This window comes from Hirundo rustica, chromosome Z (genome assembly GCF_015227805.2).
Source record: "Hirundo rustica isolate bHirRus1 chromosome Z, bHirRus1.pri.v3, whole genome shotgun sequence".
In the NCBI taxonomy this organism is placed as follows: Eukaryota; Metazoa; Chordata; class Aves; order Passeriformes; family Hirundinidae; genus Hirundo; species Hirundo rustica.
In genome coordinates, this window is record NC_053488.1 from 74,589,165 (window position 1) to 74,733,343 (window position 144,179).

At 40.8% G+C, this 144,179-nt stretch overlaps 1 protein-coding gene across 4 annotated transcripts; it reads left to right on the forward strand.

The window, feature by feature from the left end:
* The first annotated feature begins 33,879 nt into the window (after positions 1-33,879).
* On the forward strand, positions 33,880-116,854 carry SLC44A1 (solute carrier family 44 member 1). Of its 4 annotated transcripts, none has more exons than XM_040089873.2 (16): positions 33,880-34,018; positions 49,408-49,497; positions 51,571-51,713; positions 59,934-60,070; positions 74,825-74,918; positions 79,717-79,886; positions 81,674-81,763; positions 83,875-84,002; positions 85,050-85,236; positions 86,454-86,619; positions 90,928-91,084; positions 91,518-91,601; positions 92,591-92,728; positions 94,421-94,657; positions 96,218-96,298; positions 116,709-116,854. In XM_040089873.2, exons 1-16 carry the CDS (start codon positions 33,992-33,994, stop codon positions 116,718-116,720), a joined length of 1,941 nt encoding a protein of 646 aa, XP_039945807.1. In that variant the 5' UTR covers positions 33,880-33,991; the 3' UTR covers positions 116,721-116,854. The 4 variants fall into 4 exon arrangements, with proteins under 4 accessions (XP_039945807.1, XP_039945804.1, XP_039945806.1 ...); XM_040089870.2 differs by lacking the exon at positions 116,709-116,854 and adding an exon at positions 96,442-105,260; XM_040089872.2 differs by lacking the exon at positions 116,709-116,854 and adding an exon at positions 98,486-105,260.
* Positions 116,855-144,179: the final 27,325 nt, after the last annotated feature.

Below are 144,179 nucleotides of genomic sequence, written 5' to 3' on the forward strand. Positions count from 1 at the left end.
GGAAATCTATACTAGTACAATGCTGATTTACCTGCTAGGTGACAAGAGGAAAAAAAATAAACATTTCTGCCTTTGAGAATTAAAATTTCTGTCTTATTGTGTGTGAAGACTATGAGCACATGGGAAAGTTGCAGCTCCCAGTGAAGGAGCTGCCCAGCAAGGTTCCAGATAACAGCTGGAGCTGCAAAGAGAGAAGCTGCAACTTAGTAAAAGAATAGTCTTCAACCACTTTTGGAGGTTACAACGTACTGCTGTATCTACAAATACAGGAAGAAAACTTTCAACTGGTGTAATTCTGTATGGCAATGATAACTACAAAGGATTGGTGCAGGTTTCTCTAAAAGGGACAGTAACCTCAGTTTTGAGAGACGTCCAGAAAGGTCTAAGGGCAATAAAAATCACCTTCTCCTCTGTTTGCATGAGTCTAACCACAGTGGTATTTGGACCCACATGTGCTCCCTATGCTGCTAGGGCAACTACTAGGGCAACTAAGGGTTCTCAGAAAACTTCTAGCTTTACCACTCCATTTGCACTATAAGACCTACTCTATATCTTACAGAACAAGGAATACTGGCAAAGTACTCAGCCAGTACATCAGCCACAAGATGCTATCTTGGTATAGTTATTTATCTTTTACTTGCTATTAGATTTCTTCTGCTTTACATGCAAAGATGGCTGTAGCTTTGTGATAGCTTGAAGGCAAAACCAGTGAGAGACTCCAAGTCAGAAAAAACAATTAAATAGGAGGAAAAAAAAAAAAAAAGGTAAAATAAAATAAAATAAAACACATGCAATAGTACAAGAGATTACTGACAGAGTCAGAATACAACCTGAAACCATGGTGGTAGCAGTCCAGATGAAGTGGTCTTGTTGAAGCAGTGTTCCTACAGAAAGGTCTGGTAGCTCTTGTCCTCTGGGAATCCAGTGGGTAAGGCTGCCTGTGCTGTCCCAAATCCCAGATAGTATCCAGGTGGGAATGCTTGGCTCCAGCCCCTGGACGGAGCATCTCACAATGGGCTGATATCCTTGTATCAGTCTTGTAATGGGTCCTTGATTGCCCATTAAACAGAGATAGCTCCCGGAGGGAGTTACCTATGAGTCGTGCAGCAGGACATTGATGGGCCATTAACGGGCCATTAACGGGCCATTAACAGAAGATAGTCGGGAGGGAGGGGGCAAGGGAAACACTGCCCCACCTAGTTTCAACAGCTCATGTAGATGGTGATAGAATACATACTTTGGGCATATCTTATATTGTAACCTAGGACAAGCTTAGATGACCTCAACCAAGATTTATGCTCTCTGGAAACTTGAGCTAATTTAGAAAATGAAGAAAGATAAACCAGAGTCTCTTTTACATGTTTATAATTTAGCACATGTTGATGATCTCTTGAAATATGTGTATGTGTATGTGATTTTCGTACCTTCTTTGTCCTTACCTATTACCCAGTCCAGATCTCTGATCTATGTAAGATGTTAATGCCAGCAAAAGAAAAGATTAGTCAGGAAATATAGAACAGAGAATTCTCAGGGGATATACCAAAATTTATATATCCCCAGAGGATGGGGAAAGAATCATACAACATAGAATTCAAAATGTTTTGGGTTTTTTGCTGGCATCAATCTAGTAGCATTTGTGATATCCTAAGCCTAAGTCTCAGCATACAAGATTCTGCACCATTAAAAGCACTCAAAAGGCAAAAATGCAGTGTAATGTACAGCATCTTCTGATATTTCACAATTTCTTTCTCTTCCCAAATACTAAAAGTATAAGTAAGTTATTTTCTGGGAAAGAAAAAAAAAAAAAAAAAAAAAAAAAAAAAAAAAAAAAAAAAAAAAGTCCCTTCTGGAATTATATGTATCTTACTAGGTTGAAGTGATCTGTTTTATCTCTGTCATCTGATATTACATGTTGCAGCATGGCATGACATAACACATCAAACATTGTTTAGAGTCACAGAACCATAGATTCATAAAATGGTTTGTGTTGAAAAGGATATTAAAGATCACCCACTTCCAACACTCCTGCCATGGGAAGGAACACCTTTCATTAGATGAGGTTGCTCAGAGCCCCATCCAACCTGGCCCTGAACACTTCCAGGGATGAGGCATCCACAGCTTCTCTGGGCTCCTGTTCCACTGCCTCACCACCCTCACAGTAGGGAATTATTTCCTATATCCAATTCAAACTTACCATCTTGCACTTTAAATCCATTCCCCCTTGTCTTATCATAACACGCCCTTGTAAAAAGTTCCTCTCCAGCTGCCTTGTAGTCCACTTTAGGTATGAAAGGCTACTTTAAAGTCTCCCTGGAGCCTTCTCCAGGCTGAACAGCCCTAGCTCTCTCAGCCTGTCTTCATAGGAGAGGTACTTCAGCCCTCTAACCATCTTAGTGGCCTCGGCAGTCATGCTGTTGGCCCCAGAGCTGGATGCAGCAGTCAAGCAGAGTACAAGAGGAGAATCACTCCCTTAACCTTCTGGCCATATTCTCTGGATGCAGCCCAGATTTTTATTGGTTTTCTGGGTTGCAAGCACCATTGCCAGCTCATGTTGAACTTCTTGTACAACAATACTCTTAAGTCCTTCCCTCCAGGGCTGCTCTCAATCCATTCTCCAAGCCAGTCTGTATGTGGGCTTGGGCTTGCCCTGACCCTGTTGTAGGACCTTGCACTTGCCCTTTCTGAACTTCACAAGGTTTAAACAGGCTCACCTCTCAAGCCTGTCCAGGTCCCTCAGAATGGCATACCTTCCTTTCAGCTTGACTGCCCTACACAGCTTGCTGTCACTTGTGACCTTGCTGAGGGTGCCCTCAACGACATGTCCATGTCAGCAACAAAGATATTTTAGAGTAACAGCCCCAATATTGACTCCTAACCACTCATTACTGGCCTCGGCTTGGTCATTGAGCTGTTGACCACAGTTATTTGACTGTGACTATTGAGCCAATTCCTTATCCATTGAGTGGTCCATCTGTCAAACCTGTGTCTCTTCAGTTCAAAGAGTAGAGGTGTTGTATAGGACAGTGTCAAATACTTTGCACAGTTTCAGGTAGAATAATGTCAGTCATCCACCACCTCTCTAACACTATCATAGAAGGCCACCAAATTTGTCAGGCACAATTTGCCCTTAAGTTAGTTGTCACAAATCACCTCTCTGCTTTCCATGTGCCTCAGCATAGTTTCCAGCAGGATCTGCTCCATAATCTTATCAGGTACAGAGGTGAGACTGACGGTGCTGTAGCTCCCTGAGTGTTCCTTCTTTCCCCTTTTTAAAAATGGGGGTCATGTTTCCCCTTTTCCAGTCAGTGGAACCTTCATCATGCTGCCACAACTTCTCAAGTAAGATCTTCATACATCCAATTCCCTTACGACTCATAGCTGAAACACACCAGGAACCCTGGACTTGTGCACTTTTCCTGATATTGTCTCAAACCTGACTTTCTTCCTATAGCAGGTAGTTCTTTATTCTTACAGTCCCTGCCTTTGCCTTCTGTGACTTGGGTAGTCTGGCTGGAGCACTTGCAGTGCAGACCAAGGCAAAAAAAAAAAAAAAAAAAAAAAAAAGAGTTGAGTATTTCAGCCTTTTCCACATCCCAGGTAACCAGGTCTCCTGTTTCCTTCCAGAGAAGGCTCACATTTTTCATAGTTTTCCTTTTATTACCAACATACACAGATTTTCTTCTAGCCCTCTGAAATACCTTGCCAGACTTGGTTTTGTCAAGACTTTAGATCTCCTAACTTGATCTTTGGCTGCTCAGACGGCAATTCCTCACAGTCTCCCTTTGTTTCCATCCTCTGCAAGTCAAAAAATTAAATGAAAGGTTCTTCCATCACCTAACCCCCCCAAACACTTCATGTATTTCTCCAAGTAGCATTGGTTAAATGTTTCTGGCTTTGTTGTATTGAAACAAAATTGCTACAAAAAAATCTGCTAAGAAATTTTTATTCTGATTTGCCTTCTACTTTTGCTAGCAATTCTCAAATGTGTAAAGAGATGACAAGTAGATGTGATATGGTCTGAAACTGGAACAGAAGCCTTTTATGCCCTGTTCATGCAGGTGTGAAGGATAATGCAAGGCACAAGTAGGAGGGCTAGTGAGCCAGGCTTTCAAAGAACTAATGCGCTTGGAAGGGACTGGGATGCAGCACAGTGCTGCTAATAGTGCTGCCACCAGTTTGCTGAAAGGACAGTGCTAGCAAATACAAATTAGAAACATACTCAAGTATTGGGGTTTGACCCTCTGTTTGTAAGTCTGATTTAGTAAAAATTCAATGGTTTTATTATATCTTCTTAGGTTGATCTTACATTGTTAAGACAGGTGTAGAAAGTTATGTTGCTCTGATTCTTTCTGGCTCATTTTTTATCTCGTGTTAATACTTGTTAGCTTTTGATATCCAAGGGCAAATTTGGGCCTAGTTCTCGTAGAATTATTGTCAATATTGTGGACTGGACCCATGAAAATAAGTGAGTTCATTTGTCATAGATGAAGCTTGCAGTATTACAGAAGACAAACTGCTTAAGCAGCAGGCTTGACCTGGGATACCTTCTGTGCTTCTTTCATTATCACTCTGTTTTCCAAAACAAATGAGCAGTGCAGCCTGCAGATTAATATTCAGCTTTAATTGCATAGTGTTATAGCTTTTGCCTTATCATACACAAACATCCTCATATATTTTAGCCTTGAATTAGTTCAAAGTTTTCTCATCTGTTATTAATTCAAAGGCTTTGTTACTATAGGCACTTTAATTCTCTTTCATCACCTGTCACTTCCACTCCCACCCTGTCAGTCTTTGCCCTGCCTCCTAACTGCAGGAAAAAAAAGCCAACAACCTTCTCCATACTAGGGAAGAATACATTTTGAATGGCCTACATTTTTCCAACTTATCTTGCAATATCTGTTTCTAAGGTGACTGTAATTAATACATACACAAATCAAGCAACCTCTTTTTTTTTTTTTTTCAACCTCATTTTTTTCACTATACTTTTCTATTTTCTGGATGTGATGAATTTTAATGTTTATGCATCCAAGAGCCCCACAATCAAGTCAGGTCACAGCACAGGATCAATAGAGATGAACACTACTTCAGCTGTATTACTTATTGCAGTCTTTGTGTATCAGAAGCTGAGCCTCAGAGAATGGGAGGAGTGCTCTTTGGTATTCAGTATCTGACTGGGATTTGGGTGATCCCGTGCACTGAAAGGTTTCAGTCCCAAACTTTGACGCTAGTTTCTTCTTTTTTTATGGGAAATCACCAAACTCTGTCGATGACACTGTAATGGGAAGTACCAATTCTTTCCTGTCCATTGGATCTTGCAGGATCTTTGAGATAGCAATCAATTTTTATTACTAGTCTCTACAATGCCAAATGCAACAGAACACTTATCTAGATCTGCAAGAATTACTGTATTACAAACACTGTGAATAATTGAAAATAGCCAGTAATACTGTTTTGTGTCATGGCTCATCTCAAGTACTTTCTGGTTTTTTGTCAAAATGAAGATCAGTTTGGGGTTAGATGTCCAAAGCTGTAAGTATAGCGAGAAAATAGCTTCACCTAAATTCCCAATGAGGCTTTTATTTTCTGAAAACATTAAGGAGACACAAAGGACCTGGGATGTGCAAGAGAATGAATTTATGGTTCTTTCTATGTGTAGGCATGCAGAAGACACAACTACACAATGGAAATTAAACCAGACAAGACTGGGGCTGTTGATTTACCAGGTTAGTGGTTCTGCTGAGGCCAGCTGTGTAAAAAACCGAAGATACTACTCAGCTGCACTTACCGGGTAAGCATGTGGGACTTAGACAGTCATGTAGTGTGGACACTAACTATGTAGTACAAATTGTTGAAAGAGAGAGGAAATTCCTCATTTAATCCCTTGGAGAAGATATCACATCATTAACCAGCAGCTATTTACATCTTTTAGCAGCTGCCTTTCATTCAGAAGCAATTGAGCCACTCAGTAAATTCTCACCAACTGTAGCTGCTAGAAATAGAGTCCTTTTAAAACAAATTAAATGAAAAAAACCAAACCAAACCAAAACAAACAAAAAAACCAAAACAAAAACAAACACCCCCCCACAAAAAAACCACAAATAAACAAAAACAAAACAAAACCAAAACAAAAAACCACCACGAAACAAGCAGTCCAAAAGATGAAAGTAGATATTTAGTACACTGCAGTTACAGTAGCAAATTATGAAAGTGTTGGTCAGGTTCATAAGCTGACAGCAGCCTCCTCCCATCAATGCTGCATGCTGTGCAGCTGAATCTATCATCCAGATCTCTGAAAATCCAGCAGACTTGAAAGAACAGATGGCTCATCTGTGGAAGTCTAAGGCAGACTGCATAAGGAAGCACGTTGAATAATTCACCATTCACCATCTTCCTTCTAAGCCTGTATTATAGAAGCACCATGCAGTTTGCTTCTTCCAGTGAAGCAGAGGCCTAAAACTGAGCTCAGTTTATCAATCAAATACCAGGAAACAAATGATTTGCCAAAGTCACACAATAAAGCTGATACTAAGCTAACTGAATCCTTCCTCTTCCTAACTATACTGGGGTGCTCCCCTTTTGGTGAAAGGCTGACAGTTGTGCAGGTTTTCTTGCTTCCTTACTCAAACGGCCGTTCCCTGATGATTAGCAAGAAGCCACACCCATCCTGTCAGACGCAGACTGAGCTAAACCGACCTGGCACCTTTGACTGCCAAGTCTAAATACTTGCCTCAGTATAGAACAGATGCCCCTTAAAACAGTCACAGCTGGTTTTAGACACAACAGACCGTCTGTTCATGCAACACAGATGGCTAAGAAGAGAGCAGCTCAGGGTTTTGCTCTTTTCCCTTGCTTCAGGTCAAAATAAAAGGAGGGGTTTGATCTTCATGTTATCAGAGACATGACCTATGACAGAGGAAGGCTTCTGTAACATGTGGGACAGTGTCACAGTCAGAACAAACAGGTAGAGCAGCTGGAGAATGCTCCAGGGGACTGTCCCATCTACCTAGGACATTCTCCCAGGGGAAAGCAAGGTGTCCACATAGAATACTGCTTCTCTAAGCCCATGCACAGATACAGAAACAATCGACTTCTGGGGACCCTCATGTCGTCAGATATAAGGAGAAGGAAATATTTTTATGATCACATATTACAAAATTATGAAATGTTCAGATGCCATGCTTAGCAGTGTCTAAGAAGAGGATTTTAAAAAAGAACCAAGCTGCATAAATATTGAAAATAATATGGCTTGAAGAAGAGTACAGAGTAGGCCTAGAAATCTAGGATTTTTGGCTCTAGAGTCTTGTACCTCTCCTCTAACCCATAACACATCTAGAATGCACTTAGCTGTCTGTGTTGTCTTCCATATTCTGAGGCTCCTCTTAGAAAAACAGAGTTTGGGCAAGAATGATATCTGTTTTCTAGTACATGGATAATCTATCTGAACTAAAGAAGATAATTTATGTGCCTAAAGCAAAGCTGATATGACCATGTGCATAAATGCCTTACTGAATGGGGCTTAAAGTAATCAAAATATTTTCTATAGCTGAAAGATTTGCTACTGATGTGCATGCATTGTGTTCCCGAAATACCAAGGAACACGTGAATTTTACTTCTAGCTTTACAAAAAGACAGAAAATACAATTATGTAGAAAATGGACATATCATAGAATCATTGAACAGCTTAGATTGGAGGGGACTATAAAAATCATCTAGTTCCAACCACCCTCTCATGGGCAGAGACACCTTCCCCTAGACCAGGTTGCTCCTCATACACTGCCAGGATGGGGCATCCACACCTTCTCTGGGCAGCCTGTTCCAGTGCTTCATCACCCTCACAGCAAAGATTTTTTTCCGGATACTTCCATTAATGTATTATCTAGATATCTTCTATTAATGTATGAGGCCTGCTAAGATCCTATGAAGACTGAAAATTCAAGCAGGACATGAAAAATTATTCTTATTTAAAAACCTGAAACCTGGTATGTGACTTATGTCTGGGTATTAAAGATTTCACCAGAGCTGTAGATGAACTGGGCTAAAACCATATGAATGGTCATTTGAATGGAACAGGAAGGGTAGACATACCAAACCATGTTCCCAGTTCCTGCTGTAAATAGCAAGCAGCTCTCAGAATATTGTTCATTTCTATATGAACTCTATTCCTATAAAAATTACTTCCATTAGTTCTATTGTCACTTCACTTATATGGGTAAAGCAACATGACTTACCAGAAATTAAGGACCTCATCTTATGTTTAAAAAAATGCATCCACATACTAGAGTTGAGTAAGCTTGACATTCACTCTTTGACTTTGCTTTCCTAAATTTCAGCATGAGGTAGGTTTATGAGCTGCAGATTGAGAATTTGCCAGTACTTTTAAAAGAATATCCTCTCTTGTTCCACTCAGGTGAATTTGTGGTTTTGTTTATTTTTAACACCCTCTGTGTTTGCACATCTTCATAAGTGTCCTCAGCTTACTCTAAGTGGATTTTAATTTTCCACAGATCATTGTCATCTTCTGTCCACAGTTGTAGCAAGGCAAGTCTTAATTCAAAGCCAAAGCAACACTGCAGGTGATTGATGAGTAGAAACTGTTTTGCAAAGCATACACAGAGAGAATATCATTCTGATTGTGAACTTTTTTCTAGAGCTAGAAGAGCCCAGCTGGAAAATCCATACATAGCATGTTCCATTGGCTTTTATTCAGTAAAGACCAGAAGTTTCTTGAGAAGTGGGTGACAAAATCTTTAATCTAGTAGTCTAGAAGGTATCTGCTTATTTTTGATACTGTAGTTGAACACATGCATCAATACCACTCCTTGGGATGTGAGTGTGGGTTCTGGAAATTGATAATTTTCTTGGAATGAAGGGATTTTTGAGCTTTAAAATCACTTGTATGACCTTCATGCTTTGACTGATCTTGTCTGTCATTTCCTTGTCTGTTTCTGAGATGTTGGTGTAAGTCCCTTCATTCTCAAGCCACACTCACAGTACCAGAGCAGAAGATCACACATCTCAGACACAGACACACTAGGAAGTAATCTCCCTCTCAAATGGACAGCAAAGATCTAATCACTCATTCTGCACTTATCACACATGCTATGATTACTGATATTGCTTTATTCTTTCATGAAAAAAAAATGAGTGGAATGTAAAGCAGGCAAAGACAGCAAATGCAAAATTACAAATCAAAAAACAGTGGTACTGAAGCTCAAAACTGCTTATTCTTTTGCTATGGAGCTTGTCTAGATTTGCCCCATATAATCAAAATCAGTGTCCAGATAAACAGAAGAAGTACGAAAAGAATCAGCACCAAGCATAATGAGAAGAAAAGAAAAATCATACCAGTATATTGTAGCCCAACTTTCAAGTAACGCTATATAGTTGTTTTCTGTACACAGATGAAGTATGAAACACTCTTTGAAATTCTCTGATCTAATGCAAATGTCACTGTAACAGTATGTTGGAAACAAGGAAAAGAGTAAATGAGATCTTTAGCTGCAAGTATCTTTGCTTTGGGCCTTCAACTGCTCCTCTAAAGGCAAGAACTTCTAGAATTATGATGTCATGCTGTACCAGCGAGCGTTACACATATGAATTTTGTCCAATGCAAGAACAGATATACTGCAGGCTTTCAATGGCATTCTTCACTGTAGTCTACAAATTTATTTTATGGAGAATTCCCATAATCAGGAATTGCTTTTTCTTAAAAATAAAACTGAAAGTAGATCTAGGATACTTTGTTTTACAAATAAGGTCAGAAAATATTTTCTTTTGCTGTCTCCTTGAGTTAATGTATATTTTTTTAAACAAAAAGTTCGTTGGGAAATGAGTAGAGACTCTTAACATGGTACTATTAGGAAACATTATGGTCCTATGAGAAACAGACAAGAATGGGACAAGACTGTGAATTGAGTCTCCAACTTGAGACTAAACTTGTTCTGTTAGATCTCAGGCTAGTGACCGAAACAAAAGCAGTGAGATCTCATGACCCAATGCCTTTCTGTTCTTCAAAGAAGAGACAGTTCCCATTGCTCTTTCTCTGCTAGACCAACCTGTTCACTATAGCAAGAGATGACAGTTGTTGCACCTGTTATGATCTTACTGTCTTAATTTGGTACTCTGGTCCTAAACATAGCATTAATTTCTACTCTGTGTGTTTCTCAAAGGCTAATTCTTCCAAAATTTCAGAGTACTTAATGTATTACATTATTTGCTCCAGCTGAATGTTTATTGAAATCCCCAGATTTTGAATATGAAGAAAATAAGTTCCCATTAATTTCTAATAAGGTGGGACTAGAGAAAAATACTAATACATATTATGCACAAAGTAACATTTGACTGATTACTGACAAGTCAGCTTGGCAGAAACCCGTAGACATGCAAAATTCAGGTAAGCACTCATACTGCCCTGGCTGGGATTGGCAAAAAATACCGGACAAACTGTAAGGCATTCGGTGGCAGACACATATTTGCATAACAAACTGGCAACTGCCACTGAAACAATATGTTTTTTAGTTAATTTGCACAGGAACCTTCTGAGAATGACCTTCTGCTTTGGCTGCTTTCTAGTCTATAGCTGGAAAGCTGAACCTTTTTTTCCAAACACTGCTACCATCAAGCAGTACAGAAAAAGTGGGATTCAGAGGAGCCAACAATTCTGTGAATTGATTCCACCTCTAAATACTGCAAAAGATAAGCTATTTCCTACAAGAGCATGTTGACTCAGTGGGCAGGTGGACAAAACCAGCACAGGCAGAAGCTTTCAAAAGCTTCATCAGAGTTAGTTATGAAGCAGAGTTTTATGTCTACAGTCAGAACTGGGCATAAATTAATATGTAACTGTAATTTTCAGGTTTTTGAAGAGATTAAAGTGTAGTGCTATTACATGAAAATGTACATGTTTGGGCATCACAAGGTAAAATGAGATTTGTTGTTTTTCAAGTTTAATGTTTTTAACATCTTTTTTCTTTATCCATTCTTTTCTTCATGGATATTCCTACTGAATTCATAATGACACTCTTGGTACTGTCAAAGACTCTGGTAGAAGCAGATAGAAACAAATACAAATAGATGGAAAATAGAGACATGGACACAGCCATCTCATGGATGGACATACCCTCTTGTGCCATTTAGAAGAAATGTTGCTGTCCTACTGTATTCAACCAGTAACTATCTCCATCAGGTAATTGGCCAGACAAGAATATGTCATTCTGGGATAGCAACTGGAGGTGGATGATTTTAAAAATAAAATGCCTAGATGGATGCTCTAATTCACTCTAAACTGCTAAGGCACTAGTAGCTGCATTCTGTTCTTAGATACCCATTATCTAAAGCAAAACTTACAAAAGAACCCATATATCGGTTTCTTCACTTTCATGAAGGCACTTGGCAGAACACAGGAAACCTTCAGCTATGCTATGCCCCATTAATATATTAAGAGATTTATGACCACGAAGAGCAAAGCAGTCAGTCACGACTCAAGGAAAAATCACTTTTCTTCCTTTTCTGGTTCTTCTCTTTCTGCTGTCTGAATTTACAGAGCTGATCAACAGCTCTGAAGCAATTTGTATTTTCTCTACTGTGCTCGCTCATCTGATATTTGCCAGTCAAACTTAGCTTGTTGCTCATATTCCATCCCTTGACTTAGGTATAATAAGGGGCATAAGCAGTTAATTTGCTAACTCCCTGTTGCAGATGAAAAGCCAGAATTATACCCAAAAGCAAGCCTGACTTTAGTTTTATACTGAAATCCCAAGACAAGGAAGATGTCTCATCTCTCCGTGAATAATTTACAATTCTTTTATTGCAGTGCAGTTCTTTCTCTATATGTTTTCTTGTTCATTTCATCCTTGAGCTCTCCACTGCAAATTTCATGTTAGACTTTTCAGTCCCAGGCTATGAATGCATTACTGGTCTTCTCTGTTTTTAAAACTGTGCAGGGAACAGGACATGCTTCAGTTACGATTAAGTGAATGTTCAGTCTTGGTCTAAATGCCAGCAAAGTGAACAAGGGAAGAGAATGATAAGCCAAAACACCCAGAGACAATAAAGTTAAAAGTAGGCTGTCACATTCAGGTCTTTGTGCATTCTCCTTTTCATCAAGACCTTTGACTCAGGCATATATAGCAGGGTTAGAATGAGTCTACCATTATTTTCATGGCGCTGATGAATGAACTCATTCTAGATGAGGAAAGTAAATATTATGATGCTTTGATATTATTTGAAGTTTCCTGCCGCTTCAAAGCAGAAAGAGCAGTGACATGTGCTGTTGAGATTACAAAGACCTGCCAACAAGGGTGTTGCTCACATACTGGTCTGTTAAGGTCCTGAGTGGCACTGTCATCTGACACTCAACATTCTGTTTCATTCTTCCTCACGTTTAAACAAATAAAAAACCCACTGTTGACACTTTTGGGATCTTGTTGATCCAGAGCCTGCAAAGCACTTTGCAAAAGATCAAGGCATTCAATGTATACAATAATCCAAATAAATCCTCTTCAGTTTCACTGTTGTGGGCAAGAGATCATTTTACATTGTTATTATATGCTGAGAGCTAGTTACGATAGACTAGCTCTAAAAATGCCATCTTCCAAGAAATTGCAGAGTTGGTCGCAGAATAGCTATCATGACAATTAACAGACATTGCTATTTTGTTCTCACTCAGCAGAGCTCTGTGTTGCCTATTGTGAAATGGCTTCTCCTCAGTACTTTGTTAGCTTCTTAGTTTTATGAGAGAGCAATGAAAACTATTTGTCAAGCCACTGTTAAAGAAGCCCTTGATTTGATCTGAAATGCATTTATACAGCTAATGACATTATTTCGCACTGAGCAAATCTTTCTGGAATGACATAGATTTAATTTCAGGTGAATATTATGCAAGTATTATTTCAGTGACAGGTAGAAGAGCTGTTAAGGTCTTTGTCCTCACTGTAGAGATGAGTCTGGATGCATGTAGCTATGAAACAGATGAAAAAAAGCTGGACTAGATGATGATGATGATGATGATGATGATGATAACAGCAACATTAATGTTAATAATAATGCTGAAAACCAATGCTGCTTCATCTGAATCAAACAGACAAAAATATTGAGCAAAGCTGTCAATGAGGATTGCTTAGAGAAAGACACAACATTAACCATTAACTGAAATAACACACATGTAATTTAAAGGAAAACAGTTAAATGTGAAAATCTTTCCTAACTCTATACAGTCACCTTTTGAATGAGTCAAACTGATTGATGATGCTTTGAAACCAGTGTAATAATAACAAAGTGAAACTTCTCCTACAGAGTTTAATCTTAGCTCTCAACTTTAATCAATGGAGACAAGAGATTAATGTATGCAAAAAAATCTCAATGTCAGAATCACTGACATATATGTCTTACTGCTATAACTGCATTTGGAGACCTTGTCTGACACCCTCAGTACCAAGCATTATGTAAAAACATTTTCTTTGATGTAGAGTTAACAGTCAAAATCAAGGAATAAGTAGTGGAGAGAGAAAAAACAAATTTCTCAAGTTCCAATCTTCTACACAGCCATTATGCAGTATTATCTTCTTTGTGGATTGTTTGTGGTTAAAATCAGATTTATAGGGAAATAAAAAATCTGGTAACAGATCGTCTTCAGTCTGAACAGCAATACATGAAAAGCCAGAATGTTGACTGAAAGAATAATCATATACACAGTCCTCAGCTTCCACTGATGATATAATCTCTGACACAGCTTGCCAGAAATAATTGCATCTAATAAACTGAGAAAAAGCACAATTGAATTTATTACAATTGGGTCATCCTAGGCAATTTCAGTTGTATCATTCTGTGCAAATGATCCCTTCATTCTGATCCACAAAACAAAGCCCTCAAATAAGAAACTAAATGCAGCGTTGTGCTGGAAAAATTCCTTAGTGCTAAGAAATGCCAATCACATGCTGACAGGTTGTAGGTAGGCCTCTGAGAAGCTGCAAGACTCTTCAGTTTGCAGCCAGTACTTAATCAAGAAGATGGGGAACACTTTCCTTCTTTTGGAATCCTTCCAACACTACTTCAGAGCTGGGAGCTATCACCAAGTGCTCTCTAGCATAGGAGCTGTATCAGCTCAATATAGTAGGAAGGCCTGCACTATTGGTGGACAAGTGAAAAGAGGCAGGAGGGGAATGTCCCCACGCCTCTGTCTCAGTGACCTCAGTGACCTCAGTGACCTCAGTGACCTCAGTGACCTATGGCCATAATCTAACAGGAACACCACAAGCATACATTTCTGCTCTGCATAGAAGCAGGGACACTGAAAAGAGCACACCCTGCCCACAGCATCTTCTGCAGAAGGAAATAATGAAAAGACAAGGTGTCTTGGGATTCCCCTTTTTCACACAGTCTGTCCTCAATACTGCTGATCATTTCTGGAAGAGGAAATTGTTACATTTATTGTGAAACAGGAGAATTTGGCCTAAAAAATAACTGCAAGTTCTCTACACAAATATCTCCAGGCATCGGTGGAGATAGCTTGTTTCCAGAGTGGCTTTGTCCCCACTTCAAAAGCAAAAACAAGAAGAGTTTGTTGTGAATTGACAAATTACTTCTTCATCAGTCTGTGTTGTCTGTTGACAATAATTCAGCCAATTTTTATGGGTACCATCTCATCTGTTATCCTAAAATAATTCAAGATAAATCCTAAATTCAAGATATAACCTAAAATAATTCTGTATAAATGGAAGAATTTAGCAAATTTATCCTTGACAGATTGATTGCCCTTGAAATATGACCTTTCTTTTACATTTCACTAGCCCCTGCAGCTTGAATATTATTCAGGCTTTTTAAATGTGTACATATTTGCTTTCAAATGGAACAACTTCCAGACCAAATTGTGCTTCAAGATAGAAAGACAGAGCTTACTAAAGGAAATGAGTTGCAAGTTTTAAAGCAAAGAGGTTACTCTTTCTCTATTATATTCTAAGGAATTTATTTTACAGCCTTTGTCATATAATGGTAAGCCTTCAGAAATACTCAGTATTTCCATTTTCAAATATTGAAAAATTAATATGTTTCAAATATTATGAAACTTTCAAAATGTTGGTTCTACTTGTCTGCCTTGTAGTTTTAAGTTTTAAGGTGTTTTCTTTTTCTCCAATTGGGGTCAGTACTTTTACTTTCAAAACAAAGGTATTTGCTCCAGAAAGTCCTTTCTCAGAACCTACATGGACCACATACCAATTTGAAGGAGTGTATGTGGTGTGTGTATGTGAGTTCAGTCCCAGAAGCAGAAGTCTTCTGTCTTTCCTTAAAACACAGATAGTCGTAACTTCATCTTTTTCTCATCACTGGTGGAATGAAACAAAAACTGTAAGCTGACTTTGTCTAGCAACGGAAATAACTTAGGCCATGGAGGAAGCACAGAATAGTTAAAGATTTGTAGGAGAAAAATCCCAATGGCCATGTCAAGTTCTCTTAGTAGAATCTGGGGGAGTATTTAAAGATGTTAGTACATCCTTGCTTGTTCCTAAACTTCTTCCTGTGTTTTGGCTTATTTTGAAAACATAAACCTAGGGTCGACCAAATATGTAACCTCTTCTGCTCTTACAGAACAGGGCCGGGAGGAGAGAAATGCTGTGGTTAGTCTTTGAAAAAGGGCAGATCCATCACTGGTTTAAAATACCCACTTTCTTGACACACTTGCACACTTTGGTGTATTCATACAGGAGTATGGAGTGCTGCTTTCTCCTGCTTTAATGCCTTGCATGCATATCTCCTTTCTTTAGCACTCTGTAATCTGTTTACTTGCTTTAGCCTGTAGCTCAGCAATGCCACCACTACAGATAAGACTGCTTGGACTGGAGAAGATTCTCTTCATTACTAACCTCATGTGAGCTTGCCCATCAAGTACTGCTCACTTAACTAAACACATGCAAAGGTTTTCTATGTGCTGACTTGCAAAAGCATTACAAAATACTGGAAAGAGAGGAAAGGCAATGCAATTTTGCTGTCTGGACAGAAGACAGAGCCATCAATCGTGTCTGTGAGAGCTACACGAGTATGCATTGCTACTGAATATTTGCAGTGCAGTAAAACCACACATACTGAACTGTTCTGCAAGTCCTGTCATTATTTTCAGACAAAATAAAGGCAACTAGCTGGAAGCAGCAGCTCTGAAAAAGGGTTCAGTGGTACTGCAATACAGAACTTCCAAAGATATATTCCCTCCTCAGAGAAGAGAAACTTGAGTCATTTTTTCATTAATATTCGAAATGTCCCAAAGGGTAGAAACACTATCCATGTATTCTGAGATTATCTATTTGATAGGTTGTTCCAACTGAAAAACAGGCACTGGGCTAAAAAGCCTGAAGTGAGATCTCAGGCCTTTTGGCTGTTCCTTGAAGCACCAGGTTAATAGTGCAGCAAGCAGACAGTTAACATTACACATGTGCTTGAGGTCCATCATCATTCAGCCAAGCAGTGAAGCACATGGTTGAAAATAACTACCTGTGTAAAGTGCTTTGCTAGATCACAGCCTTCCATCAAGCAAGGTCTGGGACTGAGTTGTCTGACTAAGACAGGTATGCAGGAATGTATAGTGGGAAGATCTTCTCCTATAGTTATTTCATTACTTATTAAAATTAAAGTCACAACTTGTGGAGAGCAAAAAACCCCCAAAACTTGTGGGCAATGATTTTTGACAACAATCACCACTGAGAAGTCATCAAAAGTTCTGAAACATGGTCCTCAAAACCCATCAACCAAAAAACCAAAGTCATGTGTCACTCTGTCCTAAGCTGAAAAGCCTCCTGTTCTGCAACAACAGACATAATATTGGAATGCTAAACTGTCCCATAAAAAACTATTTTTAATACAGTAGTTAGCAACATTTCTCCTGACATCCAAATCCTAAAAATACTTTCTATTTCAGAGCAGAATTTTGTATGCATAAAGAAATAGCTTCTGTCTTCTTCAAACACAGAATAAGTGACTTCTAAGGCAAGACGGTGAAAAAAGCAGAGTCTCAGGGCTGGGAGCTTTCTCTTTTATACTAAATTAGATACACAGCTACTGCAGTTGTATGGCAAATCAGGTCTTTGAATATACAAAATAGCAAGACAGCCATGCCACTGCAAATTCTGAATAAGGGTAAATAATATTTTTACAATGTGTATGTACATTGACCAAAATGTTGTAACGTTCCATCTTAATGAGAAAAAAGTATCATAAAATTTGAATACTGAAATGAGACTCAAAGTATTTTCTCATATTAAGCAACGTTTATAAAAGGCACTTATTCCCCTAGCCAGAAGAAATGGAGCAATTGACTCCTCCAGTATTTCAGTCAAATTCTCTCCAGCAGCTTCCATATTTGTCAGCCAAAAATAAAACTTTTTCTCCTTTCAAATGTGATGTGACTAGAGTTTGAATTTAATCTTTTGCTACACATGTTTTGAATTTGGGTGAGGGACAATGACTAGTTTTCATGTGAATTTTCTTAATATATATCAAAGATGACACTTCCATGAATGTTAGGAGCATTTAACTAGAAAAAGATCCTGAGGATCATGACCCATAAACCTAAGGTGGACTGCTAAGTCCACCACCAAACCATATCCCTAAGTACCCAATTCTAAATGTCCTTTTCAATATCTCCAGGGATGGAGACAGAGTTAGTGTCCTGGACAGTCTGTTCCAATGCTTCACAACCCTTTCTGTGAAGAAAATTTTCCTAATATCAGATCTAAACATCCCCTGATCCAACTTGATGTGATTTCCTTTCATCACACTCCTTGTTACTTGTGACTGGCTGCCAACTAGATTTACCTCCATTCATCACCATGTCTTGGACATCCAGTCAGTTTTCAACCCAGAAAACAGTGCACTTTTCCAAGCCATGGGCAGACAGCTTCTCCAGGAGAATTCAGACAGTGTCAAAGGCTTTACTAACACCAAGTGAAAAATATCCACACTCCCTTCTCCACTTCATCCTGTTGAAGATGATCAGGTTGGTCAAGCAGGATCTGACTTTCCTAAACCTCTGCTGGCTGGGCCTCATCACCTGTTTGTTCTGTACATGTCACATGATGGCACAGAAGTTGATTGTCATCTCAAGATGAGTGCTGTTGCTGCTCCATAATCATCCCTGGCACTGAGGTCAGGCTGACAGGCCAGAAGTTCCCAGGATTATCCTTCCTGCCCTTCTTGGGCATCACACCAGGTAGCTTCCAGTCACCTTGGGACCTCCCAGGCTAGCCAGAACTGCTGTTAAATGATTGAAAGTGACTCAGAGAGCAGTCCCCCAAGAATAAGTGATCTTACTATTAAAGACTGCAGCAATGAAGGCATTAAATACCTCAGTAATATACTTTCACATACAAGAAATCCCCTTTGTTCTTACTATGACAAATTAGAAAAAACTCAAAAAAGAATTGTAACAACACATTTGAGTACAAAGACTCAAACGAAGCAGGAAGCAAATACAAAATCACTTGAATCACCACAGCAAACCATTTTCCTTCTGGGCCTTCAATACTCTTTGCTAGGGGGAATAGAGCTGATGAAGGTTAAGAGCATTGAGTTGTATATGCAGAGTAATTTTCTGTGGGCTTACAACAATGAGTTGGAATCAGGTTTCAAGTCTGAAGACATTGAGATCTGGGAACATGCAGCAGAAGATTATGAAGCCTGTTGTTGAGGGTTAAGTTTCCTGTAGAATTTCCTACACCCCCCCCCCCCCCCCCCCCCCCCCCCCCCCCCCCTCCAAGTTGCTAGGAGACTAAATACTGGTAGTTAGAAAGTGCTTAACCTGGACAAAAGAAGCTGATCACTTAGTTTGGGGGAGGGAGAAAGCTCCCGGAGAGAGCTGAGGGTGGTGGGCTCACAGCTCTCAGTCTTCCGGGGAGCACGGATCAGGCGACTGCTGGCTGCTGGAGTCCACGGGTAACGGAGGAGTCTGGTCCTGGGAATTCTACCATGTGTTGGAGTGCCCAGGAATTCGGAGTTTTCTTCGCTGTCCTGCTGGATCTTGGGTGAGACCGGGTCCCGCCGCTGCGGCTTCTCCGGCACTGCCACCTCTGCCTGCCGAGGACACCCCCTGCCTGCGGAGGACAGTCCACCGCGCCCGGCTTCCAGCCATCAGCACCGGAGCTTCCACCGTTTGCCCTCGGGGTTCTTGGTTCTGTTCTACTATTGTTATAATTGCTGTTGTTTTTTGTCTGTCCTGTTATATTTACTAGTAAAGGACTGTTATTCCTTTTCCCCATAGCTCTGACTGAAAGGGTTTTTTTTTAATCTTCCAAATCATAATAACACGGAGGGAAGGATTTGAATTCCTCATTTCTTAGAGAGGCCTGCCTCTCCATAGCAGACACCTGTCTTTTCAAACCAAGACACCTGTGTAATTAAAAACAAAAAAAAAAAAAAACAAAAAAACAACAAAAAAAAAAACCCAAAAACTAGTGGTGCTAGGTAATGCCATAATGTCTTGTTGCAGTTGAATTTCTTTCCAGAATCCAAAGATTTTGCTTCAAAGTTTTGAAATCTCACTCACCTCTGTGAACACTTGAAAAGAGTTTTCATACTAGCAAGCTCTCCTCAAACGCTGCTACTAATTTTATGTCCGCATATTTGGAAAAAAATTGCAAGGGGAAACAGACATTCCTTCATAGGTACATATACTGGAATATTATATAGATCAGTGTATTGGAATGTTATACTTCCTTGTGGACAAGCAGAAATTTCAGTGAATGGGTGAATTGTGCTCCTTCCTGTGTCATTCTGTTTGGAGAATTATGTGAGACTCTATCACCAAAATATGTAGGACAACAAAATATGCCAATTAGAGGATTAAAGAAAATGGCAGGAGTGGGTTTTTTTTCTCTATGTTGCATGAAAGCTCTAGTGCAGAGAAGTTATTTACCCTTCTTCCAGTATTTCCAGATCTACCAAGATAGGAAAAACAGTCTTATTCCAGAGACCTTTTTTTCACCACTTGCTCCTTCTTCTGACCAACCCATACTATGGTCAAGCATAGAAGAACTGATTTGATCTGGAGATGCTTCACAGTCTGCAGTTTTCTAAGTTCAAATTTTCTCTGTAAAATCAGAGTCTTGTTCTTGGTCATTCCCTGGACATTCTTCATTTATCAGAAAGGTGCTTGGAATAAGAAACATTATTCAAATATTCTTTTTGTGACCTAAAGACTCAAAACAACCTAAAGCACATTGACAGAAAGAGGTTACAGTTCACCCAATTTTTTAAACAAGTTTAAAAAGTTCACCAAACCTGAATATTCCAAATGTTTTAGCTTAGCTCAAAAATATGTATCCCTTATGATCCCTTGTGATGTAGTGTGAGCTTTGATTTCCACTAGTGTTAACCAAAAACCCTACAAGACATATCTCAGAGACAGGCTCCTATTGATAAAAAGAGCAAATATTATTCAGCAAATAAACCTCCCCACGGAATCAGGCCTGAACCTCCCTCGAGACTGGCAAATCAAAGCCTGAAAGACTGCATTAACAAGGGAATGTGTCAAATTTGCCCACGTCTTGAATCCAGCATAAATGCAAGGGATCCATCAGCTGCAGGACCGATCATGTCCCTGAGAGGGAGTCCTGCTTGTTCCTTCACACGGCTCCCTCTACCAGGACTTAGAAACTGATTTACAGGAACAGAGCCTAAGAAGTTTGCAAGCACTGGGAAGAAAAGAAAACAAAACAAAACAAAACAAAACAAAACAAAACAAACAAACAAACACCAACACACACACATATACGTATATATACACATATATACATATACACATATATATACATATATATACATATATATACACACACATGTATATACATACACACACACACATCTCTATATCTATCTATCATCTCTATCTCTATCTCTATCTCTATCTCTATCTCTATCTCTATCTCTATCTCTATCTCTATCTCTATCTCTGATCATCTCCTGCATGGTTTGACAATGCAAATTCTGCCACCTACTGACGACGAAGATGAACCTGCAGTTTACGAACAGGTGAGAAAGGCCTGACTCACACAGCTGCTGGCGGGCGGGCACGGCGTTAACTCCGCCGGCACCGTGGTTCAGCCAGGCACTCTGCCTGCATGCTCAGAGCATAAAAAGGATGAGTGAGTGCAGCACAGCAGTACATGAGAAGGATGGCCAAACCAGCATGCACAAATCCAGTTCGTTCATCAGCACACGCTGGAACTTCTGCTGCCTCCAGATCTAGTATTCAGAGAGCTCAATGAGTACATTCAGCTATCAGCCGCACAGAAGCACAGTGAAGAGGGAAAGGCAGCAGACACTGATGTTCTTTCACAGTTCTTTGGCTTACTGGAGAGCAATCAGCACTCTCCATCTTTAAAGTGTGTCAGCCACACAGTGATTCAATGAGATTTTGCAATTTCCTGAAATGTCAGATGGCTCTGAACTGAGCCATACATAAAAAGGACAACACCTGAATTGGTGAAAATCATCATGCAGTGAAAATGTATATACTGATCTCTGCCCAAAACCTTCTCAGCTTATTTTCATTGTCCTCTGTCTTGTGCACAGGTTCTAGGAGGAGACAGCATTTAGGGTAAAGGTTGCTGTGCCTGCTGTTACAAAAGGAAACAGCAATTTGTGTGATGTTTAGAAATGTGATTTTAGAGCAAAATCATATGGGTTAAAATATTAGCTTTTACATATCTACCCTGGAAGCATTCCTAAATAGCTAGGTATAAACTAATTGCTACCTGCTACATTTCTCAGTGATTACCTACAGCAAAATCTGTCTTCAAGCTTTTGTAAAGGGGGTGGCAAATGCACAGAAAACTACAGTTGAAATAACAAAGAGGGAAAAAGCTACACTACTTAAAGGATGTGTTGCTAATTAATAAAGTCCACAATTAATCATTAAAATACTAGCAAGGGCAGACTGCAACAGAATCCAGGCTTGCCATCTCCGTCTTCCTTATTCCAATGACTTGAAAACCCTTTATCCTTGACACAGACAATCAACTTGAAAATTTGACAATTTCACTGTGCATCAGTACCACAGTTAAAACATTTGTAGTCCCTTACATGTTGTAAGAGTCACTAGGCCACAACTCAGGACTGGGTACAACTTTCCTACTCCAGAGGAGGCACACTAGAACATACAGACACAGATGTGGTAACAATAAAAAACAACCATAATCCTAATGAAATAGTGCTAGTGATTGATACTTCATGCCCATCTAGAAACTCACAGAATAAATGCTGCAAGAGGTATTCAGCGAGATATAGGAAAGGAAAACACAAGAACAGCAGTAGCCAGAATCTTCCCTACTTAGAGTGAGGGTAGTTCATCTGCCTCATCTTTGCCAATGTGTTACACACACTGTTTGACACCTACTTAATGACTTCTATGATGACTTATAGATCAACCCCTCCTCACAACAGAATGGATCTGCACTATAAACCAAACATGCTTCCTCCTGTAAGCTCACTAGCTGAGATGGAGATTATCTATTTCTCCAAGAAATTTCATAGGAAAATACAGTATCCCAAATCCACTCCCTTGCTCTAAAGAAGGATGAAATGCAGTCAGCTCTCCTAATTCTTTCATAAGTTAGCCTACACTCCTGATAAAGGTAGATTCACTCATTAGAGAGGTAGAAGAAGTCCCCTCTTCCCTGTACCCTGCCACCAGTGCTAAGCAACAGAATGTGGCCTATCAGAGATCTTGTGGAATTGGTGTCTTCGATGAATGAAACTTTATCGTAGGAAGACATTTATTTCAGGAAAGTCTCTGAGGTTGACCTGTAGAAATTGCTTCACTGCTGCTGCTGTGGACTCCAGGATGGTGTAGATAAATGTAGACGAGAGATCTCTGAAGTTGGGTTTTAGAAGATGAAGTTTATTGTAAGGGATGTGAGGCCTTGCTTGGAGCCGCCAGGCTGCAGCTCGTGGCAAGGCCTAGGAAAGTGGGGGAAGGGAGAGGTTGGAAGTGGGAGAGAGGAAAAAGCAAAGAGCAAAGAGACCAAGCCACCTTCGCAACCCCCTGATAAGGGGTCTCGAGGTGGGCTGGAACAGGACTTGTGCCAATGGAGTTACAGATACCTGATACTTCAGGGGAGGGTTACAGGTGTGGGATGAATCACACATTGGGGTGTGAGACAGAACATCCCATTTGACCTCTGGGTCTGGCTGCAGGTAACCTTTAGCTGGTCACATAACTGTTTTCCCAGACATCCAGTAGCTAATACATCTCAAACATCAAAGCTTACTTTCAATTCTATGTCACTTACAGGTTTCTCATTCCCAGAATATAGGCAATCATATTTATAGGGCTTTTTGGCTTCATCCTCCCCAAGAGTTGACCTGTTTGGCAAATGTGATGGGATAACACCTGAAAAAGAGAACAGGTCTCTCAATCCTACCTGAAGGTATTTTTTTACTATTTTTTACTATTTTTACTATTAAGACTATTATTTTACCATCACTTTTATTGCAACTGAGTTATCTTGTTGTTTGAAGAAATATTTTTACTAAGCAGCTTCTCATTGAAAAATGTAAGTTCCTTGAACCAGAATCTTCTTAGCAATGCAGAAACCTTTCCATAAATCTATCAGAAATTAATTTTGATATCTGAAGGACAATGTCTGATCTATACCAGAGTCTGTCCTTGGTCATTAATCCAAACAGAACCAACTGTTCAAGGAGTGAGGCATTCATTTGGAAAACAAGTGAACAGCAGTGCACTACTTTCAACAGAATTTGCATTATCTCAGTAACTAGATGATTAACTAAAAAAGTAGGGGGGGGGGCAGTGTATCTTTTTAGGAGAAAAAAAATGTTTTTTTTTTCCTACTGCAGGACAAACAGCTACTGAAATCTGTCTTTGTGGCACGACACTGTTTATGACTGTTGAGGGTTTGTTATGCAAAGTATAATGTCTAATGTTGTCTGAGAACCTGTGTTTTCTCTATCTACTCATAAATCTTCCTGCCATTAACTGTTTTCCTTCATTTGCTGTTCCTGTTTTGCAAGCACAGACTGGCCATACCCTCCAGCTGTCTCAAATGCACAGCGCATTAGGAAGTAGTGAGGGTGGTGGGCTTGTAGCCAAGAGCCTTATTAGGGCCTCTGTGAGTGAGGATTTCACCAACAAGGAGCTGAGATGCAGAATGGCAAGTCTTAGTCAGGATCACGGACAAAACGGTGATCGGATTGGACAAGGCATCTCCCAAGGGAGATGAGGGACAGGCCCTCACCTCTGGCCTTCTCTACAATAGTTCTTATTTGGGCTCAGACGGCTACACTTAATTCAGCCAACTAAACTTCTGGAATGTGGATGTGTGCTGGACCCTACCTACCAAGGATCTGACACAAGAAGGGAGAGGTTTCCTCATCCAGGTTTCCTCCAAAACAAGAGGCTTTCTTGTAATAAGCTATTGCAAGCATCTATGTCAATAGACTTGATGGATAAATGACTCCTCTCTAAAATGTACAATGTTCCCACAGCACTGCTAAAAAACAGTTTTCCACATTTAATTTTTTTCCATCTTTCAGCTTGAAAACTGTCTCATGAAGCCTTTTGAATTTCAAAGTGACACACTTCTCACTCTTCCGCATTCCCTCCTACCAGAAATAGCTATAAAAGCATCCATATCAGACATGGCATCCTGCCTCAGAATTTTTCCAGTACCATGAAAATTGATAAAGCTGTACTTTTGTACCCAGGGTCTGTGAGGGACTCTGTGGTCTATGCCTAGCTAGTTGTCTTGGTCAGGTTTCTGGAACCTGGTCAGTGAGATAACAGGGAACAGTGACAGAACAAATAACAAAAACCTCTTCAGTCAGTTATTGGCACTCTTTTCACATTACTCCACCTCCTGAGCCTGCTGCCTGTGTCCCTTCAACCCAATGTCTCACTTCTGTGTCATTGATCACATGCTCATTAGTCCTGCAGCAGAAGTTAAACACTTCTGCTTGTCTGCCACAGCTGAAGATGCCACATCAAAAAAGCTATTTCTCAGTGTCACCTACCCAAGAATGATATACCTTTGAGTGAAACAACAACATGTTTGGCTTGTCAGACTAATACCTACAAGCAGACTATTTCTGCTCTTATTTTGGACGTATTTTCCCACTTAGGAACTTACAGCAACTGTCAACAAAAGCATTAATAAACAGGAAAAACTGGTGTAGGTGACTAGAGGCTGGAGTTAGAATGGTATGAGGTAGAAGCAAAGAGCAACAAGAACACTCTGGAATACTGTTGAATAAATATTTTTGGGAAAGGCAGGGAAATATAATTCCGGCTGACTAATGTTACCGTTCGGGACAGTTCAAATAATGATACGTAGAACTCTGGTTTCTTTGGAGGGCCTAATAGCAAAGGTTTATTGAAAGACAAGCTCTTTTATCCAGTGTTTCGGTACAATGAATATTAGTGGTTGTTTCAGACCAATGCCTCTCAATAAACATCTTTACCATAAACAACTTGGAAAAACACCAGGTGTCAGGAAGGAGATATCTACAAGGATTATTTTGGGTTCTTCCTTATGATTTTCCAGGCCCAAGTGAGAGAGTTATGTGGCTTTTCCTATGGGCTTCAAGCTACTGTCTGGAACCTAAAAATCTATTTTCTGACCACTGTCAGTTCCCACAGCTGACAAAGCCTACATGTTACAAAACATAGTGGATATTTTTACAGTATTTAGGAGGATATTTTGCCAAATGAAAGAGATGTAGCCAAAGTGAAACAAAATAAATCTAAAAATAACATTGGCTGATTGTGTTCCTGTAAAATACTTTCTGAGTTTGAATGAACAATCAGAAGTAACTGTATCTCTGTAAATTCTCCAGGTGAGCCATAGCCTCTAGAATATCAAAGACCTGCTAATCAAAGATAAAGTGTTGTCCTAGGGTAACTTTATGATGCTTGTATCCCCACTCGTCTGTTCTATTTGTGCTCTTTATGGAGTTCTGTGCCTTTAAGACTGGTTCTAAGAGCAAGGAGAAGCGTGGAATTTGTTTTGAGAAAACTGCCTGACTTCTCGACATTCTTCTGCAGACGGGGTGTTCAGCGGAGGCTTGGAGAGACTGCAGGACAGAGATTTATTTTTGCTCTTAGTTAGTTTCAGCTAGCTAGGGCAGAGAATTTCCCTGGACTGTTTTTTTCCTTTTTCTTGGAACTGTTTAAACCTGCTCTGGACTGAAAGCCCAGGGGAGCACTGGGGGCTGCACCTGCGGCCCACCGGGGCTGGACCTCGGCATTTTCCAGCAGTGCCGGAGAGACTGGGACTGAGGAGAGGCTGAGAGAGAGCCGAGCTACACCCACGGCAAGGACTCTCTCAATTTGCCATCTCACTCCAGAACAAGAGGTTTTATTGTTTCATATTATTCATTCTTTGTACTTGTGTGCACTTCGTTTGTTAAGTAAAATAGTTTTTTCCACTTTTCTCCCAAGAAGTTTTGTACCAGACCAGTTGGAGGGAGGGGCCACTTGGGTTTGCTTCCCGGAGGGATCCTATTCAGGGGTTTTCTCCCAAATCTGTCCCTAAACCAGGACAAGTGCTAACAAGAAAAAATCGTTGAAGAAGTTAGAACTTGCTCTTCTCATGAATACTGTCAGCCAATGTTTTTTCTTTGGTGCTTATACTACAGTGGTTATTGCAGATGGGCAAAGACTTTTTCCCTTATCCAATTTTTTTGTGGCCTTAGACCCCAGAGCTAGTAGTATGAGACTGCATCAAATACCACATGCCTGGTTCAAAGGACATGGGCAGCCTGACAGCTGATACTGCTCTGATGGAACCTACATTCACTGGAGAACATACACCATTCACAGTACTATCCTGGTCTCCAGGACTAACAAGGATGGAAACTCTCCAACTAGGCCCACAAGGTCAGAAAAGTTCTACCATTTGCAATTGTTTTCTTAAATAAGCAATAGATGAAGCAATAAATAAGAAAATATTAACAGGAGCTGATGAATGTGTAGAACTTCTGAGAGTCCCCATATTTTCTTTAAGTCAGAAAAATTAACATAACACCAGATTTTTCAAACATTCTTTTCATCACTTACAGGCTTTCACTAAGCAAGGTGCTTGTTATGAATTTAAAGATAAGCATGTTTATATATGGAGAAAATGTGCAGGCTGAGATTGTCAATTTCAAATAGATCTCAATGCCTGTTTATACATATATATGTAGTTATTTTTGTAATTGGAGTGGTGGCCATTGTATTAAAAATAATATCTTTCAAATTTTTATTATCCTAATTTTACAGGTAAATATGAGTGAATCAAAGAACAACCACACATTGAAGCTGGGACCTTTAGAACCCACCTCAGAAGGATAAAATTCAATGAAATTCAATGCGAAGACCATATTATTTTCTTTTGTTAGCTGTCATTGCCAGCTGTACTGGCTATATATATACTGTCAGCTGCAGTACAGAGATGAATTGCGCAGACTCCCTGACAGTCCCATATCTCTATCCACCTTTCTGGTTTAACTCAGCCTGAAAGACTACTTACAAGGACTCACAAATACAATATTGCAACAATATTTTGAGCTCTATCAGTGTCTATTCACCTACACAGAGTATATGAATGAGTTTGTGTCCATGGTAAAGCACTCTTTGATCTTAAGCCTGTACCTGAGTTGAATGCCACTTCTGAGCCCACTGCAAACATTCAGCACAACCAATAGTCCAGACTTGTGCCAATCTATCAATCATTAGCTGGCAATTACTAGAACTAAGCTAAAAAATTCAACCACTGGAGAGGGATTTCTACTCCTCTCACACAATGTACTACGCAAAAAGCCAGACTATTACAACACTTATTTCTCTTACTCTGAGAATGAGCTGATTCTTTCTTGATGAATGATTTCTTGCATAACATTAAAGACTGCAGAATGGAACAGTACCTCCTTCTATTGCCCCTCTTTACATCTTCCCTGAGAAAACAAACGGCAGGTTCCCTTAACATAATTTTTTTTAGGCAATGACTCTTCTCCAAGAGATTTACAGCAGCAGCCTTTTAAGAGATTTGTTGCTGGCAGTCCTCCATCTGTAGCCTTACATCCTCACTATGGGAGCCATAACTCTCCTGGAGTGAAATGACAGGAGATTCTAATAGCTCATCATGTATTATGATGGTACAGTCTCTAAGGAGGGATTGTACTTGGCTTTGTACATCTCCTTTGGGAGCACAAAACTTTCTCAAAAAGCTAAAATAAATTCTACAATTTTGATTGCTACAATACCAGAATTGCACACCCCCTCCCCACTTCCAAGCACACACAACAGCAGCATCCTAGGTATTTTAAAGAACGTTTTTTGAAAAGTGGATTTTTGGGGCGGGTTTGGATACTGGATATGGAACATTTCAGCTGCAAATTGCCTGCATGGTTCTGGCTCAGGCTGGTAACCACGTAAATGTGTGACAGGTGTTTTGCTTGCATGAAATGGCCTATTCATATAGTTCCTTATGCACAGGTGATTTGACATTAGAATGAAGTCCAACAGGTTTTAAATAGGGCAAAACCCATGCTTTAATATACAAAGAATATCCATTTTACTTTCACTATGGCATGAATGTATTACTATAGATACAAAGCAGTACCTAAACTAAATGTTCAGAAAGCCATTTTCTTAACACACTAAAATGATAATCTTCTAATAAGTCCTGAATATTTTTGATAGCCTCCTACAGACAGGGTCTCCACTGTACGCCTCTATCCTCTCACCGTAAAATTACATCTTTAAGAGTATAATGCACCAAATTTTTGTTTCAGGCCCGGAGAAATTTTCACCTCCCTGTTTCATTCAAAAAGCCCCATGTTTTTTCTCTTTTCTTGGAGTCTCCAATTTAAATTGAAACACACCTAATATGACTCATTTATGGGGCTCCAGTACAAAGTAGAATCACAAAAGGTTTTCTGACTTTCTCAGAGAGTTTACTGAATTGACCTGCTCTTCCGTGATCAGACATGCAACAAGAAGAAAATCCTAGCCTTAACTGGTGAGAGCTCAGACTTACTGAGCACTGTGCATCTTTTCTTAATCAGCAATCAAAAAGCCTGCAAGAACCCTACTATTCTAGTTCCAAGAAGGATGCTTTGAATGTTTTTACTTTGACTGACAAAAATTCACAACTGACAGGATTTTCAGTATACAAGCTGGAGTTTGTAACATACAGCTTCAGATCTCTGCTTTGTGAATGGTGTCCTGTGTGATTTGACACAAGCCTCTATGCTGTAGTTCCACAGCATTTAAAAATGTGCAATGGCATGGTTTAACTTTTCAGAAAGATGATCAATTTCACATGGGTTCTGAGACATATAAGACCACAGGGGTCTGAATAAGTCAGTGGCTTTATCCCCTGCTCATAGAGACAGGATGACAGCTTATTTGCCATGTGTTTGCTGCAATTCCTTCTCATGATGTGATTCCATTCGTATTCTGCTGAAATCAGCAGAATCACTCCTAATCCTGCATTGAGACATGCATGTGAGAACTAAGTCTATTCACTGGGCACATTATGGAGTGAATATGTGTGGTTCTCTATGTAAATAAATTTAAAAACACATAAAACCAAAACAACCAAAAAAGCCAAAATCAGATTTAAAACCCTCAGGAATATGGAGGCTAAGCATCAAGGATGGGATTTTTGAAAATTCAGAGTGGTTTCCAAACACACATAGATGCAAATTTATTGGTAGGTAGAAGTCAGCAGAATGATAATAAGCAGAGTTTGTCAATCAGAAGAAAGAAGCAAACACACAGACTGAAACAACACCTTGCTGCTGCAATATTCAATTTTCATTCAGCACAAAGAATTGCTTTCCATTTCATTAATGGCAAGACCAAGTTTTGACTACCGCATGTTTGAGCACTTAGTTCAGAACTGAGCCTGTTCAAAAATTCCCTCCCAAAATTCACTCTTAAGAACATATCAAAAAGGACAGAATTTTATCTAATACTATTTTAAAAGTATTTCCCATTAATATGGAACAAAAGATATAGATTTTATTGTATTATGTAAAATTCTTACTTTTTTAATATGGCTGAGTAAGGTCAAGATCCTGCACCTGGTGAGAAATGAAAAGGTAAGCATTACCATACAATTAATGCTTTCTTCTCAGAATAGAAGCAGTTTTGACATAACCTACAATTTTCTCAAGCACTAAAGGCATTTCTGTCATTCTAGGGCCTTCTCTCTCTTGTTGTCTCTCTTTCTCAGTATCAGACGATGCTTTAAAAATTCTTACCTGTCATTTTGAGTCGAGCAATGAAAAGAAAATACAGATAAAGCTTTTTGTCCAGGGTAGAAGGGCAGACTGAAATCTGTTATGGAAAAAATGGTAGATGCTTATTAGTAAATTTGGGCAGTCAGGTTTGCTCTTTAGCAGCTTGTAATGTAACCATGCCTTAGGGCCTATTACATTCAGATCCAGAAAGGTATCCAAAAAGCACAATTCAAAAAATGCACTTAGACATATGCTTAAAGTTCAACTTCTGTACCACTGAACGAAGATTCAGCAAGTCTCATTCCAGTTCCTTCATGAAATACTAAAAAAAAAATTATAAAAGCTCATATAAATATGAATAAACCAAAATCTTTTAACTTTTCCTCTACTTTGTGTGGCTGACGAGACAAAGTACAGTAAAACTAGTGAGAGCCAGGCAACAAGCACTGCTGCTATTACTGCCTCCCTACCAAAAACATAACTAATGTCCTTAGTCCACAGGCAGAAATTCTAATGATTATTTCTAACACTCATATCTGTTCAAATAATTTCTACAGTTGTCAAATATCTGCACTAAACCCCAGTTACTTATGCTACAGCTGGTATGTTTTTAGAAGCTTTTTCATAAAGGCTCCCCTAGCCAATGAAGGACTGGCATTTTTTAATCACTATAAAATTACTATTGCCTCTCTGCAGCTGCACAAAGCTTGCCATTATTAGAATGCTGGGTTTTTAAAAGAGTCCACAAATTTGGGGGGCAGACACTGTGTTTTAACTCATTACTCTCTTCTGATAATCATGCTGAACATGTTTAGTCTACATGCAAAAAAGTAGGAGGCAGAATTCAATTTCCATGACAACGTTTTGAGGTCCTAAATTAAACTATTGAAGCACAAGTCCTAAATAAATAGACTATTTTAAAATTTTGAATTTGGTCTGGCTAAGAGACTGACTAAATAACATCTATGGCACAGACCTAATGCTTTTGACACCCAAGCAAATGGAAAAGAGAAACACTGGGACAAAAGTCAATTTTATAAATGGCAAAACAGAGGAACAGAGATTCTGATGGCTCCAAAGTTACACAAGAATTGGCTACAAATTTCTTGCTATTGATTACTGTGTCAGTCACAAAATAATCATTCCTTCTAGAGAGAGTGTTCCTGCAAAACAGTTCTTTGAGGCCACATCTTTGAACACCACAGAAATATTTGGACAGAATGAGGTGCAACAATGAATATAATAGCAATATACATGTAAATGGTAAAACACTATTTTAACCAGATACTATAAAATACAAAAATTGTGATGTTACTTATGAGTCACCAGCCTTGGAGGTATTTAAAGGATATGTAGATGTGGCACTAAGGGACATGTTTTAGCAGTGGAGTTTGCAGCGCTGGGTTATGGTTGGACTCAATGATCTTAGAGGTCTTTTCCAGCCAAAATGATCTGGTGATTCTACTTGCCATTAAACTGACAAGAGGTAAAAAACCCCAGTGTGATTCACAACTCACCCACATGTCAGTTTCTAGGATTTTTTTCAAGCCTAACAAAAAGCTTCGTCTCTAGTCACAAGGTCTCTTTCACCTCATTCTGCCTGTCACATGATTATTTTATTTTTAAGTCGTTGCCGTGCTATTTCTAATCATGGATATTCTACTATATTGATAGAATAGTAGATAACTCTGCTACTGAGTTAAGATTAAGCAAGAAAACCCACAAAAAAAACCCCAAACCAAAACAAACAAACAAAAACCCCAACCAACCAACCAACCAAACAAAAAACCCAAACAACAACAACAACAAACCAGGGTATTCCTTCATGTATTTGGATTGTGTTCAAACACAACTGCCAGGCCAGTAAACATACCTTAAAAGGGACTAAGGTTAGCTAACGTGACACTCAACTACAAGATCAGGATGGAGGATCTGGGAAACTACAGGTCGTGTCAGCATGACCTCAGTGCTCAGGAAGGTTGTGGAACAGATCGTCTTGAGTGTGATCACAGAATGTTCAGGACAATCAGGGGATCAGGTCCAGCCAGCATGGGGTTACGAAAGACATCCTCATTGACCAACATGATCTCCTTCTATGACAAAGTGATCCACTTAGTGCATGAGGGAAAGGCTGTGGGTGCTGTCTGTCTGGCCTGAGAAAAGCCTTTGACTCTGCCTCCCACTGTATTCTCCTAGGGAACCTGGCTGCTCATGGCTTGGATGTGTGTGTTGGTTGCTGAATAAAAAACTGTCTGGATGGCTGAGCCCAAAGAGTTGTGGTGAATGGCACCACATTCAGATGACAGCTGGTCACTAGTGGTGTTCCCCCTGAGCTAAGTACTGGGGCCTGTGTAATACATTTATCAGTGACCTAGATAAGGGGATCAAGTGCCCCTTTAGTCAGTGTGTGGATGACACCAAATTGAGAGGGAATGGTGACACACTGAGGGTAGGGAAGTTTTGCAGAAGGATCCAGACATGCAGTATTGGTGGGCCAAGGCCAGTGGTAAGAGGTTCAACAAGGCCAAGTGCCAGGTCCTGCCCTTGGATCACAATAACCCCAGGCAGTGCCACAGGCTGTGGGTAAAGTGGCTGAAATGGTAGAAAAGGGCCTAGAGATGCTGAACATGAATAGAGCCTGAACATGATCAAGCAGCATGCCCAGGTGGCCTAGAAGGCCAATGGCATCCTGGCCTGAATCAGCAACAGTGTGGGCAGCAGGACCATGGATCATCCCCTTGAACTCGGCACTGATGAGGCCACACCTCAAATTCTCTTTCCAGCTCTGGGCCCCACAAAAGGACACTGAGGTGGTTGGAGTGTGTCCAGAGAACGGCAATGGAGCTGGTGAAGGGTCTGGAGCACAAGTCTTATGACAAGTGGCTGAAGGGAGCTGGGGTTGTTTAGCCTGGACAAAAAGAGGCTCAGGGTCAGTGATAAGTGACCTTATCACTCTCGACAACTCCCTGAAAGGAGGTTGCACCCCGGTGGGAGTCAGCCTCTTCTCCTAGGTAATAAGAACTGGCCTTAGGCTGTGCCAAGGAAGGTTCAGATTGGATACTGGAAAACATTCTTCCACAAGGCTGCTCAGGCATTGGAGCAGGATGCCTAGGAAAGTGTTTCAGTCACCATCCCTGGAAGCGTTAAAAGAAGTGTAGAAATGGTGCTTGATTCTACTATAAATTCTTGGCTGCAAATGCGTATGTACTACAGGGTCATAACGAGCGGCTCTTTCCTTCCTCTCAGCGGGCGGGCTCTCACTCTACCGAAGCCCCGCTGAGCAGAGCTTGGTTTCCACAGACAGCTGGCCCTACCCCGGCGCGCACCTTGCTGTGGGGCGGGTGGTGAGTGAAGCAAGAGGCCCGAGCTGGACCGGCACCGCACCGCGGCCATTACCGCACCGGAAGCGGCCGCGGCGCGCGGGGGCCGGGGCGGGGCGGGGCCGCCGGCCGGGCAGGTGCCCCCCGCGCCGGATGGCGCTGGCCACGCCCCCTCCCGGCCCCTCCCCCTGTGGGCCCCGCCCCTCCCCCGATCGGCCGCTGGTGGGGAGGAGAATGAGGGGGCGCCGTGGCGGCGCTTGTGGTGCAGCCGCGCTCGTCTGACCGGGCCCCGCGCTCCCTGTCGCTTCGTCGGCTCTTCGCCTGCGCTCCTTCCGTGCCGCCCTCCGTGCGCCCCACACCGCGCCGCGCCGCCTCCCGGGGCGGGGGAGTCGCGGAGAGTGGATGCCTAGCGGGCACCCCCGGGGCAGAGACCCGCGGACGCCATGGGCTGCTGCAGCTCCGCCGCGCAGGTGAGTGACCCGTGAGTCCCCCTCCGTTTTCCGACCCTGCCGCGCTGCCGGGCCCCGTCGCACTCGCCCGTGGCTCCGCTGCCCGCCCCGCGGCTGTGCTCCCTCCGGCCCCGCGTCTGCCCCTGTCGCTGTCCTGTAGCTGCGCAGCCGCTTGTCGCCTCCACAGCCGCGCTCTCTGGAGGCCGTGCATCCCCTTGTTCTCTTTGCAGCGCAGCTTCCCTCAGGCTAAGCGCCGCTTTGCTGCCTCCCACCGCAGAGCCCCGCTTTTCTGTGGCGGTGCGTCCCCCTTGCTACACCTGTAGCGCTGTTCTTCCGTGGCTGCGCACTCTCCTGCGTCCCAGTCTGTAATGGCTGGGAACCCATTACTTTCCCTCCCCATTTCACGCTCCTGCACCAACAGCTCCCGTGACTGCGACCCCTTTGCTTTTCCCCTCCCGTAGCCTTGCTGTTTCTTGCCTGGGTACAACCCGCTTACATCCACTCGCTCCAAGCGTTCATGCACACGAACGGTGCACCTTTTTGCTCCCTCTGTAGCTGTGCTTTTCCCGCTTGTGGCTGTGCATCCCCGTGTTTACCCCCATCGCCTTGCTCCTTACCATGCTACGCACTTTCACCCTCTGCGTACTGTTCCGTGTGCTGCTTCTCCTGTGGATCATTTTCACCTTGACACTTCTTCCCCAGCCCTCCTTTCCCTTGGCAGTCTGTGGCATATCTTGCTCCGCTTCCCTGCTATGGCTGCAGCTGCAGACCTCCAGATTTCGCCTACCATCCTCGTAGTGCCTTGCATCACTGTCCTGTGATCCCCACCCCACCTCCCCCCCACCATGCCTCAGTACATCTCTCTAAATAGCTCTGCATGCCCTGCCCTTCCCTGCAGCATGTTCTTTGGGGTCCCTACTGCGCCACCCGACAGAGAGTAGTTGTTCCATGGGAGGAAAGTCATGAGGTCCAGGGCTTCCCTCAAGTCCACTGCCTCTGGGAAGGGTGACAGTCCTAATCCCAGCCTCCTTCCTCACTCTATGGCCAAGGGTTCAGGTTCCTCCCTACATCCATTTCCCTGTATGTGATTGGTCCCGTGAACAGCTCTTGTTTCTGAGGTCGGTTTTTCTTTCTTCCCCCTCCCCCTCCGCTCTGCTTTGCCCTTACTGACTCCTTTTTTCCCCCAGAGTGGTGCTGCCAGGCAAGGCACAATCGGGAGCTCCACCCAGTTCTCCCGTTTGCGGCTCTGCTTCCCATTTTAACTTTGCCTTTGAACAACACGACCAAAGCTATGCTGGTTTTTTGCGTGGCTCTTTTCTGAAGGCTGTAGTACAAACGATCACGACTGATTCCTTGGCTATGCTTTACTCGCTTGTAAATGTTAGTTTCCTTTGGCTGTATCATTTGCAGCGGCTGAATCCAGCTTCCACCCGACTACTTCTGTGGGAAAGTCCGTTTCTGCTGTCCCAGATGACTCATCACAGAGATGAGTTTCTGTAGCTCATCCGTTCAGGCAGACTTTTTCTTTTATATAAGAGCTCTGTCCTTCCAATGCAGAACACTGCGGAGAGTTGTCCAGTTGCAATAGGAAACATCCTTTCTGTATAGCAAGTATGCTGCAAAGAGGAAGGCAGTCATCTTTATGGTGCATGAACAAATGGTTTGAATTAAGAGAGTGAGATATATGCCAGATATTAGGGGCAGATTTTGAAATTGTTCATTCACTGCAGTAGACTGCCAGAGGATATTGTGAAGTCTGTATTGTAAAACAAAACATTTTAGATAAACATCTTTCAGGAGTGGCTTAAGGAAAGCTGGTACAGACTTGGAGCATAGAGAGTGAAGTTGATGTTTTGAAGTATTTTCGAACCTTATTTTCTGTGATTCCTATCCGAATTGCTTCTCTTAAGTGTTTTTTAGGCCCATTCTACCTCTTCTGTATGAATCTGAATTGCAGTTCACTGTTCTTTTCTTAGAGGAAAATGCAGGCTTATTTGTGGGTTATGTTACAGGATGAGTTGGTTTGCGTATCTGGGCTGTTCATGGGTTTCAGCTGACTGATTTTGGGCTTTAGTGGAATTTGTATTCTGCTGCCAGGTTGTATGATGTTAATACTATTCTACTGAACTTTTCATTTGCCTTCCTTATGTGTGGCAGTACAACAGTTGAACTTTGTAAACCATATACGTATGACTGAAGTATAAATAATGGCAATTTATTTAATTTCCTAACTGTAAGCAATGGTGTGTCTCCTCAGGAAATCCAGATTAAAGGCTAGTTGCTGAATATTTTATCAGCAGTTTTGTCTGGTATATAAATTACTGAAATCTTGCTACATACAATACAGCACTACATTAGGTCCTAATGTCTGTCCTATCATCCCTTTGATCATTAAAAATAAATGTGTTCTTCATCTACCGTAGTCTTTGCACTTCCCATGCTTACATTTTTCCTGGGCAGGGGTCCATCAGACATTCCTTCATGTTTCCTTGCCTACTATTTTGCTTCTCCCTTTGTAGCTTTATATTTGTCTTTGACATAATCTCTCCTCTTATCATGAATGCCCTCATTCCTTTTGACTTTGTTTTTCAAGTAGATTTCTCATTAAGTTTATTTTTCAGCTCTCTAGATTATTTGATCTTCATCTGCTAATCCCTGTTTTTGTTTCTGACAGAAATTTTTACTTCTGTTTTGATTCTGCCAACCATCTTATCTGATTATTGCATCTCCCAGTCCCTTTCTCATGGCTGCCACCTTCTCCTCTCATTTCTGATAATGAAACTACCTGTGGGTGATTGTTGAACTGGATAGATTTCTTTGCAGCTTTATCCATAGCTTTTATTTCATACTCAGTTATCCATTTTCCCTCCAGATATGTTTCCCAGTTCCTTCGCTTTGCAACCTATCTTGGGTCTTTTCCTGTGCCTCTTCCCCAGCAGAATCTAAAGGTTTCCAGAGAAAAACTGGTTAGAATGGACATGTTTCCCTTTATTTAGCACTACTGATCGCTACTTACAGAGATGTAATCTCATGTTTATTTTCTGCTTTTTCTGCCTTTTCAACTATCCAAAGCCCAATTCATCCAGTCTTCCTTCTGTTTTAATTTCAAATTTCAGGGTTTTATCTCCTGCTGCCATCTTACTCCCTTCCTGATTTTATTCTGAGTTGCTGTTCTCCATCCTTAAAAATAACAGCACTCTACTCTGTTTCCCTTCTTTTCCAAATTACTGAACAGAGGAATGTGTGTTTGTTGTCACACATTCTTTCCTCTTTCTTCTTACTAAATTCATTCCAGTCCAGATTCTGTGTTGTGCTGAAATTGTCTTCAATTAATATCTCTACAGGCTTCTTGTGCCCAAGTTACAAGGATTCCACGTCTTTCTTACCCTCCTTGATCCCTGTTGCTTTCAATAGCATATGTAATCCTCTACCACATGTTCTTTTATTCTCCCTGGGATGTCTGTAGTGCCACAGAATTTTCTGAGTTGGAAGGAACCCGCAAGAATCACTGAATCCAACTCTTAAGTGAATGGTCCATACAGGGATAGTGCTGTTTTGCAATTATTCACTGCCTTCTACTCTCTGATTATTGTTTATTTGCCAGTACTTCTGTCTGTGGTTATTCTTCCAGCCTCCCCCCCATTTGTTAACTTCCTATTTTACCAAATTTATCAGCTTTATCTGTTAAGACTCCTGTTAAATTAAACTTAATGCAACCATACCAGACTCTCTTCCAGATGAGCTAATTTCTTCTGTTGCTCCACTAGTGTTTTGCCTGCTGAGGTGATTGGAAATGGACTATTTCTTTTCCAGTTTTTTTCTTATTTTCATTTTGGTTTTTCATGTTTGCACAAAATTCTTTCACTTGCCCTGGTGTAGCATCTTCTGTGATCTCCACTATTTCTTTATCATCATAACTAGAATTCTTGTTTACATCTTGTTCTTTTTCAATGTTAGCTGTTGTTTCTCCTTGGTGTTATAAGGGTGTCGTCATCTTTTTTTCTTTAGGGGCTTGTGCAATTCTGTATTTATTTAGGATCACTGAGCTGTCATTATTTTGTGCTTGCTGTCTCTTTATTATCACTATCTTAAACCTTGAGCTTGTAGAGAAAAGCTTGTGCAATATCAGCTACATCTTAGCAGTTGTCTTAAAGCAGTCTTGTTTACTTATTGTTAGTTATCATGAACAGATCTTCCTAACATTTCTTTGAATTGTATTTTAGCCAAAGCGTGCTATCCTAAATGAGATGAAAAACCTGTAAAGAAAGGGAGAAATACTGAGGTGCGATTTCTATCTCCTGCCTGGTACTGCTGTTACTTGTCAGTACCTTCATGTTGTTTCAGGCCACTGTCCTCTTTTGGCCATATCTTTATCATGAGATGGGTGTTTCCACAGGAAGGGTGCTTCTGTCTGGATGCATTTCTTTTGGCATGGATCTGCTGTGCAACAAAGCTTCAGTTTCTTTTGATGGCGGTAACTCTAGTTTGAGTTTGTGGGAGTTTTTTGTATGTTTGTGCTGTTTTGGAAATGATTTTCTCTACCTAAATGTAAGGCTCTTTTGAGCAAATGGTGTAGAGGTTCTGAGTTGTTGAAATAATTGCATTTCTTTCAAATCTTTAGTTTTACTGAGGAAGAAAAACGGAGTTGAGTGCTGGTATTCTCTTCTCTTGCTTTTCATTCTTCTCCTTTTCCAGTGAAATTTTCTTATATGTCACAGCATCAATCAGTTTTTAAACTGGATTTTCAGGAAGTAACTGTTAGAGTTCATCACTCCTATGTTGCCAGAGCTGTTAGGCTGTGCTGTAAATCTGTTTGTTTGAACTAATCCATACAGGTTTTTTTGTTTGTTTTTAAGCAAGAAAACTTATTTTACAGTATAACTCAAATTGTTCCACTGATCTAATTTGTAGCACAGTTCTGTAAAGTTTGCATTTGAATATCTGAGGGGACAGAAATTCATGGATAGTGAAAGGGAATGGCGTGTGGGAAGAGACAGACCCTAAACTGCTTTCTTGTGGAACAGTTGTAACACATATATGTTCTCCCTTCCTCCTGTTCCACAATGGAAGTAGCTGATAGTAGTTAAAAGGTGTTTGCTTTGGCAACATGTTGTAGGAAAAAGGCGATTTATTGAAGTCTTTGTGTTGCAACTGGGAAGTACTGTGCGTGCTTAAAGTAAACTTAGAGCTTTTTACATTAGTGACTCATTCTATGATATGTGTGAGAGAAGCTTGAAATTTTGCTGGAAACTGGAGACCTGAAGAGGAAAAACGAAGTACATGTTATTCTTGGTGGGTTTAGTGGTGGCCTTGGTTTTGAAAGACTGTAAGAACTTCCCATTATAAGAGGAGAAGACAGATCATCCCTTAACTTTCCCTTGAGCATCTGCTATCAAAACAACGTTGAATAAATCTGGAGTTCCTAATTTTTAAAAAAAATTAGTAGTTCTGATGGAATTTCTCTTCCAACCATTATGGGCAATAGAGATTACTCATTGTACATCAGCTATATGTCTTTGGTTGTCAGAGGTTCTTGCAGTCGAATGGGTTTAAGGGGCATGCCTGTTTCATTTTGGGCATGGGTACCATCATGGAAGAAGACCAGACAAATAATGGTGTTGATGAAGGGAAACAGAAAGAGTTGTGAATTCTCCTTCCAGGAGGTAGGAAGCTGGATTTCCCTTTCAGTATGTTGACAGTAGGTGAGGTTTCTCTTCTAGCCTCTGGTAAGCAGATACAGTACGAAGGATGAAGTGTACAAGCAGGATCCAAGAATGTGTTAGCTAAGGCATCTCATGAAATTGCTTCTGTATTTCTGGTCTGTAAGCTCTGTTAGTTTCCTGTGAAGCATGAGATGTCCTTTTATAAATGCTGTCACAAGCAACGGCACAGCCTGTGCAAATAATTCCTTTTGATCTTAACACAGAAATATTTCAACTACATAGATACTTGTAAGTACTCTATATCATTGAGTTTTTCCTACTGAGGACTGGTTGCTCTGAGGTTCAGACTAACCTTCAGTTCTATCACTTCTTAAAATTTGTAGGTATTTACTTTGCCAGGTAATTCAAACATTGACATTTTAAGAACTTCAGGAAGTAATAGGAACAAGCGTGGGACATAGCATCCTTACAGGTGTTTGTTTTGTTTTGTTTTGTTTGTTTGGGTTTTTTTGGGGTTGTTTTTTTTTTTTTTTGGATGAAGTGAGAAAAGTTTTGGAGAAGACTAATTATCTTACATTGTTAATAGTGAATGCTAAGTCTAAAGCTTATGTTATTGTAATCTATTTGACATTGAGACTGCTTTCAGCCATCAGAATTTTAGGTGAATAACTGCGAAGGTATGCTAAGTGTCACCCAACTGATGGCTTTTCTTTGCCATTATGAAGAATGAGAATGTTTGTTTGTTAAGTAGTGAAGTTGTCAAATGTCTTTATGCTGCTTACTCTGAAGGCAAGCTTTGGCAGTAACTGTGCATGCCTGTTCCGTATTTGGGGTGACTGTAATTTTTGTTCCTATGAACTTACCTTAGTGATTTCTTTTGTGAAAAGTAGAACACGCAAACCAGAAACTGTGTCTTTGATAATTTGTATTTGTATCTTTCCCCCTTTGGAGCAATTTCTGGAAAATTGTGTAAATTTTATGCTTACCTTCTAAAAAATGGTTATACGGTGTTGTCAAGCTACTTCTACCTGTTGACTAAACTGATTGCTAATTTTTACCTTTGTTCTATGAAACTGTACCGAAAGCTTGGTTAAAATTTTTAGAGGAATAATTTGTGTTGGTGAATATCTAGTAGGGTTCTTTTAGGTCATTCAACCACTTTGACATTTCCCAGACTTATGCAATAAATAAATGTCATTGCATTCGTTGGCCTGCTTTTGCTAGACCCCCTCTTGATGTTTTGTTTTGGTGTGTTGTGTGTGGGGTGTTTTTTTTGTTGTTGTTGTTTGTTTGTTTGTTTTGGTGGTTTTTTTTGTTTTGTTTTTTGGTTTTTTTTAATTGGTTGGGGTTTTGGTGGGGATTTTTGTTTGTTGGTTTTGTTTTCTTTTCTTTTTTAAAAGCTTCTAGGTAAGCAATTTCCTAATGTGGAGTATAAGTGTATAATTGTATGACAATAGCCTCTTAGAGCATCTGTATGTATATTTAAGAGAGAAGTGTCAATTTCATTTTGAAGTTCAGCTGTACAGTCTAAAAATTTAGGCCTTTTCTGCTTTAATATGATTTCAACACCCACTATGCAATGCATTGTAAGAATGTAAGATGATTGCTGGTATACTGGAAAGTTGATTCCATACTGCATTTTTACATGCTAGTTTCTAGCAGCTGCTATTTTTATCAGTAGTGTTGCTAGATTACGCTTGAAAGCATGGTCAGCAGAACATGGTGACTTGTACCTGGTAACATATATAGTGCCTGCTCTTAGTTGGTGTAGTTAAGTAGCTCTCTATAGCAGAAATGAGCAGTGGCCTGTTTTAGTTTTGTTTTAAATTGAAACCACTCTTGCTGCTCTCCAGATATATTACTTGACTGAGGAAGAAACCTCTGAATGTTGTGTACAGATCTGCAGAAACAAAACAGGAAACCCATTTAAGTACTTTGTTCAAGGTCATGATAACCATATCCTGCCAATGCTTTGTCAGACTTCCCATAGTTGCAGTGAAAAACTGCAAAATTATTGCCTAGTTATAAGGAAGTATGCTCATGTAATAAGCTAAGGGCTTGACATACTATTTCCTTTTTCATTCTCCTCTCACTTTTTCTTACATAAATCAGATACAGCTTTCTTAGTATTAGTTTCTGTTAGTGTAATATACTTTCAGTGTCTTCAAGCACTGCCCTCTTATTGTAATCTTGAGTGTTTTTCTTTCTATTTATGCCAGAATTTTGGACCTGTAAGTCATGAGTTTGTATTTAAGCAGCTGTGATTTTTCACTTGGCAAATACATTTGAATATAGGATGCATTTTGAAGGAATGTCTATTAAACTGCTATGAATGTCCCTACAGGTGGCAACATGTAGTTCCCACAGCTGTGCTGTGCAGGCCATGAGCTCCTAATGAGCTGTGATGCCTTTGGTCTTGCATTTATGTGAAGACAGTGCGAAGAACAGGAGCAGCATTTTGTATGGAATGTCTTCCACATCTCATGTGGAGACCAGTAACTAAGGAGTTCTGCCCTGGGATTCTTGGTGGGTTTTTTGGATGTGTCTCAATGTCCTGCAATAAAGCTAACATTTGAAAGTAAAGTGTGTTTCTATTTGTATGTTTTACTAGTCCTGAGTTAGAAAATAGTTTGTAATTTGGGATTTGCAGTCTTAGAAGTAATAAAATTTGAAATTCTGTGAAGCAGAGTGATGAACAAGTAGAAAATTCAAATGTAGTGCAGTAACTTGGTATATGCAAAATATCTTCAGAAGTGAAGAAATGTTTTGGTTTTTTGGTTTTGTGGTTTTTGGGGGGGTGTTACAGTTTTTGGGAGGGGCTTGTGGTTTGTTTTGGTTTTGTTGCTTTGGGTTCTTGTTATTATTTTGGTTTTGTTTGCATGACTGATTTTTTGTTAATGACTAAGAACCATGGAAGTACCAACATTGCATTGACAGGAATATTTTAAGCCCCTGAAAAATATTACTGTGATATTTGTAAAGTATCCTAATTTATTGCTCATTTGAAATAAATACTTAATAATGTATAATGAAGAAAAGAAACAATAACTAAATACTTTACATATTTCAAAACAGGGCTTTTGTCTGCAGATGACCTGATCTCTGAACTTCAAAACTGCACAGGTGTGCTGATCATGTCAGCTTTATTTAATCAGCTGTGTTATGTTTCAAGATAAATATTTAATTTGTTGATTGAGATGGTGGTATGTAATCAAGGAGTTTTGAAGCAATGTTTAATATGAGTTGACTGTAAAGATGAATGGGAGATGATCTACAACACAACATATGCTACATTCAAGAGTGAAGTCCCCACGTATGAGTTTTCACAGTAAACATCCTTATATTACACCATTAGTAACACTGTAATGATAGCTTATGTGTTCTCAATTTTGTTTACCTTATCTTAAAAACTTATAAATACTATTGGTACAGTCAGAGAATATTAGTGAAATAGAAGATGTAGACATACTGAATTGGTAGTTAATATCTGAAGTGAAGCAAAATATAAATTCATTACCTTTTGGTGGATAAAGCAGTATTTATACCTAGCATTATTTCTGAGTTTCATACCCATAATGAGCAGGTGCATCTTTTCAGTGGACAGGGCATTGGAGAATAAGCAGTGAAATGTGAAGGCATTAGGAAAATAAGGATGTGGGTGCCTATATGTAAAATACTGTTATGTGTCTCTAGGTGTGACTAGTGTCTGCTTTGCAGTAAATTGAAAAATACACTGTTTTTTAACGAGATTGAAGCAGAAATTCCACAAAAATGGATAGTGAAATTCAGAATGAGTTGCACGTCCTGTTATGCAGTCCCTTCTGGAATTTCCCCAAGGTGTTTTGGCATCTTTCTAGAGATGACTGGGACATGCTGCAGTAGTGTTACAGGGACAAGCTCTTTTTTCCCTGTGTGTGGGAGACATTACTTCTGTTTTCTAAGTCTGGGGCAACTCAAGCTTCTGCCTCCCATGATGATATAACCATTAGCAAGCTCTTTGAGATTGGAGCAATAGTACCCTTCCCCAGAAGTAAATCCAGGCCAAGTCTACACTAACCATTATTTTAGTGTGCTTATGAAGGTGTTTTAATTGATACAATATAGTTCATTCTTCCAGGGAACTGGTATAGTTTAGTAGAGTATAAGTTTGCACTTGCTGGTGTGTGTTCCTCCTCTATTAGCAATGGAGGTGTACCAATAATATGCTGTATAATAAACAAGTTTTATTGTGAACCTGGGAGATTGTCTGAACTCATGGTAGAATGCTATAAGCTGCTCTTTAGCACTTTGTCTGAAAACCTTATAGGTCGTGCACAGAAAGTCTGTAGGTAATGGTGAACATTTTAGCTGAGTCAGCTGTGTACAGTGTTCTTAGACTTCTTGGTGGAGTAAGCCAAGAGTTTTCATGTAACATGGTAGGTAATGTCATGAACTGAAAATGGGTTTCATTCTTCAAGACTTTGTTCAGGTTGCTTAAACAGTGGATTTGCCACATGAAAGTTTTATAGAGACAACTAATTTACTTGAGTTTTACTTTTGTTCTCAGAAGTGTACTTGTGTGGGGAATTGGGTGTCGTGCTTGAGGTCAGGACTCATGGTCTCTCTCTTTAGGCTCTAAGAATGAGGTCTGTTCAAAGGTGGAAGAAGTTTCATTAGGATAACATGCAGCTGTTGCTAGTTCTTTTAAGCAGCTGTAGAAACAGTGTAGAAAACTCTACTGTGTCTTTGACAGAAAAATAGCGTATCTGTTAAACCTGTAGAATTACTCTCTTGCATTGGAAACTGTTTGATAAACCAGTAAACTACGGCTCATCTTATTTGTAGGTGGAATGCTTCACAGTAAAGGTCAGGATGTGATTAGTACTGTTCTTTAGCTTTTAAAGATGTAAAATGGGTGAAATACCATCTCTTTAAATGGCCATTAGGAATCACTTATAAATGGTCTTCTGTGTGGGTATGTTTCAATAGCATTTGAAGGTGCAGGGTTAAACTTGTCTTGCAGGACAGCTTCTGAACTGGATGACTTCTTGGTCATCAGCTTTTTAATGTGGCTTACCCATTTCCCAGGGGAAATGCCCTTACATGTCATTTAGTGATATGCACAGTATTGCAAATGGACCCTCCAATTTGGAAGGGTTGAACTTGCATCATAGGTGAAAATATATATATATTCTATACTCACAGTGCTACCAGAATAGACAAAATGCTATTTATATGATCAGTTGAATCTCTGGTACTTGTGAGAACCAGTTTGCCTTCTAGGAAAGATGAATGTTGCGGCAGTTTCCACAAAAGATGCCAGTCAGGTGAGAATCCTTTTTTTGTCTCTAAAGGCCATTTATTAATGCAGTGTGCACACTGTGGCTGTTTGCTTCTATGAAGATAGTTAGCTACACAGTAATTTCTGAATTCTAATTTAAATAAACAAAAAAACAGTATGTCTGTTTACTCTTCTATAATGAATTGCAGTTGTGTGTGTTCTGAGTCAGGATGTTACATCAAAGTGACAAAACAGAGAATTTAAAGATGTAGTTAGATTAGTGCGGTTCTTGGGACAGGGTTTTGTAACAAATTATCTTAACATCAGTTTACTTAACTATCTGATTGAAGTTGTGACTTTATTCTTACAGTCTTTGTGTTCATATGCAAATTGGAATAATCCTGTACTCTCCAGCTGCTAACTTATGTTCACAGGCTGAAGTGGAGCCTAGGCTCTGACCTGCAACTCCTTTTTATCCAGTAAATCATGCCAGTTTTTCGCTGGGTTGTCCTTAATTCAACCCACCTGCCTCACTAGCACCGGAATTTTCTTCTTCTAGAAACGTGCCATCTGACTACCACAAGACTTTTTCTTTCTGCTTCCTGTACCATCCTGATGTTGCAACATCATCAGTTGACGGCAGATTCCATCTTTTTCCTTATCATATTCACTTATTTGCTACTTAGCCACAGCCTGATTATCTGTATATGTAGTGCCGCAGATATTCTTTAATAAGCTTCTTTCTTCAGTCTCATCACTACCAAATTTTACATTGCATGAGACGTTGTGTTCAAAATAAATTCTCTGTAGATCTCTGCATCTGTAGTCTCTTGTTGAAATGCTGTAACATTTCATCTTTTTATGCTCTTATATGGGTTTCCGTCTGGTTATGGCACGTGAGTATTTGTATGGCAGCACCCAGTACTGCTGTTAGAGTTAACAGTGAAAGTGATTTTGGCTATGCTTATGTACAAGAATTCTGGTAATTCCTTTACAGAAGTATATTGCAATATGCAGAGGAGACCTCTTCTTTGGTGCTGCAAAGGTATATTTTGGAAGTGAAAGCAAGAAACAAATCTGGAAGAGGGATTTCTCTTTTTGTTTAGGAATTATTGGATGCAATGAATACCAAGAAAATAACCTTTTTATTTTATGCTTGCAGGCAAGTACTTTTAGTCTTGAGAATGTGTTGCTCTGAATTCAACTAGGAAAAAACAGTAATTAATGTTCTAACATTCTTCCCACTTCCTCTTCTGCAAGAGAAGTCTTAATTGTAGACATCCAGTCTTCTAGGTGTGTAGTACTAAAACATGATTGTAAAATTGCAGCACCGGTGGGTTCTAATTTGGTTTTGAGTTCGCTAAGTCTTGTGGAAAATGGAGAGACATAAACTTCTGAACACACTCATTTGGGTTCTTGAGTAAATTACTTATGAAATCAGCGCAGAAAAGCTGTTATGAGCAGGAAATGTTCCCAACCTGCAAGTTTGTCTTGGAGAAAACCACTGGTTTGCCAGCCTTCCACTCTTGACTGAATGCTCCAGATTCTCTGTGCTCTCTCATGACAGTACATGCTTTGTTAATGGCAAGAATATCCATAGAGAGCATAGTGTAAATTATGAAAGCTGTTTTAAGGGAAACTTGAAATGAATCAAGTAATTTCCATCTTTTTTTTTTTTTTTTTTTTTTTTTTTTTTTTTTTTTTTTTTTTTTCTTTTCTCTAGCTTTCTTGCATAAGCAAATAGTGCAGGCTCCTAATCTATCTGGAAGAAAAGCTAAAATGAGTAGAAGCGCTGATTTAGGATTTCAGGCAAAGCATGTCTGCTAAAATGCTATGATGTTTCAGTTGCAAAGGAGACAAAGCATAGTTTACAGATTGCAGAACAAACAACATTTGTTAAACCTTATGTTGACTGTGGATTAACAATGTATGTTGCCAAAGCATGGAAATCACAGTGAGTAAACGCCTAAGGGTGTAGAGTAGACAGGGAGCAATCACTGGAGAGACACAGACACCAACATCAAAGACAAGAATAAAGGACTGTGAAGCTATGGAAGAAGATTCATTTGGAATCCAGAATACAAGGAAGTAACTGGAAAGAAAACAATAGACAGATAATGGTAACTAGCTTGGGTTTAGTGAAGTCTGAGGACAATAAAGACTGGACAGGCTACAGAAGATGGTGTTGTTTTAAACATTCATAATTTCATACGTTGTTACCATGCTAGGTGGTTAAAATCTAAGTTAGTAAGTATCTAGTACCTGTTGAGTTTCCTCCAAGGATACTTTTTGTTTAGAATATCTTCTTCGTGGTTTGGGGGTTTTTTGAGTGAGTTTGTTTGGGTTTTCTTAAATTTTGTTTTGTTAATTTTTTTTTAAATTATTTTTTTAGTGGAGTAAGAACCATAGAGAATTAATTTATCTGTATAACTTTCGGACTGTGTTCTACGTATGGCATTTCAAGTTTCTTTTTGACTTATAAATTGCAGTAAGTAAAATGGATTACTTATGGTAACTGTGACTAGTCGGACAACTGGTATCCTTGCCAGAGCTATTCTAGAGTCTCTAAAAATCCTATTAAAAGATTTTGTATGCAGATGGTAGAGAGAGGATAAAAAAAGCCCAACAAGGCAAACAAAGCATACTCTGAAGTGCATTTTGCTGCTCCCTCTTTTGCCAAGGGCAGTTTGCGCTTAAGACAGCAGCTGTAGCTGAAATTTATCTCTACTGTTTGTAAATAAAAGTAAATTTCTGAAGAATCTAGAATTCTTGGAGTGAATTTAGGAATAGGAAACATGAAGGCTTCTGTATTTTATGCAATTATGATTATGCTAATTATAACAACATAAATGTCACAATCTTGTTGTAAATGTTAAGTTTGAAGACTGTTAGTTTTAAGTGTGAACTGCCAGGATCAGAAGATTCAGTTTTGTTGAATGTGGGTTGTAGAGTGCAAAATGTGACCTTTTAGCACCTCACACTGCTGATTGAGTAAAATCTAAATAAATTTGTTCAGAACCTACAGTGAATTTACATCTTGAATTAAAACAGTATTTATCACAACTGTGAAACTATATTTATCATATTTGTAAGTGGAACTTCCATAATAAAAGATGGCAAAATTAGCATGGATTTCCCTAATGCAAAGTAGGAATACTTAGAAAACTGCATTTTTTTTGATGTGTGATGCATGCAGGACTTCATTTGTTTACTCTTTTTTCTAATAGTACTATTTTAAAAGGTTCCTTTGTGCTTGTGAATTAAAAAAAGCCAGACTCATGAATACCAAAAAAATTACCTTGCTAATATCACTTAAGTTACGTGCTGTTGCCTTTTTTTTTTTTTTTTTTTTTTTTTTTTTAATTTATTAAAAATATCCAAAATACGTACTGGAAATAAAAGATGTTGACATTTCATCCAGCCATTTTGTTTTAATTCAGTACTGACATTTGCTGCCATCAAAATATTGAAGAGTCTTTAGAGTCTTAGGAGAAAAAAATACATTCAGAATTTCAATAGGTTATCCCCTTTGCTCTGTCTCTGGAGAGAACAGTTATGTATATCAATCTCCTTTTCTTCCTCAAGGATTAAAACAGCGTCTGCAGTTTTTGGGTCTCAGTAAATATACCTGAAGATTCAGTATTTGGGAGCCTGTTGAAAAAACTTGTCTGTGTAACTGTGTATTTTTAAAAGTAGCTGTAATCAGTATTTTTGTTATAACAAATTCTGATTTGTTGGTTAGTTTTGTATTACAGCTAGTGCTTATCCTTTTCCTTTTTGCCTAAATGACTATTTATAAGACTCTAATTATATTAGCAATGTATACATACTTAAGAATTTTTACCTCATGAGCGGCAAACTATCTGAATTGCTTACAGCTACCTCCATCATTGAGTATTCCAAACTTCAATTATACAACTTTCCTTTCTGGCACCATAGCAATACAGATCAAGTGTTAAGCTCAGCTGCCTTATGGCAGGTAGAAAACTGTTCCTTAAACAGCAATTTATTGCCTCCTTTCTACATGCATAGTTCTTGTTCAGCCTGCCAATAGTGTTTGAAAACTTAGGGGTTTTTGAAAAGTTTAGTGCTTTATCCTTCCTGGAAATCAGATTACTGAAAAGTAGCTGTGGAAGATTGCGATACGAGATATTGTCAATTCCATGCCATTAATTTCTGTTTTCTGTCAATAAAAAGACAAGTGAAAATAACCCATTTTGTGGATAAATATTTGTAAATTTCTGGATAAATTAACTGTTTTCTGGATAAATAACTATTTGGTGGTCTAGCGCCTATGGAGGCAATTCTTTTGGAATTGTACATGAATCTTTCTTACTCTTTAAGTCTTACAACCAAGCTTCTTAAACTATTTTGGCATTTAAAGATGGCTCCTGCTGTAGGTAAATTACTTGTAGAATAGTTTTCTTTTTATATTATGAGCAGAAAATGAAAGTATTTTTAACCTCGTCTCTCTCTTCTTACACAAGAGTTCCAAGCGAGAGTGGAAGCCTCTAGAAGACCACAGCTGCACAGATGTACCATGGCTGCTCTTATTTGTCCTCTTCTGCATAGGAATGGTGAGTAAAACTCAGAGGATTTTGTAAATGTTATATAGTTGAAGAGTTTGCATTCATAAGAAAGGAATTTAAAAACCTGTCAGTAACCTAATCACTGACAAAGATCGGGATATATTTGCATGGGAACCATCAGCTGTAGAACAGAATTGAGTAGTATGTACATATCAAATGCCTTTGATAGAAATCCATAATTTATTGTTGGTGCCAGTTCTTGCTCCAGCTTCTCTTCCCCTAAAACTCCAGTCTCAGTGGTAAGTGATTTTTCAGCATGGCGAATTATCACTTGACTCATGTTCCTTTGGGACTCTGCATATCCCAGAAATGATAGCTGGGGGTCTGGCAAACAATTCTGTGAATCATAATAAACTTTTTTTTGAAAAACAAAGATTCTGACTATCAAAGAATTAACTGGGTTTTTGTTTATATGTTAATTTATTTATTTTTATTGTATACTTAGAAGAAGCAGCTATTACTAATGATAAGATCTTCTCTCAAAGTTTTAACAGTTCTGTCCTCTGTGATGAAACCATCACTTTTTTTAAGTCAGCCTCATAATAGTCTACACTTTTTATTAAAAGACCAAACCTCCAAAAACTGCAGTTTAATGAAAACTAGAAGTACATTTCTTTCTATCTTGTTTTGTTTCATGGACCTATGTTTGCTACACTTCTTAAACAGAGAATGTCCATTGCTGTCTTGTACTGCTGTGTTGCGAGCAGGTGTCCTTAGCAGGATTTGAGACTTAAATGCTCTCAGCTTTCTTTTCAGTTCCCTCTCAGTCTCTGGTGTTTGGAATAATTCCACTGAAAAATTTCTTCTATTTTCCCCAGGGTATTTTTCAGTGGCTGGGCTTCAAATGTAAAAATTATAATGAATATTTAAAATCATATGAATTATGGTGTTACTGTAATGTGAATATCTTAAAACTGCAAAAAGCACGGCACTTCTGAAAAAATAGCTTTCTTCTGCATTTGTTTATTTTCTGGTTTTGTTCAAGTTCCCTGATTATTCAGTTATACTTACCTGTTCCCCTAATTTTAAATTAGTTTCCTGTGCATGAGTGTCCCAAATTTTCCTGTCTAAGCATTGCAATATACAGAGCAATCATCCACCTGGGTCACATGGTTACTGTTCTAGGAGACTTCACTTGTAGTGTGAACCACCCACATTTTCACTGTTCCATGCCAACATCATTACCTGTTTGTCATCATTTCATCTGATCCTGCCACTGCCATCTGTTGCTAAATGCACTTGTCTCAGCTGTTTATTCCATTTCCACTTCTCAAATCTTAGCCTGTCTCACATGTAAAATAGTTCCTTGGTGGTAGTGGAGTGAGCTAATGGGTCGTTTCTCCCTGTTAGTGATTTGTTAATGAAGCTTTTGGGTCAGTCTCTTGTTTGCACAATCATTGCCTTAATCTGGGTTTTGCTTGTGAAATATCTCTGGAAGTTCACAGCAAAACCTGCCTACTTTGGGTATTTTGCACGTTACTTGGTTTGATCCATTTTGCTTTGCATCTGTTTCTTTCCTGTATTTAAAACCAGTATCTGAAACCATAGTGGCCTTGACCTGGTCACCTGCTTTAAGAGGATTTCCTTAAAATAAACTTGTGTTAAATAGGCCTCTTCATTCTAGCTCATCTTTGAAAGTACTGAATTTAAAGGAAAGAAAAATCTTTAAGCAAGAAAATCTGGATTGTGTGGAATTGTCTAAGATGCATAGCAATCTTTGACAACTCCATCTCTGCTTGTAGCTCTCCTTCACTGCCTGCCCTTACCCACTTGCTGACTTCTCCCTTCTGCTTCATGCCCACTTGCTGACGTTCAAATAAACCACATACAGGAGTCTTAACTGTGCTTGTATAATATCCAGTGTTAGATGTCTGAATCCTCTTTTAGCTTGCATTTAGTTTTATTATTGCACAACAGTTCTCTGTGATAATCCTTGTCTTCCCTTTTCCAGCCTGGAAGAATTTTTAGACAACCTCTGCTTAGAAATAAATTAATAAAACTGACTTTCCTTGGCTGTCAAACAGAGTATTGCTAAACTGTGGGGTTTTTTTATTACTCCAGGGTTTTATCTGTGGCTTTTCAATAGCTACAGGAGCAGCTGCAAGACTGCTTTCGGGATATGACAGTTACGGAAATATTTGCGGACAGAAAAATGTCAAGGTGGAGGGAATAGTCAACAGTGGTCTGGACCTCACACACAAGAAGTAAGTATGTGATACAATTTTTGCATTTTGTGAACCGGGAAAGGCAAAACCTTTCTTTCTTTGAGAGTGGTTTTAAATAAAGTGGGGAAAGGGATATGCTAACTCATTCCTACCTGTCCTTTGATGCTTTTCTCACTTAGAGGATGGCAATCTTTTGTAACAACCAACAACATTAGTCTATATGTAGGCAGATATTCATTATGAATACAGCTAAAACATCAAGGAATTACTTCTTCTCAGTGTCCATTTCATGTAGGATATTGTACTAGGTTGCTAAAAAGTCTTGTTTGTTAGAGTTTTAGGTGTGACAAGTGCAGGCTTTGATATCAATGTTTGCATTTGATCTTGTATGCTCTGTTTCTGCCACTAGGTGTAAGGGGAGATGAGGTAAATCTGGTGCATTAGAATAAGACTTTAAAATTTAAACTGTAGGCAGAATGTATGTATGTGACTTGTGGGGAAAATGCACAAAACTTTAGAGGTGCACACAGCTTTGGTTAAGCAGTGTCCTGTTAAAACTCATACTCAAAGTTGAGGTACTTCCTATCTGTTGTACAGGAAGACATCACACTGCAGTAGTGGTACTGAAGCAATGGCAAGAATTCTGCTCTTTCAGATTGAATACCTGTGAATGTCTTTTGAGGTCTGTCTTCTCAGTCAGGGCAGGTCAGAGTCCTTCTGTACAACTTGGGTGACCTAAGAAAGAAAACTGTTCATCTTAGTACAGTGACATTAACTGACACAAAAAAAGTGGGTTTTCCACCACCAGTTACTTCAAGGAGCTAAGAAGTTACTAATTTCTGATTATGATAACCTTTTGCTTCACACTTTCAGACTAACAGATAATTGATGATTTTCATAAATTATTTTGGAAGCATGCTTTCCTGAGATCTGCTTATTTTGAGTTGCTGTTCTAAACACTTCTAAATGTCTCATTTAAGATTTGATGTAGATAGGTAATTGGTGGTTACAAGAAAGATTTGAGATAAATAAAATGTGTGGAACTTTTTACAGATATCTTTTGTCAGAAAAATAATTTCTTCCTCTAATCCCATCTTTCAAGAAGATTGAAAGACTTAAAGCTTACGTAGCATAATTTTCCAATTTTTTTACATAAACATTTCAGCACTTTCTAAACCTATGTGTGTACAGTAAAAAATTGTGATTCTAGTGTTCTGAGAAAAAATGAAAAAAACCTAAAATCCTAACTTTGGGTTTGCCTTTAGAAAAAGATGGTGTCTGAGTTCATGTGGAAGTAGAGAAACTCACTTATTGAAATGTAATAATTAATACTGTGATAGTATTCTACAGGTGACATAAGTCAGACCATCATGTGGGGAAACATCTACCACTAAGTAAATTCTTCTTGTAACTGCAAGCTGAAAAGACAGCAGATATGAAGAGACACTGTTTTTAACACAGCTAATTGATAGACCCTGTTGTTTGTCAAGAAGTCTTAATGAGGTTCAAAAGAATTATGCTTTTCTAACAAAGATGTCATGGCTTGAGGCATGATCTAAGCAAATTAATAGATGCACACTTATGAGTTATAGTTACCTCTATGTGGTTAAGAGAAACCCTCTGCTAAGCCAGATTATTCTTTAACTGTTCACATGAAGTGCCTGGTACAGTCCCGGGTATCCAGTTTTGGAAGAGATTGGTTCTTACTTGAGTGATCCTTCCTTCTCTCTTACCCTATAGTTTCTTCTGAAAAATTGCCAAGCAGATTAAAAAAGCTGTCTGCTTTGCATCTGTCTCTAGCAGATGGAGTTCCTACAGTGTCGGAGATGGAATTCATGGGAGTATTTAATGCTATTTTTATAGGAGCACTTAGCAGACAGACTGTAAAAATAAACTCTTCTTCCTGCCTGTACATTTCAGTTTGTGTAGAGAAAGAAAAGACTTCTGAGCTCCACAAATGGGGCTCTGGAAACATGAAGTTATTCTCATTTCATTTTGCTTGCAGGGTAATTCTGTTTTCATTTCCTAGTCCAAGGGCTGAAAAGCTAAATCATCTGTAAAAATAACATTTTCTTTCTTATATATGACAGCAACCCATAGGCATTGTCATGTGGAAGTGAAATTGATGTGCGGTCTGTGTGGATATGGAAATCGGGGTGGTAAGGGTGAAGAGCAGAGTTCTCACAGGGGTATGATTTGCTCTGTGTATATCAGATGTGCTGAAATCAGTGAGATGAAATATTGGGAAGGAGGATTTTGCAGCCTGGTCTCATGAACAAAGAGTGGATCAAGCATCCTTTTATTTTTACAAAGTAGCCACAACACACTTTAGTAGTCTGTTTTCTACAGTCAGACATAATCTAGAAAACTCAGGCTCAAACTCTAGATCTAGTAGTGAATTCTAATTAAACCTATCTGCTTCAAGTAAACTCCTTGCTTTTCAAGTTCTGGTAGTTATAAGAGGTTAAAAATAACCTTTTATTTGCAAATAAAATATAATCACAGCCAAATATAAGTATCTGCAATGCTAGTTCAGTCTGGTTTTTGATCACTAATAAGTAGTTATTTGTACAGAATTCTGTTTATGCTGTCTACTCAAGTACTAGGAGATGGGCATATGATGCTATGGAAAATAGTTAGGGTGGCATTCTGCCTGAGCATGTGCCTTTAACCCCAGGAAATGCTTGAAGTTTAGGTAATGGGAAGACAGAGGGATGGTTTGCGACGTGTAGACAGAGAATTTGGTTGAGTGAAACTGTATATGCCCTACTGTTGAAGAAATTTTGACATTAGACTCTCTTCTCCATTAGATGGCAGAGGTATCATGTTGGAGTCCAGGGCATTCCTTTGGTTGCCGTGGAGGGTCAGGGACCTGGGCAGGAGGGTCTGGGACCCCAGCCCAGAGCTCAGAGAGACACTGGCTTTGATCTCAGTCCATGGGAAAAACTTCCTACACTGAGAGAAGGTTTACAGGCCACAAGAATGTGAGAAATAGTAGTTTAGCTTATCGCGGAATGAGAAAATAGTAGTTTTAGGTTCCTAGCATTGAAGTGAATGGGGACAAGATGGAGAATCTGGGGCGTTGTCTCCTTCTTCTTCTCCTTCTCCTTCCCTCACTCCATTGCTGCATTGACGTGGCACAAAGTAGTTAGTGAGGATTGGGTCAAAGTAAAGATGACCTTTTTAGTAATAGTGATAGACATTGGTAAGAAATAGTAAACAAGAAATACGTAGTAATTAGTATAAAAGATAAGGACAGCCCAGCTCGGGGGGAGACGTGAGGAATCCATGCAGCTGCGAACATCTTGTCGGACTCCGAGAAAATTGTAAGATAAGAAATAATAAACGAAGTATGCGACGTTGAAAAATCTAAACCTGAGAACTCCGTCTCTTCCTTTGGCTCGGCTCAGAGCTGTGCAGAGGAGCAAAGACCCTAAAACCACCTCAATGTTAGAGTAAGCCCCCAACAGTATCAGGTAGCTCAGTCTACGTGCCTTGAAAAAAAAAAAAAACCTGAACAAAGAAATACCTGGGGAATTATTTCACTTGCAGTCTAAATTCCCTCTCTCTTACGTGACAGCCTGGACCAACAGCGCTATAATTAGGGCCTGGATTGGTCTTGCTTTTCGTTGGTTTGCTGCTGTGTTACCAAGTGGTTGCCATGTGGTCATTTTCATACCCTCTTACACTAGCTTTTGAGGGGGTTTAGATTGGTTCTGTACTCCATGTTGCAATATGGTCGTTATAGCTCCTGTAACATGCTGTATGGGCTGTACACTCTAGCTGTTAATTTTTAGGTAATATTTAAGATGCTAGCTTTGTCTAAGTGTTACTGATGTTCAGATTACTAGCTCTTGGTTTCACCTTACTGCTCTACAGCTACCTAAAAGAATGGGGGGAATCAATCTCCTCTCCCAGGTAACAAGTAACAGGACGAGAGGAAATGGTCTCACACTGTGCGAGGGGAGGTTTAGACTGGATATTATGACAATTTTTTTTTTTTCTTTTTTTTTTTTTTTTTCTTTTTTTTTTTTCCCCTAGAAGGGTCATCAAGCCCGGGGCAGCAGTGGAGACACCATTCCTGGAGGTGTTTAAACGATGTGTAGATTTGGTGCATAGGGACATAGTTTAGTGGCGGACTTGGTAGTGCATTTACAGTCAGAGTAGATGATTTGAAGGGTCTGTTTCAACAGAAGTTATTCTGTCATTCTGATTCTGCTTTCTTTTAGTTTAAAGCCATTCCCCCTTGTCCTTTCACTATTTGCCTGTGTGAAAAGTCACTTTGTCTGTTACAGAGTGTAAGTACTGGAAAGCTGCCAAAAGGTGTTTCCACAACTTTCTCTTCTCCAGAATGAACAACCCCAACTCTCTTAACACATCTTTTGCTCCAGCCCTCTCATCATTTTCATGGGTCTCCTCTGCAGATGTTGTAATGGTTTCATGTTTTTGCTGCACTGGGCATTGCAGAGCTGGGTGCAGCATACCAGCTGGGGGGTTCCCCTGAGGGCAGATTAAAACTTGCCTTGCTAGTCATGCTTCTTTTTATGAAGCCTCAGTTACAGTTGGCTTTCTGGGCTGCAGGTGTGCATTGCCAGGTCATGTCCAATTTTTGATGCACTGGTACCTTCAAGTCCTTCTTTATAGGGCTGTTACTTCATAAAGATGCATAAAAGTGCATGTGTTGTAAGTCTATGATACTGATTTTCAAATAGCAAACATATTTTCATTTGCAGTGTTAAAGCATCTCTAACAATATTTGTTCACATCAAGCTTTGTATTGCTGATAAAAGTTATTTCCTTATTAGAAAATTAGTCTATTGCTGATTGTAAATAACTGAAATTGCAAGACAAAGCATGTAGTGACATTCTTCTAGAGAGAAACAAAACCTGTCCTCTGGTGACACAGCATGAAATTTTCTGCAGTAAAATCACTGTATTTCTACATGTAAGCCTTGTTATCAAAAAACCTAACTTTTCTTCTGTAATGCTAGTTCCTAGAATTTTGGTTCTTGTTTTAGCTGTGATGAAGTAAAAATAATCTTACTTATCTTACCTGTGTCTTTCTAGACCTCAGATTGAAGCCATAGATTTGACAGCCTGGAGTTTTCTGTGCAACTCCCTTATGCTGTCAGAACTGTCCATGTACCATACAGTGCAGTGTTTGAATTACATGTGCTGCGTAAGGATATGCCCACACTAATGTCAAAACTGCATATAATGCTGTAATTGCATTGTGTTTCTAAACTTTCAGGTTTGAGTTAGAATTGTAGCATTTATTTTACAAAATATTCAGGCAGTTGAAATGATGGCTTGACCTTTTATTGAAATCATTGTAGAAGTGGGATGAGTTCTAGCTTGCTGATGGTGGCATTCCAGATTTGTTTTCCTTAGGGAAATTCAGAGGACTGTCCTGTCCAGGAACTGGAGTCCAGTCCTCCAGCTCCCAGAACTAAGGGTCTCTGCGTAAGGCTGTGGAGATGTGGATGGACAGTAACATATGGGACACTGACATAGCTGGTTACACAGACTGGCAGACCTGCCTTCAGTAGTGGTACTCACAAGCACAGCCAACCATGTCCCCTCCTCCTCATGGGCTGACAGTAGCAGAAGGTCACTAGTGTAATCACACATGTGATACATTCCAAGTTCACAAGCTCACATACATTTGTGGATTATCCAAGTACCAGCACAGCACCCTGTCCACCTTATGGGTTTCCCCGACTCAGCAGCTGATTCAGTTTGGGGCTAAGTGTCAAACACTCACACACTCATTCTGCAAGCACCACAGTTTCCTCCAAATAACACCACAGACCCTCTGCCCACCCAACACTTCTTACCTAGAGCTCCCTACTCACCATCTGATACGGCTTGGAGTTTGCTAGTGAGTTACACCAGGAGCTGGACTCATGATCGTTGTGAGTCCCTTCCAACTCGGGATTTTCTATGGTTCTATAACTTGCATAGATCTGTTCTGGGACAGGTATGGGTGCTCAGCCCCATCAACAGCCAGCACCACAGGGGCTATGACCACATATGCTGAGTCTATCACTTCTGTAGCTGTTTTTTTTGTGGGCACACATTTTTTCCCACCCCAGCAGCTCATTGCCATGTCCCCTCCATGCACTGGCACTGAGAGCCCACTTCGGTAGCTGACACCACAGTCCTGTGACACCCAAACCCCTGGTCTGATGACAGTTGCTGGCACCAAATCCCTCACACCCCTGTCAGTCCCCCCAGTAGTTGGGACTTAATCCCTGCAGCACTTGCAGCATCCATGCTCATGGGATAGAAACTAGAATTATGCAGAGAGAGTTACAAGCTTTAGTAACAGGACAAGGTAGACTGCAGTGATCAGGTGCAGAGGTCAGATGATTTACTGACCAGCATCAACTTGCATGTACTTGTTTCCTTTTACATCCCTGTCTGCTACCGTGTCCCAGGTGTGTTGCCTCAGATGCTGGCAGGGTCCGACTGACCCCTCCTACTTTCTGCACTTAAGAGTTTGCATCCCTATCAGTCACAAAGTCCCTGTCTGCAGTTTCTTGATAGGCCATTGATTACTGTCATTGACTGTGTTTCTGGTTATTGTTTTTATTAACATTAAATGGACAAGTTTTATGTCTGAGTGTCGCCCTCCTTTTCCTTATCTCAGTTTGGCAAGGTCCTTAACCAGATAGTCATACTGAAAAATCACCATTTTCATAATCCCCATATCCTTACCAATTAGTGAGACTTAGCAGGTTTGTTCCCATCCTAGCCTCCCTTGCCATATCAGTCAGGTTCTGCTTTGTCGCTCCTTTGACTAAATACCCTCAAACAAGTAGATGCTCTCCTGCCATGTACTCTTATTGTATGAGATAACAACCAGAGGAACTTCAATTAAAACAGCTATTGTATGTCTTGGTACCAACTCAGGAGTATTTTCTTTGAAATAAGGGAAATCTGTGGCTTATTGCTTGCATGCAGTTACTTTTACTGTGTCTGCATGACAGAGTTTTCATGTTTATACTTGTTTCTCAGTCTCCAGTGGTCTGTCTATGAAGACCTGAGATGTGTAGTGTGTAAAAAGTAAAAAATGAATAAGGGTGGATGATTTCACTGAGATGTTGACAAAGAAAGGTATGTTTTAAGAATGCAGGTAATCTGTTACCATGTTGCAGTTCATTTAGACGACATGAGTTTTGATGGACTTTTAAGGAAGACTGTACTACGTAGTAGTCATTCTTGTACACTGACACTGGGTAATAGAGCACTAGATGGCAATTCACATAAAGGCTGAAGGTGTTCTGAGGGGACCTAAATGCTTTTTAGGAGTGAAAAGAATTTTCACTGGTTACAGAATGAATCCCCATCATGAGGACTGCAAAAATGGAAATGGCATTGGCAGATTTCTGGTGTTTTCATATGATGATATGAAGAGAATATTTCAATGCATAATACATGACCAGAATTGTAGGAATTTAAGAATTGTTCAACTTTCAAAGGGAAAAGCATCTCTATTATACTATAAGTGGAAATTCTGTAGTGTTAGTGTTTGTCATAAAGCATATATAGCCAGGAGAAGTCAGTTGAAAATCTATAATTTGTGCTTCCTTCATTGGATTTTTAAATCACGTTCATTGTGAAAAATTAGAAAGTAGAATCTCTTTAAAATACTGCACTTAAACATTAGATAATTGTACTTGAAGTATCTGAAGGAATTTCATTTCTAAGTAAATACTGAAGTAGTTGGTTCGGTCGTGGCATGGAAAGTCAATGTATACTAAAAAGCTGTTCTTAATTACTGGTACTATATATATTCATTAATATAGTCGTGGACCTTTTCTTTTTACAGAGTGAGAGTGACTTTATTTGGTTTCTTGGGTCTTTTTGGAAAAAAATTGGAATTCTCTAAGCCAAGTTTAAGGTTGGAATAAAGGTTTGTGAATGTTTGGACTCATATCTGTGAAGAGGCATGGTAGGACTGCTGCTGTTTTTATGAGTAGCACCATTTGAATGGAACTTGAATCAAGTAGAGTTAAACATCCTTTCTGTGTGATCCAGAGGTATATAAATACCCATACATTTGTTGTGTGTATGTTGAGTACATAAATTCTTTTGATACACAAGTTACATTAATAACAAATTTCCCATGTTTCTGGACAGACTGAATCACTCAGTCTTGACCTAATCCCATAGTTTGAAATTTTGTTCAGTGTAATTGATAATTAAAATAGAAGTAATTTCCCTTTTTTTTTTTTTTTTTTTTTCCTTCCATAGGTATGTATTTTTCTTGGATCCATGCAACATTGATCTAGTACATCAGAAGATTAAGTCTATTGCCTTGTGTGTATCAGCTTGCCCAAGGAAAGAACTGAAAACTCTGGCTGAGATACAGAAATTTGCAGAAACTAATGGTATGAAAAAAATAGGTTTGTTTTTGTTCATATTTTTGTAGAATCTGAAAAAGACTTTTGCATTAGCTGAGCTAAAGATGAAATGTGTATTAAGAAATATGAATAGAAATAATGTGCTCTTTTCATTAAGGTAAAACATCACTGTATCTTATAGTATGATAGTATTCCACTGTGTCTTGGGCCATTTGGAATGCTTGTTTTTAAAATAGGAATACAAAATGTAACAAGCATTTTAAAGAAAAGCGTATGCTTTTCTTTAAAAATGAAATGCAAAGGAAACTAATTGCATTTACAAAGGAAATATTATACCTTGTCTTCCTTAAGAGTAGTACTTTTTCTCTGTAGTAGTAATACTGACATTACTAGCTTAGTTCTTACTTTAGCAATCAGTGGAATAAAATGCATGAGAAGTAACCAACCTTTGGACATAGAAAATAAAATAAAGATATTAAATTAATTTGAGGAAATGTCAGCATTTTTTAGTTATTCAAGTGGGAACATTTTCCTAACATGTGGGCACAGTCCTAAAGTTATCTTTTAAAATGATGCAGTAATAGTTCTTTGTAATGTACTTGACTAAAAATTACTCAGTCTGGATGACCCAGTTCAAAGCAGAGGAACTGATTACTTTTTGTAACAGAAACTGAAATGTTTACTTCAGTACTAGCACAGGTTATGTGAATACTCTTGATTGAAAGCAGAGCGAGTTGAAGTGGCACTGGGGCACTGTTAGTGCCCTTGGTGTCCCATTGCGCTGTACCAGCATTGTATCTGAGTCAGGAAGCTGAAGAGCTGTGAGGCATCACAGCTCTCATGGTGCTGCACAAACAGCTTCCTCATGTGATCTGTGCACCGTTGTCAGTTAGAAGTGAAAATAGTCAATAGCTACGATTGCATTTCTTACTCCTTCTCTGAGCATGCTGTATTTTTCTTAACGAATGCCGGCTAGTTCTTTGTTAGTACGAAGTGAATGTCATTTTTGGTGGAGTTTAAGTACCTCTTGAAGCAATGGAATTCAGCCATGTCCTTCTTTATCACCAACATTTTTTCTATAAGTCGAATCTCTTATTAATTGTGCCTGACATATGTTCAGTATAACTATCTTTTAAAGCAGAACAAAAACCATTACTCTTCCCAAAACATGCTATACTATGTCTTGTCCTCATGTTTTTTTGTTCTATTTTCCTTAAAGGTATAGATTTTAAAACCTAAAGATGTTTAAAAAAAAATAAATAATATGATAGGCAGTTTTTTCCGTTTCCAGAAGCTTGCTTAGAAGTATGAAACTTGGTGCTACAGCAGGTCAAAATCATCAATGAGTTCAGTTCCTGATTTTCTTTATATACTTGGCTTGTCAAGTATTACACTAAACTGAGCTTTCCTTTTATAGGTGAAGTCTGTGCATGACTGAAATCACAACATTCAGGGAAATATTGTCATCCTCATGGTTATATTTCTGCTTAAAACCTGAGCAAGTTCTCAAAAACTGTGTTTTGCTGCAAATGAGCAGCTTAATTGTTGATTATCTTAACAGTTGCATATATATAGTAAAAGTTCAAGTGTGATTCAGCCTTGTAGTAGGGCAAGAACAGTGAACTCTACCAAAACTATAGTACTCAGTAAACGGAATAATTCTTCTGAGATCCACTTTGTAACTATGGTGGAGGATTTAAATTAATTAATACTAGGATTAGGTTTGGCAGTCTATTTTAAGTGACCATTGACTCCACTGTAAAAATAGTAATAGTAGTAATTAAATCTGAGAACCTTGAACATGACTGCAATGAGTTTAATTTCAATTTTTGTGTTTGTGATGATATATAGTTAGAAAATAGATTTCAACTGTCAGGTTCTGAAGGAGGGCAAATTGTGTCTGCTTTTGTGATAATTGTTACTGAATTTTCTCAGGCTAACAACTTCTAATACTCAAAAAGAAAACCATCTCAATGTTTAAATTTTATAGGTAAAGAATGCAGTCAATTCTTAATTTTGCTCTGTTGAACCTTTCTGAAAGCTTTAACCCTTCCCCCATCCTGAAAATAGCAATTGTCTGGAGCAATTGTAGGTTGTTGCATGTGCTTTTGTAGAGTTGGCCATTTTCACCTGTCTGATGTGCAATCCCTGAAATCACCTTACTTGTCCATGCACCTTGAAATTCTTAAAGAAATTACTGCTTAAGAACCCATTCTCAACCCAAAGAAGTCACCTATTGTGCCTCAGTTGCCCATGAAGAGGTGGTGTGGTGAGTTCAAATAAATGTGTTTTTTAATTTAAATATCTTATTCAAGAGCTGTGACATGTAAAACATACTAAAACATCTTTGTATTCACTAGTGATTTTATCAATATCTCATATGAATTTGCAGCTAACTTAGCATTTGTGGTGTTTTTACTAAAGTGAGGCATGCGCTTGATTGCCTCAACACAAAAGGACACAACTGCCAACCCCAAAGATTCAGAACACTTACGGCAGAGCTCATGTTCGTTTTGCAGTTCTGCACAACATGTTTGTTGTGCAGTTCTGCAAGCGAGATTACAAATAAGCATTTAGGGCAGAGAAAATGCTTGCTTGAGGCAAGAAGACCATTTCATGATAAAGCAGTCTTTTAGCTCTCTGAATCAGTAATGATGCCTTTGCTCTTCTGTAATTTGGGAAAAGGAGCTGATTTTGTAAATAACACAGCACCATTTCAGGGCAGTAACTTTACTCATACCTCACTTGCCCTCTCACAGTCAGGTCCTGTATTTGCAGTACCTTCCCATCAAGGAAGAGAAGAAGCCCATCCTTTGCAAAGCCATGCTGATTCTAAGAAAACAAGAAGGCATGTATCTTTAATCTCTTCACAGTTATTGACACCCAGAAAACTGGAACCATCTGGGACCAGAGGAGGAAAAAGGGAAAGAGAAAGCTGGGTCCTTGACACTCAGATTCTTTGACCTGTACAGAGGTGCAAGCTGTAAAACACAGAAGTATTCTGGAGCAACTCCTGGAAGTGACTCAGGTGCAGTGTTGCCTGAGAAATGCTGCAGTGCTGTTCTCAAACTGCCAAGCTAGTACTGGAGTTTGTAGAACTATTAGTTAGACACAACTGAGCATGTTATATGCTGTGAATTCACTGCTGTTGCTCTCCCCAGCTTTTTGTCACCCAGTAGAACCCCTCAGGCACAGAGTACTTGTGATTCAATGTTTTTGTTAGTCCTGGCCCTTAAAAAGTTATGTATTTTGAGTGGTGTGACTGAAAGCTGTTTTTTCACAGAAACCAACTTAATGTCCATGAAATACTGCAGTGATGTTTTCAAGGACTTGCTAAAGCGTATTGAAATATCCTTGAAGATATAATTAATGTATGACGGTGTCAAATGAATAATGAAATATCATTATTAAAGAGAAACACTGGACTAGTGACTATAAATTCTACTGTGTTTAATTCAGTGATAACTATGGTATCTACTCAGTGTGGGAACTACTATTCTTATTCATTGTTTAAGTAACTGGATGCATATTTAGGAACCTAAAATAAGATTTTTATTTTGCAACATCTCAACAGGCATCTCTGTTGTCAGAATTCTGTAGCTAGACTAGACTAGTTGTGGTCTGGGTGGACATAGAGCCAGAGGGAATGCTTCATTAAATTTGTTATAGAGATTGACCTGAAAGAGATCAGTAAGGGAAATCAGTCTGCTAAGTCAGAGCAGTTGACATCTCCAAGCAATTAGAAGGAACCACAGGGGAAACAAAAGGAATATTTCTTCTGTCTGAAGATAATGACATCTTCATGTGTAGTAAAATACATCTTCACAAGTCCCGTTGGCACTTGCTCTAGAAATAGTTGCTACATGGGTCACTGTGAGCTTCTGACATTTTTTATCTGCTCTTCTTCCCCCTGCCTTTGTTTTCAGCGAAAGTGTGCTGTTCAAAATTTAATCCTTTGCCCATGATTTTCTTGAAATATGATGTATGTGTTAGTTTACAAATACCTTATGCATAAAGCAGTTCTGCACCCACAGGTCTTTGGAAACCTGGGTATGTTAATTTTGAGTGTAATTTTTTTTTAATTGACTAGAGTAAAAGTACATTATGAGCAGTTTTGAGATACAGAGTCATCTACTAGTACTCTATCTTGTTACAAGAACTGTCCATCAGGTTAGTGTTCTAATGGAAATATATCCTCTAGTTAAATGAAATTGTTTCCTCAACAGAAAGTGACAGCATGTGGAGTCCTCCAGTAATGCTGTGTTGTGTTATTGATTATATTAATAAACCATTTGGAAAGGGGAAGAAATAGTGAGGTTATAAATCTTGTTGTGACTACTGAATTATTTAGAATTATATGGGAAAAAAACCCCTGCTATCAATTGTGGTAGAATAAAATGTAAAATCAAAAGAAATGCCCCCAGAATGAAGACGTGGGAACCTTTTGTTATGCATATAGTGTTTTAACTTAAAGTGGTTATAGATACTTTAAGGGGAAGAGATTGTGAAACTACTGAGGCTCGCAAGAGGATTAGGTTGGAGGCACAGCATTGTCTGAAAGTGTAATGTTTATGAATTGTGAAGGACTGCACTTTGTGTCAGCTCTTGCTATGTTGGCATTATAAAGGCTGTGTTCTGGTCCTTTGTTTAAATTTAAAAAACCCCAAACTTGTACACAAACACACATATGTATATTCCAGCATGTATTCATATACTGCTTATGTATACGTACTGAGAATGGAAACAAGGATTATCATAATAAAAAGACCAGTGATTTCCTCTGTCTGTAAAAGAGAAAACTATCAGGAAGAATAGGTCATTAAAACCAAGAATATCTTAGAGAAGGTTGAAAAATTATTATTTCTTCATCTCATAACTTGAGTGATGTCAAAGTAGAGATTAAAAATGAAATCACTAAGCATCAAAGATTTTTCTGCACACAAGTTATGGTTAATTTATTAATCATGTGTGCAGAACAAACATATTGCCATGAGGATATTAAAAAAAAAAAAAAACTCTTAGAATAATCTCTTAGAATACAAAATCCAAACTCTGTTTAGATATTTAGTTAGCACTGAAGAATATCCTTAAGTTCTAAGCTGTGCAGAGCTAAAGACAGTAGGAGAAACATATGCTACTTGACTAAATGGATTCTTAATTTGATTCCAGAGAAGCTGGTTTTATTTAGCATTGGAAGAAATAGAGTGGAGGAATAGGTGAAATAATATTTTTAAACTCTCTGTACTGTTAATGAGAATAGGAAAAGGTGAAGAGTATTGTATTTTTTTTTAATTACAACTCAAAATACATATATGTATATACATAAAATCTGAACTAGGCTATTCTTTTTTTTATACTCCTAATTGTAACAGCATGTTGTAATATCTATCATAGTAGTTCTCTTTGTCTTTCTTTGATTCTAAAGACTTTTGAAGATTTAATTAGTGGGGTTTTGTGATGGATCTTTCTTGGAATATTCTTGCAGGGATTGGAGAATGCTTACTTTCACTTCAGTCTCATACTTATATATAAAAGCACCTGTAATTTCTCCTGCCCTTTGATGCTCATTGTTTTAAAGAAATGGTGTATGTCTCTCTGCAACAACTAGAAGTAAAGATACATATAAACCTTACTTTTCTTCCCTTAAAACACACACTGCGCTTCTAGAAGGCAGTAAGGGCCCAGAAATGACATTTCAGTGTCAAGGTTCAGCTCTATCCTTATTTGGTCTTCTGTCTCTGTTCCTGCTCAATTTGCAAAAGGCGTAGCTGCAATATTTAGCTATGTTTGTGCAATCCTCTGGTGCTTCCACTTTATCTGATGCTTCAGATCACATTAAAATCTCTGCATAACAGATGGAATTCTTGTTTTCTCAGTCATTTCCAGCTCTGATGCTAATATATGCATAACTAAATGCTGCTTCATTCCTAAATGAAGTATCAAATGTGTCTGCTCTTGGAATGTTTTTGTTATTCTAAAATAGGTAAATAGAAAATTTATACAATCCTAAACTTTTCTGCTTTGTGCTTGTGTTCTGAGTAGAATTACTTCCTATAGTTGTAGATGGGTTATAATTACTATTGGCAGGTCTAGCAGTCAAAGAATAAAGAAAGTCTGGTCAATATGATGTGGTTTGCTTCATGGTGATCTGAACCTTTTTCCATTTGACAGGAGTCCACAAAGAGAGGATCATATTATTACTTGCCATACTTTTTCTGGGGTCATGCAGCATTGTTCTCTTTACTGACAGAACTCAGCAAAGGAGAGTAACTGCCACCTTCTGTGGAAGTAGTATTTGGCATCCTACCTGGTCTGTGTTTTTTGGCTCTGGAATTTGCAGCAGCCAGATACATGAGACTGTTTTAAGCTGCCACTTTTCTGTGCTGTATTGTTAGTCATTAATATGGTAAGGAAATATCCGATTATTGGAAGTGTACCAAGTTGTCTCAATGCATGAAGCTTTGAATGGGTAGTATGGTTCAGATTAACAGTTTAGAGCTGATAGAGTTTGACAGATAGATTTCAAGCAAGTTCTGGAGAGAGAAATGTAGACAAGTGTTAAGAATTTTATCCTTGTGAGAGTCTGGGAGCCTTGTGCTTCCTTAACTCTACTTCTGTCGGTATCAATATCATACTCTAGCCTTTATTACATGGGTTGGTTGGTCAAGCATAATCATCTGTGAGTCATGTATTCACAATGTTAACTAAGTTTTAATTGGTGAACTTAGTTATAAAATACCCAGAACTCAAGAGGAAGCAGGATTGGGCTGAAAGTCCAGAGGTGAGGAGTTGTCATTTTTACAGTCTCATTGCTGCTAACATATCTGCACATTTGTGTCTGTGAGTTTTATTCCTGTGTCAAAGAACATAATGAAGTAATGGGATGTTACTTATAAAGGAGACAATGAAATAAGATACTAAGTTTCTGAACTATAAGCTCTGTTTCATCACATGGCTTTTTAGAAGTCAGTTCTCAATCAATAGAATATGCTGAGTTGGGGAGACCCACAAGGGACCATGAAGTCCACCTTCTGGCACTGCCCAGGATACCCCAAGAATCACACCATGTACATGACAGTGTTGTCCAAACACTACTTGAACTTTGTCACACTGGTGCTATGACCACTTCCCTGCAGAGCCTTTTCCAGTGCCAGACCACCCTCTGGGGGAGGAACCTTTCCACAATATCTAACCTTAACCTCCACCCCCTGGCACAACTTAAGGCCATTCCCCTCAGGTCATGTCACTGGTCACTGCAGAGAAGAGATCAGTGCCTGCCCCTCTTTTTCCCCTCACAAGGAAGTTGCAGACTGTGATTAAGTCTCCTTTCAGTCTCCTCCAGTCTGAGCTGACCAAGTGCCTTCAGCCGGTCTTCACACAGCTTCCCCTCAAGTCCTTTCATCAACTTAGTTGCCCTCCTTTGGCCACTCTTCAAGAGCTTAGTATCTTTTTTATATTGTGGCACCCAAAACTGCCCCCAGCACTCGAGGTGAGGCTGCCCCAGTGCAGAGCAGAGCAGGACAATCCCCTTCCTTGCCTGGCTGGTGATGCTGTGCCTGATGCGCCTCAGGACAGGGTTGGCCCTCCAACATGAGGCCACTGCTCATTCATATTCAGCTTGCCCTTTACAGTGACCCCCCAGGTCCCTTTGTACAGTACTGTTCTCCAGGGTTTTATTCCCCAGTCTGTCCATACATCCAGGGTTTCCTTGTCCCAGGTGCAGAATCCAGTACTTGTCTTTCCTAAACTTCATACAGTTGGTAATGGCCCAGCCATGTCCTTTGTTGACTCTTCTCTGCAAGCCTCTGCCTTTGAGAGAGTGAATGGCTCCTCCCAATTTTGTATCACCACCAAACTTACTTTGGGCCTTTGAGTGTTGTGTCCAAGTTGTTTTTTTAAGATGTTGAAGAGCACAGGACTGAGGATGGAGCCTTGTGGAACCCCACAAGTGTCAGGTCACCAGTCTGATGTCACCCCACTCACTGTAGCCCTTTGTGCCCAACCCCATGAGCCAGCTGCTCATCAACCACATGATGTGTTTATCCAGCTGTGGGCTGGACATCGTCTACAGAAGGGTCCTGAGAGAGACAGTGCAGAAAGCTTTATGAAATCAAAAAAGACCACTGGCTTCCCTTGATCAGCCAGGTGAGTTATCCTGTCCTAAAAAGTAGTCATGTTGGACATAAATGACTTTCCTCTCATGAAGCCTGCTGGCTGTGATGATGGCTGCAGTGTCATTCAGGTGTTTCATTCAGATTTCTTTCAGAAGTCCCAGAATAATCTTCTCCAGAATTTTACCAGGCACTAAAGTGGGACTAACAGGCCTGTTTCCAGGGTCATCCTTCTCTCCCATCTTGAACATTGAGACAACCTCAGTCAGCTTCCAGTCAGCTGGGAACAGCCCAGATACTCAACATGGTTCAAAAATAATTGAGAGAGACCTTGCAATGACATCAACCAGCTCTTTGAATATTCTTGGATGAATCCTGTCATGAGGCCACATAGATACATGAGGATCCAGCTGGAGTAGCAGATCCCACACAAATTCAGGGTCAACTGGGAGTTTATCATTCTCAGAATTCTCCCAGATCTGGGAGAATTCTCCTCCAGCTCAGGGCGCTGGATCCTTCTAAGCCCCTCACCAGTGTGAATGACACAGGCAAAGAAATTATTAAACTTGTCATGTGTGTCGTGCCACATAAGTGCACAATACATGCACAATGTCAGACTCAGAATGGAAGTTCATAGAAATTACTTTATCAAAAGTTCGTCTTCTCTCAGGTTGTGCTTTGCCACATGTATATGAGAAGGGGTATGTTGAGCTGCTTGGAGCTCTTTGTAACTTAAAAGAACATACTCCTAAGGTTGCTGTGTTGCTCCTGCTACTGAAGCTATTCCTGTTGTCACTACATAGTTTTGTAATTTTCTGCTTAAATCCTTGGCCCTGAATGAGTCCATGTTTCTAGGTTTGAAAGTTCTTGTTTTAGTTGCTGTTAATAAATGTTGATAGATGGCTAGACACTGGTCCCAGAATGGAATCCAAATTCCCTGGTATGCATTCTACTACTACAGGTCAGGGAATATAAATGTCGTTGGTATCCTCTGTGGACTGTTCCTCTTATTGGATGACTTAGGGAATCTTACTATTTCTCAAGCTGTAAAATCTTGATAGTAATGCTGCTTTAGCAGGGGTTTGTTTGTTGGTTTACAGCAAAGCAAATACAGGAACGAAAGCTGGTCCTGGACCAGGAGCTCTGGTCTCTAAAAGTATTTTTACCTAACCACCTTTGGTTTGTTTGGACCTTCCTGTTTACTGTACTGCTGTGGAAAGTAGAGCATTATGTCTTCTGAGCACACAAGACCTTCAATAATTTGCCTTCTCATTTAGAGGGAATATTTGAAATAAAAGTCCTGGCTTTCTGCAGCATCTTTATATATAAACTTCAGCTAAATAGAGCTATTTTCTATGAGTGCCAGAGATAATAGCTGTTTAGCTCCTTACTAATCCAAGTCTCAGCAAAACAGAAAGAAGACTTAGACAAGTTCCTACAGCTATGTTGAGAGTTTGTCTTTTGGGGTACTTTGCTCCAGTTATGGTTTCAGTATATTTTAATGACTGGAGCAATTCTATTCATTGAAAAGAAACCATGGAACAGAAACTGTGGTATGTCTCAAGGATACCACTTTGTGTGTGAAAGCACCAAATACAGAATTGTGGGACCAAAGTGTGCGCACACATCAGGTAGAGTACTGTGTGTTCACCAGTAGCCCAAACACTGATGCTCTGCATAGTTTAGAAATATTTTTCTTAATGTTACAACATATTGATCTGTAATCCAATCCATGTAGGACAGTTTGATGTCATTTGCCTAGGGGTTTCTCCAGAGAAAATAATGTGCATTGCTTTAGGAAGCAAAGGGTGTATTATTTCAGTGATTTTTTAGTTTGTCCTATGTATCCTACTCATACTGGTTTTAAAACATTTATGTGTGATAATAATTCATGAATAAAAGTAGTGTCTTTGGTAAACTAAATTATCTCAGGAAGGTGGATGACTCAAATATTTATTACAAATTTTTTGGGCCTTACCCCCATGAACAGCGATAAAAAGAATGGCTGTGCTAGTTTCTGCTAACCCAGGGTAACTACTAGAGAGTGGAAGGTTTGACAGTGCAGTTCATTCTTCTCTCTCACCTTAGAAAATGAAAACTTTTATTAAGTGTTGCACATGGACTCTTTTGTTAAGAAATCAGATTTAAGTTAAATGTAAAGTGGCATTATTCAAGCACACATTTGAGTACTAAAGCTCTTCTGCATAGTATTGGAGAAGTCAGAGGGTTTTCAAAATATAAATAAATATTTATGGGAATAATTTAAGTTTCTGCCTAATTATTTGGGACAAAAGGACAAGTAATCTCATGGGCATTGTTCCAGCTATGGGACTGATGGTTTCTTTAAATGCAGGGTAGTTAATATGCTGTGTTTGACAAGCTCCATGAAAATAATTTTCTGCTTGGCTGTGACTAAAGAAGTGTGCCATGAGGTAGGCATCTGAAAGGAAAAAATCCAAAGTAGCTCAAAAGCAGTTCCCAGGCAAGACATGATAGTGGCAGCCTGAGTTGTCAGGCATGACAGGAGAGAATATATTGTTGGCTTCCGGAGGGATCTGTCAAGGTGGCTCCAGTTTGCTCTACAGCCAGGAGTGTATTGGGTTACCCTACAGGTCTTACTTGTGACTTGTATGCATGTCAGGGTCTGGCATTTGATTTTGCATCATTTACATTTGTGATCCAAACAGATCTTCAGATGCACATTTGTACAAAGAGTTTCTTTTCCTCTCCATAGTAAATCCTACCCTTTTTCTCTCCTGCCTGAACTACCAGAAGTCAAAAGGGAGCATGGGCTTACAGAGACCAGCCCTGTCCCTTCGGGTTGTTTGGATGTGAGGGCCTTTGCATAAGATACTTAAACTGTAGTTCACCCATGTTACTTGGCAGAATGGCCTAGCTGGCCTCAAACACTGCGTATCATGAATCTATATACACTTGTCCACATAACACATATCCCACTTCTTCCTATAGAGCTCTTGTTCTCACCATAGAATCATAGCCAGAGTAATTTAGGCCGGAAAACACCCTTAAGATCATCAAGTCCACCACTAAACCATTTACCTAAACTCCACATCTCAACACCTTTTACGTACCTCCAGGGATGGGGGCTCAACTACTTCCCTGGGCAGCCTGTTTTAGTGCTTGGTGACTGTTTTAGTGAAAAAATTACTCTTGATACCCAATCTAAACTTTCCCTGGCACAGCTTGATGCCATTTCCTCTTGCCCTGTGTCTTGTTACCTGGGAAAAGAGGCCAACCTCCACTTGACTACAGCCTCCTTTCAGGCAGTTGTAGTGAGTGATAAGGTCACCCCTGAGCCTCCTTTTTTCTGCAGGCTAAAGAACTCCCGCTCCCTCAGCCACTCCTCATAAAGCTTCTGTTCCAGACCTTTCACCAGCTCCATTGCCCTTCTCTGGACAGACTCCAACACCTCAGTGTCTTTCTTGCAGTGAGGCATCCAGAACTGGACAGAGAACTTGAGGTGTGGCCTCACCAGTGCTGGGTATAGGAGGACAATACCTGCCCTGCTCCTGCTGGCCACACTAATGCTGATAACAGCCCAGGATGCCATTGGCCTTCTTGGCCCCCTGGGCACAGCTGGCTTATGTTCAGCTGGCTGCCAGCCATCTTTATAACTTAGCTTTTCACCTATATTCAAAGAAAAATAAATATAAGTATCTGCTATCTTCTTTATCCTTCTATTTTTAATGTAAACCTGTAACCCTCTCTACTGCTGGCCCTCCAACAGATGGCGTTGTTAGTAAATGTAGTGGTTTCACGTTCACTAAATTTTGGTCTTGGTACTTACTCTTTTTGTGGGAGAGAGACTAGGAGAAAAACAAAGCAGGCTCAACCTTAAAATTAACAAATAGTTTATTAACACACACTAAAATAATAGAAAAAAAAAAGTTGGGAAAAAAACCTAAAATGGAATGAAACTTCAAAAACACTCTTCCCTCTCCTTACAAACTGTTCACTTTCTTACAAAACAACATAAAGAGACAAAACTTGTAATTTTCAGTCAGTTTCACTATCTGACAATAGACTCTCATCAATTCATTAGGGGAAGAGTATCCTTTAGAGTCATGGATCCCACTGACAACTTAGAACAGTTCTCTTGTGGGTTTTAAAATTTCACAAAAACAACCGCCCGGAGAAACCTGCTTTTGTGACCCTCCCAGGAGCAGTTTCCCAAGCTGCTCATGGGTCATGAGTCTTAGACTTTTGCATACTGGGGTGTCACCTTTTAAAGATGAATAACTCCAAAGCAAAGGATTCTTCACCTCAAGGTACAGAGATACCTTCTCACTTCTTCACTGACACAGGGGGCTTCTCATCTTTATCTCTGTTCAAGCATCTTATAGGATTAATATTATTTAGTTAATCACAAACACCTTTGCTTAAATCCTCACACAAATCAAAACAATCATCTCCCCAAATGCATATTTTTCCCATGATTTAAAGGAATGACTTAAATATAGAGTTCATTTCCATGGCTCAAATAAGAATAGAACAACCAGCTCTTCAACCCTCTGTCTTAATAGTCTTTTTACTCTTGCTACTGACTTCATTCTGTTGTTCTTTATGTTCACTCTGTCCTTTCTTTCTCTCTCAGAGAAGGGCCAAGCTCTGGAAGCTTCATGTTGCTAAGAAAGAGTTAAATCTGCTCGGAGTCTTTGTCTCTCTCTCTGTAGCTCCTGGTGTTAGATGTTCAAGGCCGAGCTGATGAGGGAGGAAAAACTCATGCAGAAACATCAGAGATTGGAGCGCTCAGGCAGCCCAGAGTCACAAAAAACCCAGGCAGGATCATAAATGCCTTCTCAGCCACCCCTTAATGTGAATGTGGTGGCCTAGGCCCAAATGGTGCCCATAGCTCTTATCAGGGCCCAGCAGAGATCTCTCCCTGCTCCAGGGAAGTCCGAAGAAAGTAGCTGTTATAAAACAGCAACCTCTCCTTCCCCCCACTTCACCCGGGAGCCGATGGAATCCGGCCAGGCCTCAGGCCAGCTCCCATTCCCCAAAAGGGGGGAGCAGCAGGCCCAGCTCAATGTTACCTGTCTCTCTCTGGCCAAAGGAAGAAGGAAAAGGACCCACCTACAGGAAATTCATGGGGTTTTATATGGTACTTCGCAAAGCTGCAGCTAACAATTTCAATGGTCAGAATAGATGTCAATATTCTAACTACCTCTCTGATAGGTCCCTGTCTCTTCTAAAGCAATTCCCAGGTCCTGACCTGGAGAATTATTTTACATTTTTCTATAACTAAAAAACCAAACTCTACTAACCCATGACAGTAAATGAACATGATACAGAAGTTTTCATATGCACAAAAACAGATTAAAATTTTTTGCAGCAGTATAGAGCCTTTCATTCAAAAAGGACAAAATGTTTTAGGAACTTCATCTACAGCTAAGATCTAAGGAATGTTGTTTTGTCTGATATCTGTTTATCTCATGCCATGTTTTCCACATAAGCAAGCAGAGGCATAAGGATTTATAATAACAGTATAACTGAAAAAGCATTTCAGATGTTTCACCTTGTAACTTCTCTTTGTGGGAAATCTGACTTTCTTCAATAGTGCATTTGGTGGTTTGGACTGGCTTCTAAAGAACTGTTTTGTAGAAGTGGTACTTAAGTAGTGTTCCAGAGACTGCATTAGATAGAGAGCAGCTGAGGCAGCTGAGTAGGCTCTTTGCACTTTCAGTCTGTGAATAAAAGAGGTCTCTTCATAGAGGTAGAAATGGAGCAATGATAGATAAAATTTCTGCAAATAATATTCTACAAATAATAGTTCTGTTTGGTGTAATGCAGGCCAAGGTAAAACTGTTTGTCAAATTCTTGGTTTATTTTGGATAATAGTGTATATGTATTATACAGATCCAGTTTGCAGGACTCACTTCTACAAACTATTCCTGAAGAGGAGACTTTAATAATGGGAATAATTGAATATTTATATTGATGTTTAGGATTAAGATAAGTCCTTATTAAGAAAAGTCCTTAGTGTATTGCACAGGGGAAAAGGACCCTAAAAGCTATGTATTAAAAGCCTTTGCACTTGGAAGTAAGCAATATATTAGGAAATATGATTGGAAAGAAATGCATCTTTGAATAGGCAGCTTATATCATTGGAGGCTTCCTTACCTCTGCATTTTCTGACATACCAGGGCTCCAATCTGATTTGGAAGTTGCTGATTTCCTAGAAGCATTGGGTCAGATGTTCAATGTCTTCATTATAAACTGAAAGAAATTTCTCCTAAGTAAGGCACTTGCATTAGGCACATATCAGGTACAAAGGAAATCTGTCATGAATGTTGTATTATGCAATGTTCATGCATTAAAAATGGTCAAGAAAAATATGATGGAATAGCAGATGGGGGACTTCACAGTATTTTGTGTCCTCTTTTACACTGCATTGTGAATTAGTGTTTTCCACTCAAATACCCATACAAAAACTTAGTTGGTGAGTGTCACTGTATTCTACTGATGACTGTGTTGGACTTGATTCATCATATTACAGGAGGAACTGTAGCAAAGCTTTGTGGTAATGACATGAGGAGGTGCAGAATTAGCATCTGTATCAGTTTTAATGCTGTTTGCAAAGAATATGAATGTTTGATTTTTATTTGTTTTCCATACCAATTTTTTTTTTTTTTTTTTTACTTTTCAACAGGATCCACTCTGTGTAGCTATGAACTACAGCCATCAGAATACACTACTGATCCAAGGGCTGCCAAGTTATGTCCTAAATATCCTGTTCCAGAGAGGTAATATGATCAAGTTGTCTGATTTGGGGTGGAGGGAGCAGAAATTTGTTTTGATCATGACAGTTCTTTAGAAAATAACAACACATGTTCACTCTTACCAGGTAGATGTTTTAGTGTATTATTGTATATATTTCTAAAATTCTGGTTTTTTAAAGATAGTTAAAATAACAGTCAGAGAAAAACCCAAATTATCCATGTGTGTGTTACTGGAACTATTGAGCTGATATCTTCAAATTCTCTTGTCTCATGTGATTGACACTGTTCTACGTATCAGCTATTTTACTGCCTTTCACCCTATCTATAGCCAGGTGCCTATCAGCAATGCAGATCTGAGACAATCATGGGACATTTTTAATCTTTGTGAGGAAAAATTATGTAGGACACACAGCTCTCTGCAGCATTCACTTCTTGTATCTTGCCTCAGACAGCCAGATAGATGCAAGTTGCTTCAGTTTTCACTCTTTCAGTCTGCAAATGACTATTATAAGGATAGGCAAGTACCAAAAAGAGGGCTGTATTTTATTAACAGATCATTTTGAGGTTTATTGTTTTAAGTGTTACGTTAGACTGCTGTTTGTGAAATAGGATTGGAAAGTTCATAGCTTCATAAACTCTTCTAGCTATGCTACCTGGACCTGTGGAAATGAGCATTGCTGAGAAAAGTGATCTGTTAGCTATTGTGAACATCCTTCTGTCAGTAATTGCACTAACTTGAGAAGAGCCATGTTGTGTGTTCTCAAAATTTAGCTTCTCAAATATACTCACTATTGTGTGGTAACTGCAGAGTCTGTTCTTATAGTTTTCTGTTACCTTTTTTGTAAGTGTTATATTTGTGTCAGTTCTACAAACTCTGATTTTAAGTCTCTCTTGCATTCATGGTAGCCCCTCCATTGAATAATTTTTTTATATTATAGTGACAATTAGTGGCAGATGGAATATTTTTTTTCATTTTCCCCATATAGATTAATATTCATGCAGCTAGCCAGCTGTTACAGCAGTAATACAAAAACAAATGAAAACTTCAGTGCCAGCTTGCATACTGAAAAGGCTTGTTAGTCCTAGTTTTTGCCAGAATTATATTGACTTCTCATTGTGTGTTCCCATGTCATTCAGTCTCAATGAATATGGCTTAGTAAGAAAACAGAAGGATATGTGTCAGAGCTCTAATGATGTCATGTAAATTCCTCATAAAAACTACCTCATGTTATTTTAAAAAAGCTATTGTGTAGGTGGAGTATACTTTTTGATATGGTATTACTAAAATGTACAATACGTTTGAGCATTTTTGAGATTGAGAAGTCTGAACTTAATGTCCTAAGGCAAAAAAGGCCAACTTTGTATCTGGAAACCCCTGGTTTTCAGGATTTTATAGCTAAATTACTTGAGTAAGTGTAATTTGAAGGAGAAATGGAATCCTGTTGAGACAACCTAATGAAAACCCAACATCTTGTAGATTGAGACATTCAGGGAGAACTTACCTAACAGTCTCATTTGATGTGTGTCATGGTTTTACCCCTTCCAGCAACCTAGGCCCCCACAGCCACTTGCTCACTTCCCCACTAGCAGGACTGAGAAGAGAACTGGAAGGGTAAAAGGTAGAAAGCTTGTGGGTTGATATAAAGGTGGTTTAATAGGGGGAAGGAAAGCTGCATACGCAAGCAAAGCAAAACAAGGAATTTATCACTTCCCATGGGCAGGCAGGTGTTCAGCCATCTCCACGAGAGCAGGGCCCCATCACATGCAACAGTTATTTAGGAAGACAAACACCATCACTTCAAACGTGCCCTCCTTCCTCTTCTTTCCCCCTTTTTATATCCTGTGCATGATGCCATGTGGTCTGGAAGATCCCTTTGGTCATTTGGGGTCACCTGTCTTGGTTGTGTCTCTTCGCAACCTTGCATGCAGCATGGTTGTATGAAAAGCAGAAGAGGCTTTGGGCATGTATAAGCCTTGCTCAGCAATAACAAAAACATCTCTATATTATCAGCCCTGTGTTCAACACAAATCCAAAACAAACTCCATAGCAGCCACCGAAGAAAATTAACTGTACCCCAGCTGAAACCATTAAAATCTGTCAAGGGTTTTGAACCCTCTGATTCCTATTAGTTCCATGGGATGGAGGTAGCATATGGTGGGAAGATTGTCCCTTGATGTTTTCTTTTTGATGACCAGGATTCTTCACAGCCTTCAGCTGAGGCTGCCAATGGACTCCTACCATCCATCTTCAAGATACTATGTCAAACTTTGACAGAACAGTGTAGTCTAGCAGCGCAGTTAACAATATTGTGTTTCTTCCACACCCAGCTTGTATCAGCCGCTGCGTGTTTCGAGGACCTTGGAGGAAAACATGTCCAGTCCCCTGTAGCATTTATCTATAAACCACCTGTGCCGAGCTGTGCCAAAGAACTGCCCTGTAGAGGTTATAAAGAGCAGCTAGCAGTGGCATTCCAATCAGACTCCCCTTCCCCTCCCCTCACAGAGGTTGCTGTACTACTGTACATACACAGGGGTAGAAGTAAGAGGAAAAACCTCTTTGATATCTAATGCTTGAGTAATCTGATAGGTCTCTTAACTTCATCTGAATGATGCTTTAAAAGTACAGCTTCTGAGGCCATCATTTGCTGACTTGAACTTTATTTGTTCTTGTTTATGATTAAGCATCATGTTACTATTCTTAGAAATTTGTGACTCCTTTTCAGTAGGTAATATACCAAGATATAATCAAGACTTCCTATAAAATAGCACAGGTCATGGAGAACAGATCTATTATTGTGGGTTTTTATTAGGACACTACCTCACCTACTCATTCAGTCCAGAACTGCTGGAGCAGATGCAGATCTCAAAAGTGGATTCTCAGGAGTCCCATTTACTCAAGAAAGCTTGTAGGAAACACTAACTTTTTTTTTTGTTTTGTTATTAATTAAAACAAACTTAACAATTAATTACTGCACATGAAAATAGGTAACTGAAAATAGGGAGTGAAATTGCTTTAGGTTAAGAGATATTAGATGACTAATACAAACTGATTCAAAAAGCATGTTTTCTTCCATTGAGATATATTTTGGAAGAATACTTTAATCCCATTAGTGCCCTTTTCAAGGTGAATATTTTTGTATTTGGAGGCAGGAATAACATTCTTTCGCCTACTCCCCCTCAAAGTTTGGGCTTTCTTACTGGTAGTGACAACTTATAAATGCCGTAGGCTTGCTGTAAAGTTGTAGCAGTTAACAATTAAATAAACCTCTCAAATGTCAGTCTTTTTCAGTAATACAGCATATAATGAGCAGCAGTATTCCAAAATAGGTTAAGTTTGGAGAAGCTGAGAGGCTACATGGGCTGCCTTTTAAGTAGGGCAGCCATCATTATGGGTTTAATTTGTTTTTTAACAACTGTGACTAATGCACAATTACTTTGTGCTGTGCTTAACTGCTGTATTCATTACGACCCATGAGTAGACCATCAATATGAGCATCTCCAAATGCATTTACCTACTCAGCACAGTAATCCTAGAACCATAAAATTTGCAATCATCAATGGCTTTAAACAAAAACCTAGGATGTACTAATTACCTAGAAATGGCAGGTGATCATAATTTCTCCCAATTTCTTTACAGAACAGTTCTACATTAATGATTTTCAGCATGTCATCCTTTTTCCCCAGAAAAACAGTGGGTGGAAAATATGTGTCTAAGGCATCTGGTTTATTCACTGCATATTTAAAATGGTGGTTAGAATTTTAGAAAGACACGGCCTTAAAAAATAGTTATTGAGGACGGAAAATTGTTGATTTATAGGTCATTGCTGAAATGGGGAAACTGCAGAAGATTATGGTCATTGCTGCTGCAGTCCACTGAAATCTTTCAAGTATGGAAGATTGGGCAGGTGAAACAATAGAAAAGGCATTGTTTTCACTGGATCCAATTACAGGAAGGAACATGTAATTCATGACTGAAATGTAATTGGGAATTGATCAGACGATATAATAAGACACTTTGAGATCTGACATAGTTTATGCGCAAGACAGACTGCTACTAAATGGGAGACATTTAGAAAACAAAATTACTCACTTTTAAAGGAGAGTTTTTGTGCTCTTGTGTCTTTTTCTGATAAACTCAATAGCAGGTTTTTCAGAGCATTCTGCAAAGTTTAGTGCACAGTCTCAATAGTTTTTTGTGAGGGTGTTTCCAAAATGGTTCAAAGCAATAGAGGCATCCTGGCATGTTTTGCATAATTTTAACAAAGTTAATGAATTACACTGTGATTATAATACTCAATACAGGAACAAGCTTTGTATGGGGAAAGACTAGGAATAAATACATTTGTTTTGCTTGGCAGCAGTTGTGAATGCTGGTGTCCTTTAGCACAAAATATATACTCTCAAGAAGAGTACTGTTATTCTGCAATTTCCTTTGCTGCAAATATGGACCAGTATTCCATTCTAACAGGAGTGAAAGGCATTGTTTCAGCTGCTGGTTCATCACCTGACACTTGAAAGAAAGATATTTAAGTGGAAATAGGAGCATATACTTTCTGCACCTTGTCATTTAAGGGTGGGAGGGTAATAATATCCTATTGGAATGTACACTCCAGCCTCACAGGGTTATTTGTAAGAAATGCATCACTTTCCATTATGATCATCCTCATTTCAGCAGCACTTGTGCATTCAACACATGGTTTCTGGTTATGATGTTATGAGGGTGGAATGATTGCATCTATTCACCTTTCATTTGTGTGTTGATGTGGCATTTATATTAAGTAGGAGTAATTTTTTTTTCTGATTTTTTTTCTTGTGTCACCAGTGCACCTATTCCATTCTTCCATCGCTGTGCTCCTGTGAACATTTCCTGCTATGCCAAGTTTGCAGAGGCCCTGATCACCTTTGTCAGTGACAGTAGTGTCTTACACAGGCTGATTAGTGGAGTTATGACCAGCAAAGAGATTATAATGGGACTTTGCTTGTTATCACTAGGTAATTGTTTTTCTCATTACTAGCTATTTCTTAGTGTACTCCATTAGGAGGTTGTTAACACACTCTAATCACAATATGAGCAAAACACAAGTATAATAGCAACAATCCCTTAGAAAATTATTCAGAATGCTTTTTTAAAATTTTATTTGAGAACTGGGTAACTTACAAGTAATATACATATGCATTCCTGGTTTTGTTTCTCTTACACTGGTTGCAAGATAGAGGATGCATGGCTGTTAATTAGCCAACATTAGTTTTGAGAGTTAAGAGAGCATCTGCTTTTTTGTAATTTTAATTATAGTATTCCCATTTGTAGCAGTCATCTACCAACTCAAGTCCAAATAAACCATTTACGATTAAAAAGGTTGGGTTGGGAAATGTGCACAATAGCACACTCCTGTTGGATACAGGGGATTTTGTTTGTCTCATTCAACATACTTGCACAAAGATATGAGAACTTTAAGAGTGAAAACAAGAAAATTAGGTGCCCATTTGTTGCATTGTATGTTACTTCCTTCTTCCCCTTCCTTCAAAATTAAAAGCTTCGGGACTTTGAAAATCTCAGCCCAGCCTTTTCTGAAGAGCTGGACAGAGGTGCTGAATTGTTTCTATAGCTACGAGATGCCTCTAGCCTATAGAGTGACACTTTGCACTAGACTGAAAGGCTGTTCTAACAGTGTCATGTCATTTGAGGTAGAATGTTGTCCACTGATATAAATAGCTTTCCTAGTGAATCTGTTTTACTCATACAAAGTATAAAATCTAAAATCCTAAAATGGGATGATCAAGATATTAGCTATACGTATGAGCAATGTATTGTTTAGGAAGAAACACTGCAAAGCTTTGTCAGATATAGGGGTCCTTTGTTAACAGTTTGCTTCTGTGGTTAAAAAAAAGGGCGGGGGGAAGGAAGGGAAAAATAAAGGAAAAAAATAAGGGGATGCTAGATACCATTAATCCCCTTTAAACACACACAAAAGACTGCTGTGTGCATTTTCAACTGTAACTGGGAAGCTGTTTGCTTTTACATCTTGACAGCTTCAGTATTTGGTAATAATAGTAGAAAACTGTTCAGAATCTGAAACCTAGTGACTGATTCGCAGTGCTACTGTTCAGTTAGAGTCAGAAGTTAGTACAGAATTTACACAGTTAATTTAAAAAATAGTTTTCATAATTTCATAGTGAAACAGAAATTATTTATTTTAAAACAGTGGGTTAGACTGTGATTCAAAAATCCAGGTTCCAGTGGCTTGCATGTAACTGCTGAACACAAACATGTATGTGTTAAAGTATGAGTATGTACTTCAACACACCATTCACTTAGCCGTAGCTGGCTGTATAGGTTTTTACTTCTGACTGGAATGACATTTTGGAATACACAGATATCATATTAACTGCACTTGTTTGACATGTGTATTTGAGTGCAGACTCTGTTCTGGTCCTCAGGAGGTGTGCTCATGTTACCAGATTCAAAGTACTGTCATGTCTTGCTCTCTGTTTGGTCATTGTCTAAGTACATGTCTGTCTGTATGCAAGCATTATGTCTTGTGTTTAATGTATCATGTAAATATGTTTATGCTTTTTTTGTTTTAATCAACATTACCAAAGCAGAAGTTGTGGAGGTGTCTGATTTTCTTAACTACCTATTCAGTGAATTTGTAAGCTTCAGAAAAGAAATCTGTGTGTAAAAATTCTGTTGGAAGGCAGTTATTTTGGTGCAGTGGAAAAATTAGGAAGGCTATATCTTCTTGAAGTAATTAGTCTGCTTATTTTGTCTTCTTTTGCAGTGTTGTCCATGATTTTGATGGTTATAATAAGGTACATTTCAAGAGTACTTGTCTGGATTTTAACAATTCTTGTCATTCTGGGATCACTTGGTAAGTCTTGTTTGTCTCCCAGTTTGAGTGCCCAGTTCTAATCCTTGTGCTCCATGTCCTCAGACCAGCTACATCCCACACAGATCTTGGATCATGTATTTCTCTTCAGCCTTTTTTTGAGTCCCTTTCAAGATGCACGTCAAAAATGCCTCCTTAGTAACTGTAGATCCCTCTCAGAGAGTACACTGCTCCTTGAATATTTGCACACCCTGCTTGGCAGGCAGTCTTCCTGTCAGCCTAGCTCACTAGAGCCCACAGGTGTCAGTGCAGGAGATTCCTTGCAGCATTTGTAGCACAACCCTAAATGTTGCCTACTTAACCTGTCTTCCAAACATGTCAGCAAGGCAGCTACTTCTGGGTGTGTCTGATGGCACTCTGACGCAGCAGCTGGTGCCTGAAGAGATCAAAGGGCAACTATTGCTTATGCAGCTAAATATATTTACAACTCTGATGTGTTCTTCAGCCCTTCAGTTCTTTGAGTAGCTCTTTAAGACCTGTTCTTGAAGAGAGGAAGTAAAGGTGCTTGTCTAGCAATTCTAATAAAACCCTTTTATTTCCATATGATTCAGGAAGGCCTGCATGTGTGAAATGTGTGAAATGCAACCAGCCATGCTATCTTGGAAATCACCAAAGGTTGTCTCTTACAAAATAATGTAGCTTGTGTGAAAATAGGCTTATTTTGTCACATTAGCTTTTATATCCATAAAACTAAGGTTTTCTACACTTATTACTGAGTAGCTAAGCCAAATGTCTTGGCAGATGGCTGTAGGCAAGGAAAAAAATACAATAATCATATTACGAAGCACTAGTGATTTAATTCTTGCAATTCATGACTGCAGTGGATGGGAAAAACCAGCAGACCATCTATTTTTTTTCAGGATCAATTTGATTTTCTGATTAGTGACCTCACAATCTATGACCAGGGAAAAGGAAAAATACAGAATTAGAGTATTTTTCATTTATATTCTTTTTAGAAGCTGAGCAACCATGTTGAGTGATAATGACTTATTTTACCGGCATCTGTTACTGTGTTCTGTGTTCTAAAAAGTTTCATTCATTCCATGGCTTGAATAAAAACCTGTCTTTTATGACACATACTGCTTATTCTGTCGTGATTGTTTAGGAGATGTCAGAAGAGAGTCTTCATTTTAGACCTGAACAGAGTATGTTCATCAAAAACATGCGATCACAGAATCAGAGAATGGGTAAGGTTGGAAGGGACCACAGAGGCTCCTCTGGTCCAACCTCCCTACCAAGCTTATGCATTTGATTCAGAAATACCAGCAGAACAGAGAAAGACACTTAAAAGAGAAAAAAATGTACAGGAATGAGAGGTTATCACCCTGAGGGAGACCTGTGTTCAAAAAAAGTTCTGCCTTGGAAAGGCAGCTAGAATAGAAGAATGTTTTTCTGGCCATAAGGGTAGGATTAACATAACAAGGGTAAGCTAGTACCTCACATTTATATTTGCCTCCTGTGCTTTTTACTAATGTTTTTTCCAGTGTCCAAGACATTGTCTGAAGCAAGTTTAGCTACATATCATTAAGCTGCTGTTTCCAGCATCAGGCTGATGCTTGCTTTGATTACTGCTCCCAGGAATGGTAGATTCCTTGTTTTGTTACTATTTCACTTCTTAATCCAAAGGTCTGTCTCTGTTCCCCCTCCTAAATTCCTACTCCCTGCATTACTATACACACATTTACATTCAAACATACAGCCTACCACAGAATTATTTATTCTTCCTTTTGTTCTTTTATTACCTGTCTAGTGGGAGCTGTGCTGTTTATTTCTATGGTTCGCCATGAAGTAGTCCTTCAAAGCAGTTTAATTTCTAAACACAGAGTCAAGATTCTGCAAGCCTCTTAAGTGGTCGTAGTATGGTGAGACTGTGAGAAGAGTATATACACTTGAGAAGAGGGCAACAAAGGAGAACTAGATGCTTCTCCCTCCTCCCAAGTTCCTGTTGGGTTGAGCATCAGTGCTCTTGAGTATTCAGTACCAGACTAGATTTAAAAGGAAAGAACTGTTTTATTCCTCTGGGCCTAGGCAGTATGTATCACACAAAAGATGGATTGTCCATTTATCCTTTTTGTTTTCTTACTAAAACATAGGTGGTACCGGAGTCCTGTGGTGGCTCTATGCTAAGCAACGAATATCTGCTGCTGCTCTTGAGACCCAAGTAGCCAAAGACAATCTTCAAGCTCTCTTGATCTATGCCATTGCAGCTACAGTCTTCACGGTATGCTCTGCTAATGATTATATTATTTTCTTGTTCTTGTTTTCCTGTTGGTCTCTTATTTTTTTATTCAGGTGAAAGCATTGTATTGTACACATTTTGGAACAGTTTACTTCTGCCACAATTTCCATTGAAGTGATTTTCTTTCATTATGTTATTTGTTTTAACTTTCAGGAATTGTTCTCTAACACCTAATTATGAGTCAGAGGAGAATTTCTAGGAACTGTTCTCTAAATATCTGATTTTGAGTCAGGAGAGATTTTCTAACCCTGCAGCTACTTTCATCTACTCTAAAATGTCCACAGGGACTTCCAAGAATAGGTACGATATTGGACTGCCAAGCCAAAGAGATTTTTCTTAGGTTCTCAGTTCAGAGGTACTTAGTAATTTCAGTGTATTTAAATGTTCTTAGCCTGCTTCTGAAAGAAGTTGTTATCAAATCATTGTGAACTGAAATACTAACACCAGATTAACGAATTTATCTTGTTTGGGCCTTGCTGTTCATTTCAGAGTCACTGAATTTACTACCCAAAACTGACAATGTTTGACTAACTTCACAGGAATTGTAGACTCCCCTCTTCTGTTCTTCTTGTTGCTTCACATCCTAATCCAAAAGTTCCTCTCCATTCCCTTGCCTAGATTCTTACTCACTATGTTATTATAGGCATATATACATGCATTATTATAAGACCACCATGCCATGGTTAGATACAGATTTTTAATTACCTTTCTTAAAGGTAATTTAAGGGTAAAACTTGCTGATTTCACTGCTTTGTAAAACATAATTGAGGATAGAACCTGGGTCTTATCTCATCAGCTTAAGATTGATGATTCCAAATACATAGTTGCTAGAATGGAATTCCCCTGAAATATAATTTGGAAAATAACTTATCAGAAGAAGAAGCTGATAGAGGTTTTACATTTTGATTTTGTAATCTTATAGATAGAGTATGTGTTAATTTAGTGTGTTTGAATATCCTAGCTATGCAAAAGAGTATCTTGATTCTGTTTCAGTACTCTAAAAAGTGATTTGGAAACTTCTCCCTCTAGGTTATCTTGTTCTTGATCATGTTAATTATGCGCAAAAGAGTAGCTCTCACCATTGCCTTGTTCCACGTGGCTGGCAAGGTCTTCATTCACCTGCCGCTGTTAGTCTTCCAGCCGTTCTGGACATTCTTTGTGCTTATCCTCTTCTGGACATACTGGATCACAGTCCTGCTTTTTCTTGGTACTACAGGTAAGCAGTCACTTACTTTAAATTAATTTCACTTCATTTTTGTATGATTTCCAAACAGAGCGGACTAAAAACCCTGTGGGAATCTCAAAGAAAAAAGCCCACTTGTGCTTCCATTCCTGTCTGTATCACTGACTTCAGAACACTTGTTTGAAAAAGGTTATTGTGCATTTGACTCTCCGTTCCCAGCATGGTGCTTTCTGTGTTAGGCTGGCTTTTTGATTTGATGCAAGTTGGCTTGCTGTAAACCTTGAGACTCTGTTTTGCAAGTTTTGAAATATCCTCTAATTTTACACACACAAGTTAAAGACAACGTAATCTTGGAGTCACCAAGTATTGTAGATAGTACTCACACAGATGAGTACACAGTAAGGGAAGGGCCCTTGCACACAATTACTGTCTCCCTCAATGTAAATATTGTGATTTTAGTGTTCAATTGTTCGTAACTTGGGTATCCAGTATTATTCCAGGATCATTAGGGGGATTTTTCTGCTGTTTGTACACTGTATTCTGAGAGCAGCCAGTGTACTCCTAATTCCTGCCTGCTCTTCAGTACATAGAAGGTGAAAGCTTTGTATGCAGGGTCTCACAAGAGCTTCTAGAGTGAGCTTCTAGAGTTAATCAGTCCTATAGGTCTAAATCTTACTTACTGCAGCAAAAAAAAACCAACCCACAGCAGATGCTTTTTAAAAAGTCTGTTATTTTGCAGTACATTGTTGGCAACAGAGACTGTAATCCATTATTACGTCTTAAAATTTTGAAATGTCTTGTTTGCTACTGGTCCAAAAGTAGCAGTGTTTCAAGTCACAAAGCTATTTCACAGTAATACAAGATAAATATTTTTCTTGAGTTCTTAGCAAGGGTTGCAGGCAATAGAATTCATGTGTTCTTGTTCTCATTATTGATGGAATTTTTAGTTTTCATTGCATGCTGTGCTATGTGAAGAAAGTGGTCACCACTGAAAGTCTCAGTCCTGTGCTTCACTTTCTGAGTCAGACCACTGCACAGGCACTAAATTTTTAGCAGAATGTAGTCTGATTTTATAGATAACTGCTCTACCTTTCTTACGAGCAGTCTTCCTAAATGTGGCATTTGAAACTATGAGTAGAAGCTAGAAGGGTTTCTGCTGTAAACTGGTTATGAACTGCTAATACCATATGCTTCCTTCACTATGAGTTGACGTAAGTATCGTTTTCTTTTTTACCCTCATTTATTTCTAGGTAGTCCCATCCCAAATGAAGAAGGATTTGTTGAATTTCGGATGGCAGGTCCTTTGAAATACATGTGGTGGTACCACTTAGTGGGACTCATCTGGATCAGCGAGTTTATCCTAGCCTGTCAGCAGATGACAGTAGCAGGGGCTGTTGTGACATACTATTTTACAAGGTAACTTGGATAGCTCTATCATAAGTAGCCTTCACATTGACTTAGCAGAAATAATAAGCAACACAGTTTCTGGGGAGAATATTTCTGTCCATTTTGAAAGCTGGGAAACAGTTAAATTGCCTTGACTTTTTTTAAATCATGTGAAGTCCTGAACTACCTGTTTTGACATTTATACACAGTGTTCTTGACATATAAGACTTGAAGTCTTATTTGCCTTGTAACCTGTGCACATTCTACAGACATGGGTGGTCGTTTACAAAGTAGGATGTGCCTGGAAGGTCATCTCTTTTGCTAATAATTAATGCTGGTAAGACCTGTAGAGGTTAAAAAAATTAGTGAAAGCATTGATTATTATTCTAATTGCAAAACAGTGTCCTTTAAATTATTTACAGGGCTTCACTAATATTAATTTTTCTTTCACAGGATTACTTAAGATCTTATTAGATTCATCATTTACATATAGATTCTGACAAGATCATAAAAATTCATGTAAAATTTAAGCTCCATATTTCATTGCTGTATTTGTGAGCTAAATTGTATATCAGTTTTTTGAAAAATGTATGCAGTTTTTCAAGTGCATGATTCAGATCACAAATTTTAATTGGTTTGTCTTTTTAATTGAGGCTGTTACCTGAACTATATTTCACTCCTTTTCTTCCCTTCTCTTTAAAACAATATCAAAAGCAAGGAATCAATTTACTGTGCTGCCAGAAATTTTGTTACTTTATTAATAATGAAGTTCTCCAGTACAACAGTGAAAAACATCTACAGAGTTATTACAAGATGTTACAGGGATGTAATCTTGTGAATAATTAAACTAGATTGGGTATGGAATGAGGAAAATACAAAAGAAAGAGAATAACTCTGCACTGAAATACATTGCTTAGTAATGTGTATGCTTCATCTGTAAGTTTATGTATTTCCTGTCAACTGAGGTATCCATACCCTGTAATTCTGTAACAGCAATTTTATTTTAGTAATTTTACTAATTAACTAATTAACTAATCAGTTAATTAGTAAAATTTACTAATTAATTTTACTAATTAACTAATTAACTAATTAACTAATTTTAAGTTAGTAAATACTCATTGCTCTCTACTGTTATCTTCTTTTTGCATTTTAAGGTATAATCATAATCTAAAAAGTGACTTGTAAAAATGGAAAAGGCATTAATTTGCACTTACCCATTATTTTGCATATGAGCAGCTTTCCAAATCAAATGAGATGAGGTTATCCATGGAGAAATGTTTCACACATGTTCACTGCTCATTCACCTTAGCCAGATGGATTCCTTTCAATTCAGGCAATAACAGGCCTCAAAGTGTTTTGCATTACAGACTTTGCCCTGAAAATAAGGAATTGTTTGGATGGCCTGGGCATAAGACTCAAGCAATTTATGTGATTATGCCTTACAGGGAGTAAAATTTGTCTTCTAAAAGCTAATTGGAAGAAAATACACAGGGTAAACCTATTTTAATCATTAACATCTCAGGATTACATTATGCAGATATTAGTTTCATGGAATGAAGAATCTACTTTTGTTGTCTTCTCTGAATGAAATTCTCATCTCTCCCAAGCTGGGGAGATCCTTTATTTTTTTGAATCTTAGCACATGTTTCTTAATGTGCTTATTTTCACGCTCTTATTTCTAATAAAGAAGAAGAGGCATTCCTTAAATGTTTAATTAGTGCTGTTCTTTGAGAGAGATGTGTGAGTTTTTTGGTAGAAAAGAAAAATGGCTTGACACCATGAACCTGAGTATTTATCTGATAATTAAAAATATTATAGCTACATTGCATTAAATGTCTTGTTTTAAGGTTCAAACCTTGGTACCTTGAGAATATAATAGCTAAATCAGAAATCCAAAAAATCTGAGCAAAGAGTTGACTGGATCAATTAGTAATATCCTCTCCAAAGTCTACACAAAGATATCCAAAAGAACAAGAGAGGAGAAGGCAAGTTTTTCAGTAGTCTGACTGAAAAAGTATTAGCAGTTTCCTACTGTTTTGGAAGGTTTTGAATTGCACACCATCTGATGCAACTGTATGGGAGTTGCCAGTTGTGAATAGTGGTAGTACAGCGAACTGCTAGTAAGACTACCTGTCACCAATGAGTTTTTTTCAGTTGCTCAGAGAATCACTGGCCAAGATATTGGCAAAAACAGGTTAATACAGAAGTTAAAGTGTGACAGGGTTCATTGACAAGATTCACTCTACTACTTAGTAGACGATTAAAGCACACTTTGAAAAGGAAAAGTAGAACCAAAATCAAGTAATTTAAAACTAAATATAAAATTACTCATATGGAAGCTGGGGGTTGGAAAACGTTAAGGATGAGAAAGGATAAGAATATAAAGGATTGAAGGAGACCCTCTCAATGAATCACAAGGTTAAGAGTGGGCCCTCTTGCCACTCTTAGCCCCACATTTGGCCAACAGTTTAGGCCTAGAGTTAAACAGCACTTAAACTTAGTATCACTTAGTCAATAGCGTAATTTAATGAATTTTACAAAAGAGACTATGAGCACAATAGTAACTCAGTAACTTAGACCTAACTTAACAATCTAATGTTCATAGTATATTTGCTGTAGCACATTCACTCTCGTGTGTAGGTACAAGGTATAGACCCATAAAAATTCCTCTCAAGTTCAGTGGAGTGCCTCTGCACCTCCTCAGCAGGTGAAAGGTTGAGGCTTGAGGACTGGGGTGACAGCCCAGGCTCTGTCAGCAGCATTTGATGCTGGTCCTCTGAGTATCACAAACTTGAGCGTTCAGTGGCTCAGAGAGGTTCCTCTCAAAGGGAGGTGCTGGTCATAGCCCACTGTGGTCTAGGAGTTTATGGGGTTGTGAGAGAATTTGCTTTAGTCATAGTAATTTTCCATCCTGTCCACAATTCAGGTCTGTAACTTTCTTTGAAAGTTCAATAACAGAAATGTTGTTCTACCTAGGTTGATATTTGGGCACAAAAAATAAGTTTACAAGGCTGTTTATTAAAAACAGGAGCTTATTAGGCAGGACAAGTTCCTGGGAACAGACCATGTTTCTGGTAAGTTTGAGGAGCTGAGCCCAGGTGCTCTGTGTCAGGACAAGGGTCTAACAAACATTTCTGAGATCATAGTGCAGCCCAAGGTGGGAAGGGGCAAAAGGGATGTACCACCACACTACGTGTATGTGTTACAAATCGATTCAAACACAGAAGAGCAAACAAAACTAAATCTCCATTAATAAAACAGATCGAACCCAGAAAGGTTCAAAATATTGATTAAAACCAAAGGACGTTAGACGTTGGTGCCAAAAAACCTGTTGATATATTTCAATTCATAGTAAAAGTGGGAAATGGAAAGAAAGAGAAAAGAAAGATGTAGAAAAAGAGGAGGGAGGGGAGCATGGAGAGGAATGGGGGTTAGGTAGATACATACCATCCTTCCAAGGATCCCAACGATATCTCGTGGCTTCCCTCTGTCTGGTCTTGTGGTGAGGGTCCCCTGCAACACAAAAAGTGTAGAATCCAATGGATTAATACACATTTGGGCCAGGTGGGAATGTCTAGAGAGAGCAAGTTGGACACTGTCCCTTGCAACACTGGATCTGTTGCATCACATTGCAGTGCTCCGGTACAGGATCTGTGGTCTCCTTGTAGGGGGAACTTTTGATGGGCCATGACACCCCCTCTACTGTCATTCACATGGATTTGCTGTAGATGCAGCTTTCCTGGGTGAAGAGATGACTGCAGCTGTGCAGATCTGCAAAGCAGAATATTGGCATTCACTGCCTCTCACCAGGGGCTTTTTCACCACACATCCAAAACCTCTCCTTCCCACACCCACACTTTGGTGTGAGGTTGGTTGTGAGCCTGGAGCTGATAGCGCTGGGGTCTCCATCCCAGAGGTGTGAGGCTTAACCCCCCTGTGGATGCATTCTTTTCTCCCAGCCCATGACTGAGTCACTTTATCTCCATTAACTTGCAGTCCGGGACCTCAGTCAGGAGGCTTATTCAGGGTGTGGTGGTCTTCCCTGCAGTTTTTGTTACAAAGTTTTGCTATAAAAGCAAAAGTCCTTCAGAAAAATGCTTAAGCCACGAACTATAACATTTCAGTCTCTGACAGTATGACTGCTTCCTTATCCTAGTCCTGCATTAGGGACAAGGCTGTGAGTTAGATTATCAGGGTAGAGTGAACAATGTATCCTGAAAGCTAGTATAAGGATAATATATTCCTTTTGCACGTTATTTTATTGAGATTTTGTAGCACTTCAAGATGATCTCACATAAATACTGATCATTCTACTTCATTTTTTTCTCTTTTCAATAGGGAGAAAAGAAATCTGCCATTCACTCCTATTCTGGCATCTGTTAATCGCCTTGTTTGTTACCACCTAGGAACAGTAGCAAAGGGGTCTTTCATTATCACTCTAGTGAAGATACCACGGATGATTCTTATGTATATTCACACACAACTCAAAGGAAAGGTGAGAGAAATGGATTCCATTTTCGTACCAAAACTCAAGGCCTGATATGTTCGCCTGTTTATTTAGTCAATGTGAGAGGCTGGAAGTTTTGTTTTAGAATAGATCAGCATTAAGAAGAAATTCTTCAGTATGAGGATGGTGAGGCACTAGAACAGGTTACTCAGAGAAGTTGTGGATGCCCCATCGCTGGAAGTGTTCTGGGTTGTGTTGGATGAAGTTTTGAGCAACCTGGTCTAGTGAAAGGTGTCCCTGCTTGTGGTGTTGGGAGTTCCAACCCAAATCATCCTATTGTTCTATGAATATTTAGACTTTACAGGACCATGGGACTTATACAGATTGCTTAAGTTAGCAGGCTGAATATCAGTTACTGAAACACAAGGGAATATTGTTTTCATAAAAGCTCTTTGTTTTCCCACATTCTGTGCTTTTCTAGGAAAATGCTTGTGCTCGCTGTATGCTTAAAGCCTGCATTTGCTGCCTTTGGTGTCTAGAAAAGTGCCTGACATATTTAAACCAGGTAAGATTTCCATAATTAAGTTTTATGTAAGGGCTGATATTACTATATATATTCCCAGAGTGCAATCTGATGCTGACACATAATGTATTAGAGTTTGTAACTCAACTTGAATGACAGTACTTCAGTCTTGTCTCCATTACTGAAATTACACTGCAAATCACTACAGTGACCTTTGGAATATAAACAAGAACTAAAAAAGCCCATATTCATCTTTGTGAACATGGTTTCTCAACATTATGACAATATGTTTAGTGATGGGAGACATTCCCCCTTATGTCTACTCAGTCAAGCTGTGTCTTGAGTTTCAAAATATTTTTGCTAATGAAAAGAGAATTAAGCTTTCCTATGTGTAATATTTAAGGTTCTCACAGTGTCAGAACTATATAAAACATCAAATTGTGTTTATTATCTTCAAAGGGGGTTTATGGGCCATAAATATCACATAAATGAATAAATATCAGATACATAAATATCTTGGACATAATATCTCTTTCACTGTTAAGTTTTTTTGCTTGTGGAAATGAAGAAATTCTTGTGCCCCAATGTAATCCTTGAAAATTGTCCCCACTAGCATGGAATGTGGTCTAGTTAAGTATTTAGAAATTATCTTGGTTGACTTGTATGACACTCAGATTCTTTTATATTTCCAGATTTTTTTTTTGAACTCTTTAATTTCTGTAGCTATGCTACTGTTCACCTCCTCCTGTAGAGAAATTGCAAATTCTGTTTAATGAGTTTTTTTGAACAAACTTGATAATGCATAAATTAAGAGCAAGAGAGGAGAAGAATAGCAATTCTTCACCTCATATAATCTTCTGTCAGCTGGTTCATACTGCTTGATTCAACAACTCTCAAGGGAATTTTTGTTCATTAAAATCATATGATGAATTTGTCTTACTTAGAGGCTGTATCTTCCCCCTAACCGTCCCCACCCTCCATCTGAAGTACCTGATCATTCTATGAATAAATCTTCAATCTCCTTTTCTCAGAATGCGTATACAGCCACAGCTATCAACAGCACCAATTTCTGCACCTCAGCAAAGGATGCCTTTGTTATCCTAGTGGAAAATGCTTTGCGAGTGGCTGCCATAAACACAGTTGGGGATTTTATGCTGTTTCTAGGAAAGGTATGTCTGCTGCATACAGCTGTTACAGACCTATGTAGAAGCAATCTTTCTTTAGCAATAGCTTGAACCCTAATTCAAAATGCCTTAAAAATCCTGTTTCTTAGTGTGCATTTTATTGCATCTAGCCACATCATATTAGGAAGGGACCATCCAGAATAGGGAGCATAAACAGATGATTCACTTAAATTTAGTAAAAGTGACTAGAGAGGAATAGCTGAAGTTTATGATGCTTTATGCGTTATGTTTTTAGGGAGTCAAGAGAAAAGTGATTAGAAAGTCTAAGATTTTGATTCTGTAGTTAAGACATAAAATTGCAAGTAAAGGAAGCTTATAATTTAATTTCTGTTCAGTATGGGCTCTTTAGGTTTATGTTGAAAATTCAACACATTATTAATCACCATCTATGACAAAATAAGACTGGAGGAGTACAGAAGCCTACTATGAGGAACTGCCTGCTTAAGCAACTAAGTTCTACTCTGAGAATTAAAAGGAGACTAGAATAATTTCTGCCATCAGTCAGCCTTTTGGGTTTCCTAATGGAGATATACTATACGGAAACATAATCCAATGAATTATTTCTACCTTTTGAAGTGCCGTAATTTACTGAAACAATTAATACCAATCTGCTTAAATCACCTGAGCCTAAGTACCTGGACACTGGTTGGACTGATCTGTATTCCTTATTGCATTCCTCTACTTCTCTGAAATCAGAGTACAGCGGCCTGAACTTTGAATCCAGTAATTGAGTAAGATGTGAGAAGGAATAAACACATAAGGGAGATATAGTTGCTTGGGAGAGCCTGATATTACATAACGAAGTTTTACTGAAGAATCTGAAAAGTGTTAGGAAACACCCCCTGAAAAGATGTCTCAAATTAGTAGAAAAACGTTTAGGTGACAGAAATGTTCAGATGAACAATGCATATAAAAATTTGTATCAGCTAAAATAATGCTACACTATCAGCGTCTCCTCTACCAGTTTAACGTGCTGTTTTCGTAAAAGCTGACCTATTTTATGTTTGGTTGCAGTTCATAATAATACATTCAGAAATGTTCCAAAAGTTAAGTGCCAATACCAATTTAGTCGTTTTGGTTTTGCAAAAACCAGACTGGTACCCAGTGGAATATCTTTTAGGGCCTTACAGATAGGATAATTCTGTAGAGACTGTTACATGAAGTGCCTCATGTGAATTCTGATCTACTTTCTCCTGTATGGAGAGGAAATAGATATTAAACGCTTGGAAGTTGATTACACTACCAAAATTAAAAACGTACCATTCTCCTAATACCTAACTTCTCCCTTCAACCCAAACAAAAAAACTGAACTGCGTATTAGTTGATGCATTGCATCTGGGTGTGGAGTTTATATAACTGACAGGATAAAGTTTTCTTTTACAGGAATGTTGTATAACACTAGAATGATGACAGCTGAATATTAAAGTAATTTTCTCTGAAAAATACTCTTTGTGCTGAAGGATGTGTAACAATTGAGTTGAACCTACTGAAAAATGAATCAAATGTCATTTATCCTCAGGGATGTGGGGAATCCAGGAGGTAAAGATCTTGTTACCTACCATCGGTAACCTCTAGCTCTAAGCCTGCCAGACTAAGAAGCATTTGCCTTAAAACAGACAAACCAAAATATATCAAAAGGCTTCTGTCATTAGAGTTGTCTACCATTTTCTTCTTCAGGTCCTGATTGTCTGCAGCACAGGTTTGGCTGGCATTATGTTGCTGAATTACCAACGAGATTACACCATCTGGGTGCTTCCACTCATCATTGTCTGCCTCTTTGCATTCCTGGTTGCTCACTGCTTCCTTTCTATTTATGAAATGGTTGTTGATGTCCTTTTCTTATGTTTTGCCGTCGATACAAAATACAATGATGGGAGCCCTGGCAGGGAATTCTACATGGATAAAGTTCTCATGGTACGTTTCCCCTTACTCTCAGAGTCCAAGGATCTGGTTCCATAAAATAGGTATTTTGACAATGGAATGAATGCACTGAGTTCAATATGGGGGGGGGGGTGGGGGGGTGGTGTTGTTTGTTTGGATTTTTTTTACATTGCCATCTTGTTTGTGGCTTGATCAGGAAACAGTGTCATCTGATAAGCATCAAATAAGTAATGATGCTTCCTTCCCACGGTATTGGCTTCTATTTGCTAGCTGTTAAACGAGCAGTGATCCTGCAGAATCATACTCTTGGATATCATGTCTTGTAAATAGAAAAGCAAAACAAGGGGAGAAAAGTTGATTTTTTTACTTTTCCCAAGAAGGACCTGTCTTCAGATATGAGAGAGAAGAAATATCAGAGTATTGTACCTTATGCATAGATAGTGACCACAGTGGAGTTTTTATGTAGACGTCAACCAGAATTTGACTCTGTCACACATAGAAATATCAGGCTTTATGTTCTGTCCTGGAGCCTTCATACTTTGTCAAGTCCTTTTGTAATGCCACTTAATTTTGTCCATTTTTATTCCATGTTATTCTCTGTTCACTATAACTAGAAAACAAGACATAAAAATTCTGCTTCTCAAGTCCCTCAGTTTGTTGTTGTGTAGGAAATTTCATGACTGTTTTTAAGTGGCAGGTGTAGAATATGTCTCTGTAAAATGTACCCTCATGTGTAGAGAAAGATTCTCCTGACTTCTTAGCATATTTTTTTTAATTATTATTGTGGGAAATCCATGCCAAGAATTGAGTGCTAATTTTTTTTGTAAATCCCTATGGAATCTGGAGTATATAATAAATAAATCAGCTGCTGATTTGTTGCTTTTTAACAGAGTAAGAGTGAAATGCAGCAAGTTCTCTCAGAAGAAAGCATTGATAAATTGTAAAAGCATTGTGAGTTTCTTTAGTTGGCAGTCAGTATCACAAAATCCCAGCAGCTAAAGTTTACTGATGTTTTCTGCAGAATTCTTTCTTTAAGAGAAAATTTTATAGCGTGTTTTCTAATGTTCATGATAAGGAGATTGTGATTTGGTGAAAAACATAAGAGCTTGAATTGAGGACAGGGAAATCAGCCAAAACTTGCAAGTAATTATCTCCAAATCCTTTTGTTTAATGGAGTTCTAACATTGTGCACAGGATACAAGGCAATAAATGAGATTTTGGGTTGCTTGGGGATTTTGTTGTTGTGGGACTTTTTGTGTTTGGTTTTGGGTTTTTTGGTTTTTGAAAATCAGCCTTTTACCTTCTTTCTCCATAAAGGAGAACATTGTATGGTAAATGTGAAAGTTCTAAGAGCACATAAGGCAAACATCTGTCTGGCTTCTAAAATTAAGTGAGGGAGACCTTTGTGGTTATTTGGCAGGCTGTTCTGATACCTTGTGGTCAAGTCTAAGCAAGAGAAGCGGGAGATGCAAATTGCCTAGATATTTTGGGTAGTTACACCTTGAAGTTCTGTCTTTGAGATTTGATGTTTGGAGTCTGCTCTGTGAAAAGCTCTATTCTGCTCTCACTTGTCATTTCATTACTGTTTTTCAGGAGTTTGTGGAGAATAGTAGGAAATCTATGAAAGAAGCTGGCCGAGGAGGTGGAGCTGAGGGCAGAGAGCTAAAACCAATGGTAGGTGCAGATGAGGAGGTGGCGATCCTCCAAGAGTTTCACTTTTACTTCTTCTCCCTTTTTGTCTTTACTGACTGCACTTCTTCAGGAGAAGTTTTTGTTCTCTGTATCACTCAAGATGTTCTGCTTTTTCTGTTTGTGAGCTTGCCTATCACCTGGATGGCAGAGTTTTTGTCACAGCTGAGACCATCTCCTGTAAAAGTAAGATGAAAGGAACTGTCTCATATGAAACAAATGCAATATCATTTCATTAGGAGTAGTGGTGCATGTCATGTGGTATATGCAGACAGCCCCAGTTGATGAATAGTCTAAAAATAAGATGGCTCTGAGATTCACTGGGCTCTTCTCAGCCCTGAGATGAAAAAATTTTGCTCATCTTACATTCACTGCAAAAGGCTGAAATGAAGAACGCTACTGCGTGCATCCATTCTTGCAAAGTAAGACCAGGTATTTAAAACCCTCCCCAAATTATCTTACACAGTGCCAAGGAATTGGATACAGTGATTCCTTTCAACCTGCTCAAATGACATTTCTCCCAATTGTTTGTTTTATTGCCAACTACTTATGTTGCTTGTCTCTTGTGTGCTCTTTCCATCTCACACTGTCAGATGCACAGACAGTGAACAATGCATCATTTATGCTTCTGCAGCCTCTTTTACTTATGGTGTGCCTATCAGGAAGGCACTGCATGTCTGAGTAGCCTGGAATAAGAACACTATACGTGATACAGATAACAGATAGGAGGATAAGTTTGGAAGGTGGAGAACAGAGGGCATATATTGGAGAGCCAGGCTGGGCAAGGTATGACTTGTCGTCGTACATTATGACTTTGTGAAATAGAATATTTTTCTATCATCACTTTCTCAGAGTGTTTGGGGTCTTACTCATTTCCGTACTCATGGGGATCATTTTTTAACCAAATGGAATCTAAATAAGTGTATGCTAACACAAGAATTTCTTTTTTCAACTATGTATGTGAAGCCATGTTGCATGAGCATTTTTTAACTAAGCTGGAATGGGTTCCTGCTATAGGCTGGATAGATGTGTAGCTTTGCGTGTTTTGCAATTTCTAGATTTGCTTAAGCCTAAATGCTGCTGTGTTTATACATATAAAAAACTAATTCTGTGCTCATTTATTGTTTTCTTCTGGGAGTAATTCTAGCTGGTCAAGCAGACACTAACATTGGGATTTTCAGAGTGAGCTAATTGCTATAAATGCGAATGTGCCATGAAATTATTGAGAACTGGGTGTACAAACTCTCTGGTCATATGTGCAAAAAATTCAGTTCAAAATTTTATGTTAAACTCTATTTCAAATAATTTGTTTACCTTAAGTGGTTTTCTACTTACACTGTTGTCAGAGCTGGCACAGACTGCTACTTACAGTTTTGTACTTGACAGCCTAAAGCTTGAATGTTAAAAAACTTTATTCACCCCCACCCCTTGTAAAACTGCAAACCAAGTACTTGCAAACCAAAGGTGGTCTTACTCTCAGAGGAAATTTGTTCCTAGGCTTTTAGCTTGGTACTGGCTGAAAGTCCTCACAGGATGGCTGGAGAAGGTGCTGAGCGCTTGAGGCTCAGCATGGAAGTCACCTGCTGAATTACTCCCGGTTCTGCTGCTTATGTGATTGTCTTGTTTGGAACTGTTTGGGCATTGTGGTTTTCCATTTTTGGGTATTCAGCTCTAGTTGATATGATTTTGAAATACTAGGATCTCACTTCCTGATGACAATGGGACACAGCAGTTAAATTTCTGATACCTTTCCCCAGTACTGATGGAAGGCCTCAGTTATATCTAGAATAGAATCATTCATAAGTCTATTATGTAACAGTAGTGCCCATAGTCCCAAAATTGCATGTCTGAAAATTAGATCAATATTACTTTTTTCTCTTCCTTTACAGAGTCTTTACTGGTTTGCTTCCCTTTTCTTGAACTGCAGATATTTCTTAGATATGATAATTATTTCTTAAAGTGAAATGCCCTAAGTGCAGTTGTATTTAAAGTAGATATTAGTAGCAGAGATGAGGAAACACTTTAGGAAGTTCTGTTCTTGTATCAGGGCACAACAAAAAGCCCCGCTTTTTCATGCTTCTTTCTTTATGGCTTCCAGTGCCCCCTTTGATTCAGTTTCTCCTTGTCCTTTGGCATCTGTCTAAGACTGTACTGTATGACTTTGTTTTCTAGGGCTCTGGAGCAAGTTCATCTTGAAACTAGCCAGCCATATTGGAACCCATTGACATTCCAAAACAGTATATATATACATATATAAATACATACATACATACATATATATGTGTGTGTATATATATATATGTATGTATGTATGTATAAAAATAAACAGCCAAAATCAGAAAAAAGGAACAGGGATTTAAAACTTTTTTTAACAATTATTTTTGTGAAACATGTACTCTTTTCATACGGGTGGCTTTTAAAAGCAGCTTTATCATTGTTCCATTTCTTAAATTATTTGTTCTGGTCATGGAAATGTTGATTCTTATCTGCTTGATATTTTAAAATCTGGAGGAAGTATCATTGTAACAATAATCTGAAATCATGACTGGGTTTAATGACAGATTTCCCATGACACTGCTAATCTGCTGAGAGTTTTACTTGCTTAATTTCTTTTAAATTTGCATTATATTCAGGACAGTGACATGTGCAGAAAACCTTAAAATCAAGAAAAGTCTCAAATTTATTTTTTCAAGAGGTGGTTTCAGCAAAAAATTCATTCAGTTTAATTGTGTTTGTAAGCAGTTATTTTACTTTGCAGCCCTGGCAGGGCACAGTTTTGTTTACCAGTATCAGATATCACAATAACCAACTCCTCAGGTATTTAGGTGTGTGGGAGCCCTTGCATCTCCTGTTAAAAAGAGCCTACAAAATGGGGACAGATAATTTTTATATGCAATTAACTTCCTGCTTACCCTACTTTTACCCCTCATACCCACTGCCCTCTATCCTCCCCTTGAGTTCAGTAGCCTCCTTCACACTTCAGCAGTGTTCCTTTGAAGGGTATGGATTCTCCATACAGGCAAGTGAAATAACAGATTGTTAAAGTTCAGTCTTAGCCATACTCATGATTAATTCATGACTAGATACAAAGATGCTGAGGATGGGAAGAGAAATGAATTGTACTGCTGTACATAAAAAAGTACTGTATACTTCATTTCATCTAATGAGAGAGCTCTGGAAGATAGAGGGGATCATTCCTTGCCTGTTGTTTGATCCATATTTGTACATACTGTAGTGGGTGGCTAAAGCCAGAAAGGGCAGAGAAACATTCCTTTGGAAGTGTAACTGCCAGGATAGTTATCTGAAGTTATTAAATAATTTCAAAAGAACATGCTTTTTTATTATTATTATTATTAGGTACATTAATATCTTTTCAGTCTGGAAGCTCACCAGATATGAATGCTAATATTCAATTATTCAGCATAGTGAAATGGTAAATGCTTAACTGTATTTGCTAAGAATTAATGATCTGTCTATGCTATATATTCCCTTTGTTAACATTTTTTTAAGAAAACTATTTTTGTTATTGTAAAGTTAATATTTCAGAGCAGAATTTTTTAACTTATTGCACTAAATGCAAGCTGTCTACAATTAATGATGCCTCAATGGTTCAATCGCTCCATTCCAGAAAATCTTATGGAAGAGTAAGGGTACAGAAACTTTATGATGGAATAGAGAGGTATATTTAGGTAAAGACATGCACAACTTGTGTAATTGAGGTTTAGTAAGTAAGCAGTTAACTGTGCTTCCTTTCAGACTATGAGACTTTTAAATTGCTGCTGAAGGTTTAAAAAATTATGTAGTATCATTTAGCTAACCTGTGCTCTTATCTTTTTGGCAATAGTAAAATGTTTCACTTTTGCTTCCAGAAGTCATTTGATAACTTAAATTTGTTATTTTTTTTTTCTGTAAGCCAGTTAAAACAATTTACACTTTTTATATCACAGATCCCAAACTATTTGAAAGGTACAAAAATAAAGACATTTAGAAAGGATAGCTGTTGGGGAGGCAAAGAGAATCATCCAGTCCTGGAAGCACTTACTCATTTAAGTGAACATATCTGTAACTCCACTAGCATCAGGAGGGTTCTCTGAGTATGGAAAATCTAACGTACGCACCTGTGTAAGTGGTGACTAGACTAGCGGTTCAGCCTAGGGATTCAAACTGGAGCATAGGTGAGGCCTCTCAGTGCAAGTTAGAGGTCAGACTTACCCAGAAGAAACACTGGAGCAGCCTTACTTTTGTGGAGAGGAGACATTCCTGCAGTACCAGTGTCTAAGACAGCAGTGGTTCTCAACGCTGATATTTTTGTAGATCAGAGTGGCTTAGCAACACAAAAAGTAAATCCTAGAAACTGGTTTTCAAGGCTAAAAGCCTTACCAAGTACCCAGTTTCTTCCAGAGAATCTAGTTTTCATCTTGTTTGGAGGTTATTGGAAGTGCTTAATTAAAGAAGCCTTGTATTCTGCTCATTTTGATAAAAAAATTTCTGCCATGACTGGTTCCATGAGTTTGTGTTCTCCACTCACTGGAAGTCATGAGTGGGAACTGTTCTCTGTAATTGCAACTAGGACTGCAGTTGGTAACAAATTTTGTATTTTTGTATGACTTGACTGTGGACCATTTTTATAGCAGTTTATCCCGTCTTAAAAATAAATTTGTTTATGTACATGGTGTTTAAAAGATACAGGCAACACTTTTCTATGGGTAGTTGTAATGTTTAAGTGAGAAATCTATATCATTACAGAGTTCTTAATAAAAACATGTGCACCATTCTTGAGTGTATATTCAGCATGCAGAGCTTTTTCAGTCCTGGCAAAAAGGCATTCCATTCACACACAGGCTTTTCAGTGGCTCTTTAAAGCTTTCCAATATCCTTTGAAGTTCATTTGCAACCAAACTACAAGCTGCCCTCTTCCAGCTCCATCTTGTGCACAGAGATAAGGAGAAGACAGTATTCTGAAAAGACAACTTTTCAGGACAAATTTAGACTGCTTTCCTTTCTTAGTGGGGATAGTGGAGTGGGAGGACATTTTGGCATGTAAATCCCATACATAAAGTTTGGAAGTACGGTTGCTGGAGTCTGCCAGCTGTGATGGATTAAATACTTTTTTTGAATGTTGGTTATTAAAAACAGTGTATGGCCTGCTTTGTGGGAAGCAAGTCTAGACTAAGTATAAAGTGATGCTGCACTTAGAATAACAATGCAGGAGGAGCAGACAAGACAGCTAAAACAGAGAAATCATCCCCTCAGAAAGTCCACTGAATTGAGTAGTGCTCAAAGACTGGAGATTTAGGCTGGATAATTTGGATTTAGAAACAATTGTTGGGATTACTGCTTCCCAGCATTTGGTTTCTGCATCATAGCCTCTGACCACTTAGATTTCAAACAGAAAAAAGCATACCATTCCTTAAATTGTTAATTTTTTTTCCACATTTTTTTTTCTGTTTGGAAATTGAACAGCACCATGTCATCTTTACTGCTTCTTCCAGCCCTGGAGAATGTTTTTTGTTTTTCTTTTGGATCTCATTTCATATTGCTCTCTCAGTAAAAGAGTTGCAAGTGCAGAGTGCCAGCTATCCTTTATCCCTTGATCTTACTGCATTCCATTTTACCTTCCCAAGGCAATGATTCAGAATGTCACCTAGACTGAATGAGAGGGAGCACAGATGCTAAGCTGAAGTTCTGAGATAGAATTTTGTTGTTGTTATTGGTTTGTTGTTGTTGTTGTTGGAGGTTTTGGTTTTGTTTGTTTGTTTGTTTGGGTTTTTTTTGGTTTGTTATTGGGGGTTTTTTCTTGGTTTGGTTTGGTTTGGGTTTTGTGGGGTTTGTTGTTGTTGTTGTTGTTGTTTTTGTCTGGTATTACTGCATCACTGAGGTTAGAAGTGCAGTCAGTCACTTCTAGAGTTTCACTGCTGCTCCACAGCTAGACTTAACACATAGGATGGCCAGCTTAGAATTGAATCTTCAGCTTTCCAGTAGCTCCCAGCTGCCAGAACCTGGACGGCTTCTAAACACAGCCTTAGATTGGCATAGTAAATGAAAGACTTTCTGCATTGGGCAAGTGTGTCCTACAAGGGAAAACTAACAGTGGAAAATGCAGTTAAATGTTGTGACGGGTTGACCATGGCTGTCACATACGCTGCTACTCTGTTGCTTGCTCAGTCCCTGCAGCAGGATTGGGAGAGAGCTGTGAAAGGACAAAAACATTGATCTAAGTGCAGTTCATTAAGCAAATAAGGGGGAAAAAATTGCAAAGGCAATCATTTACCAGCAGACCAATGCCCATCTAATCTCCAAGCAGCAGCTGCTTCGGAACTACACCCACCCTAGTTTGATTGTTACATTATATGGTGTGGAATATTTCTTCAGTCTGTTCAGGTTAGCTGCCCTGACTATGTGCTCTCTCATCCTTTTGCCCAACCCCAAATGACTGCTGGAGTTGTAGAGTGGAAAATAGAAAAGGCCTAGACCCTGTGCAAGCACTGCTCAGCAGCAGGTAAAGCTTTGTGTTAGCAACACTGTTTTGGTTGCAGATCTAAAACACAGCACCTTGCGGATTGCTGAATAGAAAATGAACTCCATCCAGCCTAACCCAGTACACAGGCCCACTTACCCAATAATTAATCCAAGACTTACTCCCTGCATTTCTGTACAGCATCTTCTCAGGGTGGTTACTTCTTTCTGAAAGGGCTTTTTTTGCAGCAGGCAATTAGCCTGCTCCACAGTGCTCCCTTTCATGGAGGGAGCAGGGGATGTTAGCTCTTACTCTTTCAGCACATAATGGGGATATAAAGCAAAAATGAGCCCTTTCTGTATCAGTGTTCTGGCAATTGAGCAGCCAGTGTTAGAGACTATATACTTAATGTGCCCTCAGGGCATGCACTTTAGTGGTTTGCTCTGAGTGGTTATGATGTGTTCTATGAATGTATGTTACAGAGTCAGAATAAAATGCATGTAGCAGACATATACTCATCACCATCTAGTGAGCATTTAGTTCAGAGTACCTATTACATGCTATATTGAATATGGCACAGTCATTTTAAGAAACAGTCTTAGATTTATAGGCAGATACCTAACAGCATTCCTGTTTTTTAAATCATGGCTTAGTCTGTGCAGATACCGTTTACTAAATCTAAATATCACTAGCCCATTGTTTCTTGAACAGCTTATGTCACATTATCAACACAGAAATTCTATTTCATCTTTGTGAAAAAAAAAAACAACAAAACATCCCTCATGTTTCCTAACACAAACCCCAACAGGCTTATTTGAAGCATTTCTTGCACTCAGCTTCTTTGTTGGGATGATGAAAGTTTATTCTAAATATTTCATTTTCAAATGCTCTTCCAACTATTTCATCTCTGCTGTTATTTCTGTCATGTAAGAAGATTATGGAGACTAGTAAATCTGTATTTATTGTGTTCCATAGCAAATACTGTTCTCAAGGTATTTTTTTCTTTTTTTATTTAAAGAGATGAGAGAAGAGATGAAACTCGTCTCTTTTGATGTGGGTTGTATGTAAAAAGCAAAATTTCTGGTCTGGAATGAGTCTTGCAATTTGATACAATCAAGCCAAAGCACCTCAGAGACCAGGATTTTGAAAATATTTCTAAGAAGAATTGGTAGCATGAATTGATCTGAAAATACCTATTTGGAGGCTAAACTATCTGGCATTCATTTGACAAACATCTGTTAAAATGGAACTAGCAGAAAACTAGCAAACACCTATCAGATTCTACTCCTCTGTCTCACTGAGGTCAAGTCATCATACTTTAATGTGATGAGCAGAATTTGGTGTTATAAGCGTTTGGTACTTTTCTGCAGAAGTATAGGACTCCCCTTAGAACTAAAGTTGCAAGAATTCAGAGTAAAAGTATCAGCTGACTTTAAGAGAATTTGCCTAATTTCAGTAAAGACAGCTATGGCTTCTCTCAGTATGTGATTTATAAGCAGATACCTAACAGCATTCCTGTTTTATGCTGGCAGCATAGGTGGCTGCCATTCCTCAAGTGCACCTCCTCTCTGGGTTGAGGGGCAATAGGGGCAGCTTATTTCAAAAAGGTTTGGTGAAATTATGAAACCCAGCAGAAGTTCTACACTGACTGGAGTTCCCACTATAATCATGTTTCTAAACTCTCAAATACAATCTCATGTGTCCTCCATGTTAGTATTAGTTGAGTCCCTCCCTGCTGCTCAGACTGAAACAGGAGAATATCTCTCATTTGAAAAACAGTACCATAGACAATTTCATAGTGTCTCCTAGGGGAGTGAGGGAAGAGAAAACAGAAAGGTGGTTTTATTTGTAGGCCAGAAAGCAGCTGCCAGAAGTTAGGTGGAGACATGGAGAGCAGATAGAAAATATTCCACAGGATCTTCACAGTATTTAAGAAAATTCACATTCTAATTCAGACATCTCACATCAACCTCTCCCATGTTCTACTTTGTTTTTACTCTGGAGCACTTCAGAGCACAATGAAGGTGGAATGCTATACCTATAGAAAAGAATTATTTCTGTATAATGAATTGTGTTACTGATAACAGAAACTACCCTAAGGAAAAAGGAAAATCTTCTGAGCAGATTTTAAAGGCTTGACAGTACTTGCATTGTCATAGTCCATTCAAGCTTCATCTGGAAATTAATTTTTCATCCTCCATTACTCATATTTCTAACAGGGCAATCAAACCCCTGGACTGGCTTAGTGATTTATATTGAATCAAGATAAACTAACAAGTGCTCCTTTTTCCAGTGGAATGCCACCTCCTTTGAGAATGGGAAAAGTAAATGTGACACTGTTTATTGTTGTCTTGAGAACCGAAACTATTTTATACTGCAAGCTGTGAATGCAGGAAGAGAAAAGAAATTAACAGTGCTGATCTAATCTTAGATTTTCTGTGTAAACTGACATTGTGCCAGGATACTGATGCAAAACTGTATTTTAGTCTAAGAAATGTATAGATTTTTTAATGTATCAAAATAAAGTTTTCCTTTTAAGTAAGAAAGAAATTTTTGTATCTTCCATGTGGTGTGTGTAAGCCATGCTCCTATTAGCAATACAATCTCATGTTCCTAAGAAGCAAGACAGATTTTTGCTGAAGTTTTATTTTGTTCTATGCCTGCTCTTTAGCTGAGTAGCTGCAGTAACAAGCTGCAGTAACGCCAGACATACTGTCCTGGTGCCAAGAAAAGCATTCTGATGCTAATATTTTCTGAAATGGGCTCATGAATGGGGTTTGGTAGAGCAAAGGCAGGATATTTTTTGCTGTCTTTCCTCTCACTGATCCTCACTGATCCTCTCTCTCACTGATCCACTCATGTCTGCTCCTCAGCTTTTCTCCAGAGTGTTGGAAACTGCCCCTTTAGGCTAACAGTTTCATCCATCACCACATTCCTCAGCCTCTCTGATAGGCTACAGGGTGTGCTGAAGGTCAGCCACATTCAGAAGCAGTTGGAAAGTTCTTCACTGTGAAAGGGGAGGTTGTGGTCACACATGCAGATGAGTCCTTTCTCATACCCAGGAAGCAGGACTCTAAGGGCTCATAAAGCCATCTGGAGTGTACTGGCTTATAAGATGCTTTGCCTTACCAGGACAGCTGTGGGGCAATGAACAGTAGGGTGGCATGAAGGAGATGTTGTTATGCATTATGAGCCATGCAACTTGCATATCCCAGCACAGCACCTCTTGTGGCACCATTTCCTTGTTCTTCAAGGACCTGTACACACTCCCCATTCTGCACAGCTGTTCTAACAGCTTGGATGTCTAAAGATGCATGGTGAGTAGAAACAATAACACATACACTCACAGAAGCACATACAGTCACAAAGATTCTTTCCCCTCTCCTCTAGGTCCCATAGGCACAGCATATGTCTTTTTGCTCCCATCTTTTTTACACTAATACACTAATGCACTAATAAGCCAAGATGAACCATGTCTTCTGCTTCTATTGTTCTTTACTGCAAACCACTTCAGCACTGCTATTTGCCTGAGATGGTTTACTTTATCTGGAAACTACCACTTCTGAAATGGAGACTGATGCTGTTGTGGCTAAACAGTCAATACCATCAGGAGGAAAAGAACTAGACAGCCCATCAGGCAGGACCTCTGCACACAGGCAGGGTCCATGCTGTGGACCCAAAGTGTTCTGCTGCCTGTCAGTGTTCTGCAGTTCCACTGAAGGTACATCCCCTTGGATCAGAGTGTCTGTCTCATGGTTTATTAACAGTGAAGCTGCATGGCTAGATTGGTTTAGTTGCATGGAGCAAAAAAGGCTCCAGAAATATCCTTCATCAGTAGAGGTGTTAGAGGCAGGAGGCATGAAACATACAGGTTGTATAAACCCTGTCTGGTTTCCACTGTATTTTGCCTGTGTCAGAACTGCAGAAGAGGAGCTTTTTAGCTTTCTTTACCCTCTCTAGCAATGAGGGACTGAAGCATTGTCTGCAGAGATCAGTTCTCTGAAACAAGAATTTCATGTCTTCCAGGAGAAAAAAAGAACAAACCCAAGCACCTAAAAGTGTGTTGCAGAAGGCTAGTGAGAGAGGCATATGCTGGGAGAACAGTATAGGACATGGGACTTAGAAGGAAAAATTCTTGTTACTGTGGTGGAGTGTGGAAGAAAACCATGTTCTCCTGCTGTTAGCAGGGAGCTGGAGACAGAGGTCCAGGAACTGCAGAAGAAGGATTTTTCCTTCCACCACACAGCAGACACACCACAAGACATTCTTCATGCAGTGGGCATGTACCTCTGACAACTTAGTCTTGGGACTCAGCCCCTGGCATTGGCAATTGCAGAACAGCACAGGCAGATGCCTTCTCAGATCCCCGCTGTCCCACTGGAGATGAAGGATGATGGAGATGAAGGACCCATCTCCTTGCTAGCAACACAGAACATGTCCTTGGCTGCTGAAGGAGCTGTCCTGCCATGTGTAGAGGATGGCCCCCTCTATATGCACCATTTAGTGTGCAGCAGACCAACTCCTCCTCTGAGCCAGGGAGCCTGGATCCTGTGCTGCTGGAGTCTGGCTTGGCTGCTTCCCTCCACCATGGGCCACTGACCCAGTTTTAGTCACTGGTACTTAGATGTTTAATGAAGATTAGCTAGTGCCCAGGGAGTGATTATTTAGAATTTCTAATTACTGTTTAAATTATGAATGTGTGAAATGGATGCAGCTTGCACTCCTGCACGCTGAAAACCTAAAAAGATTTTTTCTGACACCTACTGCCATAATCTTCATCTAGTTTTTATTCTTGTTTACCTTAGATACACTAAAAATAAAGTGGAAGAAAATTTACCACCAGAGCAGATTTTCTGAGACCCTTACCAGAGCAAAGCTAGAACTAAAGCCTAATACAGAAGCTATTGAATTGTTGTATCTCACTACCACAGCTGACAGTAATCAAGTGGGAGACAAATGACTGAACAGGTATTTCACACTGCAGTCCTCTGAAGAAGTCGCAGACCTGAACCCTGTGCCCTAGGGGGAAAAAAAATGTCTGCCACAGTCCCACAAATAGCGATGTCTCCTGGTTTTCATTACTTTTCTGATAGCTCTTACTTGTATTCTAGTTTTAAATATTAAGTCCTGAATACAAACCTTGGACAAAAAAGATTGGCTAGGCATTGGCAGTGCCAGATGGAGCAGGGTGGTCTGGCCACTTCTGGTTGCAGGACCTCCCGTCTTTGCTTCCAGGTTGGAGAGGGATTTGGACACCTGCTTGGGTCCAACACACTGCTGGTCCACCAAAAACCTCCTCTGTCACCTAGGATTTCTCACTTTCTGTTTCTGTGCCTCCCTTTCCTCAAAGATGGAAATGCCATAGAGGCTAAGTACATTAAAGATCAGTCACTACCCTGATACTGCAGGAGGATGGATGAATGTAATACAGGCAGGTAAGGCTATGTGTGAAATTGGGATCTAAAAATGCCTCTGCAGCTGCAAGAGGTAATGGGTGGAATTTTTATCCTATGGAAGAGAAATGATACAGACGTGAATACCTCAGACTAATTCCTCTTCTGATAGTTAAAAGATCTGAAAACTCAATCCTCCACTAGAAAATCCCCTCCAGTCCTTTAGTGAGTGGGTCTTGGTAATTCACTGTGCCTGCTTTTTGCAAGAAGAAAAATCTACTTTTTGGAAGGCGTGCTGGGTGTCTTTCAAATCTCTCTAAATTGCCCTGCCCCTAGTTACAACAAACCTAACTTTAGTACCTAATGTTGAACATTGCTGAAGGAAGTAAAGGGATTTCAAAGCATAAGTTTGCTGCCTGTTTGGAAAGGTTGGGTAGGAGGTCTGCAGAGGAATTCTTCCTTCTTACGGGCACAGAAACCGTACTGCCTCCAGGCAAGGAGCATCACAGCTTGCTTTTGAAAGCTGTGACAAGACAAGGACAAGAAAACCTCAGACTGGTATGTATTGCATTGCAGGTGAAGGCCAGCCTACCAGAAGAGCGTGTGAGGTTCATGCTGTTTTATGACACAGATGAGGCTTGACAGCTTTATAAAAATGTAATTTGCTCCCCCCCCCAAAAAACAGCATAAGCACTTGCAGGTCTGAATTTCCCAGAAGATAAACAGCTTGAAAACCTATTAAGCTTCTTAAAGAAATAATAAGGAATCAAAGCTTGAATGAAGAGTGTAGGAGAACTATACACAATCCTGAATTTCTGTTCACTTCATTGTGTTCATGGGCCAGGGCCCGGCACCTTTCTGTAATCACCATCTGAACTTACTTCAAGAATAGCACATAACAAGGCAAGTATAAAACACACATTGAGGTTTTGAGCCATGGGGGAAAACAAACTCTTGTTTGAAAAAAGCTAAATATTTGTATAGGGCCACAGACAGGGGTTGAGCTCCAGAAGGGCTCCAGCCCTGACATGGTGAAGGAAGCGGGGGAATGGAGGGCATGGACTGATGACCTGCCGAGCCAGAGGCATCAACTGAGGTAAGTCCCAGCAATGGCAAAAACTTGTTTGTTGTCCAGGCAGCTGTGGACCAGCCTTGTATTGCACCTTGTAGCTCTGCCCACCCCCACTGAGGTCCTGCAGATGTTTTCCAGCTAACCTTTCTGGTCCTTTCTGGAAGCATCAGGCTAGAAAAGCAGTAGGCAGGGAAAAGACAATGGAAAAGCTAATATGGAAAGGGCAATAAGTAGTAAATGAGGTACCAGAACTCTGGGATGGCAGTGGAGTGTTTCTTTACAGGGTAATTGTGCTTGCCTTTACCAATTACAAGTACTATAATGAACTGCTACTGGAAAGTGTAAAAAAAAAAAAAAAAAAAAAAAAAAAGTTTTGGCCAAAATTAAGCATTTATGTGGAGATACTTTGAAAAGTCATGGACACAAATGAGCTCTTGCCATCTGAGCATCACTGGATTCGCAGCAGAAGGAGCTTTTGAAGAGACCCTTCCTTGAGTGTCTTATTTTTGCAAACTCGTTGCTGCCTGTTCTTGTATTAAGAAAGTTAAGAAGGTCTGGTAAGAAATGATGCAGTACTGCAAGCCAGGACACAGAGCACTTTGGTATGATAGTAGTAACACACCAGGCACAGGGTACGGAGTATGATAACATGTGTCCTATGGTGTGCTTTTGCAGGTAAAAGCTATTAAAAATGATTAGCACTTCACACTGGAGTATCTACTCTTAGGGAAAAGAAGAGCAGCTGTCCCTGAGTCAAAGGGTTAATTTTTTTTTGTATCACAAAACCCAGACAAATACAAAATTTTTGTTTTTACTCTTCCAGATGAGTCCTGCCAACTCGTTCAGCCTAAGGGCACAGCTCAGTACAAGGCATAGGCAGCTTCATAAACCTAAACAGCAATAGCTTCATCTGCTATTCTGTTCCTCCCTTTGCAGTCATAATAATGAAATCCAGGGGGAATTAAAAGTATCCTGGCTGCAGAGCCCATCAGCCAACCATTGTAATGTGACTGAAATACAGAGCCACAGACTAGCAAGCACAATTACCTAGTAAGATCGGTGCTCCATCATAACCCCATTTTAAACAGGCTGCTGATAGAGTAATTTTGACACCAAAATAGCATCACAGGAAATGCATATTCACTGAAATTCATTGTGCCTTTTATTAAGCTACACTACAAAGAAGCCAGCAACTGATTTCCACTGGGGGCTGTCAGTAGGAGCAATTTCTCTGCTCAGACCGGTGCTGATGAGAAAATTTCCCATGTCCCTTTCCCCCCACACAGAACCAGAAGGGCATGGTTACATATGCCAGCTGTGAAGGTTTTAGGCTGCCTGCAGCTTCCCTCACAGATCTCAGCTGGGAGAAACACCACAGCTGCTCAGCAGCACACTGGCTCTGCCATATCCTCCATAACTAGCTCAGCTGAACACAGTATGTGTTGAGCCATATTTATTGCTGTGGGGCATTAGGCCTGTTCTTACCCCTATGCATGAAGATCAGGACACCGAACAGGCCATGCTCGACTGTTTGAGTGATCTCCTAGAGAATGGAGGCAGCTTGGGTGGCTGGATCTCACCAGTAGCTCAGAGAATGTAATTTAATGCCCTTTAATGCCCTGACAATGTACAACTGCTCGCCACAGCATGCATGGATGCACAGCATTCTCTGGGTTTGGAAGCTCCCCAGCAATGGTGCTCTCTCTCACAATCCCAACTAGAGCCTGAGTGTAGCTCTCTGAAAGGAAAAGGCAGCATTTTTTCTTCTAGTTTTCCTGTAAGAACAAACTGCTCTGTTTTATATCTAATCTAGATTTTTAACAAAGCAGCAAAGGGAAGTTCCATCTCCTTAGAGCCCACAACATGAAATTTTTCACCACAAAAATAATCCCATTGCAATGAAGTCTCTGTCTTCAAAGGCACCTCTTGGGCCAGCTCCAGCTCTGCAAAACACTGTTCTGAGATAAGATGTGGTGCTGCAGCCGGGTAGTATGGTTTCCAGTGACCCCTCCTGAGACCTGTTCTCTCAGTGTCCCCTCTGCCTTCTGAGCCTGTCCCAAGGGTAGGTTCACAGTGAGCCAGGATTACTGTGAGCTTTGCCAGCCTCCTACCTAAAGAACTGTTGCCAGCTTGATGACCTTCTGACAGATGCCAACCCTTTGTGCCCCTCCTCCTCCTCCTCCAAGGCAGGACTGACTTTTGTCAGCAATTGTCCCCCCGACAGCCTGTGGTTCATACACCTCGCATGATTTCCGTACTGGACACAGCCAGCCTATGGGTGCTGCCAGAAGTGTGAACAGATGAAAAGCTCACCTCCTGACTGGCCCAGCCTAGAGTCAGGAGATGGGGCGCAAAGTGCTGGCATTGACACTACCTGACCTCCCTCAGCTCATGTCCTTGCCTCCTCCTGCTGGTTTATCAGACTGCAACCCAAGGTAATGCACCAGAGGTTATTGCTCTCCAGGAGGTAGCAGAAAATTAGCGTTTGGGGCAAAGGTGATTGCTGCCTCTGAGTTTCAGTTATGGTAAGTGTAGGGCAGGGTTAGAACACACTTTCATGCTCCCCAGCTTCTTGAGCTTAAGGACAGTTATGGCTCATCAAGCCCAAAAACTGCTGTGGGGTTTGGGGTTTTTTCATTTTTTTTGTTTGTTTTTGTTTTCTTTTGGGTTTGGTTTGGTTTGGTTTTGTTGTTGTTTTGTTTTGTTTTCCTTCCTGCTGTGAATCTTTGTTTGCTGTGCAGCCAGAATTCATTGCAAGATCTGAGAAGTTAAAGGGTCAAATCTTTCATCCATTACTGCTCCCTGAAGTGGTCACGCAAATATTGTTGAAAGTTACATTTCTGCACTTCTGTGAAGGCAACATTGCCATCACAGAACTGCAGAAATGTGACTTTCAACCCTTTTATAACTCTCTTTTTTTCCTTAAGGATCACATCCCTGAATCATCTTTTTTGCCTCACCTCAATCACTGCAGTTCTGTTTTTTTCTATTCTTTGAAAACACAGTTGATCTTCATGCCACATACAAAACTCACCCTGTGCTGCTGTCCACATGTTCAGCTGCTTCCCTCCTACCTGTTTACCTTACACCCATTCTCTTCACTCACCCAAACATTGCCCAGCTGTGTCTCCACTCAGTTCTTTACTGTTCTCTGTGGTTTTCCAAAAACCAAGTCCTTGGCCCCAGCCTCAAGTTCCACAATCTACACCTCTCCCCTACTCAGACCTTCCCTTCATAATACTTCTCTCCTCTTCCAGCTCTCCTGAAACCTGAGGTGTCCCACAGTCATGGTTGTGCTCTGACTCTTGCTTTTGCCACCTGGGACAAAGTTCCCTATCTCTCCCCCTCTCTCTCTCTGTTCTTTTTCAAGCTAGATGTCAAATTTGAATGTCTCACAGTTTAAACATCCTCGAGGACAGAAAATAGAAGCTGTCTACATTCTGCAGCTCTGGCTTGCCCCAGTAACTTCAGTGAAGGTAGGCAAATGGACAACAGCTTCTGATCTCTGTCCTGCCTTTTGCAGGATCAGTCAATGGCCATGCAGTTCTGCTGCTGTTTTAAACTTTGATTCCCTTGCTTTGTCCCTAATGCTAGCAACAAGAAACACATGCGCTGCTACCTGCTTGCATGTGCACCCCACAGTTCCTCTGTCTGTGTAGGTGTAGTACTTGGTAGACCAGGAGTTTTACTCCAGCATAAAATGTTATGGTGGAATTTCAACTGCACTTGGCTCTGCCCCCTCACTTACTTGCACTACAAGCAGAGTGGAGAGCAAATATGCATAATCAAGTATTTTTAACCATGTCACCCTAAAATGATTTGAACAGGGATCCAAAGGACTTGTGCATGGTGTATTTTAATTCATTATTCAAGAAGCATTTAAGTTGCTAGTTGCAGGGTCCCTCGTCGGCACAGGCAATCCATAAATGCAATCTGTCTACATTTCACTCAGAGATAGAATAGATAGATTCCGATCTAAAAAACCCTAAAACTTTGCTTTAAAATGTGTTTTGTCTTGGGTCCACTTATAATTGAAACATTATGATTTATTTGGTGTGCTCACTTTGAGAAGTCATGAGGAAGTTAGGCATTCCACACTTACTCCAGTAACATGGGGAGACTGACATTGGTTTCTGCAGGATTTCACTGCACTTTTCAAAGGAAAATGAAGAGCACCCTAAAGTGACTAGTGCTTTCAGTTTATTTTAAAATTAAAATTTCCTGCAGTTAGTGACATTAGCAGAGCATAGTGCCACGTGTTGTTACCCGCTTGTCCTCCAAGAGGCCACAGCTGTCAGGTGGCACACCCCCATGACCCTGGGCACACAGACCAACATACATGCAGGCTCTTCTAATGGCAGGTGTACCCCTGCAGCCATCTCATGGTGTCCTCTTCTGCATGGACCCCAAGCATCCCCAGGTGGGTGAGAGCTGTGGAGCTCAGGGCCGAAGGTGTGCCTGCAGGATCAGGCACTGAGGAACATTGGAGCATGGTGGGGAGAGGAAGTGCAGCAATGAGTACTGCTGGTACCCAGGTCTGGGGTACTTGTGGGGATGTGGCAAAAGCCGTGAGACCACTCAAGCCACAGCAAAACCAGCAAAAATGATTGCACTCTGCCTTCTCTCTGCTCTTCAAACCTTTCATAAAGTACTTCAAACGTCCCCAACAACTTCAGTAAAACTCTACTTGCCTGAGCAAAACTGCAACTACTTCAAAAGAAGACATGCCCCCAGGAGGTTTCAGTAAAAAATGCTATTAATTATAAATGCTTGTCAGTGATCAGAAAGCCACCCACTTGACCAGCTGGCCAGCAAATGGCAGGCTTTTCAAGCCAGGCACGTCCAAATCACAGGAGCAGTAGTCACCTGTTCCTGTGAAGGAAGGTGTACACAGTGCACAGAGGCTTTCTTGAGCACCATGACAGTCTGATTTGCATTGCAGGTCTCTGGCAACAGTTACACCTTCTAGAGGAGCATGCTGTGGAGCTTCTTCACTGATCGGGGTGGCCGCCATGGGCATGGGAACTCTCCAGCTAGTTGCAGCATGGTTCATTCTCTCGCAGAAGGCAGGCAGATGTCACGGGGAAGTAGAATAGGACTGACTGCATCGTAGCTGGCTGTCCTAGAGAGGTAGTTGTTGGGCTGTCACCAGCTGCTTCTCAGGCTTTCATACCACCCACACTTCCCAAAAGGAGAGCCAGGATTGCTGTTGAAAGGAGTAAGATGAATGTGTCTTTACAAACAAACTGTGTGAATCTACTTGTAGACAGAGCCAGGGACTTTTAGATAAGGAAGTAATGGGAGAAACTATCAGTTTCAGAAAATGTTACTAGTTGACATGGACTGCTGCCCAGATAATGTCATGCTAAATTCCTGAACTGAGAGAAGAACAGGACTTAATAGAATATGAATATAATTCCATATACAAAAAATGGTTGTGTATTAAGGGGGGCATTTGGTAGGCAAATCTGGGAGTCTGTACCTTGCAAGTATTTCAGCCAATGGCCAATGGGGAAAGGAAGAGGGTGATGCAGCCAGGAAATTAGGGGAAAAAAAAGGAGGTTGCATCCTCCAAACATTTGAGAGACCCTATGGGGAAATGCTCCACGGCCTCTCCTTTTGTTCATGAATAAAGTAACACCACTCCTCTGCCTCCTTTCTGGACATAAACATCTGGTGATGTGAATTTTTCTGCACACTTTCCCTGCCACAGCCTCCAGCTCTGTTGTGCTCAGGCTACGGTCTCTACATGAACAAGAGTGTCCTTCTCTGCCACGTTTTCAGATGGCAGCACCCCTCTTCAGTGTTAGCTAGAGGGTAAAAATGCCAGGACTTGGACTACGTTTGGCACTACAGCAATCCTTTTAGGCACTGGATGACAGGCAGGTAACCCACCACTCTCCCTGAGACAGGCAGACTGGAGAAGACACAGTGCCATCCGCTGGGCATTTGCAGCCACCTGCCCAGAGCCCAGGCCACTTTCCTGCCAAAAGGCCGGGGTTTCATAAAAGTCGCCTTTTGGTGACTACGAGCTTTTTGTGGTAGACAACAGTGCGTACAGAGTGTATGCCTGACATGGGTGAGGAGGACAAGGCAGTCTGCAGTGCAAAAGCAGGATTAGAAAATGTTGAGTCCATTGAGGTGGCAGCAGCTAATTCTTGCTAAGAAACAGCTTTAGGGAGCCTTTTGTCCTCCATGCTGCACCTTGCCATCCACCAGCACTTAGTTGCTACATGAAGACAGGCATGGCAGCAGCACTGCCCCTGGCACAAGCAGCAGTGTGCCACGGGGACAAAAGCCTTTGCCTGCAATTTGATTTTGGAACCTTTTATAATGAAAGGGGAGGCAAGCTGGATGAAGAGTATTCCTTAAGCTTTAACAGCTGGGGAACTGCAACTGACTGTACAGCCTAGCAAAGTGCATACAGCCCTGGAAACCTCATTAACTATGCTCCTTCTCTTCCACACTGTAACTGGTCTTTCCACTGGAGTATGCCAGCACATCTCCCAGGAAGTGAGAGCTCATAATTTCTCCTCCCCACTTATACTCTCCACTAAAAAAAAACCTGGCAGCAGCAGAGCCTCTTTCGTAGGTGTGCTTGTTTTTATGCCATATGAAAAACCTCCCTTTTTCTGCTCTTTCTCTTGCTGCTGCCTCTGATCCTCCCCAGTTTATCTCCTCACTCTGCCTGTCTTCTTTCTGGTCCTGTCTGGCTGCAGTGCTTCTCAAAATCTGGTTTTAAAATATGAAGTGACTTTTGGACTGTGTGGTTCTGGACCAAGCCTTCATAGGCAGTGGCTGAGAAAATGTACTTATCCACTGTTTTTTTACGTGGTCAAAGCTGATTCCAATAGATACTTTGGCATGAGAGGAGCAACTTCAGAAAATGACAAAATGATGTGGTTCAAAGAACTCAGCCTTCATCTTCACAGAGGGATGGCTCCTGAGCAGTGTACTTTTTTCCCAAATAGTGGATCTTCTAATTCTTTCCAGCAACTCTCGTGAACTCCCTTGACTCTATTTTATTTGATTGATGTATAGGAGTGTATCACACTTATATTAATATATTCAGTGTTCTGAAGAATTCCCTGTCAGAGATGCGGAAGGAGAAGGAGGTGGGGCAGAGAATTAAATTCACAGTAATTAAGTGAAATTAAAGGCCAAATTCTAATCAGCTGGGTCCTTTTGAAACTTACCTCACCCAACAGAAATAGTCAGTATCAGGGGAACAAAATTCACAGCTGGTCTGCGTCCCAAAGATGGCACAAGCCTGGTGATGTATTTTAATATCAGCACCCCCTATCAAAGCTGCTGTAAAGCTGCACTCCAGCTGGGTGGCTGTTTTGTGTCTGCATGTGTGTCAAACGCCATCATTATAAAATTAAAATTTCCTTTCAACACTGAGGTGTTGGATTTTTTTTTTTTTTTTTTTTTTTTTTTTTTTTTTTTTTAATGTTTGTACTTTCTCTTTAGAACTTGGATTAGTGAGCTCTGTGATTAAGCAAAGACGTACACACAATACTTGGACATAGAATGCCTGGGGCTGGAAGGGACCTGAAAGAACCCGCGGCAGGACAACCTCGCAGGTGATCGCAGCGGTTGTAATCCCGGCTGGCCCCAGGGTGTGGGCACGGGCTGCCCGCTGCGGGCCAGCCCCGGCTGGAGCAGAGCCGCACAGCAGCGCCCTCGCCTCCCGCCCCCGCCCGCCTGGCCGCGGGCTCCGACCGATGGACGACGGACGGCGGCGGGAGCCTGCATCCTCCGGGGGAGAGGGCGACCAGCCTTCCTGACGCAGAATGTGGAACGTACCGGGGTTGCCTTAAATCAGGAAGTGTTTTGGTGTAAGATCCGTGTACACTTTCCGGGCCAATCAGCAAGAAAGGAAGCCTAATCTGTGGAACTGGGAGCGCCTAGCATCGCCTAGTTCAGGACATCCGGGGACTAAGGAGAGGAGGGGGGAGGATTTGAGGACGTAGTACCTCAGGATGTTGATGTATGTTTGTTGTATACATTGGTAGCTTGGCAATACACTCAAGGTCTGTGTATCCTATAGTTGAACTATGTGCATTATAATACTTCAAATCGCGTCTGTAGAGCAAAAAAAAAAAAAAAAGCCCTGACTAGGTGAAGACCTTCCTTGAGCATGTGTAGAAGTTATCTGGGGGTCTGTAACGTATGGAAATCTCCGAACGAATCGCCATAGCGGAGCTGTACATGGGAAGTCGCTGACTCCGAACTTGTGCTGTAAATAATGTAGCCGTAAGTCCGGCAGGGCGCGCTCCGTCTCTGGAATACCACCGAGCTTGCGCAGCTGTACAATAAATAGCCAATACCGCTCTTGAGTGTTTAATTACTGGCTTGTGGAGAGGAATCCCATTTTGTGGAGAGCGTTCCCGCGGCTGGGGAGTGGGAAGGGAAAGTGCATGCTCAGATTTTAGAAGCAAGCACAGGAGAAACCACAAACTCGCACCTTCTCATCTTCTCCAAATCGGGTTTGTTGTGTTTCCCCACCTTGCTGTCAAAAGCGCAGTTACTGAAAACTCGTGGCATTTTCTTTTTTTCCTGTTAGAATGGTAGGAAGATAGAGATATGTATTCTTAACAACTGACTTGTTTTCCTTCTGCTCTGAGTAGGTGACTGTTTAACTGCAACCTTAGGAATTTTGGCTACCATCCTGCCTGCCCCCCTCATGCCTCCCTCCAGCACAGCACACATCCAAGAAGGATGTTTTTCAAGGCCTCGATTCAATGGATTCCACTCTCTTGCAACTATGATTTAAACCAGGAACTTATCGATGCCAGCCACAAGATTAATCTGGTTCTTGGCTTTATAGGCAAATTTTGGAAAACCCACCCATAAGGGACAAGCAGTGAGAGGACAGCCCATGCTGGATGTCCTAACCAGTGCAAGGTTTTCCCCCCAAATTTACTGCTGAAAATTTCCCCCCAAAGAAAAAAATCTGAGATGCTTGTAATCATCACCGCCAAAAAGCCCCTGATTCCAGTATCACACCATAGCCCTCTGCTTAGAAAGGAGATGTTCTGCTGGCCCTGTCAATGCCACCACTGGGTACAGAATCTTATTTTAACCCACGAGTTTTACTGTTTTTTTTTTCTCCTGATTCTCCTTGCTCTCCTGCCAGGGTGGTGGGAGGGTGGAGTGAGTAAGAAGTTGTGTGGTGCTCAGCTGCTGGCTGTGGTTAAACCATGATGCCTTGTTATTTTGTGGTATGTCATCCTTGTAAACATGCAGATGAAGCAACTGTTGGCAGAGCAAAATTACAAAGAGAACTCTTTCTGGGTTTAATATTCCCCTCCTGCTAGACAGGACCAAGGGGACCCTTTTCTGGACGCAGCAAATGCAAAAGGTCCTTGTGCCCATCTCCCCAATCCAGTGGGGTTGTAGGGAGGAAAAACCCTGGCTTTAAAACCAAACAGGCAAAAAGTTGGTGCAGTTGGAGACTGGCCTGAAATGTCTGGACGAATTTGGCTCTCCAAGTGGGGTAGACAAGAAGCATTGTGAATGGCAAATGTGGGCTGTCACCTCACAAAATTTTAAAGGACAGACAATTGTGGCTGACTTACAGGGCACCTGTCACTCTCTTGCAGACTGTCTTGTCAGACTTTAACAAATAATTCAGTTCTTAAATAAAAGAGAAATGTTTGAAATAATGACTCTAAGTGATTCTAAAATCCAGAGGCGAGAACAAGTGATGAGACAGCCCATCCTACACAGACCTGGATTCTGGGATTCCCAGAGTAATGCAAACATTGTCATTAACCACCTAGTTAATCAAGGGAAGCCAGTTAATGGAATCTTTTTTGATTTCATAAAGCTTTCTGCACTGTCTCTCTCAGGACCCTTCTGTAGACGATGTCCAGCCCACAGCTGGATAAACACATCATGTGGTTGATGAGCAGCTGGCTCATGGGTTGGGCACAAAGGGCTACAGTGAGTGGGGTGACATCAGACTGGTGACCTGACACTTGTGGGGTTCCACAAGGCTCCGTCCTCAGCCCTGTGCTCTTCAACATTGTCACTAATAACCTGGACATTTGAAGATATACTGAGTAAGTTTGTTGGTGATATAAAAATGGAAGGAGCTATTGACTCCCTGGAAGGCAGAGAGGTCCTACAGGAAGGCCTTGACAAATCAGAGGTCTGGGCAATCACCAGCTGCGTGAATTTTAACAAAGGAGAATGCCAGATTTTGCACCTGGGATGAGGCAACCTGGGATGTTTTTACAGACTGGGAAATGAGCTGCTGGAGAGCAGTGTCATGGAAATAGACCTGGGGTCCTGGTCGGTGGCAAGTTGAACATGAGTCAGCAGTGCCCTGGCAGCCAGGAGGGCCACCTGTGTCTTGGGGTGCATCAGGCACAGCATCACCAGCCAGGGAGAGCATTGTCCCGCTCTGCTCTGCACTGGGGCAGCCTCACCCTGAGTGCTGGGGGCAGTTTTGGGTTATACAGCGTGAAAAAAATATAAAAAGATATTGAAGAGTGTCCAAAGGAGACCTATGAAGACGATGAAAGGTCCAGAGGGAAAGTCCTTCAAGAGCAACTGAGGTTACTTGCTTATATAAGCCAAGAGAAGAGGACACAGCAGAATGCAACTTCCTCATGAGGAGAAGAGGAGGGGCAGGCACTGATCTCTTCTCTCTGGTGCCCAGTGACAGGACCAGAGGGAATGGCCTGAAGTTGTGTCAGGGGAGGTTTAGGTTGGATACCAGGAAAAGGTTCTTCACCCAAAGGCTGGCTGGGCACTGAACAGGCTCCCCAGGGAAGTGGTCACAACACCAGCCTGATAGAGCTCAATAAGTGTTTGGACAATGCTTTCAGGCACAAGGTGTGATTCTTGGGGTGTCTTGTGCAAGTCCAGGAGTTGAATTCAATCAGTGTGGTCCCCTTTCAACTCAGGATATCCTAGGATCCTTTTAGAACTTTAGGAGTCATTAATGTCCTGTATACCTAATCTAACCTTGCCTGTCAGTGATAAAGCCATTCCCCCATGTTCTGTCCCTACATGCCCATGTGTGGTGGTGCAGAACTGTTTTATTAGATTTTTGTAAGAAGTTTATGTTATGGTTCGTTTCACTGTATCCCCAATTCTGTATCCCTTTTGTGCTGTCTGTATAATAAGGTGTTTTGTGTCAATCATCCCATACCTCACATGACATGTAACATCCCTTCTGCCCCAACCCCCCTCTCTGGGGCAGCTTGCCAATCACTCCCGGGGTCCCTCCCAGATTGTGAAATCTCCGGCAGAGGGCTTCAGGTGATAGGTAGCCTGGGGGGAATTCCTTTGGCTCTGGATTTTAGTGGTCTGAAGCTTGGGGGTGGGCACACCTTGTTACCCCCTGAAACCCCTGATTTGTGGTCTTTTTTGTATCCTCCCTGGGACCCTCCCCCGCTTATAGGGGGTGGGAGGGAGGAGCAAACTCTCTCAGCCGCCAGGTTCTCAGCCTGGGGGCTCTCAGCCGCTGGGTTCTCCACCTAGAAGCTCTCAGCCGCGGGGTTCTCAGCCTGGAAGCTCCGAGCCGCTCGCCTCGGAGCTTGGAGATCTCTGCTAATAAACATCCTTTAACCTGCTAAGCTGAGAGCCAGCCTTTTCTCTTCTGCTGCTGTTGACTGTCACCTTTGGGTCCAGCTGCTGAACCGAGAAGCCAAAACGAACTGGAAACTTTGTGTCCGTGTTGACCCGAGCTAGCTGGGGGTTAGCTCCCACCCGGAGCGGGGACGCAACCGGACATACCCATGTAAAAATTTCCTCCCCACCTTTTTTGTAGGTACCCTTTAGGTACTGGAAAGCTGCTCTAAGGTTTCCCTGGAGCCTTCTCTTCTTCTGAATAACCTGCTGAATAACCTTAGTTCTCTCAATATTTCTTCATAGGGGAGATATTTCATCCCTCTCATCAGTTTTGTGGAAGAAGTCTGTGTCAATGAGTATCTTGCTTACTGCTGACACTATGTTTGTGGGGATTTTTTGTTTGCATGATGGAGAGGTACCTCATAACTGCAGCAATAGCCTGGTTTGCCAATGTGGCTTCTATTGAGGGTGGATTCAGACCCCTGGTTCTCTCATAGGTCAGGTGAAGGACCAGGGACCACTGCTGTACAATATGGACTTTTGACTTTGGATGGGAAAGAAATTTTCAAACCCAAAAATGTGTCTCATTCAAAGTAGTTGCAAAGTAGGGCTTCCCATTAGAGTGCATCTTCAGAGATGACGTACTTGGTAGTGGAAGTTATCAGTGACAAGATTTTCACTGCCTTTAAAAAAATTTGAACAAAGTTATATCCTTCCAGCCATGCAAGAGCAGCACGTGTTCCAGAGCTGATGGCATCACTGTTCTTAATTTCTGTCTCAGTTCCAATTACTTGTTTCCCGACAGTCCAGTGTCATCTCTCCTGAGCAGTGCAGCTGACCAGACACCCTCTAATGAAGTAACATAACCAAAGTCAGGGTATAACTGTGTATTTTGGAGATGGAGAACTTAATGGCATCAATCTACAGCTCTGCATATTTGATTAATGTGAAGGATAAATCAAAAATTTCTGTAGGTTATCTATTTTTAATGGATGTATATAAATAAATTAATAACTTTTTCACACAAAGGGATTCAGCAAGATTTTTCCCTTTTAAATTTTTTGTTATTTTTGGTTTTAGAGTTTTACATTTGACTTCCCATTGCATTTTACAGGGAAGCAAGACAGGCAGTTATAGCACAAGAACTGTAGCTGTCGCAGTGGATCTGTAAGTGTAGGTTCTGGTTAACATACAACCCGGTCCTGCAGCCTCACATGGTTATTTCTGAGCCTTAGCCTAGGTTGTGGTCATGATCCTAAACCTTTCTTTTGGGAGTATCTTGCCCAACTCACTTTTTTAACTGAAATTTAAATCTCTTCAAAACAGACATTTAAAAAATCACAACATTAAAAAAAAAAAAATCTATCCCATGGGAAGAGTAAAATGATATGTCATCTCATGACTGCTCATCACAAACACCATCCACTGCTCACTTAATAAAGAACTACATAAATAAATGTCATTTATGTTTATATATAAATATATATAGTAGATAAAGCATGTAAGCAGGCATAGCAAGAAACGTCAATCAATAAAAACCAGAGAAACGTACTCATATATACACAATGCAGCTGTACAACTCATAAGAAGCTGAATCCATAAACTCCCTGTTGTCTGTCCTGCAAAGCCTGCCAGAGAAGACAAGGCTAAACCTTGAAAATGCAAGTATCAATTAAAACAAATAAAAATAACTACTCACTGTCGTTAGAGGACACAAAAAGAATGATACTCACAATCTGTAGTCAGGGCAAAAAGAAGGGGAGTTCATTTCTCAACTTCAATTTGTATAGTTTTTAGACAACGACCAGGGATTGGAGAATGAGGTTGCCACTTCTCTGACTCCACTGGTCAAACTAGAATTCCATTAATTGTCTCTCGTCAGTGAGGAATGTGAAAACAATCAATTTGTTTATGTTACAATTCATGAGAGACTCCACTACAAAAATGCAAACAATCAGAAGGCTAAAAATCTCAGGATCACAACTCACCCTACACAAAACACAGTCCCTAAACAAAATCCAGGGCTGCTGAATTCTGCACAGCCTTTCTTTTCCTATGCCCACCAAGAACAGATGGCAGTGCAGGGCGTTGGGGCCCAGCTGCTCCGCCCGCCCGAAGCTCTCCGTGGGGACTCCGGCACGATGTCCGTGGAGGCGCACTCTGGCACCAGCAAGGCATCTGCTGTACCCCAGCACATATCCAGGCTGCTGTCGGGCTACGAGACAGGGATGCCGGAATGAGAGCGCTGCCCACACAGCCCTTGCTCCTCAGGAGGGCTGACAAGCGTCACTTGGCCCCATCACTGGGGGCCACAGCACTTCAGCCTCCCTAAAACAGTAAAATCAGGTAAGTGGTGACCAGCCCTGCTGACTGACCCACCCTGGCGCCCGGGTAGCACAGATCCATCCTTATCATTGAAATCCTTTAAAGACACAGCAGGCTAAGGCCGGTTGTGCCCACACTTGTCTGTGCAGATCGCAGGGCTGTTTTCTTCCCCTTCCCCTGACTCAGTTCAGCTGCTTTCTGTAAAAAATGCCTCATATATCTCCAAGGAAAAGCAATTCACATAGTTTCAAGAGGAATGGTGGGAGGAAGTAGCTCTTCTTCGTATGAGGACGAGTAGAGACTTCAGGGCAGCCTTTGTTGGCCCTCCATACTTGATTAATTTATACTTACACTGCTTTGCTTCATTTGAATGGGCCTTGTTGTAATTTATTTCTAATACAATTTCAGAAATGTAGCCCTGGCCTGCCAATGAGGGCAGGAATTACACAGGCTGTGGTTCCGTTCCAAGTGTTTGTTTACTCTTGTTGTAGTACACAGCTGGTTACATTGTGAATGCTTTTTGCTCTGTGTGTGTTGGTACGAAAGCAGAGCCAGCCCGCTGGGGCTTTTGACAAACACCCCGGCACAGGTACCTCTGTGTGCAAGGTGTGAGCCTCAGGCTGTGCCCTGGATGGTAGAAAGCCAGCTGGGAATGGGGGTGGACTCTACATCTAACGAAGGGCACAGGCCCTGTGCAGTGTGGATGAGGGGGAAATCATCCTGATACTCTGCAGGAGCCGGGGGACACAAAGAGACCTCAGACTAAACACCAGCATTGGAAGGTGCACCACAGCTCAAGCCATCCTCTTGTCACTGCCACATGATTAAAAACGCTCCAAAAAGACGAGAGGTCTGGGAATGTGCTGTGGAAAACCCATGGCCGAGCTGGTGAGAGGAAGTGGTCTGACCAGAGCGTGAGGTGTGCAGGGAGCCAAGCAGGACACCCGTCGGGTCGCTGGAGCCGCTCCTCGTGAAGGGACAGTCTCCATTTCACCTGGGATCTTCGAAGCAGGGGTGAGCCAAAGTGCGCGTGTCGAAATTTCCTGAGTAGATCCAGTATCAGGCCTAAGGGCGGATCTGAGCCCCTCCGCTGGGGCAGCATTTGTTCAGATTTGGTGTCATTCCTGCGGGGCAGTGCCTGTGTGCGTGGGTGGGTGGGTGAAGTCCATCGGAAGGCGCACATAAAAAGCGGCGAGTGTTTTTTGTCCGGTGCCTCAGGGTTATGCCAGCAGCCGCAGCCCCGCGGTGCGGGAGGATCGGCCGCTCTCACCGGGGGCTTGGTGGAGCCATGCCATCAGGGAAACCGCCGATCACAATGATCCCCTTTCCTGCAGCAATGTTTGCCGGGCGATTCCAATCTCCCAGGGTTTGCGTCCAAAAGACAGCGCCAGGGACTCATCGAAAGGGAGCAAACCACCATACATTCTCTCAGCACTAATTAATGAATATTAAATGAATATTTGCCCATGTGTAAACTCATTTTAACGGAGGTAAAACCAATTAAAAATCAAAATAAAACTTAAAAAAAAAACCACCAAGAAGAAAATTTAAAAAAAAAAAAAAAAAAAAAAAAATCCTTACTCAGGGTGACAGAGTGGTTGGTGGAAAGATGTCTTCAGAAAAAATTCATCCTAATCAAAAGAGACAATCAAAAATAAGAAATTCCCATGCAAAAGTAGATATAAAGTAAATTCAGTCTTGAAGGTTTTCAGCACACCACATGTAGGCTCTTCCTGATATGACTTGCAACTGTGGTTAATTGGGTTTGTGAAAAACAGACACACTGAAAGTCATTCTTCTTAACTTCTGACTTGACTCTAGAAGAAATGCAGAGGCCCAGTGACAACGACAAAAAGAACTGGCATTCCCTGTGGCTCCAAGGCAGTATTTTTCACTTGATTTTGGCTGAGTTAATTTCTTGTTTGCAGAAAGACATTAGGAACAGGTTTCTTAGACTATGCAGGGAATTATTTAATATTTTCATTACTTCTGCTCTGTTATGTTGAGGAGTTCTTGTATTTGTTTTGGGTCTTTTGGTTGTTTTTTGCCGTTGTTGTTTCCTCCCCGCCCCCAATCCCCAACACACCTCAACCCACTCCCCCTAACTTGTATTTCTGCACAGAAAAGCCAGACTTTATGAAAGTAAGATCAAGAAATCATTTAAATGGAAAATCACAGGAACCTTTATTCATAATATGTTTTAAATAATTAATAGCTTTTAATGAAACTTTTAATATTATTGCAATTGCAAGTTTTTAGGTAGTTGCCAATAAAAATTCAAGCCAGCTATTGAATTTGAAACAGTCTTGCTTGGTAATGGTGGAACGCTATTGCCACCTGGCAGCTACTCAGTGTCTGCGCGAATTGGCCGAGTAGTCCAAGTGAGCTTTGTATCACAAGTGTTGCAAAATGAGGGTATGAACTGGGAAACTTAATAGCAGACTCAACTCAGCCGCCAAAACCTAAATGATCCGGGAACTGAGGAAATGGGAGTAGCAGTGTGTAGAGGAAATCGGGCGTGTTACAGGTCAAGAGAGAAAACTGCTGAACCATGGCCTGTTTCAGCATGAGAAAAGTGGTAACAATGCCTGAGAATGTTCTGTTTTGAACTTTTTCCTTAAGGTAAGCCACATTTTAAATTAGATTATTTTACATCCAGTTCTGCGCCCAGTCACTGACCATTGTGTGCAGACCAACTTGCTCATAAAGTGACACTTGAAAAACTGTTGAGCAGCAATTGCTTGCACAGCATTATTTTACATTTATCATTATTTGATTAATAATGCCCTAGGCATTAATAAAATACAACACATGCAGCCAGAAACATAACCAAAATACTGCACAAGCACTGCATATAGACTACAGTTCAATGTTTGTTAATTATATGATGTGATATTTAATGACAACATTTTATGTAATGCTCAGTATCGTACTTCTTTTTTTTTTTTTTTTTTTTTTTTTGAAAATGAACATGCAATGTAAAAGTACAGTTGTAGCATTTAGAGATCATTATTTTCCACAACTTACACCAGAATTAACATGGATAAATTGTTTGCAAAAATTAATCAATTCTGGCACAAAATTTCTTCCTTTACTTACCAGTTGCTATATTGCTGAAATAGAGTTCTCATGAAAACTGGACTGAAATGACTCTAAGTTCCAGATTTTTCTGGAATTGAACACCTAGGCCCTGTTAAAAGGTGCTATAAAGCCTAGCAGGAAGAAGCAGATCAGAGAACATTAGCAAACCTGCTGGATGTACTTTCCTTCACTGCACATAGCTAACTGCGTTTAAAATTAAACAACTCCACAGTTATGTGGAGAGAAACTATTCTGCTCTATATTCTACTGTGTTTTTCCCTGAATTTGCATGATCATTGGTCCAGATGGATAAAATAGGTATTGCATTAATCTAGTTCTTGCCTCATTTGGAGCCCATTTTGCAGAGGTGTTTCATTAGCAATTACCCTAGGATGAGACTCAGAATCCCTTGGTTTTCAGTCTGTGCTGGCACTACTACTGGTAATACTGCCATTACTGCCATAATGCATCGAAACATTATTATTATTATTATTATTATTATTATTATTATTAATAATAATAATAACTAATACTACCTTTACCTAGGGTACATTGACATCTCCCATGGGATACGAGGTTTCTGAATTTGGAATGAGGTTTTAAAAGAGCAATGATTTGTTACATAATCCATATAAATTTACTAATCTCTAGAATCGAGTCCAACTCCCTGTTCCTTGCAGGCCCATCTAAACCACGTAAATAAGAGCATAATGCAGATGTTTTTATAATTATTGGTTACAAATTAATTAAACTAAAACAACCTAGTCTACTGGAAAAAAAAAATACTTTGATAGTACTGAGGAACAAAAAAAGCACTTTGAAATCTTGTTTCAGAAGGTGTGTGGACACGACATGTAATTATGGACCATGTAGGTAAGGAGATGAGTTTCAGGCACTGCCAGTATGCTCAGTCATTTCAGCCACCAGAAGGTGGTAGCATTTCTGAACTTTACTCAAACCAGCTGTCTTCTCTAGTGTTTCCATGCACAGTTTTCTATAAAACAGGAGTAGCCAGATTTTTAATCACAGAATGGTTGAAATTGGAAGGCTCTGGATGTCTTCTGGTCCAATCCCTCAACCCCAGCAGAAACACCTAGAGCAATGTACCCAGATGGTGTTTTGATTATCTCCAAAGAGGAGGACGCAATACCACACTGAGCAACCTGCAGGAATGTTTGGTCACCCTCAGATTAAAAAAAACCAAACCAAACCAAACCAAACCAAACCAAACCAAACCAAACCAAACCAAACCAAACCAAACCAAACAACAACAAAAAAAAAGAAACAAACCCACCCACCTAAAAAACCCCCAAACCAACCAAACACAAAACAACACCAAAACCTTTTCCTCATGTTGTTATTGTTAATATTAACATAATAATGTTCAGAGGAACCTCCTGTGTCTCAGAATGTGCCCATAGCCTCTTGTTCTGTCCCTGGGCACTACTGATAATATCACAGCTCCATCTTCTGTACACATTGTGTTCAGATACTTGTACACAGTGAGGTGATTCCCCTTGAGCTTTTTCTTCCCCAGACTAAACCACCCCAGCTTATTCAGCTTTTCCTCATAGAAAATAAAGATCCATAAAGATCTCCATGCTAGCCTTAACTCTCCTCAGTACCCAAAATACTATCCATGTGCTCACAAGTAGATGCAGCATTACAGGTACGGCATTAACAGTGCTGAGGAAAGAGGAAGGAGAACCTCACTTGGCCTGCTGGCAAGACTCCTCCTAATGCAGTCCAGGACATAATTATTTTCTAATAGCAAGAGTAATATTAGAGAGCTCCAGAGAAAATCCCAGAGAAAAGTCTGGTCACTGATCTGGCTTTATTCTCACTATGAAGATGTATTACAGTGTGCTGCCTGCCCATTACTGTTGCCATTCTTCCTCAGCCTTTTCCTCCATATTCAATTCTTTTCCAACATTTACTCTTCAGAAAAAAAGTTAGAGAGCACAAGACAAGAATTCTCTTGGCTTCATAATTAAAAGCCAATAGTTTGTTCCTCTGCACATTTGAAGAACAAATTATGTTTCCCATTTCACCTAAAAGTATTTGCCCTTAATGTTTTCAAAATGCCTTAAAAAGACATTACAACTCTTTTGTTCACAGTTCAGTTCAAAATTGTATTTCAATTTCCTGTTTAAGGAACAAAAGATATGCTAATAAATTCCTTTCCAACAATGATGGAGCTACCTAGTATGTTTTTTAAGGCACCAGTACTTTTTTTAGTACCAGTACAAATGTCTTGAAAAATTAGGGAAGCAGTATGAAAGGAACTAAAAGCAATAAGGAAGGAATTGTACCTACACACGAGGAAAATAATTAATCAGCAAAGTTGTGAACAGAAAGCTGCATAGAGTAGAAAGATCAAATCCCAGGACATGACTTCCAAAGTCAGCACATACAAACCAAGGCTGTTTTTTCTCCAGCTGGCTGCATAAAGCAAGCTTCCTCATATCCAGGTTACCCTGGATATGAAGCACAATGGCCAAGATTATTTGACCTGCAAAAAACCTTTCTGCAAGTCTAAGAGCTTCCAGAATAGTGTAGAGCACAGAGAGGAATTCAGCTGTGTTTGCACTCCTCCATGAAGATACAACCAAAAATGCTGACAGGTAATTTTAATTACCACTAGCAGAAATAGCATATACCGCCCGCCTCATTAAGCATGGCAGCTGGCTCCATGGAAGTGCCAGTCTCTTCCTACTAATGATAAAGTTTTCAAATCTGAGTGCTTTGAGTTACACCTTTATCGGATGTACAGACAACAGTGAAGTAAAAATCCTCAAAAATGACTTCATTTGCACATGGGTCTCCCTTCACTCTCCCTTGGGCCTACAAAGGCAGAGAATGAGCACTCTTTTGTGAGCAGCAGAGCCTGCTTCAGCATAGAAGTATCTCTGGGTGAAGAGCACAAACAGTGAATCAAATTATATTTCCAAGGTCTGGAGAGCTGGGCATTGTGAAACACTTTCATATACCAATGGGAACTCTTGGACTGCTGAGGAGGCTGTGAAATAAATGTTGTTCAAAGGTGTTTCAAAAAATTATCTCAGAATTGCCCTAAGCTTCTAGCCATTGTATTGTATTGTATTGTTATGGAGTTACTTGAGAACATTTTACTGTACTTCAAAGAAAGCAGTCGTCTAGCCACAATCAGCATTCACAGTAAACCACATGTCAACAGCACAGGGATTGTTTGCATATGTTGTTCTCACAAAGCTGTATGTGTTGGTGAAATAAATATCAGGTACATACTTAATTTACTTTTGAATTTCTTTTAAAGTGATGACGTACCAGTTGACTTCTTTTGGCCACCCCCCACCCTATATTTTGTATTTTTGTTCAAAAACAGGAGGAATTTTATCTCAGGACCAAAAGTAATCTCCTCTGTATGCATCAATAAGGTCTAGGTGACCTGCCAAAATTCAAGACACATAAGGTTATTGAGGTAAGAATAGAAACAGATTGCAGAATCGGGTATTTTTCCATATACTTTCATCTGCTTCACAGTTCAAAGCTTTCAGTCACCTCCCAGTGTTAATCTTTCTTTCATGTTTTTCCTTTCTCCTTTGGTACTTTCTGTAGTGGCATCAGACTTTGGCATTGTCTTGGTTTTTGAAAAGACAGGTATCTGCTATGGAGAGGCAGGCCTCTCTAGGAAATGAGGAATTTGAATCCTTCCCTCCGTGTTATTATAATTCGGAAGATTAAGAATAAAACTTTTCAGTCAGAGCTATGGGGAAAAGGAATAACAGTCCTTTACTAGTAAATATAGCAGGACAGACAAAAAAAACCCAACAGCAATTATAACAATAGTAGAACAGAACCAAGAACCCCGAGGGCACACGGTGGAAGCTCCGGCGCTGATGGCTGGAAGCCGGGCGCGGTGGACTGTCCTCCGCAGGCAGGGGGTGTCCTCGGCAGGCAGAGGTGGCAGTGCCGGAGAAGAAGCAGCGGCGGGACCCGGTCTCACCCAAAATCCAGCAGGACAGCGAAGAAACTCCGAATTCCTGGTTACTCCAACAGATGGTAGAATTCCCAGGACCAGACTCCTTCGTTAACTGTGGACTCCAGCCAGCCGTGGCCCGATCGGTGCTCCCCCCGGAAGAAAGAAAAGAAAAAAAAGCCGCGAGATCCCCCCACCCTCCGCTCTCTCCGGGAGCTTTTTTCCCTCCCCCAAAACTAAGTTATCAGTTCTTTTGTCCACGTTAAGCACTCAGCACTTAGTCTCCTAGCAACTTGGGAGGGGGGAAAAAAATTCCAGGAGACTTAAACCCCAACATTATCCACCCCGAATTTTTTTTCCCACACCAACATATTATATTGAATTTAAATCTTTCAATAATATACATATATATACATGTGAATATAAATACAGACACAGTCACAGTGTTCACCGAAAAACAAGGTCCCCTTGAGGTATGCAGCGGGTCTCTCCATCCTTTTGCATCACCCACCATGTGCAGCCCGGTCCCTGAGCAAAAACAACCCCAGGAGCGGGATTGTCTTTGCTGGTGGCAGAATTAATCCAAACAGTTTTTCCCAGCATTCCTCTCATGTGTACTACAGGAACTTTATCTCCATCTCTTGTTCCCAGGGGCTCAGATTGGGCGGGGCCTGCTCGGTTGGTGGAACCTCGAGTGTTCACTAACCAGGTGGCCTTTGCTAAGTTATTCTCCCAGTTCTTAAAAGTCCCTGCACCCAGTGCCTTCAAAGTGGTTTTAAGCAGGCCATTGCATCGTTCAACCTTCCCGGCTGCTGGCGCATGATAAGGAATATGGTACACCCACTCAATGCCATGTTCCCTAGCCCAGGTGTTTATAAGGCTGTTCTTGAAATGAGTCCCGTTGTCAGACTCAATCCTCTCAGGGGTACCATGTCTCCACAGGATTTGCTTTTCAAGGCCCAGGATGGTGTTCCGGGCAGTAGCATGAGGCACAGGGTAGGTCTCCAGCCATCCAGTGGTGGCTTCCACCATGGTCAGCACATAGCGCTTGCCTTGGCGGGTTTGGGGAAGGGTGATGTAGTCAATCTGCCAGGCTTCCCCGTACTTATACTTGGACCATCGCCCGCCATACCATAGCGGCTTCACCCGCTTGGCCTGCTTGATGGCAGCACACGTCTCACAGTCATGGATAACCTGAGAAATACTGTCCATGGTTAGATCCACCCCTCGGTCTCGGGCCCACTTATAGGTGGCATCTCTACCCTGGTGACCTGAGGCATCATGGGCCCATCGAGCTAGGAACAACTCTCCCTTGTGTTGCCAATCTAAGTCTATCTTTGACACCTCTATCTTTGCAGCCTGATCTACGTGCTCGTTGTTTCGGTGCTCCGGAGCCTCACCCTTTTCCAGTGCAGCCTGGATCAGTCCATGGCAGATGGTGGGGCTGTGTTTCCACCCCTGGGGCAGTCGGTTCCAGGTGTACTGCACGCCCCTCCAGGTGAAAGCAAACTGAGGCCTGCATTCTGCAGCCAGAGGAATGGAGAAAAAGGCATTAGCAATGTCAATTGTGGCGTACCATTTTGCTGCCTTGGACTCCAGCTCGTACTGGAGTTCCAGCATGTCCGGCACAGCAGCGCTCAATGGTGGAGTCACTTCGTTCAAGGCACGATAGTCCACAGTCAATCTCCATTCTCCGTCAGGCTTGCGCACAGGCCAGATGGGGCTGTTGAAGGGTGAGTGGGTTTTGCTGACTACCCCTTGGCTCTCCAGCTCCCGAATCATCTTGTGGATGGGGATCACGGCATCTCGATTTGTCCGATACTGTCGGCGGTGCACTGTCGAGGTGGCAACCGGAACTCGTTGCTCTTCTACCTTTAGAAGTCCTACTGCAGATGGGTTCTCCGACAGTCCAGGCAAGCTATTCAATTTCTTAATGCCCTCTGCCTCCACAGCTGCTATTCCAAAAGCCCACCTGAATCCCTTAGAGTCTTTGTAATAACCATTCCGGAGGAAGTCTATGCCCAAAATACACGGGGCCCCTGAGCCAGTCACAATTGGATGTTTCTGCCACTCCTTCCCGGTCAGGCTCACCTCGGCTTCCAGCAGAGTCAGTTCCTGTGATCCCCCCGTCACCCCAGCAATGGAAATAGGTTCTGTCCCCACATATTCCGATGGTATCAGGGTACACTGAGAACCAGTATCAACTAAAGCTTCATATTTCTGTGGCTCTGATGTGCCAGGCCATCGGATCCACACCGTCCAATAGACCCGGTTTTCCCGTGCCTCTCCCTGGCTAGAGGCAGGGCCCCTCTAGCACCGGTCATTATTCCCCTCCTGAGCATACATGGTAGAGGTTCCTTCACGGGGATCTGACATATCATCCTCACTTCTATAATACCTGGCAGCCTGGTCGTGCGATGTCGAGGCTACCTTCATCTTAGTGGAACCCCCTCGGTTAGTGTTTCTCTCCTTGAGCTCACGCACCCGTGCTGCCAGGGCAGAAGTGGGTTTTCCATCCCACCTTCCCATGTCTTCCCCATGGTCACGCAGAAAGTACCACAGGTCAGCTCGTGGGGTGTACCCTCTCTCTCTAGCTGGGGGCTGTTGACCTCTGACTCTGGGGCCTGTAACTCGCACCGGTGCCACATGGGAACTGTTCCTCCTCATCTCCTCCATCTTCTCTGTCACCTCCTCCATCTTCTCTGTCACCTCCTCCATCTTCTCCCTTATCTCCTCTCTGAGTTCCTTAGCCACGGCAGAGACCTGAGCCTGCATTGGGCCACAGATGATACTCTCGTAATTTCTAAGCTTGTTGGCTACAGAACCCACTGTCTCTCGGTTGGTATCAGGATGAATTGTTGCAATGTATGTGGCGTATTGAGATGGTCCTAGAGTTGCCAGATTCCACAGCATTTGCCCTGTGCACTTGACTTTGTCGGGGTCATTATCATGCTGTCCACCCCTCCCAAAGAGTACCTCCAATACCGCCACTTCTCTCAGCTGTTGGATCCCTTCCTCAAGGGTCTTCCAGCGCATTCTATGATGGTGCTCCTGCATTCTGTCTCTGTGGACAAACCTCTCCCGTACACTCATTAAAAGCCGCTCCCAAAGGGAAAGGGGCCCTGGCTCCCTTACGAATACCTGATTCACACCTGAGTCCTGGGTCAAGGGTCCCAAATTCCTTGCCTCACTACTATCTAGCTGCACGCCTGTACCTATAAGGTCCCAGACCCGAAGTAACCAGGCTGTATAAGCCTCACGTCCCCGCCGTGCAAGATCTTTCTGCAGATTACGGAGACTTTCATATGTCAGGGACTCAGTGATGATCTCAACCTCTGACTCCTCCCCGGGTTGTGAGGGCCCTCCTTTCTTATCCTTGTTACCTGGGTGCTCTGATTTCACCTTATACTTCTTTGTTTCCACAGGGGCCACTGCTGCTGGCTGTGGCTGCCCCTGTGGTTCAGCTGGAACCTGGACGGTTGTAACGTCTGTGGGTTCTGCTGCTGCACCATCAGACTCTCCTTTGTCGGGGCAGGGGGAGGGTTTCCCAGCAGCTGGGGCTAATGAGGCTACTACAGGGGAAAGGTACTCCCTCAGCATCTCACCTATCTCCTTCACCAAATCTGGGTGGTTTATTCCTGAGGCAGGCTGTGGGACAGTGTCAGGTTGTGGGACGGGCTCAGGCTGTGGGGCAGGGTCAGGCTGTGGGGCAGGGTCAGGCTGTGGGACGGGCTCAGGCTGTGGGGCAGCATCCTTATTCTCTAGGGTAGGTATCAGGGTGGTTATCCAGGTCAGTCTCCCCTTATCTCTAAATGCTAAACAGAACAGGCATACCAGCAACACCAGCCACTGTATGATGTCATTAACATTCAGAGATTTGAACCCTTCAAAGACTGATGGGGTAGGCCCAAAGAGCTGGGTGAAGGGTTGTGAAAAAATTTCCCCCGGTGTCATTTCTTCACAGTAGGTACCGTTGTTAAAGTAACTCCAGAAACACACAGTTAGTGTATGATAGCCCTGAATCCATGTGCCTGCCTTCCAGAGGAAATTAAAAATCCACGATTTCCTCACTTCGTTAACCCATATAGCGAAATGAATGACAGCCACAGTAACCTTAGTTACAGGGCCCATGTTTAGAAAAGGGCCTGCAAATGGGAGAAATACGGCCACACCCACATGCCACCCAAACCAGGTTAAGCAAGACCACATGATATCCAGTGCACAGCAATGTAGGCACTTAAGAACTGTTATTCCTTTTTCTCTCAATGCCCCACGATCTGGGCGCCAAATTCTGTCTTGGTTTTTGAAAAGACAGGTATCTGCTATGGAGAGGCAGGCCTCTCTAGGAAATGAGGAATTTGAATCCTTCCCTCCGTGTTATTATAATTCGGAAGATTAAGAATAAAACTTTTCAGTCAGAGCTATGGGGAAAAGGAATAACAGTCCTTTACTAGTAAATATAGCAGGACAGACAAAAAAAACCCAACAGCAATTATAACAATAGTAGAACAGAACCAAGAACCCCGAGGGCACACGGTGGAAGCTCCGGCGCTGATGGCTGGAAGCCGGGCGCGGTGGACTGTCCTCCGCAGGCAGGGGGTGTCCTCGGCAGGCAGAGGTGGCAGTGCCGGAGAAGAAGCAGCGGCGGGACCCGGTCTCACCCAAAATCCAGCAGGACAGCGAAGAAACTCCGAATTCCTGGTTACTCCAACAGATGGTAGAATTCCCAGGACCAGACTCCTTCGTTAACTGTGGACTCCAGCCAGCCGTGGCCCGATCGGTGCTCCCCCCGGAAGAAAGAAAAGAAAAAAAAGCCGCGAGATCCCCCCACCCTCCGCTCTCTCCGGGAGCTTTTTTCCCTCCCCCAAAACTAAGTTATCAGTTCTTTTGTCCACGTTAAGCACTCAGCACTTAGTCTCCTAGCAACTTGGGAGGGGGGAAAAAAATTCCAGGAGACTTAAACCCCAACAGGCATCTTGTCTGGTTTTTTTTGCATTGTTTCTTTCTTGTATCAGCAAACACCCAGTTCAAAACAGTATCAGTAACATCTCTTCATTTGTTATTTCAAATTTGATGGCTTTGCTTTTGTTTTGGAGCAAGGTATGCATTCAATTTTGAATATGGCATTACTTAAGAAACTTACTTTCTGTCATGGACTGTAAAAAAGCCTTAAATTACAATAGTTGAAACTTAGTGTTTAAATCAGAGTCAAATCACCATTACAGTAATGAATGCCAAACATTATAATAAGAATTTTTAGTACTGAAAAGCTTTTAAATATATAAACCATGTCACAGTGACGTGGTGTTAAACAACAGTATCCTATCAAATAAGAAGACCCTTAAAGAAATTGAGGGACCGAATATTTCATATGCAGACCATAATATTTCTAGCAATAGGAAAAAGTCCTACAAAAAAAAAAAAAAAAAAATCCTTCACACATTATCAATTTCAACAATAAATAGGGAGGGCACTAATTTCTCGGTTCAAAACCTAGAAGCCTTTTAGATGCAAGGATACAAGAACTTTAATCTGCTAATAATGCAGAGTCTTTTTTTGAGATCTGAAGAAGAAGGGTGATACATGCTTTCACCATGCCAGGAACACAAAAAATCCCCTCTTGAAAGAAATTCGGAAGTAATTTTTTTAATGTCTGGATATATGAACCACAGCAGTATTTATGTAAGCCTCTATACAGACCACAAGCAATTCAGTCTATCACCTTAATGCTGCCTTGTGTTAAGCTTACGCATCAGAAGGACGTAAAGAGATAACCACAATTTGAATGCAAGCAAATTATTTGGCAAAGATGTGCCTTGCCATTTTTCTCAAGAAAATTCTAAAATTTATACTACAAAGATGTATAGCTTGTTCTTGCTGCTGGTCATTTTTACCTATATAACACCTCAGTGCTGGTCAGGTTCTGTGGTCCGTCCCACTCAGCAGCTAAATATGTTTCTTACCATCAGTGATCCTGCCCAAGCTGGTGACATGCACAGAAAAGTCCTGCAGCCTCCGGAGAATCCTTGCATTTTGGCTGATGTGCAGCACCACAAATTCATTATTCTACTTTTCCCTGTACATGATTTAACTTCCACATGAACCATCACTGCCTATGAATAAATCTGTTATTTTTTGAATTGAAAAGCAAGGTAAATATTGGAAATGTTCTCTGGGAGATAAATTCAAAGAGAGAATGTTATATAAGGGACGGGAGGCATTACAAGAAAAACCAGCCCTCTCACTTATTCCTCCAGAAGATACTAAATATCTCCTTAATATCCAACCACAAATATCTGGAGTCTCGACAGCTAAGCTGCACCTGAAAACCTTTTACATCCAGAAACCTGGGGAGATTTTAACCTGAGGAGGTATTAGGCAGCGCAGGAGCTCCAAGGCCCAAACTGCCAGAAAACAGGCTAATGTTAAAAAAGTTCAAGGACAACTGGGGGATTGCATGGCATTCTAATCCCCATTCTATGTGCTGATTTCAAAACATTCCAACGGTTTTATGTGGCACTGCTAATTTTATCTAGTATTACCAGTGTTCCCTCAGGCCTAAAAAAAATTATAATTCCGCTTTCTTTGCTTGGACTAGATTAACTAAAATTTTTACACATGTCAAAAAAGTTTGACTTCTTCCAAAGCTTTCTACAAAGTAGGGTTTTAATTACAAGAACAGTTAAAGAAATCAAACAAGTATTCTGTTACTGTTGGCATATTGTACAGAATGTGTTATTTTAAGTCAAAAGCAACAAAGTACAGGTGGTTTCAAAAGCTTTAAAGAAAAATTGTCTCTTAGAAGCAACAAAATATATTTATATTGAGAAGAAAAAAACTAAAACATTCCTTTGCATTTTGTTAAAATAAAAATTATATTCTGTTTTGAAGAGTACCAATAAGGCACATTTTACCACCTGCATCATGATTAAACTTTGACAATCAAAGGAAGCTGCTGGGAATAGATTAATGTCCATTACACGCAGCAGAGAGGAATAAGGGTGAGCAAATTTCAGTCCAAGTATTCTGACCTATTGCTCCTTAGATATACTGAAACAGTGCAAATAAAAGATTTAAAAGTTTTAAGATAAGAGATCTTCTCTTAATTGCAGATAGGCTAATCACAAATAGACATAAATAATTAACTTTCGAAGTAAAGTGTTTGATATTCCTTTATTTACTAAAACCTTTATTCAAGAATCATATTTATACTATCCTTAGAGGTCCTACAGATACATCAAAATTTTGAATCTCCCCAAGTCAAAGAGAAAGGTTAACGTGACTTTTAAACTGATCCATGTTTCTTGGTATGCAGACTTGACACTTCAAAAATTAAAAAAATATGGGGATATTTTTTAAATATTAGAGTGTGTTTAATGCTGGATAATGCTTGCTTTAGTGATTGTTTTAACAACTTTTTTGTTGTTTTCCCTTGACTTTCAATTTTGCTTGGAGTATTTACTTGAATTTTATCAAATTCATTGTAATTCATCAAGGGCTTCTTTCAAAAGCCTTGAAAGAATATATTAAAATTAAACCATGCTGGTATTCTGTATTGTAAATAACTACATACTCAGTTTTAAACTAGATCATCCTGGAATGTGGAGTAATGAGTAAAGCAAAGTGTTTATAAAGTCATTCATAGCCTTCTAAATACCAGAAATCTGATAACAACATGGCTCCTATTACTATTTTACTACACCCTTTTATTGTCATATTCTTTTATCCTTGTCTTGGTTTGAAAAGACAGGTGTCTGCTATGGAGAGGCAGGCCTCTCTAGGAAATGAGGAATTTGAATCCTTCCCTCCGTGTTATTATAATTTGGAAGATTAAAAAAAACTTTTCAGTCAGAGCTATGGGGAAAAGGAATAACAGTCCTTTACTAGTAAATATAACAGGACAGACAAAAAAACAACGGCAATTATAATAATAGTAAAACAGAACCAAGAACCCCGAGGACAAACGGTGGAAGCTCCGGCGCTGATGGCTGGAAGCCGGGCGCGGTGGACTGTCCTCCGCAGGCAGGGGGTGTCCTCGGCAGGCAGAGGTGGCAGTGCCGGAGAAGCCACAGCGGCGGGACCCGGGCTGACCCAAAATCCAGCAGGACAGCGAAGAAACTCCGAATTCCTGGGCACTCCAACAGATGATAGAATTCCCAGGACCAGACTCCTCCGTTAACCATGGACTCCAGCAGCCAGCAGTCGCCTGATCTGTGCTCCCCGGAAGACTGAGAGCCATGAGACCACCACCCTCAGCTCTCCCCGGAGCTTTCTCCCTCCCCTGAAACTAAGTGATCAGCTTCTTTTGTCCAGGTTAAGCACTTTCTAACTACCAGTATTTAGTCTCCTAGCAACTTGGGGGGGGGGGGGGGGGGGGGGGGGGGGGGCGGCAGAAATTCTACAGGAAACTTAACCCTCAGCATTATCCACCCCGAATTTTTTCCCACACCAACATATTATATTGAATTTAAACCTTTAAATAATATACATATATATATACAGGTGAATATAAATACAGACACAGTCACAGTGTTCACCGAAAAACAAGGTCCCCTTGAGGTATGCAGCGGGTCTCTCCATCCTTTTGCATCACCCACCATGTCCAGCCAGGTCCCTGAACAAAAACAACCCCAGGAGCGGGATTGTCTTTGCTGGTGGCAGAATTAATCCAAACAGTTTTTCCCAGCATTCCTCTCATGTGTACTACCGGAACTTTAACTCCATCTCTTGTTCCCAGGGGCTCAGATTGGGCAGGGCCTGCTCGGTTGGTAGAACCTCGAGTGTTCACTAACCAGGTGGCCTTTTCTAAATTATTCTCCCAGTTCTTGAAAGTCCCCCCACCCAGTGCCTTCAAAGTGGTTTTAAGCAGGCCATTGCACTGTTCAACTTTCCCGGCTGCTGGTGCATGATAAGGAATATGGTACACCCACTCAATGCCATGTTCTCTAGCCCAGGTGTCTATAAGGCTGTTCTTGAAATGAGTCCCGTTGTCAGACTCAATCCTCTCAGGGGTACCATGTCTCCGCAGGATTTGCTTTTCAAGGCCCAGGATGGTGTTCCAGGCAGTAGCATGAGGCACAGGGAAGGTCTCCAACCATCCAGTGGTGGCTTCCACCATGGTCAGCACATAGCGCTTGCCTTGGCGGGTTTGGGGAAGGGTGATGTAGTCAATCTGCCAGGCTTCCCCGTACTTATACTTGGACCATCGCCCGCCATACCACAGGGGCTTCACTCGCTTGGCCTGCTTGATGGCAGCACACGTCTCACAGTCATGGATAACCTGAGAAATACTGTCCATGGTTAGATCCACCCCTCGGTCTTGTGCCCACTTATAGGTGGCATCTCTGCCCTGATGGCCTGAGGCATCATGGGCCCATTGAGCTAGGAACAACTCTCCCTTGTGTTGCCAATCTAAGTCTATCTTTGACACCTCTATCTTTGCAGCTTGATCTACCTGCTCGTTGTTTGGTGCTCCTCATTAGCCCGACTCTTGGGGACATGGGCATCTACATGACGGACTTTGACAGGTAGCTTCTCTACCCGAGTGGCAATGTCCTTCCACTCATCTGCAGCCCAGATTGGCTTTCCCCTACGCTGCCAATTGGCCTTTCTCCACCTGTCCAGCCAGCCCCACAGAGCACTGGCCACCATCCACGAATCAGTGTAGAGGTAGAGCTTTGGCCACTTCTCTCTTTCAGCAATGTCCAGGGCCAGCTGAACAGCTTTGAGTTCAGCAAGTTGGCTTGACCCACCTTCTCCCTCAGTGGCTTGTGCAACCTGTCTTGTGGGACTCCATACAGCTGTTTTCATCTTCCAGTTCATCCTTACGATGCGGCAGGAACCGTCAGTGAAAAGAGCATAGCGTGTTTCTTCTGCTGGCAGTTGGTTGTATGGTGGACCCTCTTTGGCACGTGTCACTTGTTCCTGCTCCTCTTCATCTGTGAGACCAAAGTTTTCACCTTCCAGCCAGTTTGTAATTATCTCCAAAATCTCAGGGCGATTTGGGTTTCCAATGCGGGCACGCTGAGTGATGAGGGCAATCCATTTGCTCCACGTGGCGTCAGTGGCATGATGGGTGGAGGGAACCTTTCCTTTAAACATCCACCCCAGCACCAGTAGTCAGGGTGCCAGCAGGAGTTGTGCTTCTCTGCCAATCACCTCTGAGGCAGCTTGAACTCCTTCACAGGCAGCCAAGATTTCCTTCTCAGTTGGGGTGTAATTGGCTTCAGACCCTCTGTAGCTTCGACTCCAAAATCTTAGTGGCCGGCCTCGAGTCTCCTCAGGCACCTTCTGCCAAAGGCTCCAGGACAGGCCATTGTTCCCGGCTGCTGAGTAGAGCACGTTCTTCACATCTGGTCCCGTCCTCACTGGGCCAAGGGCTACTGCATGAGCGATCTCCTGCTTGATCTGGGCAAAGGCTTGTTGCTGTTCAGGGCCCCAGTGGAAATCATTCTTCTTGTGGGTGACCAGGTAGAGAGGGCTCACAATCTGGCTGTACTCAGGAGTGTGCATCCTCCAGAAACCTATGGCGCCTAGGAAAGCTTGTGTCTCCTTTTTGCTGGTTGGTGGGGACATTGCAGTGATCTTATTGATGACCTCAGTGGGAATCTGCCGCCGTCTATCTTGCCACTTTACTCCCAGGAACTGGATCTCTCGGGCAGGTCCCTTGACCTTGTTCTGCTTGATGGCAAAACCAGCTTTCAGGAGAATTTGGATGATCTTCTCTCTTTTCTCAAACACTTCCATTGCCGTGTTCCCCCACACAATGGTGTCATTGATATACTGTAGGTGCTCCGGAGCCTCACCCTTTTCCAGTGCAGCCTGGATCAGTCCATGGCAGATGGTGGGGCTGTGTTTCCACCCCTGGGGCAGTCGGTTCCAGGTGTACTGCACGTCTCTCCAGGTGAAAGCAAACTGAGGCCTGCATTCTGCAGCCAGAGGAATGGAGAAAAATGCATTAGCAATGTCAATTGTGGCGTACCACTTTGCTGCCTTGGACTCCAGCTCGTACTGGAGTTCCAGCATGTCCGGCACAGCAGCGCTCAATGGTGGAGTCACTTCGTTCAAGGCACGATAGTCCACAGTCAATCTCCATTCTCCGTCAGGCTTGTGCACAGGCCAGATGGGGCTGTTGGAGGGTGAGTGGGTTTTGCTGACCACCCCTTGGGTCTCCAGCTCACGGATCATCTTGTGGATGGGGATCACGGCACCTCGATTTGTCCGATACTGTTGGCGGTGCACCGTCGAGGTGGCAGCTGGAACTCGTTGCTCTTCTACTTTTAGGAGTCCTACTGCAGATGGGTTCTCCGACAGTCCAGGCAAGCTATTCAATTTCTTAATGCCCTCTGCCTCCACAGCTGCTATTCCAAAAGCCCACCTGAGTCCCTTAGAGTCTTTGTAATAACCATTCCGGAGGAAGTCTATGCCCAAAATACACGGGGCCCCTGAGCCAGTCACAATTGGATGTTTCTGCCACTCCTTCCCAGTCAGGCTCACCTCGGCTTCTAACAGAGTCAATTCCTGTGATCCCCCCGTCACCCTGGCAATGGAAATAGGTTCTGTCCCTACATTTTCCGATGGTATCAGGGTACACTGAGAACCAGTATCAACTAAAGCTTCATATTTCTGTGGCTCTGATGTGCCAGGCCATCGGATCCACACCGTCCAATAGACCCGGTTTTCCCGTGCCTCTCCCTGGCTAGAGGCAGGGTCCCTCTAGCACCGGTCATTATTCCCCTCCTGGGCATACATGGTAGAGGTTCCTTCACAGGGATCTGACATATCCTCACTTCTATAATACCGGGCAGCTTGGTCATGCGATGCCAAGGCTACTTTTATCTTAGTGGAACCCCCTCGGTTAGTGTTTCTCTCCTTGAGCTCACGCACCCATGCTGCCAGGGCAGAAGTGGGTTTCCCATCCCACCTTCCCATGTCTTCCCCATGGTCACGCAGAAAGAACCACAGGTCAGCTCGTGGGGTGTACCCTCTCTCTCTAGCTGGGGGCTGTTGAGCTCTGACTCTGGGGCCTGTAACTCGCACCGGTGCCACATGGGAACTGTTCCTCCTCATCTCCTCCCTCATCTCCTCCATCTTCTCTGTCACCTCCTCCATCTCCTCTCTCAGTTCCTTAGCCACGGCAGAGACCTGAGCCTGCATTGGGCCACTGATGATACTCTCATAATTTCGGAGCTTGTTGGCTACAGAACAACTGTCTCTCGGTTGTTATCAGGATGAATTGTTGCAATGTATGTGGCGTATTGAGATGGTCTTAGAGTTGCCAGATTCCACAGCATTTGCCCTGTGCACCTGACTTTGTCGGGGTCATTATCGTGCTGTCCACCCCTCCCAAAGAGTACCTCCAGTACTGCCACTTCTCTCAGCTGTTGGATCCCTTCCTCAAGGGTCTTCCAGCGCATTCTATGATGGTGCTCCTGCATTCTGTCTCTGTGGACAAACCTCTCCCGTACACTCATTAAAAGCCGCTCCCAAAGGGAAAGGGGCCCTGGCTCCCTTACGAATACCTGATTCACACCTGAGTCCTGGGTCAAGGGTCCCAAATTCCTTGCCTCACTACTATCTAGTTGCACGCCTGTACCTATAAGGTCCCAGACCCGAAGTAACCAGGCTGTATAAGCCTCACATCCCCGCCGTGCAAGATCTTTGCAGATTACGGAGACTTTCATATGTCAGGGACTCAGTGATGATCTCAACCTCTGACTCCCCCGCAGGTTGTGAGAGCCCTCCTTTCTTATCCTTGTTGCCTGGGTGCTCTGATTTCACCTTATACTTCTTTGTTTCCACAGGGGCCACTGCTGCTGGCTGTGGCTGCCCCTGTGGTTTAGCTGGAGCCTGGACAGTTGTAACGTCTGTGGGTTCTGCTGCTGCACCATCAGACTCTCCTGTGTCGGGGCAGGGGGAGGGTTTCCCAGCAGCTGGGGCTAATGAGGCTACTACAGGGGAAATGTGCTCCCTCAGCATCTCACCTATCTCCTTCACCCAATCTGGGTGGTTTATTCCTGAGGCAGGCTGTGGGGCAGTGTCAGGCTGTGGGACGGGGTCAGGCTTTGGGGCAGTGTCAGGCTGTGGGGCAGGGTCAGGCTGTGGGACAGTGTCAGGTTGTGGGACGGGCTCAGGCTGTGGGACGGGGTCAGGCTGTGGGGCAGGGTCAGGCTGTGGGACGGGGTCAGGCTGTGGGATGGAGTCAGGCTGTGGGACGGGCTCAGGCTGTGGGGCAGGGTCAGGTTGTGGGGCAGGGTCAGGCTGTGGGACGGGCTCAGGCTGTGGGGCAGGGTCAGGTTGTGGGGCAGGGTCAGGTTGTGGGGCAGGGTCAGGCTGTGGGATGGGCTCAGGCTGTGGGGCAGCATCCTTATTCACTAGGGTAGGTATCAGGGTGGTTATCCAGGTCAGTCTTCCCTTATCTCTAAATGCTAAACAGAACAGGGATACCAGCAACACCAGCCACTGTATGATGTCATTAACATTTAGAGATTTGAACCCTTCAAAGACTGGTGGGGCAGGCCCAAAGAGCTGGGTGAAGGGTTGTGAAAAAATTTCCCCCGGTGTCATTTCTTCACAGTAGGTACTGTTGTTAAAGTAACTCCAGAAACACACAGTTAGTGTATGATAGCCCTGAATCCATGTGCCTGCCTTCCAGAAGAAATCAAAAATCCATGAATTCCTCACCTTGTTAACCCATGTAGCAAACTGGATGACAGCCACAGTAGCCTTAGTTACAGGGCCCATGTTTAGATAAGGGCCTGCAAATGGGAGGAATACCGCCACCACCACATGCCACCCAAACCAGGTTAAGCCAGACCACATGATATCCAGTACACAACAATGTAGGCACTTAACTGTTATTCCTTTTTCTCTCAATGCCCTTGTGCCCCACGTAGGGCACCAAATTCTGTCCTGGTTTGAAAAGACAGGTGTCTGCTAGGGAGAGGCAGGCCTCTCTAGGAATGGGGAATTTGAATCCTTCCCTCCGTGTT

Coding starts and splice junctions, on each gene's coding strand:
- SLC44A1 (XM_040089869.2), top strand. CDS start 33,992: ATGGGCTGCTGCAGCTCCGCCGCGCAG. Junction 92,729..94,420: donor TTATGCTGTTTCTAGGAAAG/GTATGTCTGCTG, acceptor TTTCTTCTTCAG/GTCCTGATTGTCTGCAGCAC. Junction 94,658..96,217: donor ACATGGATAAAGTTCTCATG/GTACGTTTCCCC, acceptor ACTGTTTTTCAG/GAGTTTGTGGAGAATAGTAG.